Source organism: Lynx canadensis, chromosome E2 (assembly GCF_007474595.2).
Source record: "Lynx canadensis isolate LIC74 chromosome E2, mLynCan4.pri.v2, whole genome shotgun sequence".
Classification (NCBI taxonomy): domain Eukaryota; kingdom Metazoa; phylum Chordata; class Mammalia; order Carnivora; family Felidae; genus Lynx; species Lynx canadensis.
Genome location: NC_044317.1, coordinates 49,207,639 through 49,347,709, shown reverse-complemented (window position 1 = coordinate 49,347,709; position 140,071 = coordinate 49,207,639). Strand labels below are relative to the sequence as shown.

The 140,071-nt window shown below is 50.1% G+C and overlaps 7 protein-coding genes, 1 long non-coding RNA gene and 2 pseudogenes across 9 annotated transcripts; 4 read left to right on the top strand and 6 right to left on the bottom strand.

Moving 5' to 3' along the window:
* Positions 1-831: 831 nt before the first annotated feature.
* LOC115502154 lies at positions 832-1,649 on the bottom strand (annotated as a pseudogene).
* Positions 1,650-5,009: 3,360 nt separating this feature from the next.
* LOC115502855 (vomeronasal type-1 receptor 4-like) lies at positions 5,010-5,918 on the bottom strand. The gene has a single exon (XM_030298654.1). It carries the CDS (start codon positions 5,916-5,918, stop codon positions 5,010-5,012), a length of 909 nt encoding a protein of 302 aa, XP_030154514.1.
* A 22,690-nt stretch (positions 5,919-28,608) lies between these two features.
* Positions 28,609-33,247, top strand: LOC115502153 (annotated as a pseudogene).
* Positions 30,883-43,276, top strand: LYPD5 (LY6/PLAUR domain containing 5). The gene is made up of 6 exons (XM_030297348.1): positions 30,883-31,285; positions 39,867-39,944; positions 41,528-41,656; positions 42,143-42,319; positions 42,525-42,671; positions 43,014-43,276. The coding sequence occupies exons 1-6, from the start codon at positions 30,883-30,885 to the stop codon at positions 43,274-43,276; spliced, it is 1,197 nt and encodes a 398-aa protein (XP_030153208.1).
* Positions 43,277-55,938: 12,662 nt separating this feature from the next.
* Positions 55,939-71,080, top strand: KCNN4 (potassium calcium-activated channel subfamily N member 4). The gene is made up of 9 exons (XM_030298653.1): positions 55,939-58,328; positions 61,390-61,485; positions 62,722-63,149; positions 65,191-65,326; positions 67,737-67,847; positions 68,023-68,141; positions 68,480-68,549; positions 69,908-70,075; positions 70,487-71,080. The coding sequence occupies exons 1-8, from the start codon at positions 58,170-58,172 to the stop codon at positions 70,070-70,072; spliced, it is 1,284 nt and encodes a 427-aa protein (XP_030154513.1). The 5' UTR covers positions 55,939-58,169; the 3' UTR covers positions 70,073-70,075; positions 70,487-71,080.
* On the bottom strand, positions 69,551-73,608 carry LOC115502856. The gene is made up of 2 exons (XR_003965215.1): positions 71,429-73,608; positions 69,551-71,386 (listed from the first exon to the last, which is right to left on the bottom strand). It is a non-coding gene; the product is annotated as an uncharacterized LOC115502856 (long non-coding RNA).
* Positions 73,609-78,535: 4,927 nt separating this feature from the next.
* SMG9 (SMG9 nonsense mediated mRNA decay factor) lies at positions 78,536-99,307 on the top strand. 2 transcript variants are annotated; one of them, XM_030298528.2, is made up of 14 exons: positions 78,536-78,844; positions 81,663-81,818; positions 84,104-84,178; positions 84,268-84,532; positions 84,637-84,734; positions 86,587-86,699; positions 90,283-90,394; positions 92,341-92,436; positions 92,874-92,959; positions 96,011-96,117; positions 96,855-96,962; positions 97,131-97,259; positions 97,574-97,718; positions 98,786-99,307. In XM_030298528.2, the coding sequence occupies exons 2-14, from the start codon at positions 81,669-81,671 to the stop codon at positions 98,862-98,864; spliced, it is 1,563 nt and encodes a 520-aa protein (XP_030154388.1). In that variant the 5' UTR covers positions 78,536-78,844; positions 81,663-81,668; the 3' UTR covers positions 98,865-99,307. The 2 variants fall into 2 exon arrangements, with proteins under 2 accessions (XP_030154388.1, XP_030154389.1); XM_030298529.2 differs by lacking the exon at positions 81,663-81,818 and having other exon boundaries at positions 78,544-78,844; positions 98,786-99,304.
* A 1,358-nt stretch (positions 99,308-100,665) lies between these two features.
* LOC115502794 (interferon-inducible GTPase 5-like) lies at positions 100,666-102,599 on the bottom strand. Its single transcript, XM_030298532.1, has 2 exons — positions 101,996-102,599; positions 100,666-101,388 (listed from the first exon to the last, which is right to left on the bottom strand). Exons 1-2 carry the CDS (start codon positions 102,597-102,599, stop codon positions 100,745-100,747), a joined length of 1,248 nt encoding a protein of 415 aa, XP_030154392.1. The 3' UTR covers positions 100,666-100,744.
* A 2,600-nt stretch (positions 102,600-105,199) lies between these two features.
* IRGC (immunity related GTPase cinema) lies at positions 105,200-106,594 on the bottom strand. Its single transcript, XM_030298531.1, has one exon. The coding sequence runs from the start codon at positions 106,592-106,594 to the stop codon at positions 105,200-105,202; it is 1,395 nt and encodes a 464-aa protein (XP_030154391.1).
* Positions 106,595-121,939: 15,345 nt separating this feature from the next.
* On the bottom strand, positions 121,940-137,550 carry LOC115502342. Its single transcript, XM_030297612.1, has 9 exons — positions 137,425-137,550; positions 135,787-135,888; positions 135,375-135,518; positions 132,008-132,151; positions 128,321-128,461; positions 126,530-126,661; positions 124,876-125,040; positions 124,459-124,605; positions 121,940-122,774 (listed from the first exon to the last, which is right to left on the bottom strand). The coding sequence occupies exons 1-9, from the start codon at positions 137,477-137,479 to the stop codon at positions 122,542-122,544; spliced, it is 1,263 nt and encodes a 420-aa protein (XP_030153472.1). The 5' UTR covers positions 137,480-137,550; the 3' UTR covers positions 121,940-122,541.
* Positions 137,551-140,071: the final 2,521 nt, after the last annotated feature.

Genomic DNA, 140,071 nt, shown 5'->3' with positions numbered 1-140,071 from the left:
CCGCCTTTTTTTTCCCTCCCAGTTTCCTTCACCTGGAATTCTATATAAACTTCTATCCAAATACTACCATTTCAAGGACCAGGCAAAGTCCGATCTCACCACTAAAGGACAAAGTCTTCCCTGACTGTCCTATCCTATGGTAATCTGACCCTCTTCAATCTTTTTTTTTTTTTAAGGACCCCTGGTTTCTTTTATTCTGAATTGCTTAACACATCCTCAACAAACAAATGCAAAATGTAACAACAACACAACTAAAAAACCCAGATCAAGCATGAGATAAGAGGAAAAATGCAGTATCTATGGGTAACACACAAGTAGGAGACAGAGAATGCCCCAATTACAACATTATCTACAACCAGGTAAGGAAACACTAATCTTTGAATGGACTCTGGAGTCCACATCTGATTGGTGAGTCAGGAAGATTGTGATTTAGATTTCAGTGCAAATGTTATTCCATTGCTACTTCATGACTTCCTTACAATCTAGGTCATTCTCTGACATTATATCTTTGAATATTGTGACCCTCTTTAATCTTTAAAGAGCATGTGGCTGTAATATTTTTTCTGCCTAATACTGTTAATTAGCTTTTCACAAGTTTTTTTACTTATCTTGCAATTAGATTGTAAGCTCCTTTTTTTATTAAATATAATTTATTGTCAAATTGGTTTCCATACAACACCTAGTGCTCATCCCAAGATTGTAAGCTCCTTAAATGCAGATTCCTATATTTTGTTTTCCTTATTTTCCTCATGCATCTAAGTAGTAGATACTCTACATGTCCCAGTTTTGAAAAGTAACATGGTCAATCCAAACATGACCCAACACGTTCATTTAGCGTTCTTTAATGGATTTTGCTAGAACCGCGTTCATACACTTTTTGTATAAACATAGATTTTCTGCCAGCCCAATATATTTTTTTGAGGTTTTTATATAGCAGAATTCATCAGCTTACTCTGTGTCCCAGCCACAAGACTGCAGTTGTTCATCCTGTGGGAACTCAACTTCAATGTCATAAACAAAATGTGAATCATCCTTCCTCTAGTTTTTCTCAGAAAGCTCATATATGGTGCTCTTTCTTTGTTTGTTTTCACATGTTTAGTTATTTTTGAGAGAGAGAGACAGAACACGAGCAGGGGAGGGGCAGAGAGAGAGGGAGACACAGAATCTGAAGCAGGCTCCAGGCTCTGGGCTGTCAGCACAGATGCGGGGCTCACACTCATGAACCACGAGATAATGACCTGAGCCGAAGTCGGATATTTAACCAACGGAGCCACCCAGGCGCCCCATGATTCTCTTTCTTTGGCAAGTCTCTTGCCATCTACTTTGTTCAAGTCTTCCTCAGGATCAAGGGTTGTTTCCCATTGAATTTGTTCCACTTTTTTTTTTTTTTTTTGCCAGACTTTGCCCCCACAAGTGACCTTGAAAAAACGGAATAACTTCTCTAGCTGCCCCAGGGACACTTGTTCCAGGTAACCCTTGTGTCATGGATTATTCTGTAATTGTTCAGCAGTTCTGTTGCAATCTGAACACTTTGAAAAGTTTCAGACTAGCATGACACGTTGGCAACTTTCCCCCTTTATCTCATTCTCATAGAGGAAGATAATAGCTGGAGTCTGGAACCTAATTCCACATCTCTTGGCAATGCACATCCTTCTCACATACACTTCAGGGTAAATCAGAGGAAATCTGATGAAAAGGTGTTAGTCCTTAGTGACTTCCCGCTGGAAGTGGAGAGGGAGACAGGGAACTCCCCGATCCCGCTCACAGGACTGCCCCTGGGAGTCGGGCATACCCAATATATTTCCATAATATTTGCCAGTGTATCATTTAGAGATTCATTTGACGGAAAAGCAAACAAACCCTCCACACTAGCTGAAATACATCTATTTTGATCAAATAAATCATCAGTGTTTATACATTACGACTATTACCGCTGAGCCATGTGAGGTTTCATGTTAAATTTGTATTCTCATACCAATCTTAACTTCCCCAAATTAGAATTCATGTGTTTTAATATACTTGGCTTCTCCGTGTACAAACTCTTTATTCATTCCCAAATTTTCAGTAGAACCCATCAGGAATTCTATCAGTTTAATTTTCTTCTTTAGTACATTCCTCTGCCACCAACTGGACTATGTAATTTCTAGACTGGCTATACAGCTGTCAACCTAGGCTTTCCTTTCTCTACCACTGAACAGATCTCATTATCTCATATCGTTGAAGCTCCAGTTTCTAGGGATCCATATTTTCTTCATTTTCCCTTACTTTCTTTTCTTTTTTTTTTTTAATTTTTTTTTGTTAACGTTTTTATTTATTTTTGGGACAGAGAGAGACCGAGCATGAACTGGGGAGGGGCAGAGAGAGAGGGAGACACAGAATCGGAAACAGGCTCCAGGCTCCGAGCCATCAGCCCAGAGCCCGACGCGGGGCTCGAACTCACGGACCGCGAGATTGTGACCTGAGCTGAAGTCGGATGCTTAACCGACTGAGCCACCCAGGCGCCCCTCTTTTCTTTTTTTTTAATTGTTTAATGTTTATTTCTTTTTGAGAGACAGAGACACAGAGCATGAGTGGGGGAGGGACAGAGAGAGAGGGAGACACAGAATCTGAAGCAGGCTCCAGGCTCTGAGCTGTCAGCACAGAGCCCTATGAGAGGCTTGAACCCACACACCACGAGATCATGACCTGAGCCGAGGTCAGACGCTTAACCCACTAAGCCACCCAGGCGCCCCCTTTTTCACTTACTTTCTTTACAGAGTTTGGCCTTCAGTAATTCCTGGGAAAGGATTAATAGAATATTTTGAGACCTTGCCTTCCTGAAAATACCTTTATTTTTTTTAGAAATTAAAAAAAAATTCTAACATTTATTTATTTTTGAGAGAGAGAGAGAGAGACAGAGCATGAACGGGGAAGGGTCAGAGAGAGAGAGGGAGACACAGAATCTGACCAGGCTCTGAGCTGTCAGTACAGAGCCCGACATGGGGCTCGAACTCACGGACCGTGAGATCATGACCTGAGCCGAAGTCGGCCGCTTAACCGACTGAGCCACCCAGGCGCCCCTGAAAACACCTTTATTTTAAATCATCCCTGAGTCTAGTTTGACAGGCATCCAGGGCGCTTGGGTGGCTCAGTCGGCTGAGTGTAGGACTTCAACCCAGATCATAATCTCTCGGTTTGTGGGTTGCAGCCCCATGTCAGGCTCTGTGCTGACAGCTCAGAGCCTGGAGCCTGGTTCGAATTCTGTCTCCCTCTCTCTCTGCCCTTCCCCTGCTTGTGCTCTCTCTCTCTAAAACATGAACATTAAAAAAATTTAGTTTGAGGGGCACCTGGGTGGCTCAGTTGGTTAAGCGTCCTACTTCAGCTCAGGCCATGGTCTGGCGGTTTGTGAGTCCGAGCCCCGTATTTGGTTCTGTGCTGGCAGCTCAGAGCCTGGAGCCTGCTTTGGATTCTGTGTCTCCCCCTCTTTCTGCCCCTCCCACGCTCATGCTCTGTTTCTCTCTGTCTCTCGATAATAAATAAATGTTAAAATTTTTTTTTAATTTAGTTTGACAGGTATCCAATTTGAGTTTGTAAATCATTATCTCAGAAGTTTGACAGCATTGTTCCATCACATCCCAGTTTTCAATGTTGCTCTTTAGAAACCTGAGGCCATTTTGACTTTCCTCCCTTTGGATATGACCAGTTGTTTGCTCTCCAGAATCTTTAGGAAGTTGTTATTTCTCTCCAATACTTTTTTCTCATCCAAGTTTTTATTCAAATTCCAGTGAGTTCACATACAGTGCAATATTAGTTTGAGGTGTAGAAGCTAGTGATTCATCACTCATATATAATACCCAGTGTTCATCACAAGTGCCCTCCTTAATACCCATCCCCCATTTAACCCATCCCCAGCCCACTGCCCCCCCCAAGCAAACCATCAATTTGTTCTCTATAGTTACAAGTCTGTTTCTTGCTTTGCCTCTCTTTATTTCCCCCCAATATTCATTTGTTTCTTAAATTCCACATAAGTGAAATACATACAATGGAATATTACTCAGCCATAAAAAAGAATGAAATCTTGCCACTTGCAATGCCATGGATGGAACTATAGAATATTAGTCTCCCCAATATTTTAAAATTTAGATATGGGCTTATTTTGATCCATTTCCCATTAAACAAATAGGCCTCGTTAGTCTGTTAATGGATGTGACAAACCATCTTGTAGAATTTCTTTGATGTTATTCTCCTCTCCACATTTACATTTCTTTCTCCCAGCGCTATTATTCATCCAGTAAAGTTTTGCCGTTTTTCTAAAGTTTCCAGTGTTCTTTCCCCTTCTTCCAATTTCCTAGAGGTTGCTTCATATTACCTTCCAACCCCTCTGCCTGAGTACTTTCTTCTGTCATGGTCCTGATTCCCAAAAGCTCATTTTAGTCTTCTATCATTCATTTTAATAGCATCCTATCCTTGCCTCGTGCATGCAGTGGGATTTCATATCTCATCAATGTTATTACTTACAAATTGCAGGACTTTATTCTACTTCCTTAATATGCTTTGTTTTTTCCATGTTACTTCCCCCCCACCCCCCCCCCCCATCCCTGTGTTTTTCTATCAAGGTAGAATGTTTCTTCAAATGGCTGCTGGCCTTTGGCTGACTCATATAGAAGGATGAGGCCTTTAAAAGCGAGTTCAGATCGTGTGTGGTAGGGCACAGAGTATCCAGTGGGTCTCCTATTAAGGTTATTATACAGGTCCTGCCATGTCATTAGGGGGAAGCCAAGTGTCAATATAAGTGAGCCCACTTTTCTTGGGTTATGCAGTTTCTGCAGAGAATAGAACATATTTTGCTACATTGGAGGGCAATATGCAACAAGAAACTAAATGCATTTAGAAAATTAAATCACGAGACAAATCTCACATTGAAACATAACCAGGATATATTTTAAATGAGTCCACAGTTAGACTCACAGTTGCCGAATATTTTGCATTCAAAAATATTGTGGAATGAAGGGTAGCTGTTTGTAAACGGACTATTTGGAGATTTTTGTTTTACAACTGACAAAGACTTTAGTTTCATGGCTGATGAGCACATAGGGGCTGGAAGCTGGAAAACAAGCAGAGAGGAATGTACCGATGTTCACCAGCTGCAGGCTTGGGTTGACAAAGCAAGTCATATAGAGTGATAAGATGGAGGACAGAAAGTAAAAGGAAACAAACAAGCTCACTAGAAGCAGGACAGTATAAGTGGCAATGGTCTCTCGGGAGGCTCTGGGAGAGAGACTGGTGTGGTGAAGGTATTGGACTCTCTGCTTATGTCTTTGCAGGAAGAGCACTATGGAGACACTGGCCCAACCCATGGGTCCCAAACACAAAATATCAAGGAAGGTAAACAGGAATGCACAGAGTGAGCTTATGAATGAATTGGACCCTTTGACAGAACACAGTCCAAAATCCCTTTTTGTAATGTTTCTAGTATTCCCTGGGTGAGTCACTTTCACTGGCACGACAATATTTATCAGGAGATGAAGAATCCAACAGAGGCAACAGGAGGGTTGAACAAACTTAGGAGCTCTCAGTTTGAGTTCTGCCCACCTGGGATTGTTAAGACTAATAGTAATAGCCTGGAAGCCACTCAAAAGGCAGGTGGTGCAGAGAGAAACCCCTCGGGCCACCCTGTGAGTATAAAAGACAATCTTACACATAGCTTCTCCCAGGAAATTGTCCAAACAAAAAGCAGCCAGTGTCTGAGGGATTCCCCTAGAGAAAAGGATCAGAAAGTTGGCTGAGGCCAAATGGTTGAGAATTAGGTCTGTACGTCTCCGAGTGTGTTTAGTGAACAAAGTCAACAAATAGAAATAAAGGAGTAAGGAATTCCCTAGGAGCCCAGTTCCAGTCTGGAAGAGAAAGAGAATCCCCACTACAAACTCACAAGAAGCCATAATGTCAATGCCCAGAAGGAGCTTGTTTTATTCAAAGCCAGATGATCTAGAGAGAAATAATATGTGCATTATTTTCCTTAGCATGGCAAATTCATTATTAACAAATTTCACCTTTACTCCTCTTTGCAAAATTCTACTTCATATTATTGGATATACAAATATTGAGTCGAACTACTCTGAAAGAGGAATCTAGTTCTCTTCCAAGGGTATATGATTTGCTAGCATTTCATTTAGGGTATGTGGATGCACATTTATGAATGACAGTTTTCTAAACATAGGCTACACAAGGGTAGGAAATGGTAAGTTTATGGTCCCAATATTTCACTTCCTTTTCCCACTCTGTAGTTTAACTATTTTAGATTCTCTGCCAACTTTTACATGATCTGAAAGTTTTTGTTTCTTTTTAAAAATTAGAAAATGCTGGGGCGCCTGGGTGCTCAGTCGGTGAAGCATCCGACTTTGGCTCAGGTCATGATCTCGCGGTCCGTGAGTTCGAGCCCTGCGTCGGCTCTGTGTTGACAGCTCAGAGCCTGTAGCCTGCTTCAGATTCTGTGTCTCCCTCTCTCTGAGCCTCCCCCGTTCATGCTCTGTCTCTCTCTGTCTCAAAAATAAATAAACATTAAAAAAAATTTTTTTAATTAGAAAATTCTATGGTGTGACCACTGTTCTCCCATAATAAATGGTTGATGGAGCCAGGTAATGTCAACTCCATTGACTAGGGCAGGCACCCCCTAATTCATAACAGCCTTCGTGAAACCAGGTTTATCCGTTCATGTTAATGGCTCAACCCCGTAAGATTTGAACTGACAGTTGTCTCTTTATACATAAAAAGCTTTGGGAAGTATAAGGACACAAGATGGATTTTAACAGATTTCTCTGTGAGAATGCCACTCAGTTCACAAAAATAGGTAAAATATAGAGGATATGAATAACGTCGTCAGGCTGCCTGATTTAACAGATTTTATGGAATAATTTTAAACTGAAAAAAAAACCATTTTAAAATTAAACTATGCATTCTCCTAATTTTACTGAAGACAGTAGAAGGAAGACAGCACTAAAGATAATATAATAAACAGAATTAAAAATAACTATAATTGACAAAAATATAAAAGATATATAAATGAGTCTAACATTGGTAAATATGGTCAAGACAAAAGGGAAAAAACTAACAACTTTATAATGGTAAAAGAATATTACAGGAGATATAGATAGGCTTTAAGCATCATAAGAGAATATTACATGCACAAGCTTTAGAAACATTTTTGTTGATGGATGCAGAAGAAGGAAATAATTTTGGAGAGCTTTGATATTCTGCACTTGCTTCTCCCTTATATCATAGTTAGAGGATATTTCTTGATCCCTATCCGTAGCACTAGATAGCCATATCTCAGGTGGCATGACATTGGAGGGGGTTATCCAGGAAGATTAAAAGTCTTGCTGAATTGAGAAAATGATGACATCAGATGTAGGATAATCAGCTCTCCCCAGACGCTCTCTTCTTTCTCCACCAAAACCCAGAAAGGCAGATTATGGAAGAAATCTCCCCCATAAAGTTCTGCTCCCTTGTTAGTGTTTAAAGTGGAGCCAAAGAAGTTTTCGAGAGGAGTTGTAAACAGCACTCCAGCTGGTCTTAAGGGTTAACTGCCTTCAAGTTAACATACTGCTTATTTGCTGACCTAAGTCCTTTGATCCATAGCAGACAGATAACTGGCCTTGAGGAGAGAAGGACCAGAATTTTTCTGTGCTACAGAGGTCAGCAAATCTGTTTGAAGCCACCTCAATTTATAATTAGCCTAGCATTTTTTTTTTCTTTTAGTAAAATGCTCTTCTTTTTTTTAGGTCACACAAATGATTTTCCTGACTTCCCTTTGTGTATCTGTGGATCTTGCCCTCCTTTGCAGAAAGAACAGAGTCCTGTACATCACAGAACAGAAACTGGAGCCGCTCATACAACCCATGAGCACTGAGGTGATATTTGTCGCTGGCACCATTGACTCCACATGTAATCAAGAAATGTTACAGGGGTGCCTGGCTGGCACAGTCAGTGGAGTATGCGACTCTTGATCTCAGGGTTGTGAGTTTTGAGCCCCATGTTGGATGTAGAGGTTACTTTAAAATAAAATGAAAGAAAGAAAGAAAGAAAGAAAGAAAGAAAGAAAGAAAGAAAGAAAGTTACAGACTATTTCACTGCCTTTACTCATCCCTAAACCTCTTTATTTAAATTTTTTTTTCAACGTTTTTATTTATTTTTGGACAGAGAGAGACAGAGCATGAATGGGGGAGGGGCAGAGAGAGAGGGAGACACAGAATAGGAAACAGGCTCCAGGCTCTGAGCCATCAGCCCAGAGCCCGACGTGGGGCTCGAACTCCCAGACCGCGAGATGGTGACCTGGCTGAAGTCGGACGCTTAACCGACTGCGCCACCCAGGCGCCCCTGAACCTCTTTAAAATACACCGGGCCAGGGGCGCCTGGGTGGCTCAGTTGGTTGAGCATTGACTTCAACTCAGGTCACGATCTCACGTTTGAAGAGTTCGAGCCCTGCATTGGGCTGTGTGCTGACAGCTCAGAGCCTGGAGCCTGCTTTGGATTCTGTGTCTCCCTCTCTCTCTTCCCCTCCCCCACTCATGTTCTGTCTCTCTCTGTCTCAAAAATAAAATAAACATTTAAAAAATTTAAACAAAACAAAACAAAACAAAGCCCTGGGCCAAGCAGAAATCTTGGACAAGTGCTCAGCTTCTCCCCAGATGTATGGCCTCCTGAATAAAGCTGAGATTCCTTTCTGATCTAAACTGTCTCTGGAGTATTGGCCTTTCAAGCGACTGGGCAACCGAACTTGGGGTTCAGTGCAGGGTTTTAAAAAAAATTTTAATGTTTATTTATTTTTGAGAGAGAGAGAAAGACAGAGTGTGAGCAGGGGGAGGGGGAGAGAGAGCGAGAGAGGAAGACACAGAATCAGAAGCAGGCTCCAGGCTCCAAGCTGTCAGCACAGAGCCCGATTTGGGGCTCTAACCCTTGAACTGCGAGATTGTGACCTGAGCTGAAGTTGGAGGCTCAACTGACTGAGCCACCCAGGCGCCCCTGGGGTTCAGTGCAGGATTAGTGGTTCCGTGGAACCTGGGGCTTTCTGACCTACAGCTCTTCCCCTCTCCTCTCCTTATACTGAGCAAGGGCACCAAGAGCCTTGTGACTTTTCCACAAGAGAGAGATTACCAGGCAGGGATGGAAAATGCATGCTCCCAGACTCAAAAGAGAGTTAAGAGAGGGAAGGACATTTCTCTGATAATAAGATTTTATATATTTTTGAGTTTTCAGACCATGTTAATGTTCTACATTTTCCAAAAATAAAATATGAAACCACCAAGGACAGGTGCCTGGGTGGCTCAGTCAGTTAAACGTCCGACTTCAGCTCAGGTCATGATCTCGCAGTCCATGAGGTCAAGCCCCGCGACCGGCTCTGTGCTGACAGCTCAGAGCCTGGAGCCTGCTTCAGGTTCTATGTCTCCCTCTCTCTCTGCCCCTCACCTGCTTGCTCTCTCTCTCTCTCTCTCTCAATAACAAATAAACATTAAAAAAAAAAAAAACACCCAGAAAAGAAAAAAGAACACGGACATCCAAATATTTAGGATCCAGGCTTCCTTTGTCAAAAAAAGAGTACTATATATAAGGGCAACAAAGGACTGCTAGCTATTTTCCCTTTAATGAGTCAGTCATTAAAGGGAAAATAGCAGGAAGTCACATAGACAGAAAAGGCAGACCTAAAGCCTTTCTTTAGGCAGTGGCCTCTAGCCAGGTGGGGAGAAGCCAGGTGGTGGCCTTCACATGGCTCCTGCGGGTACCAACAACTAATGTTTAAAATAACCCTATATTCAATGGGCTCTTTGCTGGGCCCTGCCCTTGTATGGCACATTTTCCTGATGGCATGTTTCATTTCCTGTCACACCAAGGGCAGGGTAGTGTCAGACCTAGGGATAATTCCCTGAATTAGAGCCCCAAACTCAGGATTTCCTGTCTTAATGCCATGGCCCATTTATGACACTGGCTCAGCACTGGTGATGTGGTCAATGAGTGGCTTTATGTTCATTATTGATTCTGGGAAATAAATTCAGGAATAGCTCTCTCCTTAAGAGAGTTAGAGTCAACAATTACATTTCTCTCCTTTGGTCTAAGAAGAACCTGAGAAGAATATGATTTATGCCTTTTCCTCACACTGTCCAAAGGGATGGCTTTCTTCTGAAGCCAGTTTTGACCACTGAGAAAAGAAGAAAAAAAATGAGCCCACATTTTCTATGTCCATGCTTAAAGCCAGACACGTATATTATTTATTCATCATAATATTCCTACAGTGGAGAGTCTGTGGTCCCCAACTTTAAAGAGAGGGTTTAAAAGGTTGGAAGAGAAAGGAGGAGATTTCTGGCAAGTCTGCTAGTGAGACAGGATGGACAGGAGGTTTCAGGAAGCCAAGAACAAAAAGGAAATCAACGGAAAGAGGATAACTCCAAATAAAGTATAAACACGAGATATATTAGTGCCCTCCTGAAGGTAACGTATTTCTCTCTTATCCTCAGGTTTAATATCTCACGCATCGCTTCCCAGGTAAGAAGCATATTAGGATTCTAAGATAAAGCTCTAACACTGAAAGTGACTTTTTCTGATATTTTCTAAAAGGAAGAAAAAGAAAAAAAAAACTCACCAAGCAGATCTCTGCTACCTGGATAGTGAGTCTGGCACTGCCGAGGTTTATGCCTGAGAGTGTGAGAAAGCACCTGACTCCAAGTTATAGATAAGGGACACCATGATCTCATTTCCCACCAGTGCAGCAATTATAATGTCACCAGTAGCAATGACAGTGTCTACAAGGGGAATTGATAATATCCCGGAGAAACTGTTGGCCCAAGATAAATAAATAACATGAGCAACACTTAGTGAGAAAAACCCAGAGAGACCAACATAACTTGTAGAGAAACTTTTCTGTGATATGTGGAAACAGACATGTCTTGAGAATGGTACAGAGGGGACTTGTGTGGATGAGTGCAAACTCCCATGTCCCCACGGTGACATTTTCATCTACCAGTGTCTCCTTGTCTGACTCCACAAACTTGACCTTTCAGCAGCCAATGATTCCTTTTGCCTGTTAGCTCTAGGGGGGCCTCTTGTCATCCCACTGCTGAACAAGTGATTGCTTTTATTCATTTTTTTTTAAAGCTTGTTTATTTATTTGGGGAGAAAGAGAGAGGGAGCAGGGGAGCAGCAGAGAGAGAGGGAGAAGAAACCCAAGCAGGTTCCATACTGTCAGCACAGAGCCTGACTCGGGGCTCGATCCCACAAACCATGAGTTCATGACCTGAGCTGAAATCAAGAGTCAGAGGCTTAACCAACCAGGTGTCCCCAACCAGGTGTCCCCAAATAAATTAATAAACTTTGAAAAAAGTAAAAGTCAGCTCTTGAGGTAAATGCCTGACGTCTAAGTGATACACTGAATTTGGACCAATAGATTCCATGATCTGCCAGGCATTTGTGTCTCTACTGAGTACAGTGTCGCCACACTTCAACTGGAAAGGGCCAGATGGTAAGAATTTTAGACGGGGTCTCTGTTGCAACTACTCAACTCTGCCATAGCAGTGGGACAGCAGCCATGGACAATATGTAAGCAATCCAGTGTAGCCGTGTTCCAATAAACCTTTATTTATGGGCGGTAAAATCTGAACCTTATAACTTTCAACTGTCCATAAATATTGTTCATCTTTCTTTTCCCAACCGCTTAAAAATGGAATAACCATGATTCTTAGCTCACTAGCTGTGCAAAACAGGTGGCGGGTCAGATTTGGCCTGGGGTCATAGTTTTTTTGATGCCCGCTATTGATGAATAATCAAACAGTCAAAATTCCTGTCCTAATGGACATTTTATTTGACTAGATGACAGAGAAATAGAATAGTTGGAATATCATAAACATAAAATTACCCATGTAACAAGTAGTGACAAGAACAAAAAAGAGGAGGGTTTTTTGAGAACCAGTGGGGGGTGATCATGACGTGACTTGGGGTAGAAGAAGGCCAGTAAGAGAAATCAGTAATTAAGCTGCAGTTCAAAAGAGGATGCGTGTCTCAGGCAAAGCCAGGGAGAAGAGAATTCCTGCCGTTCAAAAGCCTCAAGAGGGGAAAGTGCTCGGAGGCTTTGAAAGGAACTGAAAGGGCAAAGCAGGAGTATCACTGGCTGGTGTTCACCTCCTCCCCCCTTCACTGAAAGCTTAGTTCTGATTTAAATGTTATTTGGCTGAATGCCCTCTCCTTAGAGTTCCCTTAGACAGTTTAGATGGTTGGCATAACTGCTGAGTTCCTCCAGGTCTGAGACGTCTTTCTCCGTTCCTCGGATGTGAAGATTTTTCCCAGTGTGGCTGTCACTGGTGGTGTCCCACCCAACAGCCATCTTCTTTGATGAAAGAATCACAGGTATCTTTTTTTTTAATTTTTATTTAATTCCAGCCAGTTAACATACAGTGTTATATTAGTTTCAGGTATACAATATAATAATTCAAAATTTTCCATACCACACTCGGTACCCATCACAAGTGCGCTCCCTAATCCCTATCACCTATTGAACCCATCCCTCCACCCCTCCTCTCTGGCAACCATCAGTTGTTAAGACTCTGACGTAGAGGAATCTTCTTCTACTCACTCCTTCTCTACAGAACTGACCAAAATTAACATTTTTAGATCTTCTATCAGACTTTTCTGTACACTGAATATATGTATAAAGATCATCTATTTTATATAGAAATGGGATCATGCTGTTCTCTTTGCCCTCTTTGCTTGAACACAACTCCTCTCTTTTAGGTCAGTATTATAGAGCTCTAACTCATTCTTTTTATTGCTGAATTATTGTCTAAGCCAGCTCTGCCCAATATAACTCTCTGTGACTTTGGGAATGTTTTATTTATATCTATATTGTCCAATGCGGTCGCCACTGGTTACATTCGCTAAGGAGCTTTTCAGGTGTAACTAGTGTGACGAAGGAACTGAATATTAAATTTCATTTGATTTTAACAACTTTAAATTTAAATAGCCACAAATAACTACCATATTGGTCAGCATAGATTAACAATTCCTCAAGAAGTGAACACTGGGATTGATTTGAGCTCTTCAGTATTACAAACATGGCTTTAGTAAGCATTACTGTAGCCACATCTTTTCCTTTCAAGTCAGCAGTTTTGTGGGGTATGTTCCTATATATAAAAACACTGGCTGTTAGGGGGTTGCCTTCAGACATTGGGATAGCTACTACTCAATTTAATTTTAGAAAGGCTGTAGTCATTCCCAACAGCGACCCACAAGAGTTCTCATTTCCCCACATTCTGAAAAATATTGTATGCTATCTACATTTGTTTTTGAAATTTGATAATTGAAAACGTGGTATGACATTTGTTTCTGTTATCATTTTATCGCTTCAGCTCCGAATGCACGCTTCAATATACGCTCTGGGATAAACAAAGGGATTATCCTAAGTATTTCTCCTTCAAAGTGAGCGCAATAGCACGCTCTACCAGAAGAGGGCGCCGGAAGGACACTTAGGAGCAAGAGATCAGACTTTGGAGAGCTCCCCCATCCCCAGACAATCAACAAAAACAATGAATCAAGCCTAATTTGTAGTGACTGTCAATTCCCATAGTGTAAACAGTCCCATCATGGCCAATTTCTAGCCACCAAAGTGGTATCACCGAAGGTGGAGCTGGGAAGGGATACGCAGTAGTACATCGTGATAAAGTTATTTTCACCATACAGACACTAAAGACATAATCTCAAGAGCACAGATAATAAAATAATTAGAAAGTGATGCGTTTGACTATTTGTTAGCGTAGTTCCTAGTGTATTTATTATACGTTTACATAATTTTAAAATAATGGTTGTGTTTAAAACAAGTGTCAAGTGTTCTGAGAATCTGCCAGTAAGAACTGGCTCCCACACACCACTGCATCCGTCTACCGCCACCCAATCCTCTGACGCACCAGGCACACATACGTGTACACACACACACACACACACCACCTGACATGTTCCGAGCCCTGCTCCAAGGGCTGGAACCCTTCACTGGCCACCATACACAACACTCCGCCTTACCGACCGCGGAACTCAGGGGCCCACTAGCCCTGGACGTGCGCCAAACTACCCCACGCTGACAGTTTTCCCTGTGCAAGGCTGGCTCGAGCCTACACCTGCGCACTGAGAGACTGACTACAACTACCAGAAACCCCCGAGGCGGGGCGGTCCAATGGCCCTTGGCTTTCCTAGTCTCCTGCTTTTCCTGCACTGGATTACATTTCCCATAGGCCACCGGGCCCGAATGATGGAGGGTCTCCGAGGTCCCCTAGAGCATCCGCGGGCTCTAGGGTTCCGCGTGTGAGCAAGTCTTTGAAAAGGAGAAATCAACACAGGTAGAGAGTATGTAACACAGAGTACGTAAAGCCCTCTGACCCCAGCCGACGGTGGGGTTAGGAGGTGGAAGGCGTGAGCAGGTGAGGGAGGTGATGGTGTGACAGACTTGAGGGAGAAGGTGGGCAAAATAGGGTCAGGTGTCTCCCTGGCTCACGTGATGTAGGGACAGGCGTGGGACAGAGCCCGAGTGTGTTTTCATGATGGTGAGGCACACACATGATGGAGGGTTTGTATGTGAACATTGGGCGCGTGATAGAGTCAAGAGTGTGTCACACTGTGGGAAAGGTGATGTTGTATTTGCATGACTGGTCACACGAGAGGGCAGGGATGTCCTATGACAGATGGAATGTGGTGTGTGTGTGTGTGTGTGTGTGTGTGTGTGTGTTCAAATCATTTAGCTTGTTAAAAATAACCTGCAGGGGGAAACAGTAATAAAAATAACCCACAGAGAGGGAAGGGAAACCCCTTGCCTACTCCAGGATTTTTATTTAGGAGTGAAGCAAAATGATATCTTCCGTTTGCTTTTAGTGGTTCGACAGCAATAGATAGATAGATAGATAGAGACAGAAAAAACAACCACAAGTTATTTGCCTCTATCTATCCATACCTTTGCTTACTGCCCTTCCACACAGATTCTCTGCTAGCCTTGTGACTTGCTCTGGCCAATGAGACAAGTTAGCAAACATAACTTGAGGAGAGGCATAAAAAGTACTTGTTGATTGGAAGTACTTGTTGATTGCCCTTTCTTGCTGCCCTTTAGAACCTTGCCACTCCTATGTGAAAAAAGTCCAGTCTAGCCTGCTGGAGGATGAGAGGCAATGTGGAGGAGAACTGAGGCCTGGATGACAGACAGCCAACTATCAGTCTTGTGAATGGGATCATCTTAGATCGTGCAGCCACCATCCAATCCACCAGCTGACCATTGACACATGATAGGTCTTAACAGTGATGGGTCAAGTCAATCCTTACCAGAAGATAAAATGCTTGTTGTTTTAAGCCAGTAGGTTTTATTTGCAATTTCTTATGCATCAGAAGATAACTCGTGCAGAAATACAGATAGAATAAACAAGTATGACAGCTGTTAATAATTTTGATCTAGATTTTAGGAATTTAAATGATCATTGAACCAATATTTCAACACCTTTGCACCTTTAAATTTTTCCACAATACAATTTAAGAAAATGGCCTTTATTTTCATGATATCATGATTCTCTACCATTCCATATTATCCTTCGTTTCAAAGCTAATCTATGAAGCATTGCTTGTACTATGTTAATTCAAAATATTCACTTCTTGATTTTATTTACAGCTTTGTTAAGCAAAAAGGAGAATATTCAATAAATCTTATTACCATATTTTAGACCAGTGTCAGAACTATACAAATGCTGCCAAAGAAAGGGGTTTGATCATGCCTTCAGATCTAATAGCCTTTTATGTGTTTGTTGTGACTTTTCCTGTTAAAATACTGGTATCTTTCTTCTTGGGCCAGTTTCTAGGTCCACAATCTTATCCTGTATTTGTCCACTAAGGGTCTGGGAATCTGGGAATTGTATTTAAGATTTCCTCCATGCAACTAAGATCATTCCTAATTAATGAAAAATCCATTATTTGCAATTTCCAAAGCACCCTCGTATTTTTTTCCTCAGATCATCAAATGCAAAAAGGAAAAAGGAGAAACCACCAAACTTTGTTTTAATTACCAGCTATCTTGAAAGTGCTAAAACTCAATAAGACTCCCTATTCAGGTGCCTGGGTGGCTCAATTGGGTGAGGATCTGACTCTTGATGTCAGCTTGGGTCATGATCTCACAGTTTGTGGGATCAAGCCCCCTGTCTGGCTCCATTTTGAGCATGGAGCTTGCTTGGGATTCTCTCTCTCCCCCTCTCTCTGCCTCTCCACTGCTCGCTCTCTCTCTCTCTCTCTCTCTCAAAATAAATAAATAAATATTAAAAAATAAAAAAGACTCAGTCTACCCCCATGGCTATCCCACTATTTTTTCATGTGTTTATCCAACAAATTGGTTCTTTTCCCTCCTATTGTCTAACATGTTAACACAACCAGAAGAACTCTAAGTAGTCATGTACAACTTTACCCAATATCAAACTTAATGATTTAAAAGATATCATCAAGAACAAGATACTGATGAAGCATTTCTAGAGTAGACTCCCAGACAGATGTGCAAGGAAACTGACTCTGGTCAGAGGATTTGAGAGGTATCTCATGGCTTCTTGACCTCCTTGTCTCTCCCCCATACACCCAGGTCCCCAGGATGTGGGGTTAACCCTGATGAGCAGTCAGGCCCTGAGAAATTCAGTTAGATCCCTGCCTAGATGCTGGCCTTGAATCCTGGAGGCTACATGGTTGGACAGAGGGCCCACTGCCCATGACCTTGATGTTTTGCTGTTGTGAAGGTGATAAATTGAAGGGTTTAGGGGGATGATATAGACTCTGAGAAGTGTGAACAGAGGTGATATTCAAACTATACAGCAACATCAGGAACAGACAAGAATGCGTACTCTTTTCAATCTCATACTGTGCAGTAATACAAGAAAAAGAAAAAGCACAAAGATTGGAAAAGAAGTAAAGCTGTATTTACAGATGACACAACTGTACATAGAAAAGCCAAAGGGGGCGCCTGGGTGGCGCAGTCGGTTAAGCGTCCGACTTCAGCCAGGTCACGATCTCGCGGTCCGTGAGTTCGAGCCCCGCGTCGGGCTCTGGGCTGATGGCTCAGAGCCTGGAGCCTGTTTCCGATTCTGTGTCTCCCTCTCTCTCTGCCCCTCGCCCGTTCATGCTCTGTCTCTCTCTGTCCCAAAAATAAATAAACGTTGAAAAAAAAAAAAAAAGCCAAAGGAATCTACAATTAGAACTAATAAGTAAATTTAGAAATGTTGGGAGATATGAGGTCAATGTTTACACATCAATTACATTTCTATAAACTAGAAAACAATTATAAAATGAAATTTTAAAGTAATACCATTTAAAATAGCATTAAAAAGGAATGGGTTTGGAGCACCTGGCTGGCTCAGCCAGAACATGAAACTTTTGATCTAGGGGTTGTGAGTTCAAACCCCCATTAGATGTAGATATTACTTAAAAAAAATTTTTTTTTAATTTAACAAAAAGGTGGGGCGAGGGGGGGAGGTTCAAGATGGTGGCATAGGAAGACCTGAACCCACCTCCTCTCCTGGACACAGCAAATTTACTGATTCATATGGAATAATTTTCCTCTGAAAAGAACCTGAGAAATAGGTAAATAGTGCTTCCACAACAAAAGATAAAGAGACTTTCAAGAAAGGTAAGAGAGGCAGAGACACAGCCTAACCCAGGACTCCACCCAAGACACAGTGACCCCACAAGCAGGAGGGATCCCAAAAATATGGAACATTCCCTCAAGGAGTGAAGGAGGGAATGTTCTACACCAGGAACCTTAACCCTGGGAGCCAGTACCAGAAAAACAATCCCAGTACCAGGAAAACATCTGGCTTTGAATACCAGTGGGGATTAAGACCAAGAGAATCATTGAACTATAGGGAATAGAGATCTTGCTCTTAAAGGCCTTGCACGCAAACCTACTCGCCATGAGATCCAGCACAAAAGCAACACATTGAAAAGTGCCTAGATTTGGGTGGGGGGTGGGCTACATGGGTGATAGATATTAAGGAGGGCACTTATTATGATGAGCACTGGGTATTGTGTGTAGTTGATGAATCACTGAATTTTACTTCTGAAGCCAGTATTAACTACTTCTTAAGTACGTTAACTAACTAGAATTTAAATAAAAATTTGGAAGAACAAATAATAAAAAAAAACTTTTTTTTAATTTTAAAAAACCTGAAAAGTGCCCAGATCATAAATGAGGGAAACCCATTTACTAACTTCCAAGTGGTGACTGGAGAGGCAGGAACCTGCAGGGACTTTACTGGGGGCAGAAGCACTGGAAACACCATTTTTGCAATCTCATCCTAATTTGCTGGTGACAGAACCAACAGGCAAGATTTTTGGTGCCCTCCCTCTAGCCAGCTAGCACTGGAGGAGGGATTGGAGCACACTTTTTACTGATTTCCCTTCAGTAAGAAGAGCTAGTTGTCAACTTATTTATTCCTGTCTTTCTCAACTGTGATTTTTGTTTTTTCCACCCCACAGTAACCTGGCTGGATGAGCACCCCATAGTCTACACCTCCTACATAGCATATAAGCCACAGATGGGCCAAGTTCCATGCATCTGTCCTCCCTTTGCAGAGACCAAGCCATAACCAGGACAGGCAAGTGGCTCAAGCCCCACATTCCCTGCCCAGGAGCCAAGCTGCAACCAGGCCAACTAGTTCCCCGAGGCCCACCCTCCCCATGCAGGAGCTGCAACCCTATCATGGCCAGGAAATACACAGCCCACATGAGAGATGGCTAGAGTGCCTGGCTCCAATGACCAGGGGAGACTGTGCTTTGGGGCCAAACAAAACAGCTCCTACACAAGACTATTCCTCTAAGAATAAGGCAGGTAACTCCTTCACTCATACATATGGACAAACACAGAGAGACAGGCAAAACGAGAAGGCAGAGTGATATGTCCCAGACCAAATAAAAAGGGAAATCCCCAGAAAAAGAACTTAATGCAATGGAGATTGTCGCAGACTATGATTCTGAGGTTCTGTATTGTCCAACAAGAGAGCAAACACAGAACTGAATATGAGAGAGGCTAGTGTTTGGGAGGAGACAAGAGCCCCAAACAGGGCTTTCGTCTCCATTATTTATTGAGCTCTCAAGATCTTACAAATATGGTGAATGTGAAGAAAACAATCAGATAGTAATCATTAACTCACGTGAGTAAGAAGCAAAGGGTTTGGGGGCAAGTGGTGTTTGTGATCAGGTACATTGGCAACAAATGGAGAGTAATTTCCAGCAGGTGATAGAACAAGTTACTTGTGATCCTATTACAATATCTCGCTAGCTAACCTTGGGTGCTTTTGCCCCATGGTGGCAGCTTTCCTCCCTAAGCTTTTTTCTAACCCATTTATGTAGATAAAACCTATTTCCTCACAGGAGATAACCTACCTGATAAAGAGTTCAAAGTAATGGTCATAAATATGCTTACTTATCTTGGGAAAGGAATGGATGAATACAGCAAGAACCTCAACAAAGAGAGTCTCCATCTCTCTCTCAAAAGTGAATAAACACATTTTTTTAATTTAAAAAAAACTATAAGAAAGTGCCAAACAGAAGTTATAACTGAACTGAAAAATACACAGGGGGTTTCAACAGCAGAACAGATGAAATAGAAGTGCAAATCAGCAATCTGGAAGACAAAGCAATTGAAAACACCCAACCAGAACAGCAAAGTAAAAAAAAAAAAAAAACAAACAAACAAACAAAAAAAAACTAAAAGAAGTGAGAATACCTTAAGGACTTCAGGGATAATATCAAGCAGACGAACATTCACATTATAGGGGTCTCAGAAGCGCAGAAGGAGAAGAGAGAGAGAAAGAACGAGAAAACTTATTTGAAGAAATAATAGCTGAAAACTTCCCTAATTAGGGGGAGGACGTAGACATCCAGATCTAGGAAGTCCAGAGAGTTCTGAATAAGATGAACCCAAAGAGAAACACATTGAGACACATTATAGTTAAAATGGTAAAAGTTAAGGGTAAAGAATGAATCTTAAAAGCAGTAAAAGAAAAAGCAACATACCATGTATAAACTCCATAAGGCTATCAGCAGATTTTTCAGCAAATGCTTTGTAGGCCAGAAGAGAGTGGCATGACATATTCAAAGTGTTGAAAGAAAAAAATTGCCAACCAATAATTCTTTATTCAGCAAGACTATATAACATTGAAAAAGAGATTAGAAGTCTTCCAGACAAACAAAAGCTAAAACAGTTCATTATTACTAAATTTGCCTTATGAAAAATGTTAAAGGGACTTCCCTAACCTAAAAAGAAAAGGCACAATTAATAATAAAACATACTAAAGTAAAAATCTCACTGGAACAGGTAAATAAATAATAAAGGTAGTGTATAAAATACTTACAAAGCAAGTATGAAAGGTGAAAGACAAAAGTGGCACAATTAATTTAAAGTACAATAATTAGTGAAGGAATACATAAAATAAAAAGATGCAGAATGTGTCATCAAAAACATAAAACGCTGAGAGTGTGAAGTAAAAATATAAAGCTTTGAAATGTATTCAAAATTATGTTACCATCAACTTAAAAGAGACTGCTCCATACATAAGATATCATATGTGGACCTCATGGTAACCACAAAGAAAAAACATAGTAAATACACAAAAGAAAAAGAGAAAAGAATCTAAATATAACACTAATGAAACCAGTCAAACCAAAAGAACATAGAGAGAAAGAAGAAAGGAACAGAGAGAAGCTACAAAAACAGAAAACAATTAACAAAATGGCAATAAGTATATATCTATTAATAATTATTTTAAATGTAAATGGATTAAATTCTCCAATCAAAACACACAGGGTGGCTGAATGGATTAAAAAAAACACACACACCAAAAAACCAAGACATTTCTACATGCTACCTACAAGAGACTCACTTCAAACCTAAAGATACTGCAGACTGAAAGTGAAGGGATGGGAAAAACATACCATGAAAATGGAAATGGAAAGAAAGCTCAGGTGGCAGACAGAACAGACTCTACAACAAAGACTAACAAAAGACAAAGAGCATCACATAATGATAAAGGGGTCAATCCAACAAAAGGATATAACATTTATAACAATTATCCACCCAACACAGAAGTACCTAAATACATAAAACAAATGTTAACAGAAATAAATGCAGAAATAGACAGCAATACAATAATAGTAGGACATTTTAATAACCCCACTTACATCAATGGATAGATCATCCAGATAAAAAATCAACAAGGAAACATTAGCCTTAAACAATACATTAAACAGAGAGACTTAGTAAATATATACAGGACATTCCATCCCAAAACAGAAGAATACACATTGTTTTCAAGTCCACATGGAACATTCTCCAGAAAGATCACATGTTAGGCCACAAAACAAGTCTCAATAAATTTAAGAAGATGGAAATCATACCAAGCACCTTTTCTAACCACAATGCTATGAAACTAGAAGTCAATTTCAAGAAGAAAACTGGAAAAAACGCAAACACATGGAGACTAAACAACGTGCTATTAGACAACCAAGGCATCAAGAAACCAAAGAGGAAATAAAAAAATAGTTTGTGACAAATGAAAATGGAAACAATGTTTCAAAAGCTTTGTGATCCAACAAAAGCAGTTCTTAGAGGGAAGTTCATAACCTAAAGGAACTAGGTAAAGAAGAAAAAACAGAACTCAGAGTTAGTAGGAGTAAGAAAATAGTAAAGATCTGAGTGGAAATAAGTGAAATAGGAATGAAGAAAGAAAGAAAGAAAGAAAGAAAGAAAGAAAGAAAGAAAGAAAGAAAGAAAGAAAGAAAGAAAGAAAGAAGAAAGATCAGTGAAAAAGAGCTAGTTCTTTGAAAAGATAAACAAAATCAACAAAACTTTAGCAGATTCATCAAGAAAAAAAGAGGGCCCAAATAAATAAAATCAGAAATGAAAGGGGAGAAATTACAACCAATATCAAGGAAACATAAAACATCACAAGAGAATGTTGTGAACAATTATATGCCAAAAAATTAGACAACCCATGAAAAGTGGATAAATCCATAGTAACATACAATCTTCCAAGACTGAATCACGAAGAAATAGAAAATATGAATAGACGAATTACCAGTAGTGAAAATAACCAACAAACAAAAGTCCAGGTCCAGATGGCTTCACAGGTGAATTCTACCAAACATTTGAAAGAAAGTTAATACTGGGGTGCCTGGGTGGCTCAGTTGGCTAAGCATCTGACTTCAGCTCAGGTCATGATCTTGTGGTTTGTGAGTTCAAGCTCCACTTTGGGCTCTGTGTTGTCAGCTCAGAGCCTGAAGCCTGCTTCAGATTCTATGTCTCCCTCTCTCTGCCCCTCCCCCACTCACGCCTCTGTCTCTCTGTCTCTCAAAAGTAAATAAACATTAAAAAAAGAGAGAGAGAGCTGCTATAAACATTGGGGTACAAGTGCTCCTATGCATCAGCACTCCCGTATCCCTTGGATAAATTCCTAGAAGTGCTATTACTGGGTCATAGGGTAGATCTATTTTTAATTTTTTGAGGAGCCTCCACACTGTTTTCCAGAGCGGCTGCACCAGTTTGCATTCCCACCAACAGTGCAAGAGGGTTCCCGTTTCTCCACATCCTCTCCAGCATCTATAGTCTCCTGATTTGTTCATTTTAGCCACTCTGACTGGCGTGAGGTGCTATCTGCGTGTGGTTTTCATTTGTATTTCCCTGATGAGGAGAGACGTTGAGCATCTTTTCATGGGCCTGTTGGCCATCTGGATGTCTTCTTTAGAGAAGTGTCTATTCATGTTTTCTGCCCATTTCTTCACTGGATTATTTGTTTTTCAAGTGTGGAGTTTGGTGAGTTCTTTATAGATTTTGGATACTAGCCCTTTGTCCAATATGTCATTTGCAAATATCTTTTCCCATTCCATTGGTTGCCTTTTAGTTGTCCATCAACTGATGAATGGATAAAGAAGTTGTGGTTTATATACACAATGGAATACTACGTGGCAATGAGAAAGAATGAAATATGGCCTTTTGTAGCAACATGAATGGAACTGGAGAGTGTTATGCTAAGTGAAATAAGTCATACAGAGAAAGACAGATACCATATGTTTTCACTCTTATGTGGATCCTGAGAAACTTAACAGAAGACCATGGAGGAGGGGAAGGAAAAAAAAAGTTAGAGAGGGAGGGAGCCAAACCATAAGAGACTCTTAAAAACTGAGAACAATCTGAGGGTTGATGGGGGGTGGGAGGGAGGGGAAGCTGGGTGATGGGTACTGAAGAGGGCACCTGTTGGGATGAGCACTGGGTGTTGTATGGAAACCAATTTAACAATAAATTTCATTTAAGGAAGGAAAAGGAAAGAAAGAAAGAAAGAAAGAAAGAAAGAAAGAAAGAAAGAAAGAAAGAAAGAAAGAAAGAAAGAAAGAAAGAAAGAAAAATTAATACCCATTCTTCTCAAATTATTCCAGAAAAAGTTGAATAAGATGAAATACTTCCAAACTCATTTTACAAAGCCAGCATTATCTTGATACCAAAGCCAAAAAAAAATACAAAAAAAATTAAAGGCCAATATCCCTGATGAACATAGATGTAAAAATCTTCAGCAAAATATTAACAACCTGAATTCAACAATACATTAAAAGGATCATACACCATGACCAGGTGGGATTTATTCCAGGGATGCAAGAATGGTTTAATATCCACAAATCAATTGATATGATACACCACGTTAACAAAATGAAAGAAAAAAATCATATGAACATCTCCATAGATACAGAAAAACCATGTGACAAAATTCAACATCCATTTATACTAAAAATTCCCAAAAAAAAGTGGGTTTAGAATAAACATACCTCACCATAATAAAGGCCATAGATGACAAACCCACAACTAACATTATACTCAGTGGTGAAGAGCTGAAAGTTTTTTCTCTAAGAAAAACAAGATAAGGATGACCCTCTCACCACTTTAATTCAACACAGTATTGGAAGTCCTAGCCACAATTAGGCAAGAAAAAGACATAAAAGGCACCCGGATTGGAAAGGAAGTAAAATTATCACTATTTGCAGATGACATGATACTATATATAGAAAACCCAAAAGACTCCACAAAATAAAACCCTATTACAAATAATAAATGAAGGGGTGTCTGAGTGGCTTAACCATCCAACTCTTGATTTCAGCTCAGGTCGTGATCTCATTGTTCATGAGATCAAACCCACTTCAGGCTCTGCACTGTCAGCTTGAGATTCTCTCTCTCTCTCTCTCTCTCTCTCTGCCCCTCCTTCTCTCATGCTCTCTCTCCCTCTCTCTCTCAAAATAAATAACTAAACTTTAAAAAAAAGAAAAATCACGGGGCACCTGGGTGGCGCAGTCGGTTAAGCGTCCGACTTCAGCCAGGTCACAATCTCGCAGTCCGTGAGTTCGAGCCCCGCGTCAGGCTCTGGGCTGATGGCTCAGAGCCTGGAGCCTGTTTCTGATTCTGTGTCTCCCTCTCTCTCTGCCCCTCCCCCGTTCATGCTCTGTCTCTCTCTGTCCCAAAAATAAATAAACGTTGAAAAAAAATTTTAAAAAAAAAGAAAAAAAAAGAAAAATCACAAATGAATTCAGTAAAGTTGCAGGATAAAAAATTAATATACAGAAATATGCTTCATTTCTGGATACTAATAATGAACTATCAAAATGGCATATATACAATGCCATTTACAATTGTATCCAAAAAAATAAAATGCCTAGGAATAAATTTAACCAAGGAGGTGGAAGACCTGTACCTTGAAAATATAACACATTGATGAAAGAAATTGAAAACAACACAAATAAATGTGAAGATATACCATGTTCATAGATGAGAAGAATTGATATTGTTAAAATATCCATACTATTCAAAGCAACCTACAGATTCAATGCAATTTCTGTCAAAATACCAATGGCATTTTTCACAGAACTAGAACAAATAATCCTAAAATCTGTATGGAACCACAAAAGACCCTGAACGTCCAAAGCGATCTTGAGAAAGAACAAAGATGGAGATATCCCATGCCCTGATTTCAAACTATACTACAAAGCTATAGTAATTCAAACAGTGTGGTGTTGGCACAAAAACAGACACATAGATCAATGGATCAGAATAGAGAGCCCAGAAATAAATCCACACTTATCTGGCCAATTAATCTATGACAAATTGAGCAAGAACATACAGTGTGGGGGGTACAGGGGAATGGTCTCTTCAATAAATGGTGTTGGGGAAACCTGGACCACTACATCCAAAAAGAATGAAACCAGACCGCTGTCTAATACTATATACCAAAATAAATTGAAAATGGATTAAACACTTAAATTTAAGACTTAAACCATAAAACTCGTAGAAGAAAACATACACAGTAAGCTCTTTAACATCAGTCTAAGCAATATTTTTTTGGATATGTTTCCTCATGGAAGCGCAACAAAAGCAAAAATAAACAAATGGGACTGCATCAAACTAAAATGCTTTTGCATATGAAGGAAACCATCGACAAAATGAAAAAGCAACCTACGAAACGGGAGAAGATACTGGCAAATGACATACCCAATGAGGAGCTGATACTCAAAATATATAAATAATTTATATAACTCAATAACAAAAACCAAACAACCTGGTTAAAAATGGGTGAAGGACCTGAATAGACATTGTTCCAGAGAAGACATACCGATGGCCAACAGATACGTCCAAAGATGCTCAACATCACTCACCATCAGGGAAATGCAAATCAAAACCACAATAAGATACGACCTCACCCCTGTCAGGATGGCTATTATCAAAAAGACAAGAAGTAGCAAGTGGTGGCAAGGATGTGGAAAAAAGGGAACCCTCGTGCACTATTGGTAGGGATAGTAAATTAATGTAAATTGGTGCAGCCACTATGGAAAACAGTATGAAGCTTCCTCAAAAAATTAAAAATAGAATTACCATACATACAATCAAAAAAAAAAAAAAAAGAATTGCCACATAATCCAGCGATTCCATTTCTGGGTATTTATCTGAAGAAAACAAAGACACTAAATTGCAACCCTAAGTTAACTGCAGCACTATTTACAGTAGTGAAGATATAGAAGCATTTAAGTGGCCATTTATAGATGAACAGATAAAGAAGATGTGGTGTGTATATACAATAGAATATTACTCAACTGTAAAAAAAAAATGAATGAAATCTTGCCATTTGCGACAACATGGATGGAACTAAAGGGTAGTAGGGTAAGTGAAAATAAGTAAGGCAGAGAAAGACAAATACCGTATGATTTCACTTACATGTGGAATCTAAAAACAAAACAAACAAAACAGAAACAGACTCATAGATACAGAGAACAAATTGGGGGTTGCCAGAGGGCGGGGGAACAAGGGAAATATGTAAAAGAGGTGAAGAGGTAAAAACTCCCAGTTATAGGGACACCTGGGTGGCTCAATCAGTGGAGCATCTGACTTTGGCTCAGGTCATGATCTCAGGGTTCGTGAGTTCGAGCCCCCCCAACCAGCTCTGTGCTGTCAGCTCAGAGCCCGGAGCCTGCTTCAGATTCTGTGTCTCCTTCCCTCTCTCTCTCTCTGCCCCTCCCCTGCCCATGCTCTGTCTCTCTCTCTCTCTCTCAAAAACAAACATTAAAAAGATTTTTTTTAAACTTCCAGTTACAAAATAAATAAGGGGAATGTAATATATGGCACAGAAAATACAGTTGATAATAATAAATTTGGTGACAGAGGGTAAGTTGAAATAGTGTGGTAATCATTTCAGAATATATAAAACTATGGAATCACTGACTTGCACACCTGAAACTAATATAATATTGTATGTCAATTATAATCCAATTGAAAAACATTAAAACTAAATTATCTAGAAATAAATATAAAGGGAGATAGGCAAGGCCTACAGTAAATGCTATAAAAAGCTGGCTTTGAAAAATTGAAGACAAATACATAGAGAGATATATCATACTCATGGACTGGAGACTCTGCACTGTTAGCCCGTCAACTCTCTCCAAATGAATCTATAGATTCAACACAATTCCAATAAAAATCCCAGCTAGCTTTTAAAAATATAAGTTGATAATTCTAAAATGTATATGGAAAGTCTCAGAATAACTCTGACAGTCTTTGGGTTTTTTTTTTTTAGTGTTTATTTATTTATTTTTTTTTTAAACGTTTTTTATTTTTGAGACAGAGAGAAACAGAGCATGAAGAGGGGAGGGACAGAGAGAGAGGGAGACACAGAATCTGAAACAGGCTCCAGGCTCCGAGCTGTCAGCACAGAGCCCGACGCGGGGCCCGAACTCACGGACCGCGAGATCGTGACCTGAGCCGAAGTCGGCCGCTCAACCGGCTGAGCCACCCAGGCGCCCCAGTGTTTATTTATTTTTGAGAGAGAGAGAGAGAGGCACAGAGTGTGAGCAGGGGAGGGGGAGAGAGAGAGGGAGACACAGACTCCAAAGCAGGCTCCAGGCTCTGAGTTGTCAGCACAGAGACTGACGAGGGGCTCGGACACATGAACCGTGAGATCGTGACCTGGGCTGAAGTGGAACTCTCAACCAACTGTTGAGGCACCCCAGCCCTGACAGTCTTGAAGAAAAAGGAGAACTTATACCGCTTTATTTCAAGACTTATTCTAAAGCTACGCTAATTAAGTCAGTATGGTAAAGACCTAACGATAAACAAATGTATCAGTGGAATAAACCACATAACAATGAATATGCCCTAGTACAACCAAACAGAACCAATACGAGCCACAGAGTGTGCAATGTCCTGCAGGTCCCCCGCAGTGTCTGGTGATAACCCTTTCGTTGCTGGGTTGTGAGGACGCCCAGAGTGGATGGTGAGGAGCTAATAAGCTGGATGGAGTTGGGGGGTTTGGGGAGGAGCACTGGACTGCCTGCCTGAGAGCTGCAGGGTCTTCAAGGAGACCAGTCTGGGTGGCGTGAACATGGCCACGGAAGTTGGGGAGAGACAAGAGTAGATTTGTGAGATAGAGCAAATAAAAATACAGGACACCTAATAAAATTTGAGTTTCAGATAAATAGTGTAAATATGCACCGTAAAATATTTGGGACATACTTATACTATAAATTATCTGCTGTTTACCAGAAACTCAGATTTAAATTAGCATCCTATATTTCATCTGGCAACCTCAGGTGGGGGCAGTGGAATGGACCCAGGAAAGAAGGGCCAGGAAATGACAGGCAGGGGAAGAGGGGGGCTGGAAGGTCAGCTTGGAGAGAGTGGGAAGCTTGGGAAAAGCAAAAAGAAAGAGGTGGAAAAAAAGGGGTGGGAGTGGAAGCAAGGCTGGGGAAATAGTTCTAGAACTGAGACAGAGGTAGGGGGAAGAAAGCTGTGGTAGGGGGAAGGGGCACAAGGGGAGTAAGGGAATCTATGATGGGGGAGAGGTGGAAGGGCCGAGAAAGGGTAAGCAATGGAGATCCCTGGAAAAGGCAGAGAAGTTTGGAATATAGAGGGAGCTTGGCATATCCAGAAGGTTGTGGATACAAACGGAGGAATCCAGGGGTAAAGGAGACTCTTCTGAGGGTTCCTCCTAGCATTCACCTGAGATCCTCTGGTCCCTCCACACACCGGTGCAGACTGGGGGTGGGTGTATACACAGGTGTGGCCAGAACATGGCCAAGTCCCCCCTAAAGTTCAGCCATCTCTGCTCCTACAAGGAGAACCTGTGACTCCACCCCTCATCCTGACCCATTCCTGGAGATCCTGGAAGGTCAAAGAGGGCAGGGCTCCTAGAATGCAGCAACTCCTGCCCTCTCCCACATCCAAAGGGAGAAAAAGAACTCAGGGAAGAGGAAGGATTCTCTTAAGGACACAGTAAATGCAGAGTAGAGCCTGCATCTCTTGTCACACACCTGATCACCTTCCAATAATTCCTTCCACTTTGATTGCCTACCCCTAACCCCAAACACACCTTTAGATGGTCCTAAAATTCACTCTTATCTAATTTCCAAGTCCTGCTACTCCTAGCTATGGATCTCTTCCTAGAAGCCTTCTGACTGTCTTCCACTTTGTTATCAGTCGATTCTCCTCCAACACCTGTCCCACTTGTGTGTGGCTTTCCACAGTCACCATGTACAGTTGTTCATGTTGGACACTGTACAAGAGCCTTATACTTCAAGAGGTGCCATTCACATCACAGACATCTTAATTATTTTGAAACCATTTTTTTGTAAATATTTGTGTATTTTGTTATTCTTTTGCTGACTGCAAAGTAAATTATAATTTATTGCAATCATACTCCAGCAGATGGCAGCAAAGTGTCTTGGTCCAACATGGTTGGTAGCTACCACTTCGGAGAAATCAGCTTGAAAATGGAAGGACCTTGGAGCACCTGGGTGGCTCAGGTCATGATCTCAGGGTCATGAAATCGAGCCCTGTGTCAGGCTCCACAATGGGCATGGAGCCTGCTTAAGATTCTCTCTTCCTCCCCCTCCGCCCCTTTCCCCAATTCGTTCTCTCTCTCTGTCTCTCTCTCTCTCAAAAAAAAAAAAGGAAAGACCTTGTATGGTGACACATGTAAACTGGATTTCTGGTGATCATTTTGCAATACATACAAATATTTTTTAAGTTTATTCATTTATTTTGAGAGAGACAGCAGGGGAGGGGCAAAGAAAGAGGGAGAGAGAGAATCCCAAGCAGGCTCCAAGTTGTCAGTGCGGAGCCTGATGTGGGGCTTGAACTCAAGAACCATGAGATCATGACCTGAGCCGAAATCAAGAGTCAGATGCTTAACCATACAACCCACCCAGGTGCCCTGCAATATATAAAAATATTGAATCATTATGTTTTACACCTGCAACTAATATAATGTATGTCAATTACACCTCAATAAAAAGGAATAAAAATAAACTAATAAAAACAAAAATTTTTTTAAATACTCACAAAAAAAGAAAGAAAATGGAAAGACATTGTTGATCTCATATAATCTAAAATAGCCTGTGCTCTGAACAAGGATTTGCTTTTCACCTGACGTGCAGAGCATTTTTTTTTTAATCCCCTTTTTTCCATAATGGTTTTGCCACCAGAACGCAGGTATGAAAACCACCACTAAACCTAAACCGAAACAGGAAAGGAAAAGGCTCATATCATGTCATTGGACACGTAGATTTGGGCAAGCCTACCACTACTGGGCATCTGATCTACAGATGTGATGGGACTGACAAAAGAACTATTGAAAATTTTGAGAAGGAGGCTGCTGAGATGGGAAAGGTTCCTTGACGTATGCCTGGGTCTTGGATAAACTGAAAGCTGAACACGAACGTGGTTATCACCATTGATCATTCCCTGTGGAAATTTGAGACCAGCAAGTATCATGTGATCATCACTGATGCCCCAGGACACAGAGACCTTATCAAAAACGTAATTACAGGCACTTCTAGGGCTGGCTGTGCTGTCCCGATTGCTGCTGCTGGTGGCGAATTTGAAGCAGGCATCTCCAAGAATGGGCAGACCCGTCCGTGAGCATGCCCTTCTTCTGGCTTACACACTGGGCGTGAAACAACTAATTGTTGGTGTTGACAACACGGGTTCCACTGAGCCAGCCTACAGCCAGAAGAGATACGAGGAAATTGTTGAGGAAGTCAGCACCTATATTAAGAAAATTGGCTACAACCCCAGCACAGTTGCATGTTTGCCAGTTTGGGGTTGGAATGGTGACAACGAGCTGGAGCCCAGTCGCTCACAGGCCTTGGTTCAAGAGATGGAAAGTCACCCGCAAAGATGGCGATGCCAGGGGAACCACACTGCTTGAGGCTCTGGATTGCATTCTGCCACCTACTCGTCCAACTGACAAGCCCTGGCGTCTGCCCCTCCAGGATGTCCACATAACTGATGGTATCGGTACTGTCCCTGTGGGCCGAGCGGAGACCGGTGCTCTTAAACCCAGCATGGTGGTCACCTTTGCTCCAGTCAAGGTTACAACCGAAGTAAAGTCTGTTGAAATGCACCATGAAGCTTTGAGCGAGGCTCTTCCTGAGGACAGCGTGGGCTTCAGGGTCAAGAACAAATCTGTTAAAGATGTTCGTCATGGCAGTGTGGCTGGTGACAGCAGACGTGACCCACCGACGGCAGCAGCTGGCTTCACAGCTCAGGTGATTATCCTGAACCATCCGGGCCACATCAGTGCCGGATATGCACCTGTGCTGAATGGTCACACGGCCCACGTTGCTCACAAGTTTGCTGAGCTGAAAGAGAAGATTGATCGTCATTCTGGAAAAAAGTTGGAAGATGGCCCCGAGTTCTTGAAATCTGGTGATGCTGCCTTCGTTGATACGGCTCCTGGCAAGCCGTGTATGTGTGTTGAGAGCATCTCTGACTATCCTCCTGGCGGGCCGTTTTTGCTGTTAGTGACGTGAGACAGATGGTTGCTGTGGATGTCATCAAAGCAGTGGACAAGAAGGCAGCTGGAGCTGGCAAGGTCACCAAGCCTGGCCAGAAGGCTCAGAAGGCTAAAAGAATGGAATCCCCAATAACTGCCGCCCCAGTCTTAATCAGTGGTGGAGAAATGGTCTCAAAACTGTTTGTGTCAGTTGGTCTTTTAAGCTTGATAGTAAGACGTTGGTTAATGAGGGGCACCTGGGTGGCTCAGGTGGGTAAGCGTCCAACTCTTGGTTTCGGCTCAGGTCATGATCTCAGTTTCTGAGTTCGAGCCCCGAATCAGGCCCTGTGCTGGCAGTGCAGAGCCTGTTTGGGACTCTCTCTCTCTCTCTCAAAATAAGTAAAGAAACTTCGGGAAAAAAGACTGGTTAATGATAACAATGCATCGTAAAATCTTCAGAAGGAAAGGAGAATGTTTTGTGGGTCATTTATGCGTGCGTGGGTTTGTGTGTGTGTGTGGCAGTTTTAAGTTATTAGGTTTTTAAAAAAATTTTTAACGTTTATTTATTTTTGAGAGACAGAGAGTGAACAGGGGAGGGGCAGAGAGACAGGGAGACACAGAATCCGAAGGAGGCTCCAGGCTCCAAGCTGTCAGCACAGAGCCCGATGCAGATCTCGAACCCATGAACTGTGAGATCATGACCTGAGCTGAAGTCAGATGCTTAACCCAACTGAGCCACCCAGTCTCCCCAAGTTATTTGTTTTTTTTTTTTTTTAATTTTTTTTCAACGTTTATTTATTTTTGGGACAGAGAGAGACAGAGCATGAACGGGGGAGGGGCAGAGAGAGAGGGAGACACAGAATCAGAAACAGGCTCCTGGCTCTGAGCCATCAGCCCCAGAGCCTGACGTGGGGCTCGAACTCACGGACCGCGAGATCGTGACCTGGCTGAAGTCGGACGCTAACCGACTGCGCCACCCAGGCGCCCCCCCAAGTTATTTGTTTTTAAAATCAGTACTTTTTAGTGGAAGCAATTGAACCAAAAATCTGTCACAGAATTTTGAGAGCCATTAAAACAAAAGTTTAATGAGAAAAAAAAAAAATCCCGCTTGGTGGCTGAGCTTTGGCCGCGTTCAGCATTTCACACTGCAGTTCATATTTTCTAATTATTTGCCATACCAGGCTAGAATTATTGAGCTCCAAATTTAAGTACACACATCCTTTCACTTGGCATGAATCACTATATAATAATTAATACCCAATTTACCCTTAGTAATCCACAAAGAATGTTTGTGGGTGGAAATTGAAGAGTATTGCTCAACAGTTTGTTAATTATATTATTATAGCAGTTGTTTATTATTAGTTTAACAATTTCATCAGTATAGAAATTAACTATTATTAAGTTTACTGATTTGTTATCTACATATTATTTTAAGATGTTAAGATTCCATGGTAAAATATCAACCCTATTTGACATCTATCAAGAAGGAAAAAATAATCACGACTGGAAAATGGAAAGCTATCATAAAACTAATTGGATCACAGAATACATTTTTGCAAAAAAAAAAAATAAGGTGGCAGGGAGAAAAAAATTTTCCACAGCAGCTATTTCAGCAAAATGTAGCTAAATGCAAAGTTATTAATGATTGACATGAATTTATCTCCTACCCTTATACAAACTGTGAAGGAAAAATGTCAAGAAATGAGTGGAAGGGGGGAAATGAAAAATCCTTTCATTAATATGCTTTTTGCCAATCCAACCATCTAATTCAGATATTAGACTCCTAAGTTTAAGTTCCTAAAATGTCAATTTTAATATTGGTCTTAAAATATTAAATAAAATTTAATAATTTTAATATGTTTGAATATTAAACACTTAAGCTCTTAAAAATTATTCACCTTAAGGGGTGCCTGGGTGGCTCAGTCGGTTCAGCATCTGATTCTTGATCTCAGCTCAAGCTATGATCTCACGGTTTGTGAGTTTGAGCCCTGCATGGGGCTCTGCACTGACAGGGCAGAGCCTGCTTGGGACTTTCTCTTTCCCTCTCTCCACCTCTCCCTCTCTCTCTCTCTCTCTTAAAATAAATAAATAAGCATAAAAAATAAAAAAATTTAAATTATTCACTTTAAGTAAAAAATTTTAACTTTTGAAGGACATAGTGGTAGACAGAAACAGGATTTCTAAGACCTGTTCAGGAATGAAGGCCTTGCCTCTTTCAGTGGCTGTTCCCACGGGAATTACCTCAGCTACTGAGAGTTCCCCTGGGGTGGACCTAGACTTTGTTAAGAATGAATTACAGCTAAACTTCTCCTTCTGTCCAGTCCTGCTCCTTCACCTCCCTTCCACGATTGTTGGTCCCAAGGTCCTGAGCACTGACCTCTGTCTCGGTGTCTTGTCTCCCAAACAGCCATGCAAAGACTGGCAACATTGATCACATATTTGAAACTACGAAAGTGAGGGCACGATAGTGCGCATTACTCAAAGCTATGATCTGATTTATTATATACCCAACGGAGTTCAAAGCAGGGTCCCCAACAGACGTTTGTACGCCCGTGTTCGCGGCAGCATTATGCACAATGATAGCCAAGAGGCTGAAACAATCTGTGTGGACACGGACAGATGCATGCATGAACAGAACGTGGTATATACATACAATGGAATGTTATTCGGGGAGCCTGGGTGGCTGAGTCGGCGAAACATCCAACTTCAGCTGAGGTCATGATCTCATGGTTTATGGGTTTGAGCCCCAGGTCGGGCTCTGTGCTGACAGCTCAGAGCCTGGAGCCTGTTTCCGATTCTGTGTCTCCCTCTCTCTCTCTCTGCCCCTCCCCCACTCACACCTGCATCTCTCTTTTTTTTTTTTTTTTCGTTTATTTATTTTTGGGACAGAGAGAGACACAGCATGAACGGGGGAGGGGCAGAGAGAGAGGGAGACACAGAATCGGAAACAGGCTCCAGGCTCCGAGCCATCAGCCCAGAGCCTGACGCGGGGCTCGAACTCACGGACCGCGAGATCGTGACCTGGCTGAAGTCGGACGCTTAACCGACTGCGCCACCCAGGCGCCCCTGCATCTCTCTTTCAAAAATAAATCAACATTTAAATAAATAAATATATATATATAGATAAATAAACAAACATTAAAAAAGCAATGGAATGTTATTCAACCTTAAAAAGGAAGGAAATTCTAAAAAAAAAAAAAAAAAAAAAAAAAAGGAAGGAAATTCTGATACGTGCTACAACGTGGATGAACCCTGAAAACGGGTTAAATGAAATAAGCCAGTCACAAAAAGACAAATATTAATGATTCCACTTAGATGAGGTATTGAATTTCCATTCAAATTAATTCATAGGAACAAAGTAGAATGGCGGTTGCCAAGGGCTGAGGGGAGGGGGCTGGGGGAGATGCTATTCAACAGGTATAGTTTAATCTCATCCCAATGGAAGACGAGTAAGTTCTAGAAATCTGCTGTAGGACATTGTGACAATACTGTATTGTACACTTAATGTGGCAATCCTCAGGCAATCCCTCCCCCCAATCTAGGGACATACTAATATGGCACATACTCATCAGGACCAAAGTGGCTCCAAAGACAAGGTCTAGAGTTTCAGTTTTGCAAGATACAAAAGCCCAGGAGATCGGTTGCACAACCACATGAATAACTACACTTAACACTGCTGAGCTGTAAAAAACAAAAAAAAATAAATAAGATCGGATATGAAGAAACTATACATTGATGCTGCAGGCAGCATCTCTGTGAAAATAGAAGAAAATATAGGCACACAATGTACATGAGTCCATTTTTGGCGAAGCAGCGATGTGGGCTCCAGGGCAAAGCTCCACAATTCTGACAACTTACGGAAAAAACGTTTATGCAGAACATAAAGATTGGTCACATGTGGTATTGCACATTATCTAGGCGATGACATTTAAAAAAACATTATAATCATAGCATGTTTGACTAATGAAATCATTTTGAATAAGATAAGGAATACTGTTGCTCAATTATTTTGCTGACAAAGCCTGCTTGTAGTTAACAGATCAGTTAGTAATGGTTGCTAGATGAGCAGATTTCCAGACTGCACCAATTCCTAGATGTAGGAAAATTGGGGAATTTTGTCCACTTTGGGGAGATAGTTGATGGCACATTTACTAACCTGCTTAAGGAAACCGACTTTGGTGGAGGTGTGTCAGGGGGATCATTTGAGAGGCCAGATATTTGCATATGTGCACGGAAATGGAAAGGTGCATGCAAGCTTACGGAATACAACAGAAGACCCTGGAAAACATTCTAAGACATTCAACAGGAACTGCGGACACGCAAACACCAGGTAGTTGAGGACATCCAGACAGTGCTCTAGTAGGCATCTAGAGGTGGGGCTGAGACTCAGGAACACCTCCTGACTTGCCTCCTTTCTCTCTCCTTAGAGGAATAAATCCAACTGGACAATAAATAATGCAGCAAAAATTTCTTTTTTAAAAACATTTTTTGAATGTTTATTTTTGAGAGAGAAAGAGAGAGCACAAACAGAGGAGGGGCAGAGAGGGAGGGAGGCACAGAATCCGAAGCAGGCTCCAGGCTCTGAGCTGTCAATACAGACCCCGACGCAGGGCTTGAACTCACCAACCGAGAGATCATGACCTGAGCTGAAGTCAGACGCTCAACTGACTGAGCCACCCAGGCACCCCAAAAATGTCTTCTATATTACGGAATTTTTAAAAGATTTTATTTATTTTTTAAGCTTATTTATTTATTTTTTGAGAGAGAGAGTGCGAGCAGAGGAGGAGTGGGGGTGGGGGGGAGAGAGAATCCCAAGCAGGCTTGACGCTGAGCCCACAGAGCCCAACGCGGGGCTCAATCTCGTGAACCGTGAGATCATAACCTGAGTCGAAATCAAGAGTGGACACTCAACCAACTGAGGCACCTAGGTGCCCCTAAGGTTTCATCTTTTAAGCAGTCTCTACACCCAACATGGGGCTCAGAGTTACAACCCCAAGATCAAAATCGCGTGCTCTACCAACGGAGCCAGGCTACTACTGAAATTTTAAATATATCATTCAAGCACTCTACGACCACTTTTCAGCTTCTAATAAACGTGGGAATATACTGAAAATACGTGTATTGAAAATAAATTTGAAACTGTTCAGCATGCAAAGAGAAAGTTGATTTGGTGGCGTCATAGCATTAAGAATTCAATTCTCAGTAGCAAGCAACAGCCTTTTAGAAATTGTTCATAACATTCGTGAAGACCTGCAACCTGGAACATAAGCCAAAGGTACACTTTGAAAATCATCTACTCTTGGGGCACCTGGGTGGCTCAGTAGGCTGGGTGGCCGACTTTGGCTCAGGTCATGATCCTGCAGTTCGCGGGTTCAAGCCCCATGTTGGGCTCTGTGCTGACAGCTTGGAGCCTGGAGCCTGTTTTGGATTCTGTGTCTTCCTCTCTCTTTGCCCCTCCCCTGCTTGTGCGCTCTCTCTCTCTCTCTCTCTCTCTCTCTCAAAATTAAATAAACATTAAAAAAAGGAAAATCATCTATTCTTAACTGGTGTTTTAAGTGAAATTAATATTTTGAGCAAAATAATGCAGGAATCCAACTCAATGCCCTAACCAGCACCAAAGGAAGAAAGGGTAACACAAGACCAGTGATATGTTAAAAATTGTTGAGGCTTGGTGGTGAGCATGGTATTCTCTGGAGGGTTGTGTGTGTTTAAAAATTTCTAACAGTAAAAAGTTTTTTAAATAACACCTTCATGGCTGCCACCAAACATCCTCAGTTTTCCCCCAATCTCTTACATAATTAATTATTTGGTTACTAAAGTTTAATTACTTGGGGGAAAAAAGGATCTCTGAGTTCACAGGGAGCTCAGAGTTCATGATGGATAGCCCCCTGTGGACATAAGAGCCTTGCCCAAATCCCTAGACGTAGGTCACCAGTCTCCACTTGACTACCTCCCACAATGGAGAGGTACTTCCCACCTAATATCTCACAGCCTCCAAAGGTACCTAAATGTTACCAGAATCAAAATCATATATGCACCATCGCACACTCACACAGTCACTTACACACCCTCTCTCTCTCTCTCTCTCAATCTCTCTCTCTCACTCATACACACACACACACACACACACACACACACTCATACACACACACCACATACACATACTCACACACACGACATGGCCTGGTCTGATGATTCTTTAAGCCTCAAATCTCTGAAACTGTGAACCATGGTGAACACTTCCAAAGCCTCTGCCTTCCAAGGGGCTTCAGAAAACCCAGCCTCCGTCCTTGGCCAGCCTCTACACTCCGGGGGCCCTTAGCTCCACCTGTTCCTGTGTGGCCAGCACCCAACAGAGAGCCTGGGGCAGGAACTAGAGCAGCAGGAAGAACAATTTGGATGCAAAACAGGTTTGGGGAAGTGATGCCAATGGGAGAGGCAGTGGTTTGGCAAGAGGAGGGCAAGGATGACCAACCTGTGAGAGTCCAGGATCCGGAGAGTGTCCGAGTGCCTGGGTGTCAGCTGACTGTCACAGAAAAATTGCACCAAAGTTAAACAGGCACAGGAGACTTCACTCAAGACTATGGCCGTAGAGAGAGAGACTGAACTTGACTCCACCAAAACAAAATGTGGGAAGGTTTTTAAGCACTGGGTGGGCTGGTGGGACAGGGCTGGAGGATGATGGGAGAGGGGCCTGTCCATGGGACGTGCCCGGCACACCGAGTGTTTCCGAGTCTACGAGTGTTTTTCTCTGTGTAAGGCCATCTGTATTTGCTAACTGTTGCTTATTCAAGTTTAGCTCCTACCCTCCCTCCCACAGAGCCTGGGAGACGGAGTGGTGTGTGTGTGTGTGTGTGTGTGTGTGTGTGTGTGTGTGTTTGCATGTGTGTGTGCACTATCTTCCTTGATGATGATGACTTTTTAAAAAAATTTTTTAACGTTTATTTATTTCTGAGACAGAGAAAGAGAGAGCATGAACGGGGGAGGTTCAGAGAGAGGGAGACACAGAATCTGAAACAGGCTCCAGGCTCTGAACTGTCAGCACAGAGTCCGACGCGGGGCTTGAACTCACGAGCTATGAGATCATGACTTGAGCCGAAGTCGGACGCTTAACCGACCGAGCCACCCAGGCGCCCCGAAGATGACTTTCAAAAGCGATGGCTCCCCAGTCCCTGAGAAAGACATTCTGGGATCATAAAACTGCTAAGAGACTGGGGGAAGATTTACCTACATTTCAAGGAGACGGAGGAAGAATTTGCAATGCCAGCTTTTCTCACGTAAGTATCCTAAGAAAAGGGAAGTCAGGGGCCTGTAGTCAGGAAGAAAGCTGTGTAAAATTTAATCAAGCTCAGGAAACTACTAAGGCCATCCTGGTCACTGCCATTATGTCAACTCTGTCCCATACATCTGTGGGTCTATGACTCTTGGTCTCTCTCTGCACCTGCCTGGTGTCCACCCTACATGCAACAGTGAGGGCTGTGATTTCAGAGGCAGCCCCATCAAGGGGGAGAAGAGGGCCAGGCCAGGAGATGCTGACCTGGGGTCACTGCCTCAGCCCCACTGCCTGCAGGGGCATCTGTCTGGATGTCCCCATCTGCCCCATGTCTGACTGTCCACACGGGTCTCTCCGTGTTCTCAAGGGATAATGTGTCCCTCTGATTGTCTGCCTGTGTCTCTATCTCCTGCAATTTTTTTATTTATTCATTTAATAATGTAACACATGTTTATTAAAGTCACGTTCTGTTCATCAGGGTGCCCCTCTTCATGTCTGGGTTTGTCTGGATGTCTACATTTATATCCGTCCGCCCTCGGTATGACTGTCTTCCTGCATCCCATGTGTAACTGCCTGTCTGTCTGTCTGCCTCTCTGTTTGTACATTCATTGATTGATTGATTCATTCCTACAACAATGCAAACATCCCTGAGCCTTCTGAGGAGTTCTCAGCCTGATAGGGGAGGCGACAGCAGTCCAACCCAGGATGATGATGGCTGGGAGACAAGGAGGTGCCTGAGACTGAGGGTGAGTGGATGAGTGGGGAAGATCAGGGTCAGAAGAGGCTTCTAGGAGGAGGTGATGTTTGTGTCTCTGCATCTGGAGACATGGGCCCCAGCATTGGAGATTGTGTGTGTGTGTGTGTGTGTGTGTGTGTGTGTGTGTGAGTTTACAGGTAATGTGTGTTCTGGTAGAGAAAGAGAAGAGAAATCAAGAGACCATCTGTGCCAACCTCAGATTAGAACACAATGTGGGGAACAGGGTAGAAAAAGAGCCTGCAAAACACAAATCCCCCAAAATAAGGGTTATAGGCCCCTGGCTCCCTCTTCCCTCAGACCCAGGAATCCAGGCCCCAATCCCTCTCCTTCCTCGGCACCAAGGACTTATGATGGCCTAGTCATGATTACCTAGGTGGAGACCAGCCCAAGCCAGGAAGGGCGGGGGTGGAGGAATCCCAAGCACGAGCAGGGGTTGAAGAGCCGGGATGCCTGGGGCTAAGCAGGGAGAACCAGCCAGACAGAAATCAGAGCAGGAGGAGCTGTCCTCGGTGTCTCAGCTCAGCTCAACTCTGCAAGCTGGCAATGGATGTCCCCAGAACCATCGTGCTCTTCCTCTTTGGGGCTGTGTTCTGCCGGACAGGTACCCAGACTTCTGAGCCCAGTGTTAGGAAGGTGTGGGGGGCTGGGGGCAGGACACCTGGGTCTGAGGGAGGAGGGGCTGGGGGCCTGGACTCCTGGGTCTGAGGGAGATGCGGCCTGGAGACTGCGTCCTCCTCCTGTGTCTTCCTCTCCTCTGTTCTCCCTCCCATGAGCCATTTTCTCTGGCGTCTCTCTCTCTCTCCACTGCTGCAGCCTCCCATCCTCTCTGCCCATGTCCCCATTCAAGGGTACTTCTGGGGACCCCTGGGGGCTCTTTCTAGACCTGGCAGAGAACTTTGGCCTCATCCTCAGGCAACCCCTTCCCCCAGTTTGAGTAAGGACAGGGACATACTCCCATCAGGAGTGAAGTGGCTCCTAAGACGGGAGCTGAGCCGGGGAAGGAGGCTAAGCCTGCACCCCGGCCACTGTGTGTGTCTGCTCATCCACGGAACAGAGTGCCGTTTCTGTGTGTGCCCACGTGGGCGTGGCCAGTGGGTCTCCGGGCATGTGTGTGTGTGTGTGTGTCTGTACCAGATCTCACCTGTGAGCAAGTGCTTGAGCAAATGCTCTATGGGTCTGTTTCCTCTGAGTTTCACTCTCTTTGCAAAGGAGGGGCGTGCATAATTTTGCACGTCTCTGCCACCCTGTGTTTGTGCGTCCCTGGGATTGGCAGGCCCGCATTTGTGTCTGTGCGCATATGTGCTCGGGTATCTTCACTCGCGCCCGTCTCTCTGTGTATCTACGCCTGTCTCTCCTGTGTCTTGTACCTGTTTATAGCTTTAAACTGTATGTTTTCGTGGCCCTCTTTTTTGGATCTCTAACTTCGCGTAATTGTGGTCTCTCGTTTTATTTGTGTCTATGACGCTTGAGGCCGCTACTTGTCTCTCCCTCTGGGTATGACTTCCTCTGTCCCTGGGTCTCTCTGCGTGTTGTTCTTGGCTCTGCATCGTACATTTTCTATCACGTGTCTTGGTTGGGGAAGTTTCCATTGGAGGGTCTGGGCAGTACTTGTCTTACGTGGGAACGTAGAACTCTGCACGGACGCTCAGGAGATTCTGGGTCTGTTTGTGAGCCGTGCATGAGCCTGTGCCAATTTCGTTATGTTGTGTTTATGTCAGTGTTTTAGTTTTGTGAGTGTATCCCCCGGGGCTGGCTGTGTGTGTATATTTGTAGTACAAGATGGCACGTCCCATTGCCTATGCTGAAGTCTATTTTCTATCCATGGCCTTTTAGTGCTAGGACATCCTGAGTTTAGCTGGGAGACGGACAGGCAGAGCAGGAGTGAATCATTTCCTCCTTTATTTAAATCTTAGAGGGCTTCCTGGAGGAGGGTGGAGATCCGGAACACCTGGGGGAGGGAACCAGGCCTGGCAGATGCACAGAGGCCAAAACTGTGCCCGGAGGTAGACACAGTCACGACCAACCACAGTGGCAGACCCCGATTCTCTCACCGCAACGAGGCCTGGCTCCCCTCAGAGCAGAGCAGCCTGGCTGGTGAGACTGTCACTGGCAGGGGGGAGTTCCTGGAACAGCCCCAAACCCAGCCTGCTCCTCTCACCCCCTCCACCCTGCTTCTCTCGGCAGAGTCCCAAGCCCAGCAATGCTACAGCTTTCAACACATCTACTTCGGGCCCTTTGACCTCAGTGCTGTGAAATTCCACAACATCTCCTGTCCCCACGGGTGCTCTGAGGCAGTCTTGTCCCTGGACACTGGTGAGGGATGGAGAAATGGCAGAAAAAGGAGAAGCGCGAGCAGAAGGGAAAGGGGTGGGGCAGAGACCGAGATCAGAGATTAGGGATGGAGGGGGGCAGAGGGCGAGAGCCAAGGGGTTGGAGGGACTGGGGAGAAGACGAGGGGACGGCTATGGACAGAGAGCGGAGGTGGAGGCAGGGAGGAGGAGGGAGGGGTGGGAGAAAAACTGGGGTTGAGGGGCGTGAGTGGGGTAGGAGGAGACAGCACGAGCGAGGAGGAGGGGGGAGAGGGGCAGAAAGGGTTGCGGAAGGGAGGAGGTGTGGGGGAAATAGAGGAGTTTGAAGGGAGAGGAAGGAAAGGGAGAGGCGAGGTGAGTGCGAGAGAAGAGCGGAGGAGGAGGGAGAGATTGGAGGCTAGAGGGAGAGGTCGAGCCCGGAGAGGTGGGGGAGGAGGAAGAAGGCAGGGACGAGGCAGCGCTCCAGGCCCCGGTCCCCTCCCGCCCCCAGGGTACCGCGCCACGGTGACCGTGGTACAGAAGGGCTGCTGGACAGGCCCGCCTACGGGCCAGATGCTGTCCGACGACCGCGCGCTGCCGCCCGACTACTCGGTGGTGCGCGGCTGCACGACCGACTTGTGCAACGCCGACCTCATGACCCACGACACCATCCCCAATCTGAGCCCCGGTGAGCCGGAGGGCGGGGCTGGGGACGGCTGGGAGGGGCCCCCCGCCCGGGCAGGGAGGGGCGTGGTCCCCACTAGCCCCGCCCCCCCTCGTGCTAGGATTCAGGCCTTCACGTCGGACTAGGCTAAAGCCACGATGCAGTGCGCAACCCGCACGACCGTATCTCGAAACCATTCCCTGAGTGTGCGTCTACGCTCTCTTGCCAGCGCCCATCCCGCCGACTCTCAGCGGCATGGAGTGCTACGCCTGCCTGGGGATCCACCCGGAGGACTGCACCCCGGAGAAGTCCCGACGGGTCCAGTGTCACCAAGACCAAAGCGTCTGCTTCCAGGGCAATGGCCAAATGACCGTCGGTGAGGGGCCGGGAGTGGGGGCAGAGCCTGGGCAAAGGGTGTGGAGGCAGGGCAGGCCTGAGGGTAGAGGCACCAGACAGGCCTGACAGGGAGACATGGACCTGGTCTAAGGAAAGAGGCATGGGTCTGGTCTGAGGGAGGAGGCAGAGCCCTGGTCTGGAAGGAGAAGGCATGGCCCAGTCTGTAGGAAGAAGCCATGTCCCTGGTCTGAGGGAGGAGGCAGGGTCCTAGTCTGAGGAGAGATGGGAAGTCTGAGGACCCGTTTGTGGCCCTGGCCTCTGAGGTGAGTTCAGGTGCAGCTGCCTCCCTCAGTTCTCACCCCTCCTCACTACCCCCGTCCAGGCAATTTCTCAGTCCCAGTATACATCAGGACCTGCCACCGGCCGTCCTGCACCATCAAGGGCACCTCCAGTCCCTGGACAAACATTGACCTTCAGGGCTCCTGCTGTGAGGGGCAACTCTGCAACAGGGACTCCGTGACCCAGTCCTTCACCACCGCCTCGGCTGCTGCCACCCCTTCCCAGGCGCCCCACGGCATGGCCCTGCTCCTCATGGTCCCCCTGCTGGCTGGCACTCTTGGAGGCCCCCTCCTGCCCTCCTCCTAGAAGCCCCTCCAGCCTCTTCATTAGCAGGATGCTGGGGGCAGGCACGGACCCACTACTCCCAGCTTCACACAACTTCAGCCTCTGTAACGTGGCTCACTGGGAAATGATGTCAAACAACAGTTGCCCTCTTGTCTGTCTGTCTCTCTCCCTCCCTTCCCTACCCCTACCCTGCAGGCCTGATCTGATTATCAGGTCTGGAAGAAATTGGGAAAGGTCCCCATCATCCCATGGTGGGGAGAAACAGCCACATCCTGGTCCACATGAAGAGCAATCCTAATAATAGCTATTACTGAGCACCAGTCAGGCCCCGGCGCCCCACCACCTGGTTTCCTGCCCTGTCCCTCCAGAGCCAGCTTGGGGCTACGACAATGTCTTTGTTAGTATCGCCGTGAGAGGTTCAAGAGGCAGCATATCCTAGAAGCTAGGAGCCCAAACTCTGGAGCCAGCCTGCATGGGTTTGAGTCCCAGCTCTACCCTTTAGCCTGTGGGTGACCTTGGGCTAGTTACTTGACCTCTCTGCACCTTTCTCACCTATAAGGCAGAGGTGAAAATAAAACCTCCAATAATGACAAGATCTACTTTGCAGTGGTTGTGGTCAAAATCTAAGGGGGTGCCCATGGAATAATTGGGACATGACAGCCGCCCAACGTGAATGGGCCGTTGTCACGATCCCCATGAGCAAATGAGGGGTGAGGGCACCTGCTCAAACTTGTGTGTCTCGTGAATGGAGAGCCCGGAGCGTGACTCCCAGCCCCATCAACCATGAGGCCATTCTACTTCCCAAACACACAGGTGTTGATGAATTTAACAGAAAAAAAAACACTCAAGGCAAAGCTGAACCAGGAAGAATTCTCCAAGCTGTGGAGATTGGGGAAGACTTCCTGGAAGAAGTGAATCTTAAGCAAACCCCTAAAGGAATAAAGAGGTCTTGGCCAAGAGAAGCAGGAGGAAGGGCATTTTAGGCAGAGAAGACAGGTTGGACACAGATCTAGGAGTAGGAAGGACCACGGGGTGTGCAGGAAACTTATGTCAACACGTGAACTTCACTCATACGGAATCCTACAGCATGTCCTCTTGTGCACGTGCTTTACAATGTCTTTCCACAACCTTTCCACCCAATCCTCCCAATGACCCTGAGAGGCACACAAGAAAGGGAGTTGCATCCCCATTTGGCAGACAAGTTGCCCAAGGCATGGTGAGAGATAGTGATTTTCAGAGTAAGTGTCAGAGCAAGGATGGATCCCCACATCTTCTAACTTCCTTAACAGGCAGCCTTATGAAGAGGAAAGCATCTCAGAGATGCCTCTACCTTCTGAAGAGGTCCAGGGGAGAAGGGTTCTAGATGTCTACACATCCTGACATCAAAGGGGAAGCTGGATGTCAATATCCATTCATTCATCATATTTATTGAGCACCTGCCATGTGCCAGACGCTGTTCAAATTTCTGAGCATACGACAATGAATGAAACAGGCAAGAAAGTCCCTGCCTAAGGCGCCTGGGTGGCTCAGTCAGTTGAGCGTCTGATCTTGGCTCATGTCACGATCTCCCGGTTCGTGAGACTGAGCCCCGCGTTGGGCTCTGTGCAGACAACTCAGAGCCTGGAGCCTGCTTCAGATCTTCTGTCCCCCTCTCTCTCTGTTCCTCCCCCGTTCATTCTCTCTCTCTCAAAAATGATAAAAAAAAATTTTTTTTTAAAGTGTCTCTACCTTCAAGAAACTGACCTTTCTAGTGCAGGAAGTAGACTTTGGGTTTTATTGCAAATGTGGTTCGAAGATGGGATGGTCAGGCTGACGTGTCCACTTGGCTAGGCTGCAGTCTCCATTATTCATTCAAACACTAGTCTCAGTGTCATTGCGAAGGTGTTTTGTAGATGTGATTATAGTCCATGGTCAGTGGACTGTGAGTAAGGGAGATTATGCAAGATCATCTGGGTGGGCTTGATTCAGCCAGCTGAAAACTCCTTGAAAGCAGAGCTGAGGCTTGCCTGAAAAAGAAATCTGCCTGTAGACAGCATCTTCAGCCCATGCCCAAGAGTTCCAGCCTACCTCTCCTGACAGCCTACTTTATGGATTTTGAACTCGCCTGGCCAGCGTGCACAATCACATGAGCCAATTCCTTGCCATAAATCTCTTAATACATATCTCCGGCCGGTTCTGTTTTTCTGGCTGATTCCATACTGACACAGAATCCTTTGGAGAATTTACATCAGGGGGCTTCCATGTTTTACATAAATATATATTATATAATATTATATGTATAGTATATTATTATATCTTGCATAATGTGTACATAATGTTATGTATTATAATATGCATATATAATTTTAAGCATGTATAATTCAATTTCATTGAAACATGAAATACATAAAGTAAAATGCATAAAGCCATTTTTCCATATGTATACCCCTGAGTGACCTCCACTAGATCAAGATACAGAACACTTCCAGTCCCTGTCCACAAATCCTCCCACATAGCCCTTCACAGACACTTCCTACCCTGGAGGTAGCCATTACTCTGACTTCTAGCATACATCAATTTTGCCTAATATTGAACGTCATATAAATGGAGTCAAAGAGCACGTCCTCTTGTGTACATGCTTTCCATTTAAAAAAGATCCCTGTGGCAAGAATGGAAACCAGGGCCTGTGAGGTGGCTACTGCACCAGTCCAGGCAAGTAATGTTTGGGATAGCCACAGAGGTAGTGTAAGGGATTAGATGAGAGATGGGTTTTGTTGGTAGAGCTGACAAGACTTGATACATTGGCTAATGAGTATGAAGGGGGAAAAAAAGACTCAAGATGATTCCAAGGTTTTGATCTGAAGAATAGGGGAAATGGTGGTGCCATTTACCAAAGAGAGGGACAGATGGATGGGAGTGAGAATCAACAGTTGGATGATTGGACATGTTGAGTTAGATTCTGCTTAAACTAAAAGCATTTCTGTTTGCACAGAGCCCTTCCTTGGGACACAGAACACATGAGTATACCTGGGTATATTTCCCCAACGGACATTAGTTTATATGTTTCCTCCAAAATACATGTCCTAGAATGTTCCTAGCTGAAGAGTTCATAATAACCACAAATAGAAACAACCAAAATAACTATAAACAGCAGATAAATTGTGCCCTCATCACATACTGGAGTGCTATACAGCAATGAGAATGAACAGTCTGCTCCTACATGCAACACCATGGATGAGTCTTGCAAATGATGTCAAGCAAAAGGATAAGACACACAAGAGACCATTCTGTACCATTCCATTTATAACAAGTTCCAAACTGGGCAACACTAAGGTATACAATTAGAAGTCAAGATTCTCAGTGGCTGAAAGAGGGGACAAGAGGATTTCTGGGGTCTGGCCCTTGTGTTTCTTGATCCAAGAATTCACTCAGCTATTTGCTGATGATTTGTGTTCTTTCTATATGTATATTATTTTCCATAAAATGTTTTAAATTTTTATAATAGTTTTTAATTTTTTTTTATTTTAGGGAGAGAGAGAGAGCACGCGTGTGAGTTGGGGAGAGGGGCAAAGGGAGAGAGAGAGAGAAAGAGAGAGAGACACTTCCAAGCAGGCTCCACGCTCAGTGCAGGGCCTGATGTGGGGCTCATTCCCACAGCTCTGAGATCAAGACCTGAGCAGAAACAAAAGTCGACACTCAACTGACTGAGCCACCCGGGTGCCCCTAAAATTTTTTTAAAAGCACTTTCTTGGTGCAGACATGACAAAATGGGTGGAGTGGAGAAAACTAACACATACCCCTGTCTTAAAGTTATTTATTTGGTTACAACCAAAGAGCAAAGGGATAAAGAAGACTTCAGTTAACCATCTCAAGACATGAACCCCTTGCATGTTAGGTAATGTGTTAAATGTAAAGGAGTGACTGAGTGAATAGATCCAGGAAACATGGTCTCTATTGTGTTGACTGGCTGTGAATTATCCAAATGATGCTTAGTATCATTACTATCTGCGTTCTGACCTAAACGGACTTAAACTTGCGTGTCATTCGTTTTGCCTATCTCTTCACACATGTATCTTTCTCATCTTGATCTGTGGTCATTAACCCTTTTTTATTACTCACCCAACAACTAACCATTGCTATTTCCTAACTGCAGTGCATGAGAAATATTTGGTCTTGATGACAAGGAAAAGGCAGTGGAGAGGTAGGGTGGGTGCTATCGACAACATGTTCATTTATGAACATCGGGACTACCACCACTATGGATATAAAATAATGAAGGGAAATAAGAGGCAAGATTAAAAGCAGGATTGATAGGCAGATGAAAAGATAAAAAGGAAGAAAAAAGAGGAGGGGGAAAACAAGTGAAGAAGAAAATATGCATACCTATTATAGTTCACATTTCTGTAATTGGTCACAAAGCCATTGTTGATATGAAATGTATGATTTCCTCCTTCCATTACTCATTCCAAGTTTCCTTTGCCCTCAGCTAGAGAGTGTCCTTTAACAAGTGGGGTGACCCAAACACTCATTCCTAAAAGGTCTAAATCCTTAGTGGTCTGTTTTTTTGTTTTGTTTGTTTGTTTGTTTTACCATTGGACATGGAGCCTCTGAGAAGTGCTCCAGGGAATGTCTTCGGTTCCAGACATGCCTGTTGGCTCAGTGGCATGAGGAGCCCCAAATGCCCAGGTGGCAGTCTCACCTTCAATTCACTGGAAACACTGCTGTGCCCTCTAGTGGAAGCATTCTTTCCTTGGGAACCAAGACCTCCAAACAAGCAAAGCTCAAGGTCGTGGGAACAGGAAGCAAAAATTCTGCAAGAGGGTTGTAGGTGAGAGGACTCCCTGCCACCCCCTGATACCCAGACCCATGTATTCAGGCTGTAGGGGAGACAGCACTGTATAATGGTCATCACCTCAAAGCTTATGCTGCACCCTGTAAAACAGAGCCCCATCCTTTCAGGGTGTTGACTCTCAGTGGGCAACTGTAACTCAGTCCTCCCATTGTTTTATCGGGTGAGCTTCTTTTAGGTGAAGGGGTATGAGGTAAGACCAGTGAAATCCATGAGCATGAGCCCTCTGCCCCCACTTCATTCACTGTATAGAGAGGCCCCTGGTCAGAAGGAACACTGTGTGGAACACTCAGTGGAGGAGAAGACATTCTGCAGCCCTGAGAGGGGATTTATGTAAGGTGGGAGAAGAAAGGAGAGCTCTTAATCCTCTAAGTGTCCATTTACACACAGACTACTGCTTCAGACACAGATCTTGGAAATGAAGCTGAAAGATGGTAAGGGAACAGCATTCAATTTACCAAACTTAGATTTATACACACTGGTATCCATCATTCATTGCGATCCTCTGTTCCTGGCCATGCTCTGGGCACTGGGGCTACAGAGGTGACTCCCTGGCCCAGAGGAGCTCTTAGTCTGATGCAAGGGAGGCAGACCCACACTCAGACAGCCACAAGTTATGATGGAGGAACATGCACATACAAAAGAAGACAGAGTTGGAGAGGGTGCCAGAGGAAGGAGAACCTGGTGACAGGTCTTAAAGCATGCCATATGGACAGAGAAAGGAACAGCATTCCAAGCAGAGGGATTAGCCAATGCAAAGATAGAGGACACAGAAGGAGAAGTAATCTCAGGAAAGGGTCCACGAACATTTGTAATTCGCTCTTCTGTGCTGGGTGATCCTGGTAAATCCTACACTTGAGAAGTTCTTGGTCTGATGGGGGACACAGGCTAGAGCCAAGGTGACCATAATCCCAGACAGATCAGGGCAGTATATAGGGGAGTGGTTGGGCTGGAAGGGCTAGCAGATAAAGAAGAAACCTCTGATTGAGGGTTGAAGCTATGGAGCATCAGAGCGGCTTTATAAAGGACAGAAGGTGTGCTGGGTCCTGAAGGTGAGTAGAAGGTCATCGTATGGACAGAGTAGGGAACATTCCAGGCAGAGACCAGCCCATGCCAAGCCCTCAGGAAATATTTGTTAAATTGCAAGAAGACAGCAGGACAAACGCAGGAGCAAGTAAGACACAGAGGCAGCTGCAGGGAGGGAGAGTCAGCAAACATTTATAATCTATGCCGTGCTGGGTGATGCCAGGGACCCAGCAATGAGTCAGACCCAACCCTGCCCTCCTGGTCTGGAAGGAGACAGTGAAAAACCTGGAGGCTCACGATTGGTAAAGCATGAGGTGTGAGGGTGTATGGGAGCTCCAAAGGGGAAGACCAGGGAAGGCTGATAGGAATTAGTGTCCTAGAAGACATCTAAATAACTAGCAGGGATTGGCAAAGCAGCAGGAGGAAAGGCATTCCAGGTAAGGGCAGTATTCATAAAGGCTTGGTCCGTGTGTACAGTGTGAGGAAGGGAGGTGAGGGTGAAGAGGGAGGCAGGGTCCCTGGAGGGCCTAAAATAGCAGGTGAGGATAAAGTTTCTGAACTTTTCCCTACAACCAGTGGGGATCCGTGGAAGGGCACAGATCAGGGGAATGGCATGGTGGAAGCCAGATGATGGGGAGCTCTCCCTGTGACCATGCAGGGGGCAGACCAGGAGGGATGGGAGATGAGGAGGGAGGCTGGTCTCTCGTTCTTGGTCTCTAGGGCCAGGGTCCACTTAGTGTTGAAGGGCTGGAGGGAGAAGGAGAGACTAAGAAAGCACAGTGTGTGAGGGCTGTGGGTTAGGAGGAGCAAAGTTCCTTATAAGTGGGGAGGGTGATTTCCTCTGGAAGCTGGGAAGAGAATGTTGTCGTAAAGAAATGCACAGAAAGATTCTGGGGAGTAGCAATATTCTCCCTGAGAGTCCATGGTGATTTCATGGGGGTTCACAATATAATTATTTGTCCAAAATATACCTCTGAATGTTATGTACTTTCTGCACATATGGTATTTTCATACAAAAAAAAATTAATGCCAACAGCAAAGTTAAGGCTAGAGCCCAGGTCTTTGGACTTCCACATTGTGGCTTTTTGATCTTTGGTGGTGGAGGTCAGAAGAGGGGCTATCCCTGGTGTATCAGTTGGGACGGAGTACACAAGAACCCAGTGTGGCAATGGAGGTGCCCTATGGCTTGATCAAGGTGGTGGTCACACATGTCTATACACAGGTAGAGTTGCATCAATCTGTACACTTAAGATTTGCAAATCTTACGACGTGTAAACCATATGTGAATGAAAAGAAACAAAATTTAAAATACGACATATAATTAAATGATATCATGTCTGGGATTTGCATTAAAATAATAGAGGAAGTGAGGAAGTGGGCGGAGGCATAGGTGAAATGCAATTAGCCATGAGCTGGTAGTTAAGTGGGTGCACTGCAGTTTACTGTACCCTTCTTTTCACTTCTGTATGTTTGAAGTTTTCTAAAATAAAAAGTATATATATAAATGTATGTATACATGAATAGATAAGCAGATAAATAGTTAGGACAAATACCTAGTGAACTCGCAGTGACCCAGGCACTCCCCCCTTTGGGAACTCAGATGTCTGCCTTCTCTCAGTGATCCAGATGTCCCGGTGCCTAGATCCACCACACACACACATCATTCCTTTCCCAAGATTCCCCTGACCTCTCCCGCTTAATGGAAGGGAGAGACCTAATCAGCACCAAGGACAGATCCAGAAGATTGGGTCTCAGAACCACAGACAGCAACTCAACTAATGGGGCAGGGGGAGGGACAGGGAAATGAAGAAATGACGTCCTTCCCATCTCCAAGATGCTGTGGCACAGGGTAAGAGGGTAGAGTATAAGGAGAGCCAATCAGAACATTCCTTCACAAATATCCATTAAGCATCTCCTATTGCCAGACACTGTTCTGAAACTGAGGATGGCAAGATCCCTGTCCTAAACAATTAGACAAATAAGAAAACAGGATTATTTAGATAGTCCTAAGTGCCATGAAGACATAGAAATTAGATAGGATACCGTATTCTTTACGGAGCAGGAGGGGACCATTTTTGAAGAGATGGTCAAGAAAGATGCTATATTTGAGCAAAGAACTGAATGAAGTGAAAGAATGATTCATGAGGAGATTGGAGGGCAAAACATTCAGGCAGAGGGATAAGCAAGTGTCAAGATCCTGAAGCAGGAAAGAGCTTGGCAGGCTTGAGGATCAGCAGGAAGGCCAATGTAGTAGAGCAAAGTAAATGGAGAGAAGGTGACAGGAAGAGTATTGGCAAGATAGGAATAGACATACAGAGAGAAAGAGAGAGGAAAAAAGTATTATAGATAGAGATTGAAAGAGTCAAGGAAGACCCAGAGGTGAAAAGAGAAGCAAAATGATACTATCTGCAATTTATAAAGTGCAATTTCCATTATCTACTCCATTATACACACACACACACACACACACACACACACACACACACAGAGTTGATCCTTAAATAACATGGGTTTGAACTGTGCAGACTTGCTTATACACAGATATTTTTTCAACAAATACAGTACAGTACTATAAATGTATCTTCTCTTCCTCATGATTTTCTTAAGATTTTCTTTTCTCTAGCTTACCTTACCTTATTGTAAGAATACAGTACATACAAAATATGCGTTAATCAGCTGCTTATGTTATCAGTAAGGCTTCCAGTCAACAATAGGCTATTAGTAGTTAAGTTTGGGGGGAGTCAAAAGTTATACGTGTTATTTTGGGGGGCAGCTGGGTGGCTCAGTCCGTTAAGCTCCCGACTCTTGGTTTCAGCTCAGGTCATGATTTCGCACTTTCTTGAATTCAAGCCCCGTGGTGGGTTCTGCGCTGAAACTGCAGAGACCGTTTGGGATTCTCTCTCTCTCCCTCTCTCCCTGCCCACCCCTCACTCGAGCTGTATAAATAAATAAACTTAAGAAAAGTTTACATGTGGATTCTTCAGCTGTGTGAGGGGTCCGCACCTCTAACCCCTCATTCTTCAAGGGTCGACTATATACATATTGATATGTATACATATATTTTTTTTTATCATGGGAAACTTCAAACCTGAAACTGAACAAAAGAGTATGATATTTATTGTTATTATTGGATAACAAATCACTACAAAATTTAGTGTTTTAAAACAAAAAGTATATTATTTCTCCCTACCCTGAGGGTTCACTGCATTTCTGCTTGTCCCTCCAGAGGTCACTCATGCAGCTGCATTCACTTGGGGCTAGTCTGGGGCTTTTGGCCAGGCTGCCTTGATTCTCTCCTGCATGGCCTCTCCAGGGGCTTCCTCACAGCATGTTAGTCTTAGAGTTCGAAGAGAACAAAAGCAGAAGCTTCTTGTTCTCTAAACAACTGGACCTCAAGCTGGCCCACCATCATTTCTGCAACAAGCAAGTCACAAGCCAGCCAGCTTGAGGCCACATGGCAGCACAGACGGGAGGAAACACTGGCACCCCAGGTGCTTAACATATACCAGGTCCTGTGTTGAGGACTCTGGATATTCACCTAATTCTCAAGCAAGCCTGTGACATGGGTATCATCCCCCACTTTGCAGGGCATAACAGCTAAGGATAGCAGAGCTAGACAGACGTGAACGCAGGTCTGTTGCTAACCCAGGCTATATGTGTGTTATATTCCACACAAAAATAGGGGCCACAGCAAGGTTTGAACCAAGGTCTGTGAACTCCCAGATGGTGAGACAGAATTATTTAATTATATAATATTTATAATTTGATATATATACATATAAATATATATAATTTAACATAGTTTTTAATTGGTCTGGAACAGAGATATATAAGGGATAAAATAAACAAAAAAAAGAGAAAGAAAAAGGAGAAAAGAAGAAGGCATGCACTTGGAGACAAAGACCAGGAGATAGAAACTAAAAAGCAAGGCCAGTGAATTACAGAGAGAGAAGCAAAGAGAGAGACACAGTGAGGGAGATTAACGCAGCCACAAAACTTCCTTAATCTGGAAGCAACATGAGGGCAGGAATTGTGTGTTTTTCTTAACTGACTGAGCCACCCGGGGCGAGGGGGGGGGGAGGAGGGGCAGAGAGAGAAGAAGAAGAGAGAGAGAAGAGAGAGAATCCCGAGCAGATTTCCCCAAGTCACCTCAGAGCCCGAGGCAAGGAAGAGGGACTCGAACTTACAAACCGTGAGATCATGACTTGAACCAATATCAAGAGCAGGACGCTTAACCAACTGAGCCACCCAGGCACCCCTTGTCTGCTTTGTTTTTACTTTCACCCTCAACACTTAGAGGCACTCAGTAGGTGTTCAATATATGTTGACCGGAAACTAGTCTGGACAAGTAGATGCCTGCAGTTCCCAAAGACACCACTAGGTGGCGGTATCTCATGCCCTGAAGCCTGCAAACGCCTAGTTCAAAAAGAACAGCAGGGGAGGATTTGCCTCCACAAGCCTCTGACTTTCTTGAAGGATGTCTTCCTCCCGGCCCGGCCCCGCCTTTCCCTGCACAAGCCCGGGGCGACGAGTGACCTTTCCGCCTGAGACACCCTCTTCTTCACTCCCCTCCACCACCCTGCCCAGTTAAACAACCCTTTGTCCTTAGCCCCTTCCGGCTGGGCCCCAAGGCACCTGGGTCCTTTCCAGGCCCGGAGATGGGGCTGGGACGAAGGTGGGGCAGCTGGGACAAGGCCAAGGAAAAGTCCCAGGGACTTTGGAATCAGTTCTTCTAGCCTTCCTGGACCAGGAGTATATGATCCAACCCCTTCCTCCCTCACACCCCAGTCTAGGCCCCCAGCCCCTCCCCCCCAGACCCAGAAGTCCAGCCCCCAGCCCCTCCTCCCTCAGACCCAGGAGTCCAGGCCCCCAGCCCCTCCTCCCTCAGACCCAGAGGTCCAGGCCCCCAGCCCTTTCTCCCTCAGACCCAGGAGTCCAGGCCCCCAGCCCCTCCTCCCTCAGACCCAGATGTCCAGGCCCCCAGCCCTTCCTCCCTCAGACCCAAGAGTCTAGCCCCAGCCCCTCCTCCCTCAGACCCAGGAGTCCAGACCCCCAGCCCCTCCTCCCTCAGACCCAGGAGTCCAGACCCCCAGCCCCTCCTCCCTCAGACCCAGAGGTCCAGGCCCCCAGCCCTTTCTCCCTCAGACCCAGGAGTCCAGGCCCCCAGCCCCTCTTCCCTCAGACCCAGGAGTCCAGACCCCCAGCCCCTCCTCCCTCAGACCCAGCCTCCAGCCCCTGCACCCGCTCCTCCCTCAGACCCAGGAGTCCAGACCCCCAGACCCCGCCTCCTTCAGACCCAGACTCCAGCTCTGCACCTCCTCCTCCCTTAGACCCAGGGTTCCAGTCCCCAGCCCCTCCTCCCTCAGACCCAGGAGTCCAGACCCCCAGTCCCCGCCTCCTTCAGACCCAGGAGTCCAGGCCTCTAGTCCCCGCCTCCCTCAGACCCAGGAGTCCAGGCCCCCAGCCCCTCCTCCCTCAGACCCAGGAGTCCAGGCCCCCAGACCTCTCCTCCCCTCAAAGTCCCAATCAGCAGCCCCACCCCCTCCTCTGAGGTGGGCAACCTAGGCAGGGAGGTCCTCTGGTATTCCTCCTCCCTCTCTTTTACAGAGACCCCTCTCCCTCTCCACTCCCCCCTTCAGGGTTGGGACCAAGGGCTGAGTCACAGGAAGCTCTGGGGCCCTGAGTCACCCCCACCCCCCGGCTCAGCCCCTCCCTGGGCTGGAGGGAGCTGGCTCTGGAGCCGTGTGTCCTACCGACTGACCCCCACATCCCAGAACTTCCGTTCGGAGGCAAGTGCCTTTCCCACTGTGACCTCATTGTTGCCCACCCTGGCCTCTCCCGAGGCCAGCCTTTGCTCCGTTTTTCTGTCTGAGTTGGTCTCTTTGGAGACAAAACTTCTGTCTGCTCTAACTTCCACGTCTTGATCCCAGCTTCTGCTTTCCCCTCACCGCCACATCTCCTCTCTCCATCTCTTTGGTTTTTTTTTCAAATTCTCCCCTCTCCATCTGTCTCCCTCTCTTGGATTGTTCCCCCTACCCCATTAGTTTTCACTAAGGTCTGCACTGAGGCACGGCTGTGCAGGGGCCGGGGCTGGAGGTCTCGTTTCCATGGCCTCTGACCCGGGCAGCCGCGGCCTCTGCCTCTGGCCTCTTGGCCCTGAGTGGGCCTGGGTGGAACTAGAAAGGGCAAGGCTGTCCCCCAGCTGTGCTGGTGGATAGAGGAGACCAACCGAGGCAGAGACAAGCATGGAGAGGCCCAGAGAGAGAGGCAGGGCCAGAGACAGAGGGACAGAGAGAAAGCCAAAGGGAGGTCTGGAGGCAGGGAGACAGTGAGACAGAGAAACTGAGTCACAGACAGAGACAGAGAGACCTAGGGTCGGCAAGAGACAGGGACATGGAGAGAGAGCACAGACAGAGATGGAGACAGAGAGACAGTGACAGGAGACAGAATGAAAGCAACACCCGAGGGGCACGAAGAGGCCAAGAGACAGAGCCAGAGAGAGAGAAATGGAAACAGACAAATGAACAGAGAGTCAGAGACACTTAGACTTGAGACAGAGCCACAAGACAGAGGTGAAGGCATAGAGGAGAGAACAACAGAGACAGGGAAAGGCAGAGACCAAGGCAAGGCAGGACCTGGAGGCTCCCAGAGCAGGAGAGGCTGAGGGAGGGGCCCCGAGGTGAGGCCTAGGAACCAGAGAGGGAGGACAAGAGGCGCAGAGAGACCCGGGCCGGGCCGGGCCACAAGGGTGGCGGCTAGGGGGGAGGGGGGGGGCGCCCAGGCTGCAGCCTCAGGAGTGCCCAGGGGCAGTGTTTTCTCCCCGCGCGGGCGGGCGCGTGGTGTGTGGGTGTGCCCGGGTGTGCCCATCACTCTCCTGCCTTGTTGCACCCCGAGGGGGGAATCACAAGTGTGCCCTGGAGCAGGCATGTCACCTGCACGAGCTGTGCTGTTGCCACCCGGTGTGTCCGTGTGTGCCGTTTGGCGTTGCTGGGTGTGTCGCCGGACGTGTTTGTGCATGAGTGTCTCGATTCCCTGTGGCTGGTGGGGCCGTGTCTCTTCGTGACATATGACATGGGAGGGAGAGGGGTTCCGTCCGCGAGATCCCTGCAGGTGCGGGCTGTGTCCCGGAGGTCAGCGTGTGCAAGGTGTGTGTCTCATGGTAGCATGCCAGTGTCTCCTCGTGTGTGGCCGGAGGACGGTCCCGTCTGTGTCCAGATGCACACGTCCAGGTCCGTGTGTTATCTCCGTGCTGCTGCGTGTGGTGGCGTTCTGCATTGTGGGTCACACTAGGAGTCACCGTGCGTCACTCTGCTCGCTTGGGCCGTTCTGTAACGTTGCTGTGCGTTGCGTCTCGTCATGGGGCTTGCGTGTGTCGTGGTGAGCTGTCATTCAGAGATGTGACCCTGTGTGTCATGTCTAGGCGTGTCCATCGCGGGGGCCTCTCCTTTCCCCACCATGAACACATGAACACAGCCTGGGTGCTCGCACGCAGAGCGTGCTGTTTGTGTGGCTGTGTATTCTGTTGCACTGGAGGGCGTCGCCCCGGTGTTGTGCGTGCTGTCGTTGCGGGCCCGGGTGTTGGCCGGGCCAGTGGATCACATCTGCTGTTTTATTGCGACGCACGGTGTTTTGTGAAAGATGGTGCCGGGAAATACCGTGTCGGTGTGCTTTGTGTCATTCTGTGTCCGTGTAGGACTCTGTGTATGTTGTGTTTGTGTGTTGGTGTGGCCATGCGTGTTGGAATGCATCATGAACCGGGCCGTGTGGGGGTGTAGTTCGGATGTGGCTTGTCAGTCAGAGGAGATACTGCGTGCCCTACTCTGTGCGTGTTGCATTTAGGCGTCGTGGTCCGGGTAGACTGTGCCCCAGCTGCATGGGGCTCCCTCCCCCGTGGGGCACCGCTCTGGGTTCTGTCCTCCGTGATGCGCCAAAATAGAGCAGGATGTCTTACTCTGGGCATGTGCTGTTTGGGGCTTTTTCTATAGGTCTCTCCGTGGGTCCATTTATGTTGTTCTAACTACGCATCTGGATGGCATTGTGCCCCGGGGTATACTGTGTGGCACGGTCTGTCTGTGCTGCAAGTCATTCTGAGCCTGTGCTCCCGGGTCGCCAGGTGCTATGATGTGGATCAGTGTGCATTTCTCTCTGTGCTGGCGCTGGGGGACGGCCACAGGTGTGTCCCTAAACGTGGTGTGTCTGCACACGTCGGGTGTCATTCCGCAGGTGTAGAATGTTTGGGACACTTACTAGCGCATTGTTTACATAGATGTGTTGAGTGTGGCATCTGGCTGTCACTGAGTCAATACATATTGTGTGTCTGTGGGAAAACTGGTATGTGTTATGCTAATGTAGCTGTGGCCGTGCACCGTGTGCGGGGGTCTGGGTGTGGCTATTTGTGTCGGAGAATGTTGTGTCCGTTTTGATTGTCATGTTTGTGCCTGTGTGTGGACAATATTTGGGTGGTCACGTGCGACCCGGGGCAGTGCCTGCCTTGCTGAGTGCCGGCGTGGGTCACACCGCATGTGTGATGTCTGGGTGTGGCTGTGGGTTTCAGAGCTCATCGGGAGTTGTGAGTCACTCGGTGTAGGTTGTGTTGTGTGCCCATGTGTGTTAGGTTCCGTCTCCGGCCATGCCGTGTGTGAAGGTTCATCACCCCGCGTCTTGTGGTGTCTGGGTGTGGCTGAGTGAAGGTGTGCATTACAGGGCGCAGACTGTTGTGTGTGACAAAACCTATTGTGTCCCAGAAGCATGTGTCTTTATCCACGTGGATGCACGCCTCTTCCTTGCTCTGCCCCGAGACACACCCCAGTCCCTCCTTAGACCGAGAAGGGAGGTTGGGGAGCCTCCCCTCTGCCCAAGGGCCACGCCAGCCCCTCCCCGCCCTGCCCAACCGTCACCACCCCCAGAGGGCACAGACTCCCTCCGTGCCTCAAAGCAAGAGCCCCAGAGCGAGGAGCAGAGCAGGCTGAGGACCTGCAAGCCACAGTGGCTGCCCTTTGTGTGCTGCGAGGTGGGGGACCCTGGGCAGGAAGCTGGCTGAGCCCCAAGACCGCAGGGGCCATGGGCGGGGAGCTGGTGCCAGGCCTGGGGGCCCTACAGCGGCGAAAGCGGCTGCTGGAGCAGGAGAAGTGGCTGGCTGGCTGGGCACTGGCACTGGCGGGAACTGGCATCGGACTCATGGTGCTGCACGCGGAGATGCTATGGTTTGGAGGGTGCCCGGTGAGTGGAACTCTTATCCTGGGTCCTGGGAGGCTGGGGGCTGAGGGAGGAGGGGCTGGGGGGAGAGGCTGGGGCCTGAAGGAGGAGGGGCTAGGAGACCTGGACCCCTGGGTCTGAGAGAGGAGCCGCTGAGGGTCTGGAGCCCGAAGTCTGAGGGAGGAGGGGTGAGGGGGTCTGTGCTTCTGGGTCTGAGGAGGGGGCGGAAGTCCCAGACTCCTGGGTGTGAGGGAGGAGGGGGCTGGGGGGCCGGACTCCTAGGGCCCAGGGGAGGTAAATGCTCAGGGCTCTCTCTGCAAAAGGAAGGAAGAGGGGTCACAGTGTCTCAGTATTTGAAGGTTTGCAATTGGACAGCTGGAGGTCCAGGACCCCTGGAGGCCAGGGGGCGGCTGATCAGATCCTCCAGTCTCCCAAGAGCCCATTAGAGGAGAGATAGCCTCAGGGTCAGTGAAGGGAGGGTGGGGAGAAAAACGAACTTCTTCCAGTAGGCGGCGGCTCCTTGGTCCTTATCTAAAGTCTAACCTTTACCTAGTGCCTTGGCTGCAAAGGGCTGAGAGCCCAAGAAACTGGCTGGGGTGGGGGTGGGAAACGGAAAACCACCCCGGCCCCTCCGCATGTCCGTCATTCCCAACCTCCCCACAGTCTACCTGCTATTTAGTCTGAGACATAGTGGAGAAGTAGGTGTGCAGAAGCCTGGACTCGTAGGTCCCAGGGGAGGAGGCTGGGAGCCCAAGCTTCTGGGTCTGAAGAAGGAGGCTTAGAGCGCCTTTGTGGGAAGGGGGCCCGACTGAGGATAGTGTGAGTAGGAAGGAAAAGGACAGGTGGGGCCAGGACAGGTCTGAGCAGGCTCTGGGCGCATTCCAGCCCGGGTCTGGGCAGTGATGGGGCAGATGGAGGACAGGGGTCAGGATCCGTGGATTGAGCACAGAACAGAATTGCTTAACCGGAAAGGAGGGGTTGGAGAACTGTCTGGGGTAAGGGATGTGGAACTGGGCTGGCTGGGGGGGACTGACTTGAGGACCGGGTTGGGGGATTCCTGGAGGAGGGAGGCTCAGGCTTGGATTTGGGGGCAGGGGAGGAGGGCAGTTCCGAAGGGATCAGGAGCCACATGCAGGGTCAGAGCAGGCTGGCTTCCTCTGGCCGGGCAGCTGAGGCCAGGGCAGCGGGGACAGAGGGGGTGGGGCCACCGAAGCCCATGCCAACAGGAAGCATGGCCAGAGCCTACCCGCCGCTCCCACGCTTCAGCACCCCGCCCAGCAGGGGAGGTGAGGACGTGAGCTCCACAGATGGGAAAGGACAGGGGGGTCTTTCCTACCCCACTCCCTCCCTCCACCTTCTCACCTCTCATTTCTTCCTTCCCTCTGCTGCCTGCCAGGCTGCTGCCTGTGGCAGTTGGACTCTGGAGAAGGTGCTGTGGCTTTCTGAGCCTCAGTCTCCCCATCTGTAAACTGGGGGTGAGGGTTCAGATACGTGGCCCTAAGGGTCCTCCTCAGCCCCCTTTCCACTTGTGCCTTGACAACATCCATCCCTGCTCCCCACCTCCATCTCAATCTTATGGGCTCATTTTGCAGGGCCCCGACACCTGCTGGGGGGGGAGGGGCTGGAGGAGAACAGGTGCAGGGAACAAGATGGAGATATGAGCAGGGGGAGGGGCGGAGAGAGACACAGACAGGCTGCCACTGAGCGACAGAGACACAGAGAGACTGAGATACACAGAGAGACAAAGGCGATATGAGACAGAGACAGAGATGCAGTGAGAGACAGAAGCACGGTCACACAGAGAGACAGCGAGAGCTCCCCAAGTGAGCTCCCCAAGTGAGGGAGATGGAATGCCTGGCAGAAACAGAGGCCCTCAAACACAAATAGAGATAGAAGCAGAAGCATCCCCAGAGACTGAGTCAGGGATTTGGGGGAAGAGAAACCGGCAAAGTAGAGAGGGCCACCAGAGAAGTGGGGTGCTGTGTGGGCAGGGGGTGTGTCTAGTGGAGTCTGAGACACACTGAAGAAAGAGACAAGGGACTTAGGGAGACTTAGCAGGATGAAGGGGTAGGGGAGGGCTAGGAACAACAGCACCATTGTTCTGGGAGGGGGGGGGGGCAGGCCCCCTGGGGCGGGAAACTGGCCCTCTTCCCCTGCACAGAAGGTGGGGCCCTGGCCCCAGGGGAGCCAGCAGCCATCTGAGAGGGGAAGTAGGTGCTAAGCTCAGCGTGGGAGCCCGGGTGGTCCCCTCCCCACTAACAACACTCCTCAGGTGGGGACCCCTCCCCACTCCTGCTATGGTATCCAGCAATCCCAGTCCCACCTAAATCCCTCCTTCAAGAATTCTAGATCTCTCCAAGGTATTGCCACACAAAGAGAGGGGGGAAAAAAATCTCTCCGTGGTTTCTGGAGGCCATGTGCTTCCGGCCAGATCTGCCCTGGGCTTAGAGCCAGGAGAGAGAGCAATGGGAAGGAGACACAGGGGACAGGACTCAGTGGCCTTCCTCAGAGCTGGGGCTGGGGTCTCAGGGACCCAGTGCCCTGGATGGAGGGGGGTGCCATTTACCCCTTGGGTATTGAGAGAGAATCTCTAGGCTCCTTGGGGGAACCGAGAAGACGGTAGAACCTTCTAGGGCAGGTTGCTTTCTAGGGCAGGACCAGCTGTGTGAGAAGGGAAGAGGGGGGGGGACTTCCTAAAGGCCAGGTGTGTGTTTCTAGACCCCCCTCCCACCCCACACTTGAGGAACAGTGTTTTGGTGGGGAAGGGGTTGGGGGAATTTAAAAGGGATTGCAAGGTCCCCCCTCAGGTATGGGTCCTAGGAGAGTGGCTGAAGAGGAGGCTGTCGGGCTGGGAAGGAAAAGGACACTCTCCCTGGGGACCCTATGATGGTTTTGAGAGTTCCCCCAAACTGAGATATCAGGTAGAACCAGGCTTTGGTGGGGGGAGGGGGGGACGGGGGGGGGGGGGGACAGGCAGGGGGATGGGCGGAGGAGGCCAGGAAATTGGGAACTGAGAAGGGATGGCATTGGGGAGGAAGGTAGAGGGGGCCTGGAATCTTACCCCATTTTCTATCCCTCCCAACAGTGGGCGCTCTACCTGTTCCTGGTTAAATGCATGATCAGCATTTCCACCTTCTTGCTTCTTTGTCTTATCGTGGTATTTCACGCCAAAGAGGTCCAGGTAGGGCGGGCCCCACCCCGGCGGCCCCTTCCTTGCTCCCCCCCAGCCCCCACCACACCCTGTCGGCTCACACTTTCCACACTCCTCCTCCTGGTCTGAGTAATGAGGTTTCTCCACCCTAAGATTTGTCCACAGCCTCACCCACCGAGATGAGAATAACCACAGACAGACAGACAGACAGAGCCTCCTGAAGCAACCCAGTCCCGTGCTCCATTTGCAGCCCTGGGGTGCTGAGAACTCTCACCCCCAGGCACCCCCACTCCAGGCCCAGCCCCCCCCCAGATCTCTGTCCTCCATCCTTGAGGCCCCACCATTCCAGGCTTTGTGCCTGAAGGTCCCTCCCTACTCCTGAGCTCCCCACCTCTCTGACAATTACCCTCTAGACCCGGTGGGGGGTGGGTGGGGTATCTTTCCACCCTTCGCCCCCCTCCCATCTCATATCTCATCCAGACACTCAACTCTCCACCCCTCTCCCCTCATCCCACCCCCCACATCCCAGGATCCTGTTGCCTCTATTCCTTCCCCCTTTACCCTATAAAATGGGGGTTATTGGCCATATGTAATAATTCCCCCTGTGATGCCCACTCAGTAAAAAGTACGTATTATCATTAACAGCAGTCATTCAAAAGGTGAAATGGCCTCGATTTATAGCTCAGTGTGCTGGGCCTCAGTTTCTGCATCTGTAAAATGGGCCTCATAATGCTTTCAATCTCACTGTGTTGTCAGCATTCCCTGAGTCATAACATGGAAAGGAGAGAGAGTAGTGCCTGGCACGTCCAAAGTGCCCTGTAAAATGTCACCTATAGCCATTGCTAATGGTGTGCGGTTTACAGTTAGTTACTACCCGTGTCCCCAGAAGCAGGAGGTGGAGAGGGCTCCGTGGATGTGAACTGTAAGCTCCAGGGAGGCAGGGGTTTCTGTTTTCCTCACCTGTATCTTCCATACATAGAACAATGTGGGGCACACAGAAAGTTCTGGAAGTGGGCTGAAACTGGGGGTAGGGGTGGGAAAAGGTGCAGAGACGCCCTCCTCAGATCCTGTCCCACTCCTTCCCCACCCTCCCCAGTCCCACCTGCCCGACCTGTGCTGCCTCCCTCCCCCCCTCCCCCGCACCCAGGGCCCCTGCCCCCGTGGGCGCGTCCCCCTTATCTTCGGACGCAGGCAGACGCAGACAGGCAGGCGGCCTCTTGACCTTCGTGTGACCCCCTGCCTCCCCACTCTGTCCCCTCCCCGCAGTTGTTCATGACCGACAACGGGCTCCGGGACTGGCGCGTGGCGCTGACCGGGCGGCAGGCGGCGCAGATCGTGCTGGAGCTGGCCGTGTGCGCTCTGCACCCAGCGCCGGTGCGGGGGCCGCGGTGCGCTCAGGGTTTAGGGTCCCGGTCCGCGGCGACGCAGTCCTGGCCGGGCTTCCTGGATGAGGGGGAGGCGCTGCTGTCGCTGGCCATGCTGCTGCGCCTCTACCTGGTGCCCCGCGCCGTCCTCCTGCGCAGCGGCGTCTTGCTCAACGCGTCCTACCGCAGCATCGGCGCCCTCAACCAGGTCCGCTTCCGCCACTGGTTCGTGGCCAAGCTGTACATGAACACGCACCCGGGTCGCCTGCTGCTCTGCCTCACGCTTGGCCTCTGGCTCACCACCGCCTGGGTGCTGTCGGTGGCCGAGAGGTGAGGGTACTGGGGGTGGAGGGTCGGGGTACCTGGAGCATCGGAGGGAGCCGCTTACAGCCACAGCTTCCCTGGATGGCGGTACAGCTTGGGCCCCTTGGGGGCAAAGTGGAGGAGAAAGCTGTTTGTCCACACTCATCCACTGGGGTGAGAGGAACCAACTGACCACCTCCAGTCTCCCCAGACACACACAGGCCCTAGCAAGCCCTTCCCTTCCCACTCCCACACCTGCCCTGTCTCAGGTTTCCAGGCATCTATTCAGTCTCTGGCGCCTGGTCAAGGGTTGCAACTGCCCGGTTGGAGGTCAGTGACACCCTTTCCGAATCAGCACAGAGATGCTCTGTGGGCACTCCCTGTGATCCTGGGACAGGGGGTGATTTGGGGGGGGGGGGGGTTTGGGGCTGCTCTGGAAGGAAATTCCCTGCCGGGAATGGATACAGGATTCCAGGCTGCCTGCTGGACAGACTGGATGCTGGGCCTGTAGCCTTTCAGGGCCTCAGTTTCTCTCTCTTACAGATAAAGAAAGCGAAGGTAATCTTAGTCGGTGTTTCTTAAAGTGTGGTTCCCGGATCAGCAGCATCACCTGGGAACTTGCTGCAAATCCAAATTCTCAAGCCCTACCCAGACCTACCAAATTAAAACTCTGGTGGGTGGGGCCAAGCAATCTGTTTTAACAGGTGATTCCTCTGGTTCAGTACCTCCGGCAAAGGATTCTTGAAAAGAGGCAGGGAATGACAAGCACTGTCTTTAGATCCTTCCTCTCTGACCCTCTGTTCCTTCATCTGTAAAATGGGTGTCAAATCCCACCATCTTTCAAGTCTCCCCAGCAATTCTAATCTTTCATGATTTTCTTTTTTTTTTAAAAAAAAATTTTTTTTTTCAACGTTTATTTATTTCTGGGACAGAGAGAGACAGAGCATGAACGGGGGAGGGGCAGAGAGAGAGGGAGACACAGAATCGGAAACAGGCTCCAGGCTCCGAGCCATCAGCCCAGAGCCCGACGCGGGGCTCGAACTCACGGACCGCGAGATCGTGACCTGGCTGAAGTCGGACGCTTAACCGACTGCGCCACCCAGGCGCCCCATAATCTTTCATGATTTTCAACTCCTTCATCTTGCAGAATCTGTTTCCCTCCCACCATGTTTCTCATTTGAAAAATGGGAGGGTGGGAGGGGGTGAAATTTCTAAATCCCAAGACAGAAGTCCTCAAACCTGAATGTCCTTCTGGATGAAGGGAGTGGGAATTAACAGTGTAAATTCAGTCCCTGCCTCCAGAGAGTAGTGGCTGTGATGGGTCTAGGGGCATCATGAATGAAGCTTTCCCTGCTGACCCCGATGCAAGTGGTCTGTGGGCTTGAGTTAGACAAATCAGGATCTTCAATCCCTTCCATGGCTGGAACTAAATGTCTCCTTCCGTGAAGTGAGGGGAAGGGAGGACAGGGTCCTGCCTTTTTAGTCTTGATGGGGCACCCATAGGCCATACAACATCTTTGTAGACATTAGAAAAAGGGGCCCCTGGGGTGCCTGGCTGGCTCTATAGGTGGAGCATGAGACTCTTGATCTTGGGGTTGTGAGTTTGAGCCCCACATTGGTGTAGATTACCATAAATATATAGATAGATAGATAGATAGATAGATATAGATATGTAATTTTTTTTTTTTTTTTTTTAAGAAAAAGTCTCCCCTTCCTCCAGGTAGATGGGATCACTGTCAGGGTGGACAAGTGGACTTTGGGCTGGGTTTCTGCCCCCTCTCAACCCTCCAACAATACACTCTGAAAGCAGCAGTCCTGGTAACCTAGCTAAAACCAAACAGGCTTTGGAATTGGTTGGATCCAGGTTCAAATTCCATAGCCCAGAGTGGCTGAGCCTCTCTTGCCCAGCTCACACAGCAGAGAGGAAGCCGGGCAGGCTCTCCAAAGCCCAGAACTTACTGACTTTTTCTCTGTTTCTGGGGACTGTAGGTGTGTTAGGAAGGAGAGTATCAGACAGCATGGAAACCCCTGGGGTGAGGTTTCTGAACTAACTCCTCTTTCCCCACAGGCAGGCTGTTAATGCCACCGGACACCTTTCGGACACACTGTGGCTGATCCCCATCACATTCCTGACCATTGGCTATGGGGACGTGGTGCCAGGCACCACGTGGGGCAAGATTGTCTGCCTCTGCACTGGAGTCATGGTGAGTACAGCCTCCTCAGGGACCCTACCCCTGTCCCAAATTGCTCATCCTCTGGGCCCCAGGAAATCATGGAGCCAACAAAGGCATTCAAGGACACTCCCAAGAAACTTGGGTGTCTGGACACCCACTGCCCCATTTCCTTCCAAAACCCAGGAATCCATCCCATAAGTCCTTGCTCTCTTTGGAACCTAGGACCCTAGGCTTCACCGTCCTCAAGAAAACAGGCCCCTGACTTCCCAGCCCTATTTCCTTCCGGAATCCAGGAATCCAGCCCTGAGCCTCATGAAGGCTCAGGCACCCTGCCCCTCACACCCCTACCCTCTCAACTAACTGTCTAGGACACAGACACCTGATTTCCCAGTGCTAGGCTCCTCCAGGATTCAGGAACCCAGTCTCCAGCCTCCATTAAGGCTATAGATTCATCAAAAGCATGCCTGTAGGGTCAGGCTGCCTGGATTCAAATCCTGTTTCTGCCACTTCAAAGCAGGGATCAAGCCTTATAACCTCCTGGTTTCTTCATCTATAAAATGAACATGCTGATATTAGCATATTCCTCATGGGGTTCCTGAGATTAAATTAATTAAACCACATAAAGGGTGTCAGACAGCACCGAGCATGTAGGAAACGTTCAGTATATGGGTTAGGGGGTGGGGGTGAGAGGGCTGTTATTTGTTAACTAGTCCTAAGCATCCAGCTGTCCCCACCCTAGCTCCTCTGTTCTCAAGGATGAGGCAAAGGGTCCCCAGAGCTAGCCTCCTCCTGAATCCTGACATCTACCAGCTTTCTTTCATAGACCAAGGCATCTAGTTCCCCCCACCTGGTCCCTAGCCCCATCTAGGACCCAACACTCAAGGCCTTGGCCTTCACCTCCTCATGAGATATGGCTCCTCCCACACTCAGGGACTCGGGCTGCCAGCCCCCAGCCCTGATGTTGTCCCAGAAAGGACATGCTGCATCTCCAAGCCCTGGGCCCACTGGTGATGGATGGGGTGATAGTTAAGTGTGATCCCCTCCCCAGGGGTGAGTCTTTGGGACCAGCAAAGAGGGGTAGAGGTTCAACCAAGGAAACACTCCCAAAAGGTCAGGAACCCTCAGGGCTGCCTGGGACCTCCTCCCTCATTTGACATAAGGAGAAACCTTGGTCAAGGAGAGACCTAGAAAGATCAGGCAATTTGCACTAGAGCTCACAGCCCAACTCCTGGCTGAGAGGTTCCCCAGCATAATGGAATAATCATAGCCAACTTTACTGAGCACATACTCTGTGCCAGTCTCTGCTCTGAACACTTTCCAGGTGTTAACTTAAGGAGTCCACAGGGTCATACTGTGAGGGCGTGCCTATTTCACAGGAAGAAAGTGAGACACTGAGAGATCAAGGAACATGCTCAGAGCTGGGCTTTGAACACAAGCAGTCGGGGGCGCCTGGGTGGCGCAGTCGGCTAAGTGTCCGACTTCAGCCACGTCACGATCTCGCGGTCCGTGAGTTCGAGCCCCGCGTCGGGCTCTGGGCTGATGGCTCAGGGCCTGGAGCCTGTTTCCGATTCTGTGTCTCCCTCTCTCTCTGCCCCTCCCCCGTTCATGCTCTGTCTCTCTCTGTCCCAAAAATAAATAAACGTTGAAAAAAAATTTTTTTTGAACACAAGCAGTCGGGGAACCGATGTTTGCAACAAGTAAATTGTTCAGAGGTTTTGTGAGCTGAGATACAGCTTGGGGAAGAGGAAGGCTCCAGAAGAAAATTTATTGTAAGGAAGCACAGCAGGTGCCACTGAGCAGCTGATGGGTCAGAGGCCTTGGGAGAAGGGAGAAGCTTACGGACCAAAGCGCTCAGGCAGCTGAGGCGCAATGAGGCCAGGCTGAGTTGTCTGGAGGCAAAGCCTAGAACTTGGAAGGCTCTGAAAGCCAGGCTAAGAAGTTTGGGGCAGGGGGAGCCTAGATTAGGGTAAGGGGGCAGGGTCATAATTGTTAGATCTCCCTGAGGTCAAGGTCAGGAGAGGGGAGGCTGGAGATGGTCCAGGAGGGAAGGGACGTGGCCAGGAGTGGGCAGGAGCCACAGGGGTGGGAGGAGGTTGAGGGATAACCTCAGTGATCTGATTGCCAACTGGGTGAGAGCAATGGGGAGGCAGTGGTGGGGACTGCCCCTCGCCCAGAATCTCTCCTTCTCCAATCACGCCCTTAACGAAAGAGGATGTTCTGGTGGTATGAATGCTACACATGAGTGGGACTCAGACATGTCACTTGTGATCCTAGCTCTACCCCTCACAGCTGTGGGACTGTGGTTCTCCCTGGGCCTGCTCGTCTGTCAACTAGGGGTGGTCTTGCCCGCCTTCTGTGGCTGTTGTGAAGGTTCAAGGAGAGAGTTTGGTGGCACAGGAGCCCCAGAGGCCTCCTGTCATCGCGTCTGCTGTGCCCACAGGGGGTCTGCTGCACAGCCCTGCTGGTGGCCGTGGTGGCCCGGAAGCTGGAGTTTAATAAAGCAGAGAAGCACGTGCACAACTTCATGATGGACATCCAATATGCCAAAGAGGTGAGGATGGGCACATGGCACCCACAGCACACGCCTCCCTCAGACCCAGGAGTCCCCACCCATCCCCTCCTGCCCCAGCCTCCAACCCTCCCTTCCCTCAGACCAGGGAGTCCAGGCCCCAGCCCCTTTCCCAGAGCCCTAGGGGTGTCTCCGCTGACACCGTGCCCACCCTCAGATGAAGGAATCAGCTGCCCGAGTGCTGCAAGAGGCCTGGATGTTCTATAAACACACACGGAGGAAGGAGCGTGGAGCTGCCCGAAGGCACCAGCGCAGGCTGCTGGCTGCCATCAACAGGTGAGGGCCTCTCTGTGCACATCTCCTCCACTCTGCATAGTGTGTGTGAGCGAGCGTGAGTGCGTGCCCGGGTCAGGACACCCATGTGCGGTCTCACCGAACAGATGTCCACCTAGACCTCACAGTGACTCTGATGATTCATCTTGCACGTCTCAGTGTCTGTGGGTCCGTGCCACTCCACATGTGGGTCAGGATACCTGGGTCTCTACCTGGAAGATGGGCTCACGGGTGCAGCTCTCTGGAAACCCTTCCCCACTGCTCCGTGTCTCTGTGAGTCTCTTCTCCCCTTATCCATCCCTGAGCAAGGGTCACTTCTAACCTCGCACCTCTTCCCACAGGTTCCGCCAGGTGCGGCTGAAACACAGAAAGCTCCGGGAGCAAGTGAACTCCATGGTGGACATCTCCAAGGTACCGGGGCCCGGTGGGAGGGGTCTGGAAGAAAAGGGAGTTTGGGGCCACGGCACTGGTAGGGAAATCTGGTCCCGGCATACAGAACACTGGCAGGGGTCTGGCACACACACGCACTTGACAAAGGTTTGTGGTTGAATGAATGATTCAGTAGTTTCTTAAACTCATGTAGGGGACAGATCCCTTTTATTTTTTTTTGTTTTATTTTTTTTTTCAACGTTTATTTATTTTTGGGACAGAGAGAGACAGAGCATGAACAGGGGAGGGGCAGAGAGAGAGGGAGACACAGAATCGGAAACAGGCTCCAGGCTCTGAGCCATCAGCCCAGAGCCTGACGCGGGGCTCGAACGCACGGACCGCGAGATCGTGACCTGGCTGAAGTCGGACGCTTAACCGACTGCGCCACCCAGGCGCCCCAGACAGATCCCTTTTAAACTTAAATCGTGTAAGAACTCCAGCATTTAGTTTTAAATCATTTTTATTGTCGTGTTACATGTGGACAGGTAACATTCCTTCTAACTCTCTTAGACAACAATAAAACCAAAGCAAACATACGAGCCAAATTCAAACATAAATGGCAAAACCAATAAAATGCAAATTAACACGGACACAGACCGATGCCATCATTCCAAGGAAGTCAGTCTCTGCTGTGATTGTAAAGAGGGGCCCAGGGCCACGGGTGCTTCTGCCCTGGGCACGCTGGCCTGGCCAAGGCAGACTCCACTTGCCATTCTTCTGCTGGGGCCACTTGATTCGGCCAGTGATTGGGGTGGTGATGTCACATCCCTTGGCTTGGCTCACAGCGCCTTTTGCTTATCCGGTGGCCTTTGCTTTTTCTCATTAGCCCGAGACAATTCAAACAGTGACCCTTGGTGCCAATGCCATGGTAAACACAGTCACAGATGCAGGCCCCTAAACTGCATGGCAGGTCTCAGGGAGGAGGTGGTGGCCTAGATCTGCCAGAATTGGCAGGTCATAATTTCTGAAGACTATCCGGCCAAAAAACATAGAATTCAAGAATTCTCATAGAAAGCTCACACACCCTCAAGGATGAAGCTGTGAATCCTCATCTGAGAAGGTAATGAAAGGGCTACGTGCATTCTGAAGCCATTCATCAATTCCACAAATGTTTAGTGAGCACCTACCTTCTACGTCCTAAGCCTTATTCTAGGTGCTGCCTTGGGCATGTCATTTTAACTGCTCTAGGCCTGTTTACATAGCTGTAAAAACGGGAACAGAATTCGCACTCCTCGCACTTTTAAGGAGTTTTAAACCATGTAGGGGAAGCACTGAGCCAAGCAGCTGGGATAAGGGGAAGTCTACCTCACCCACTGATACCTCTGACCCGCTCTGCCCAGATGCACATGATCCTGTGTGACCTGCAGCTGGGTCTGAGCAGCTCCCATCAGGCCCTGGAGAAGCGGATGGATGCACTGGCCCGGAAGCTGGACACCCTGACCGAGCTGCTTAGCAATGCCCTGGGGCCGCAGCAGCTTCCAGAACCAAGCCAGGAGGCCACGTAGCTGGTGAGAGGGCTGGACTCAGGCAGAACATCCTGGAGAAATGGTGCCTGTGGATAGCGCCCCATGGGGCTAAGGGGCAGGGGATGGTCTTGGGGACAAGGCTACCCTTTCTCTTCTGCTGTTTGGAAGACAGGACTCAAGTTTGGGGCTGGACTAGCAGGAAAGGAAGGAGACAGTCCTTCTCTTTGCTGACCCTCAATATCTTCTCCCTCTTTCTTTGCTTGGTCTGCCTGCCTGTCTCTGGGCATGCTCTCAGTCTCTGTGCAAATGCCCAGTCTCTTGGTGGCAGGTACACCCACCCTCTTCCTTCCTCCTCTGTCCACTGGTGTCTGTCTCCACCTCAGTGTCCCTGCTGTTGCTCTCCCTCTGGCTTCTGGCCTGCCTGTCTAGCCATGTCTCTATTTGTCTCCCCAGGACCCATGGAGGAAGAACCAAGCTACTTTCCCCAGGATTGAGGTCGAGGACATTGTCCCTGCTACTCCTGACCCAGCCCTACGAATAAAGCACCTCGAGTGCAAGGACCGAAGGGGGCTCCACCTTTGGATGGGCTCACTCACGGATGGCTGCTGGAGGAGACACTGGCTCAAGGAGAAGGGCCGTGGCCACACACACACACGCCCACTCCCTGCCCCCAACGGGAAAATGGTCACTACTACCCTACATACCCTCGACAAAACATCCTCACTATGCTGCTACGGATGACCTCCAGCTTTCAGTTAGAAGGGGAGGTGCCTGGGGGGGTGAGACTTCTGGGTCCCAGAGGAGGAGGGGACCAGGGGTGGGGGGGGGCCCAGAGTCCAGGATCCTGGGATGCCTCAGTTACCGCTGGATAAGGGAGCTGAAGGAACCAGGCCTGAGGCTGAGAAGAAGCAGCGCCCTCTGGCGGGAGAGCAAGGAGAACACAGTTTTCCAGAGCTGCAGAGTATTTGGTGGGGAGAAGGCGGGTGGGGGGCACAACTCACCAGTCTCTGCTCTTAACTTTGTAATAAATGTTAAACAAAGCCAGAAGAAGTTGCTGTTTCTTTCTGAACATATGTACACTCCCAACAGGCAGATCATCCAGTGGAAGGCCCCTGTCTGGCCTGAACCTTAGTTGCCCTGTCTATACAACAGACCCCTCCTCTAAGTGCCCTCCCAGGTCTGTGGGTCCTCAATAACCCCCACCCCCACAGATCTGAGGCTAAGAGCAAAGGCTTCAATTCCAGGATTTGGTTCAGGGTCCAAAGCCTAGCTCTGCCATCCGCTACCTGTGTGACTTTGGGCAAGTGGCTTCACCTCTCTGAACATTTTACCTCACTTCTAGAATGGGTCCACCTTGTGCTCGCTTCGGCAGCACATATACTAGAATGGGTCCACCTTCCCACGGAACTGCTGTGAAGATGAAAACAGGGACTGGCACAGACGGGCAGGCATTTAGTAAGAACCAGATACACGAGAGACGGTTCATCATTTTTATTTTCGCTATTGATTTTCAGATGTGGTGCATGGCTGCTCTTTTTCTTTTTCCTGCCGCCCTCCCTCCCTTACTCATCTCGCCAGGACCTAGATGACGACTCACCGGTCAGGAGACTAACAAGAACCCCAAACTATCCCAACATACTCATTTCATTATCTGCTTAAGACTCAGACAGGAAAGGGGGAGGGGCTAGCAGTTCTGGAGGCCCTACTGTGTGCTTCCCTCCTGTAAATCACCTCGACCAAACCCTTCCCACCCCGTTGTAGAGATACAGAAACTGAGGTTGCAGGAAGGGCCACGTCTAGAGGCTGGAGGTCTGGCCGCAGGGCCCAGATTCACACCCAGCTTGCCCTGCCCTGTGGCTGAGCCCTCCCTCTGCCCTGCCTGAGGTGAGTCAGAGGCCGAGTGGCCTTGGACCTCTTGGAGGTTTCACTTCCCATCACTTCCCTCAACGGCTCCATTCCACTTTGAGAGGCTGATTCACCCTCGCTTCCTTCGCTCTGCGGGGAAGCCCGTCTGGGAGTCATCCTTCTCTGCTGAGCTATCTTCGGATTTCCCTGCAAAGCCACAGTTAGCCTCATCCCTTGGCTCCGGGAGCTAAACTGGGGCTTGCACCACCCACTGCCACGAATTGCCCTTCCTCTGGACGCCAGCCCACTTGGCAGTACAGGAGACAGGAACTGGATGAAGACATCTCCAACACCCTCCCCCTGCAGGAAGCCCTCCTTGCAGTGTTACAGCCAGATCCCCTGCCAAACGACCGCACAAATCTCTAAAAAGGAAGCAAAGTGGGTATTGTGTGGTCCCGTTTTACATAAAAAGTAACTGAGGCAGAGAGAGATTTAAGAAACCTGCCCAAAGCCACAGTAGAGAAGGGGGAGCTGGGCTCTGACCCAGGGAGCCTGGCTCCAGAGCCCCAGCACTTAGCCAACGGGCCCATTGAGAAGCTCAGGGATGATTAATACCGTATTTTCATTTCTGTTCTCTACTGTGTCTTCAATGTCAAGGGCTGGCACATGCAGGGCCTCAGTGAATATCACTGAATGAAAACCCTGAACGCCTGGGGGGCCCAAATTCCTCACCTCCAGCTAAGGTGGTTTTCACTGTGACAAGGCAGGAACTGGTTAGAAGTGGCTTTTCACTAAGAAACTAAGAGGACACGTCAGCGATCCCGTTCTCGAGTATCTTGGATTTGCCCCGCTACTTTCACCCATTTCCCAATGTGGGGCATGGGTCCTGAGACCCCCCTTCCGGCGGCTTCTGCACTCCCCCTCACAAAATCAGCACTTCTATCAGGAGCTAGTAGGGCCGCAGGCACGAATCAGATGTCTGTCCCCAGGGAGCTCAGTCTCACATGCTCTGGACTTCTCTCCTGTTTTACCTCCACTCCCATGAGAGGGCTGGTTGGGGAAAAGAGGGCCCAGAGAGGGGTGGCAGTTAGAAAGCCAGTCAGGAGCTGAGGCTGAGGCAGATTCTGGCCTCTCTCCTTCCATGCACCTGCATCCCGGGACCCTGAGGACTCTCCCAACATTCACACGTCCCTGGACCTAGCCCTGGCTCAAACTTCCGTGGCTCCCACCTGCCCTTCTGTCAAAGTCTAGCTTTTTGGCTCGGCTCATTTCTTCTTTTATGGAGATCCATTTTACGTAAATCACACATATTTTATTTTATTTTTTTAAAACACACACATTTTAAATGCAGTCTCATTGAATTTTTACCAATTTATTCACCGGTGCAGCCACCACTCAGATCAAGCTAGAAGTTTCCAGCCCTCTAAAGGTTCTCATATTCCTCCCAGCCAATACCCAACTCCATCCCCAGTAACCACTGTCCTGACCTCTTTTGCCCAACTTTGAAAGCAGCCCTGCTCTACATGCTAGTGTGGACCGATTTCTTAGAGTCTGCACGGTGTCTATGAGATCCATCCATGCCGCTCACTCTTTTTCATTGCAGAATAGTGTTCCACTGTGTTAATACACCCACAGGCCTCACCTTGGGGGCTCTTCAGGCTCCACAACCCCCTTCAGCCTTCTCCCACCCCACCCTGGCTGCTAATGACCCCACACCCAATTCCAGTCTGTGGGTCCCCCCCCACACCCCCACCAAGCAATTCTCAGACACCAGCTGGATGTCCTATACTTCAACTCAATTCTGACACTGTCTTCCTGGAGACAGCATCAGATTCCAGAGATTAAGAGCTCAGTCCTACAAGACCGCACCCCCCACCCCCGCACAACCTTCAGAAGCCAGTGGCAAGTCCAGATTATCATCTGTGCTTCTGGACCAATCAGCTACAGAGCACAGGTTCCAACAAACACCCCCTTGAGTTCAAGTCATCTGCTATAGCAGCTCACAGAACTCCAAGAAAAACATTTTACTTACTGGATTCCTGGTTATTGTAAATCAGTAATTATTATAAACCAGAATAAAACTCAGGAACAGGAAGATGGATGAGACACACAGGCAGGGTATGGGGAAGGGTGGGAGCTACCATGCCTTCTCCAGGAGCCCCACTCTCCCCAAATCTTCACATGCCCTAAAACCTGGAAGTTCTCTCAACCCTGTCCTTTTGGGTTTTGGTTTTTGGGTTTTTGGGGGGTTTTTTTTGGTCCTTTTGGGTTTTGATGGAGGCTTCATTACAAAGTCAGTACTGATTAAATCATTGGCCACTGGCGATTGATTCAAGCTCCAACCACCCCTTCTCCCTTTCCAGAAGGCCAAGGGTCAGACCGGCTATTTCAACCTCTACAAGGCTGGGGCCCTGGCAACAAGCCCCCAGCTTTAGGTTACCTAGGTGTTTTCCAAAAGCCACCTTGTTAACATAACAAAAGACACCTCTGCTCTCACCGCACAAAATTCCAAGGGTTTTAGGTGCTATGAGCCAGAAAAGGAGCAAAGACCACATAGATTATTATAAATCGCAGTGTCACAGCTGCTCCTGCCAGGGGGCTCCCCATCCTTCCCCAGCATCCCTTGCTGTAACTGCCCACCACCGTCCTCTCCCTCTGGCCCCAGCCACTTAGAACAAACATCACGACCATCTGTCCAGTTCTTCATTATGGTTCGTAAAGGAAGCCCTACCATTTACATCAATGCCAGACTGCAGTCCAAAGACCTTGCTTGAGCTTTTATGCTGTGCACAGTAACTGCCAACACAGAAGGAACAAGAGCGGTTTTCACAATCCAGAGGGAATGTCAGATGGTATGACTTTCTTTTACCAGGAAGAGCTGGCCCCTCTTTGATTCAAGGCCAGTCCGTCTCTCCCCTGTACACTGTCAGCACCACCCCCATTACCTGCTTGAGGACAGGTTCCTAAGTCTCCATGTCCATTTTCCCTCTAGCACTCCTGATGGCAAACAAACCTGCCATAGTTTGTCCCACCTTAAAAACGCCCGAGAGGCACCTGGGTGACTCAGGCAGTTAAGCGTTTGACTTCCGCTCAGGTCAGATCTCGTGGTTCATGAGTTTGAGCCCCACAGAGTCAGGCTCTGTGCTGACAGCTCGGAGCCTCCTCCAGTTTCTGTGTCTCCCTCTCTCTCTGCCCACTCCCCCCACTCACTCTCTCTCTCTCTCTCAAATAATAAAACATTTTAAAAAATTGAAAATAAATAAAATAAAATTTCACAATGAAAAGTCAGGAAAAAATTTTCAGTCTACAACCCTGGCTTCTCTCCTAACTGCCGCCCCTTACTCGATGTCCAGCGAGCATCTCAGAGTCAGCAGGTTCAAAGCTTGTCGATTTCCCACGAAGAGGACTCCTCCACATCTTTGTGAAAAAGCATCACCCTTCATCCAGTTGGTCAAGCCCAAAACTTTTTTTTAGGATAACTTTTTTTTTATAAGTTTTTTTTTTTTTTTTTTAACGTTTATTTATTTTTGAAACAGAGAGAGACAGAGCATGAACGGGGGAGGGTCAGAGAGAGGGAGACACAGAATCTGAAACAGGCTCCAGGATCCGAGCTGTAAGCACAGAGCCCGACGCGGGGCTTGAACTCACGGACCGCGAGATCATGACCTGAGCTGAAGTCGGCCACTTAACCGACTGAGCTACCCAGGCGCCCCTAGGATAACTTTTAAGTCATCCCTGATTCATGGTTCCTCTCACACAACCCTCTTTCTGAGTCACCATCATCTCCCATCCAGGCAGGGACATGGGCTTCCTCATCACCTGTGTCCACGCCTGCCCAGCTGCAGGCCATTCTCTTCACAGCAACTGGCGCTGCTTTAATACTTTAACTTTTCTGTGCACAGACAACAGTCACATTGCTCAAAAAAGCAGAAGTCTTCAACACTCGTCCTCACAGCTCTGTTCCGTATCTGTCTAGAACCTTCACCCCCACAAGCAACCACAGTCATTAATTCAGGGTGTTCACCATAGAGATGTTTATAAAACACACATCTCAACATGCCGGGCCTTGCTCACAGCTCTCCAACGGCTTCCTGTTACACCCGGCAAGTAACTTCCAAAGCCCTTCCCGTGGCCTACAAGACCCTATGTAACCTGGCCCCTCTCGATAGCTTCATTCCTAAATAATGCTTTCTCTCTTCCCCTCACTCTGCTCCAGCCACTCTGGTCACCTTGACAATCTTCGAACACCAGCTCCACTCCGCTTCTTCCTTCAGGTCTTTCCACGGCTTTTCAGCATCTTCACACAGTTCAGTTCCTTAACTTTGTTCAGGCCTCTGCTCAAATGTCATCTCCTCAGAGAGCCTTCCCTGACCACCTCTGACCTCCGTCACTCAAAATTTCCTTATCCTGACTTATCCTTCCACTCATCTTTTACCTGACATCATCTGCTTCACTGGAATATCTGCTCCTAGAGGGCAAGTGCTCTGGCCTATTTCCCTGTAGGATCTCCAGCCTACAGCCATGCCTGGCAGCTGACTAGAGCTCCAGAATTCAGTCAACATATGAATGAATACAATGAACACCGAAGTCAACGGAGAAATGAATACATCAAGTGGCCATGGCTCTCAACATTCCCAAGCGTGGACCCTTTGACCCTGCAATTCCACTTCAAACAAGATATCACTGATAATCCTATCACACACATGCAATCAGATGTACAAGGTTAGTAACCGCAGCAAATGCTTGTAAGAGCCAAAGTTCAGTAACAGCCTAAATGTTTATCAATACGGAAATGGTTAGGGCATGGCACATCCACACAATCATGCCACTAAGGAGAAAAGGCAGGTTTCTGGGTGCTTGTCTGCACCACTGACTCACCACCAGGCAGGCTGCCCGCCGCCAGGGGAAAAAAATGTGGGCTTGCTCTAGGGTGAGACAGGCTTGCGTTTCAATCCAGGCCCTGCTGCTTCCTGGCTAGGGGACTTCAGTAAGGACGTTCTCTTTCAGACTGTTATTTTCTGCATCTGTTAAATGGAGAAGGGGAAAAGTTATGGTGACATATACAAAACAGCCTGGTACACAGTGGGCCCAGTGTCAGTGCCAGGCCCCTTCTTTCCCCTTTTAAAGTCATTTCCACCTGATGGTTGCTCAGAGTTGTAAAACTGGCATGGAGGGTGACCTGGGATTGAAAATTTTAGTTGATTAAAATGGGTATGACCGGAGATGAAGCCGCTAAACAGGAACACGGACAGACACAAAGAGGCATGGTCCATCATGCGTGTCTCTGCTTAACACTCACAACCTTTGGAGAATCCATCAACAGGACTCTCAACTTAGTCTGTGGACCGGTGTTTTCACTGCGCCTGTGGCAGTCTGTTGAAACAGTTCCACCTGGCACGGGTACTGAGGAAATGGCAGCCGGGATGAGGCTTGGGGGGGGGGGGGGTGAGCGCAGCACAAAATAATGACAACACATAGTGCTACTACGCACCAAGCACTATTCTGGGTACGTTCATCCATTTAACTCTGCCAGGAACATTATAAGGTGCCGCCAATCTCCATTTTAGAAACGGGGGTAGAGAGGGTTGAGGAACGTGGCCAAGGTCAGCTGCCATTTATGTGAACCCAGGCTCAAGCTCTTATCTTCAGTGCTTTGCTTAAACAGTCATTCCAGAAGGAAACTGGGAGCCGGTGCTTCAGGAATGGAATATGAGAACCAGAGTAGACTTTGTGTACCCTAGTGGCTGCCTGAATTTTGTCAGAAAGTACATGTATCCCCTGTTCAGTTATAAATTACAAAAATTTTTTTAGTAATATTGCAAATGAAAAATGGTAAATTCCCCCATTGACCGATATACATATGAATGTACGTTTGTACACACGCTCCTTCTCCCTCCTCCCCGGAGTTATTTCCCGACCCAGTGGTAACCGCGGGCTCTAGCTAAACCGCTGCGCGCATGCGCTCTCCTCGGGCCGGGCATTTCTCCCCCCCCCCCCACACCCCCGCCCCCACTCTGGTGCGCATAAGGCTGCGCCACTGGCTTCTTGAATTTTCGACCCCTATCCCTGGGTTCTTCCCCCACCGCGGCGGGCGAGAGACTGAACAATCCTATCCCACCAGTCTCCGTCTCCCAGGCCTTCAGGATCTGACCAGCCCGTCTCTGCGGCCTCACCTCCCACCCAGAGGGAATTCTGAGTCCAAAACAGTCTAGACCTTTCCCTCCACCTGGAGTACCCTTTCCCGCCCTTCAAGGTCAAACCGGACCTGGGCCCTCTCCTTCAGTGATTTGCCCTAGTTGTCTCCCTACACAGAGCGTTATGTCTTACAGCGCACACACTAGGTCTAATTCATTCCCGTGTTCTCAGCACTTACTCGGCCCAGGACCCTGAAATTCCTCCCTGCCGCGCCGCCCCACCCCACCCCACCCCACCCCACCCCACCGAATCCCGCCAACGCCACTGAAGAGGCGGGACTCGAACCTGCCATCTCCGGAGCCGCCCTCTCTCCCTCCTCGCTACACTCCCACATGGGCCTCAAAGCAGCGCGCGCACACTAAGGCGGAACCGTAGCGTCCGCCCTCCTCCCCGCCGTCATCCGCATGCGTGCTAAAGCCAACCACCTCCATCAACGCATGCTCAGCCCGGCTCTGACGCTCCGTTCTGGCGCGCCCAGCCCTCGGCGCATGCGCAAGGCCAGCACCCCACGGGTCCTGATCTCCGCTCCGCCCCGTGCTACCTTCTCCTCTTCCTCTTTCGGGCCGGCGTTCTTTGGGTGCCGCTTCCGGGGTGCCTAGACCGGTTCCGGAGTGACCGGTGCCTGCTTTCTCTCTCTCTCTCCCCAACGCTCCTCGTCCCCTAGACGCCATTTACAGGCCCGTGGCTTGTAGTGGAACCTCCCCCCACCAGCCCCGTCACGGAAAGCGCGCGTAGCGCTGCGCCCCAAGAGCCAATCAGCAGCCGCCTTAGGTAAGGGGCCCGCAAGCCCGCGCGAGGCTCGTGCACCGGCAGGGGGCGGGGCGCTGGGCGCGTTTCGGGGCCCCGCCCCCTTCTCTACCGTTAAACGGTTGCTCGGACGTCCGGCAGGTGTGCGTAACAGACTAGGCGTTCAAGGGCGACCCTTAAAATACCGGGTTGGCGGGCGCGGGGTGGGGAGGAGATAAATAAGGTTGTAGATAGGAATTTCAGTTCTGGGAGGGCCTAATAGGGCCTTTAGAACTGGCCGTCAAGTATTGCAAACGTCCTAACGACAGCGTGTAAAGAGAAGTCTTGGGAACACGCTCGCAGAGGGTCTACAGACAGACCCTGTATACCCGGGAGGTCCAACGAATCCTATGTAAATAGAAACCTAAATCGTAGGGTTCCCCATAGGAGGCTTGTAAGCAGGTGTCTAATTATTGGGGATGTTACCTGAGTAATAGAGACTCATTGGTTTTAGGGGATGCCCCATATACAAACTTGTAAATGTATATTTACAAGTGTTAGTCCTTAAAAAATAGTGTAAATAGACTCTGAAGTTCTTGGGGGTGGTGGTGTGTAAATACAGAGTTGGGACTTAGAGAAGTCTCCCCTCAGAGTTTGCAAATAGACACTTAGGTTCTGGAAGAGTCCCCAAAGGGGGCATATGAAGAGATGCTTAAGCACTGAGGAAACTCCCCCAAAGAATGACTAGTTAGATTCTTAACATCTGGGAGATCACTGTAAGAGCCCTGTAAATAAACACAAATAGACTGGCTTTATACATTTTGGGAGACTCCCCAGAGGAGCCTGGAAACATGGGGGGGAGGTCCCCAAACTGTATGTCGGTGGACTCATTCTGGGGAGCTCCCCCATAGAGCTGTTCAATAGACCCAAATACTGTGGAAGTTCCCAGAAAAAAAAAAAAAACATGCAAACGGACACTTGCTGCATGAGAAGGGGCTTCTCTTGGTGTGTAAACGGACTGGAGTACTGGGGCAGAGTCCCTGTGGAGGAATGAAAAGAGACACTGAAGCACTGGGGGGTGGGGCTGTCTCGAGAATAATGTGCAAAGTGACCCTTAACTGCAAGGGAGGGAGGATTCCCAGTTTCTGAGGGGAATCTCTGCCAGAGACTGTAAACAGTCACTTAAGTGCTGAGTGGATCATTTTCCATGAGCATGTGTAAACAGGCCCTGCCCTCCTGTCTCAGAAGGCAGTCTTCAGCTGGGTTTGTGACGGGGTGGGGGGGTGGGGGAGAAGAGGTCACTTGTAGCAATGGGAGAGGCGCTGGACAAGCCCCTACTCCTACATCCTGTTAACAGATACTGCTGTTCTGGAGAGCGAATCTCTCACAGGGATCTGTGACTGTGTACTTGGGTAGGAGGTGGGGGATTCATAGAACCATTTCACAGGTGGGGGCACCTGGCTGTCTCCGTTGGTGGAGAGTGCAACTCTCCATCTTGGGGTTGTGAGTTCGAGCCCCATATTGGGCACAGAGCTTACCTAAAAATTTTTTAAAAATAACGATGATTTCATAGGCACTTAAGAGCTAAGCAAGGATCAGCAAACTTTTTCTGTAAAGGGACAGAGAGGAATTGTTTGAGATCCTGCAGGTCGTACTGTCTCTGTCTCAACCACTCAACTCTGCCATTAGATCAAGAAGGCAGCCATAGACAACTTTTAAGTTGATGGAGGTGGCTGCATTCCTATAAAACTTCATTTACAAACACAGAAGGCAGCCCTGATTTGGTCCGCAGCCTACAGTTTGCCAACTTGACCTCTGAGCTATAAAGGAAATGGCCTCTCCTGCAAACAGACTGTTAAGTATTCAGAGATTTCTCTGGAATGTAGTGTAAACAGCTGGGGAAAGTCCCTAGAGGGACCTATAAAGCGAGTTAAATGGTAGGGAGTAGACCATATAGGTGGCAGTTCATTTTATAACATCTTAGATTAACCACCGGGGAGACTTGGGAGTGTGAGGGATGGCGGACCATCAGAAACCTAGGGTAGACAGACTGAGATGTAGAGGGATACCAGATAAGATAGGGCCTTGAGTGCAGGAGCCCCACCCCCACACATGCCAGTATTAGGTAATCAAAGCAGTAGTTGTCGCACTGAGGATCATGTTACTGGTTTGTAAGGAAATGCTTTGCCACAGTTTGGGAAAGAATAGGTCCCATTTTTATGTGACCCCCTCCCCCTATGAGATACAGGTTGAGGCCAAGTGACTAATAGTTGGGAGTAGTTTTGGCTACAAGTAAGAGAAGTGTAGCTGTTTCCCACTGCATCTAGAAGGAAATAACGCCGGGTGAACAGGAGACCGCCGATTTTTTTTCTGCCACGCCAGCCTTCCCTCGTTCCTTCCTTCCAGTCCAGGGTGGCTGCTTGAGCTCCAGCCTGCACACCATATTCCTCCCAGCCAGGAGGAGGAAAGGGCAAAAGGCATGTGCCAGCATCTGTGAAGGAAAGTTTCTGAAAGCTGCTAGAACACACTTCTGGTGTCATACCATTGGCCAGAAAGAACTTAGTCCCATGGCCACCTAACTGCAAATGGTGCTGAGAGGTGTGTTCTGGACAGCCATGTGCCCAGCTCAGAACTGAGGGTTTTATTTTATTTTTTTTGGAAGAAGAGAACAGATCTTGAGAGCCAGCTAGCAGTCACTGCCACAGCCACAGAGCTCTCTTGAAAGGAAGTGCCTTCTTACAGTCCAGAGTGAACCAAATAGATTGAAAAGAGTCTGTCCTCACTCTGAAATCCACCTCTCTCTCCCTCTCTCTCTCTCTCTCTCTCTCTCTCTCTCTCTCTGTCTCTCTCTCTCTCTCTGTAGGCAACCATGTCTGAGTCTGGCCATAGTCAGCCTGGGCTCTATGGGATAGAGAGGCGGCGACGCTGGAAAGAGCCTGGCCCCGGTGGCCCCCAGAACCTCTCCGGGCCTGGTGGTCGGGAGAGGGACTACATTGCCCCATGGGAGAGAGAGAGACGGGTGAGTGAGTGGGCCCAAGGGCAGCATCCACATATCCACTCGTTCCACAAATGTTTTTAAGCACCTGCCATGTGCCAGGCACTAATCTAGATGCTGGGGATCAATCTGTGAACAAAAGCCTTATGAAGTAAGAGTAGAGAGTGGCAGAGGGGTCTGTCCTAGATGAAGTGGACAGAGAGGGCCTCCCTGAAGGGGTGGGTTTGGGGCAGAGACCTGAAGGAGGTGAGGGAATACACGATGACAAAATCCGAGTGAAGAGCATTCTAGACAGATCAACAAATGGGAAGGCCCTGAGCCCCATATCTGGTGTATTCAAGGAGTAGCCAGGAAGCCAGTGGGGCTGCAGTGGCCAGAGAAGAAGGGAAGGTAATAGAAGATGATGTCAGAGAGGTAACTCAGGCCAGATCACGTAGGACCTGATAGGCCTGAGAAAGGACTTTGGATTTTGTTGAATGAAATTGGCACTGGAGGGTTTGAGCTGAGAGGCGCCATAAACTCATGTTTCAAAGAGTCCTATAATAACCGCAGCTGTTCGTAGGTGTTGAGCAGCGTGCACGTGCAAGGTGCTTTAACGTCTTTCGGGTCTTTCTGCACTCTTCTAGCTACCCCATGAAGTAGAACCTAGGACAGATCTGATTTTCACTAATGAAGAGAGTGAGTCTCAGGGGAGAAAGGACTTAACCCAGAGTCACAAAATCAGTGAGCTTTGGGGCCAGAACCCAAACCCAAATCCAGCTGAGCCCAAGCACAGCACTGGTCTGCCGGCCGTAGTGTCCTGGACTGGAAACCAGGAGCCTCGGCGTGGGCCCCGGTCCTGCCTTGTCTTCTCTCCTGTGCTGAGGTGACTCGCTGTCAGAACCTGCCCCCTGCTTGTGTCCTTTCTCTAGGGCCCTACCCACCTCTGAGAGAGCTCTGGGGGGAAGAAGAAAGTAACAGTTGGAACTGTTTTCTGAGCCATAAAATGGTAGACATGAATAATAATTGATTTCACAGTGAGCTCGGCTCTTATTCCTTTCCTTGGGTTACAGCATAAGTGAGAACACAGGGTCTCTTTCTTCCTGCCACACGTACCCTGGACAATGTCGCCATCATCGTGCACTTTCAGCTTTAGTCCTGGATCAGCCTCTCCGAAGCCTCTTGTCTTTGCCTCTGACTTTGCCACTGATCCCTGGCAGCCTCCTAAGTGGCCAGTGGACTCCTCACGTCCTCCGTGTCCCCTGCCGACCTCGGCATCTTCCTCCCATTTTTCCTAGTATCCATGACAGCCCACTGGGCCTCCTCCTGGACACCCCCTTCCCCACGTCAGTCACCCTGTACGTTGTGCCTCCTGAATACATCTCCTGTCCTCTGTCCTCACAGCCTCGTCCCAGGTATCATCCTCTCCTCCCCGGACCTTCTCCCCATCTCCCTCCCTGGCCTTCTGAAAGCCCGCAGCCTCTCCTGTGGTTCTGTCACAGCTCTTCTTCCCAAATACTTTCATGCCCTTTGTTTGTTCTTCACCATAGGCCAGTGAAGTGAGCAGAACTGAAGTAAGTATCCCCAGTGTATGGTGAAGAAATAGACCCACTGAAGGGTCATGGCTCTCCTGAGGTTCCTCGGGGAACAAGGCTCAAAAGAACAAGGCTCAAAAGCCGATCTCTCCCCTTTCTTGAGCAGATTGGGGGTGAGTCAAAATAAACATGAAGGCAAGGTGTGGGATCAGCCCCCTGGCTACTGGCAAGCGTGAGTGGAGCTGAGGAGTGATGAGGAACGATCAGGGTAGCAGGGCTCTCGGGATAGCAGCTGTCAGATAGTGAGCGCCTGCCGTGCGTCAGACGCCACATGGACAGTTTTCAAGTTCCAGCTACGCTCAGCCTGTAGTAGTCCTGTGAAGAAACTCCTATCCCTGCTGGCCAGATGAGGAAACAGGCTGAAGCGAGGCCTTAGCCAAGTTCACACAGCCAGCAAAAGGCAGGGCCGAGTTTGAACCCAGGGCCAGCTCCAGAGCCCCAGCTCCTTCCACCTGGGCTTGTCTTCTGGCAGAGGCAGCCGAATGCAGTTGTGGGGCCAGGCTGCCGGGGTTCAAAGCCTGGCTCCAGTCTCTGTTGGCCACGTGACCTCGGGCAAGCCAGTTAACCTCAGTATCTTCATTTGCAAAATGGGGGTGATAGTGTCTGTCTCACGGGGTTGCTGGTGGAATTAATATGTGAAGGCATTTAGAATTGTACCTGGCACCCAAAGGCCCTGGGGAGTGTCTCTGAGAGGCGAGGGAGCCACGCCCGAGTAACTGCCCTCCCTCACCGCAGGATGGCAGCGAAGAGACCAGCACGGCGGTCATGCAGAAAACCCCCATCATCCTCTCGAAACCTCCAGCAGAGCGGGTGAGCAGGGAAGGATCTTCTGAAGGGGAGGCTGGGAGCAGTTAGGGCAAAGATCTCTCCTGCTGACCGGAACCTTCTCACTCCCATAGTCTAAGCAGCCACCACCCCCAACAGCCCCGGCTGCCCCACCTGCCCCAGCCCCTCTCGAGAAGCCTATCGTCCTCATGAAACCACGGGAAGAGGGGAAAGGGCCTGCGGCTGCGACAACCACCTCCACCCCCGAGGGCGCTGCCCCAGCACCCCCTGCAGCCCCCGCACCGCCCAAGGGAGAGAAGGAGGGACAGAGACCCACGCAGCCCGTGTACCAGATCCAGAACCGAGGCATGGGCACTGCCGCACCCGCAGCCATGGACCGTGAGTTGGGGCCTGGGCGGGAGCCTGTTGAGGACGGTTAGGAGCTGGACCGCCCTCACACAGACCCTCACCACATCCCATCTCCTGCTTTCTCCTGTCTCCAGCTGTCGTGGGCCAGGCCAAACTACTGCCCCCAGAACGCATGAAGCACAGCATCAAGTTGGTAGATGACCAGATGAATTGGTGTGACAGCGCCATTGAGGTACTGAGTGGGGAGCATGGGTCTCCCTGCTTGAGCCTCCCCAGGTCCCACGTCTCACTGCCTCCACCCCACCTCCCCACCGCCACCCTCTTGGCAGGCGATACTGGACTAGACAGCTTTCAGGCAATTGCAGCAATGAGAGAGAAGGAGTCTGAAAGTTCTCACCTAGCCAGGGCTGAGTTGCAGTGGCTTGCAGTACATGGGCTGTGCTGGTTGTTAAAATACTGAATAACCGTGATACCAGTTGGCAAAGAGGGACTCCCACTACCACCCGGATGCCCTGGGACCTCCTTTACCATCTCCTGCCCCCTCAGGTCAGCCTCCTAGACCCTGCTCCAGTTCCCCTTCTGATTGATCGAAACAACCCATGCAGTACCAGTGTTAACTGGTTTGAATGTCACTCCCAGAGGCTCCCTTTTCCATCTCAGTGGCCCCTGCTGTAGTTCAGACCTCACATTCCTGGACTGGCATGCATGCCTACCTCCAGACTCTCGGGCTTCATTTCTCCTCTCCTGCTGCTTTTTCCCCCTAGACCCGTCACATCGCGTTGCTGCCCAGATTCTCCCAGATGTGTCCCTTCTCCTTCTCCAACAGCTTGGACTTACTAGGACAGCATGCCGGGTCTGTATTTTACCCGGCCTCCTTCCTTTCTATGTCCGCTGTCCTACTGATATCAACTGGAGGGCCTTAAAACAAAACAAAAGCCAGTGTCCAGGCCTACCCTTCACTGTCAGATTAGAACGCCCTGCAGTGGTGACAGTGTTCTGTATTTACACTATCTAGTATGGTAGCCACTATCCTTATAAGTGGCTATTGAGCACTTATCCACATATCCCCATATGTGGTTAATATAACTGAGGAACTGAAGTTTTAGTTTTGTTTCATTTTAATGAACTTAAAAAATTTTGCTTTAATGTTTGTTTTTGAGAGAGACAAAGCACGAGAATGGGGAAGGGCAGAGAGAGGGAGACACAGAATGTAAAGCAGGCTCCAGGTTCTGAGCTGTCAGCGCAGAGCCCGACATGGGGCTCGAGCTCAACGGACCACAAGATCATAACCTGAGGCAGAGTTGGACACTTAACCAACTGAGCCACCCAGGCGCCCCTAATTTTAATGAACTTAAATTCAAATGGCCACATGTGATCAGTGTCCAGCTTATTGAACAGGGCTAGCGCTAGGTGTTCTTTCTGCTTTAACGTGTCTAGGGTTAGAGCCAAGATTGGCTTCCTTTTTTAAAAAAAAAAAAAGGATTGATTTTTTAAGGAGCCTGTTGAGGACGGCTTTTTTTTTAAAGCGTGTCTCTCGCACCCCCTAGTGGTGAAAGGCATCAGAGCTCGTGGCCCAGAGGTGAAGGTCTCAGGACTCTTAAATCCCAGACAGGATCCAGGACAGACTGACCTCCCCTTCCTCACTCTTGTCCCTTTTTCATGCTGCTGCATGTCTTCCTGACTTGCCAGAAGCCGAAAGTCCTCCAGGAGTCTGCCGCAGTAGCCCTCGGATACCACATCCTGTCCTTCCACCTGTTCTTCATTCCTGTGCCTTTCTTCTACTCTTCCCCAAAGTCAGGTTTCCCTTTTTGCCCGCTGTGTTCCAGCGGCACTGACTTTCCATTAGCTTCTTGACCATGCCAGGCTCTTCTCCACTTGGGAGCCCTCACAAATGCTCTTCTCTGTGCCACCGCATACGTACAGGGGCCCTTTGCCCAACTGAGGGGATCGGAGGCGTCAAAGTTTTGCTTCCACATCCGACAAGGCAGGCGGGCCAGTCTCTGCCCCCCCACCCCACCCCAGTCTCACTCCCACTCCAGCAGCTGACAGATTTACGAGGCTCACATTCCTTCATCTTCCCACAGTACCTGTTGGATCAGACCGATGTGTTGGTGGTTGGTGTCCTGGGCCTTCAGGGGACAGGCAAGTCCATGGTCATGTCATTGTTGTCAGCGAACACTCCTGAGGAGGACCAGAGGTAAGGGGTGTGGAAGACCAGGAGGGAGGTGGACACCTACCTGGAGGACAGGGAAGGGTGGGCCTGGGTATTGCAAGTGGTATTACCAAAGGGCTTTGGGAAAATGTTTCACCTCCCTTGGCCTCAATGTCTTTGTCAGATTAGGGTGATTAGGGCCTGGACTAAATCTTTGTGTGGCTCCAAGATAACCAGTCCTGTTTCTCCCTCCCTTCCTGCCTCACCCCAGGGAATGGTACAGAGCCCGGGTTTGGATTTAGGTTGACTTCAGTCTCAGCCCTGCCACTCACCAGCTAGTTGACCTTGGGAATGTCACTTCACTTCCCAGTATCTCACCTTGTCATGTGTAAAGTGGGTTTTTGGAGGATAAGATCAGGAAGGCAAAGTCAACAAGAACCTGACACAGAGCAAATGCTCATAGGATACTGGTTGCTAAGACCTGGTAAATAGAACAGGGAAAGAGACTCGAATGTAGGGCATGGGTTCTAGACCAGCCTCGGTCCTGCATTCTTGAGTAAGGATGGGGATGATTGTGAAAATAAAAGTATGAAGTCACAGGAGAGGATTTGGGGAAAGAGAGAGCTTAGGAACTAGGGACCAGAACTGAGGGCAGGGAAGGAAATGGAGAAAGGCAGGGACTAGGGAGGAGAGACATAACTGGTCTGATTAAGGAAGACTCAAACTGGAGAATGAGAAAGGGATTGTCTAGAAAATGTAGGGGTTTGGTTTTTGGGTTTTTTTTCCATAAAGCAGGTGATACTATCTTGCATTGCGTGGATGGATATCAGGGGGTCCATGAACCTCCTCCTAACAGTATATGAGGGATTTTACATCTGTCTGCAGTTGGGCTTTTCTTCTAGGAAATGGGTCTGTAGTTTCCCCCAGATCTTAGAGGGTCCGATGGAGACCAAGAGCAGGTTAAGAACCACTATCGTGAGACTGTACATCCACTAGAACCAGAGCTGTGGGGCTGCCCTTCCTCCCAGGTCCGTCTCCTCTCTTGTCAACTTGTAACTTAAGCTCACCTTGGCTCCACTTGGGAACAGCTCCAGCTCTCTCAGATAGCATTCTTTCCGTCTCAGCTTCCACCCCCAACTAGCAAATTTCTCCTCCCCTACCCCCGGCTTTGAGTTCAGATTCCTGAGCTAGAGAGAATTCTACTGGCCTGGCGTATCTTTTGTGTTTTTTTATTGTTTAGTTTATTTTGAGAGATAATGTGAGTGGGGGAGGGGCAGAGAGAGAGGGAGACAGAGAATCCAAAGCAGGCTCCACACTGTTAGCGCAGAGCCAAACACGGGGCTCAAACTCCCAAACCATGAGATCACGACCTAAACTGAAGTCAGACACTTAACTGCCTGAACCACCGAGGTGCCCTCTGCTTATTTTTTTGAGCCACGTCAGCCCGTGGTGTGGCGGACTTTGGTGCCAACTCTTGCCATCAGGCCCCCTTTACGTTAAGAATTCATCTGCTTCTCCCTTCCTTCATTCCTATCTCCTGGCCCAAGCCTCCGACATCTCCCCTACTGAATGTCAAGAATCTCCTCACTGATCTCCCTGCTTTAGTTCAATTCAGCTAACATCTATTGAGTGCTTACAGCGTGCCAGGCACTGTTCCGGGCACTGGGGATACAACAGTCAACAGAACTGGCAAGAACCTTTGTCCTGGTGAGCCTTCATTCTAATCAGGGTGAAGGCAAACAAACTACGTTATTTGACATGTGAGAAGGTGATACCCAAACGGGAAGGGATTATAGGGAAGCTGTGGTTGGTGCTGGATTACAGTCCTAAACAGAGTGGTCAGGGAAGGCCTCGCAAAGAGGGACACTGAGCACAAGCAGACTGGGAGGAGGGAGAGCTTTCTAATCAGATGGAATGACAGGAGCCTATGTCTGAGGCAACAGAGCTTGCCTGGTGTGTGTGCAGAATGGCATGAAGGCCCTGGAGCTGGCACGGAGTGAGCAAGAAGGGAAGGCCTAGGCGGTCAAGGTCAGAGGGGATAAGGGAGGCTACGGCTCACCACATAGCACAAGGGGAGCCTTTCAAAACCCACCTCCAGTCCTGTCACTTCCCTACTTAAATGTCTTCAGGGCTACTCCAGGCTCGTGGGCCAAAGCCCCAGCTCCTTACCAGGCCCCACAGAGGCCTGTGCTCCCTCTTGTTGCTCCCAGTCCCCCTGTTCTCCGCTTTCCCCTCTCCCCACACTGGTCTTTGATTCCCCACACACGCCACCTGCCGTCCACCTGGGACAGTCTTTGCTTCCATCCTCCACCCCCTGTGCCTCCCCTTTAACTTAATTAAAGTTGCTCAATAAACTCTTCTCTCTCTCACTCTCAGTGTGGTCATCTGTCTCTTGTACGGCAGCCCTTCCCAGCCCTCCCTACTGAGCTATCCCCATCCTGAGCGCCACACACCCCTTCTTCCTACCGCTCACAGTTACTGATCTCTGTTGATCTGTAAGCTAGAGCAGGAGCTGCTTGGAAGCAGAGACGGTCCTTGTTCCCTGTCGCATCCCGGTATCTGGTACATCAGAGGCCTTCAGTACGGTGTTTGTTAAGTGGGTGTAGGACAGCGTAACACGCCTCTCAGGGAGGTGGGGATTACCTTTTGAGAGAGAAATACCATTACCCTGATTTTACAGATTGAAAGAGAAAATCACTTTGTCCAGGTCGCAGAATGTGACCCAGTTGAGCTCCATGGTCTAGGGCAAGGCTCAGCTGTGCCTGCTTTGGCGTCATCTCCCGGTCCAACGCAGATAGAACCGAGGAAGACTCTCCTCCCAGGGGAAGAACTGGGAACGGAGTCCTACAACCACCCAGCCTCTCACTGTGAGGGTGGAGAGCATTCAGTGCTATATCTCCGGGGCCCGGCCCGTGGCAAGTGCACTGGGTAATTCACAGCTAACGATTACGTATCGCTGCCTAGCAGGCATTTTCCTAAGGGCTTTACGGCAGTTAGCCTCATAGCAGCCCTAAGAGTTTTGAGACTGCTGTTATCCCCATTTACAGATGAGGAGGCCAAGGAGAAAGAAATTAAGGACTTGCCCAAAGCCACAGAGCCAGGAAGAGGCAGAACTGGGATTTGAATCCCAGCGGTCCAACAAAGTCTTGACTCTTTTTTAAAATTTTTTTTTTTTTTTCAACGTTTATTTATTTTTGGGACAGAGAGAGACAGAGCATGAACGGGGGAGGGGCAGAGAGAGAGGGAGACACAGAATCGGAAACAGGCTCCAGGCTCCGAGCCATCAGCCCAGAGCCTGACGCGGGGCTCGAGCTCACGGACCGTGAGATCGTGACCTGGCTGAAGTCGGACGCTTAACCGACTGCGCCACCCAGGCGCCCCAAGTCTTGACTCTTAAACACCTCACTCTACTGACTTCATTAGATGGGTTAATAGATCTCCTTATGGGTAAAGGTGAAGTCATATGGAATAAAATGTGGTTCTCCAGACAACAGGGGCCACAGGTGGAAGGCTTTGTAGGGGGCTTTGAGAGCATAGGGAACCACGCTCATTTTACATGGTTACACTCTGGAGGCATCAGAGGCTGAGAAGCGCACCTCTAATGCACCCCACCCGCTTCTCTCCACAGGGCGTACGTTTTCCGGGCCCAGAGTGCCGAGATGAAGGAACGAGGGGGCAACCAGACCAGTGGCATTGACTTCTTTATTACCCAAGAGCGGATTGTTTTCCTGGACACACAGGTGCTGACCTCCACGTGCCCGCCCTCCTGCATGCCACCTTCACATCCATCCCTGAATGTTGTTAAGCCAGAACCCCGCTTGGATTCCATGTGGTCCCAGCCCAGCCACGGGCACGCTAGGTGCTTATGGACAAGTTGTGTCTTTTCTTGGCCTTTAGCACGTTTTCAGATTATGCCTCCCTCCCCTCCCATCCATTGTATACACAGTAGCCTAGAGAATCTTCTAGCGTAGTGGCTAAATGTGTATGTCCAGGTTCTGTGGGCCCTCGAGGCCGGTCTATGTATGTCCAGGTTCTGCCTTTAATTCTTATCATTTGGGTGATGTGAAGCAAGTGTTTACTCCCCCTCAAACCTCAGTTTCTTCGTCTATAAGTGGGGACGATAATCGTACTCAGCCTCACAGGTTCATTGCAAGGCTTCAGTGGAACGGTCCAGGCAGAGCGGTTGGCACAGGACCTGGCATGTAGTTAGCGTTCAGGCCCATCACTATCATTAGAACTGACCTGTGTGTTTCTGGTGGCTTTCCTCATCCTCTGTCTTGCCCCCAGGCAGAGTCCCCATTCTTCAGCGTGGTGTTCAGGGCTCATGGGGCTCACCTCCTTCAGACTCCAGCCTCCCCTCTCTGGTGTAGTCTCTAGCTCCACCAGACGCACCACAAGGCCTCGCCTTGATCCCCCTCCCACCCTGGGCCGTCCACATCCTGTTCCCTTTATCCGAAACTACCCTTTATCTGAAACTGCCTGTTCCTCAGTTTTCTTAAGTGGGAAAAACATCATTGCCTACCTTGTAGGGTTGTTGTGAGGCTTCGGTGAGTTAATACAAGTAGAGCCCTAATGGCAGCGCCTGCCATGAAGTAGGTACTTCATACTTTGCTGTCAGTATCATGAGCATGAGAACACTCTCTCTCCCCTTGCCATTTTGCCTGGCTAATGCCTTCTCCTCCGAGAAGACTCTGCCGGGGCATCGCCTCCTCCCAGAAGCCTTCCCCTGCTCTGAGTCCCCACTGGTGCCGTGTGCGCCTTCCATCGTGGCACTGACGTATCACAGCCTCTTCCCACAATGTACTGCTCCCACTCCCCCCCTGCCTGGAGCGCTTTAGGGAGGAGCTCTGTTGGTCAGGGCCTGGCCCCTACGTGGTTCTCCCTGAATGTTGATGGAGCAGAGTTCTAGTCACCATAGGTGTGGATGGCACGGACAGTGAAAGCCCACAGATGTGATCTGTGAGTCAGGCCCTGGGCAGGGGCCACTAGGGGACCTGGACACAAGCTGAACTGCCATGAGCTGGGTCCAAGGCCCATGTGGAGCAGAGCGGAAGTTAAAACAGGACAGAATAGAGCATGCAGCTCTGTTGGGAGTTTTAGAAAGCCAGCAGTTGGGAAACTGTCTTCTTTAAAGAATTCCACTCACTGCAGCAAGAAGTCAGTAAGACCACCAAACTGATTGCGCTCTTGTGGCTTTTAAATGGAATGTTCCTTTAAGAAAAGGTGATGAACTCACCATGGATTCTTTTACACCCACTGATGCAGTTTTTAAATCCTCGCCAATTTTCACACTAAACATCGTTTTTTGACCAAAGTAATTATCTTAGCAAAGTTTTGAAAGCATTTGAAACAACTAAGAAAAGGAAAGTGTCTTGAAGGGACATGACTCATGCAAGCCAATATTACATTTATTAGCACTAGGAGAGTTCTCTTTGAGCACGAGGCACTTGAGAGGGGTGATAATTCATAAAGGAGCTGGGGGAAGTGTATCTGCTTTGAAACATTCTTCTTTCACCCCCTCTTGCTGACTAGCTCTTACTCATCAGAAACCGCCTGTGTTTCTGACCTTATTTTGCCCCGAGAGAGACAAGGTATTGGCCTTCAACTTGCGGAACTTGGGTGGCTGTGACACTTAGGGTCCCGGCCTCCAGCCCCCGTTCCCGACACCCTCTCTTCCTTGCCACAGCCCATCCTGAGCCCCTCCATCTTGGACCACCTTATCAACAATGACCGCAAGCTGCCTCCAGAGTACAACCTGCCCCACACCTACGTTGAGATGCAGGTGAGGGGACCAAGCTGGACCTAGGGGCGAGGTCTCCCCCTTCCCCCTTGAGATTCGCGATGGCGAGTTGGATATGGGTTGACCTCATTTCTGCTTCATAAAGAGCCCTGGGTGCCCCAAGAGCTGTAGGAAAGAATAGCACTGAGAGTCCTGTCAGGCTCACCTCCTGGCTGTGCTCCTCAGAAAAGTCATTTCCTGCCCCCTCCCCCTTCAGGCCTCATTATCTGCCTGTGTGAGATGGGAGTGATCATTCCCATCTTGCCCAATTTAGGGATGGCCTGTGAAGAAAGTGCCAGCGGAGTCTGGGCACACAGTAGGTGCTTAACGGCTCTGAGGCTCTCACCCTGCTGCCCCTTCAGCTAAGTCCTGGGAGCAGGGACCCCAGTCTGGGTAGGGGGGGACCTCCAGCTCGGTCACCCCTTCCTGCCCTCTCTCAGTCGCTCCAGATCGCGGCCTTCCTCTTCACGGTCTGCCACGTGGTGATCGTTGTCCAGGACTGGTTCACAGACCTCAGTTTATACAGGTGAGCAGGTGGCAGGGAGGGTTGGGGGGGGTGGGGGCAGGGAGCGAAGGCAAGAGATGGGGATCAGAGACTCGGCCACTTGCCTGGGTCTCATACGTTCCACACAGTATCCATAGGGACCCTTTAAACATTTTTTTTTTTCAACGTTTATTTATTTTTGGGACAGAGAGAGACAGAGCATGAATGGGGGAGGGGCAGAGAGAGAGGGAGACACAGAATCGGAAACAGGCTCCAGGCTCTGAGCCATCAGCCCAGAGCCCGACGCGGGGCTCGAACTCACGGACCGCGAGATCGTGACCTGGCTGAAGTCGGACGCTTAACCGACTGCGCCACCCAGGCGCCCCCACAGGGACCCTTTAAAGTCTGAGTTGGGGACGCATGGGTGGCTCAGTCAGTTAAGTGTCCGACTCTTGATATGGGGTCAGGTCACGATCTTGCAGTTGGTGAGATGGAGCCTCGAGTCGGGCTCTGTGCTGACAGTGTGGATCCTGCTTGGGATTTTCTCACTCTTGTTCTCGCTCTCTTTCTCTCTCTCTCTCTCTCTGTCTCTCTGCCACTCCCCCAGTCGTGCATGCTCACACATGCATGCATGTTCTCTCTCTCAAAAATAAACTTAAAACGTGAGTTGGAGTGGGTCACCACCACCTAGCAGACATACACATGCTTACAACTCCCCACTGGCTTTATACATCACTCAGAACAAAATCCAAAGTCCTTCTCATGGCCTACAAGGTCCTGCACGGGACAGTCCTAGTCTCCTCATTGACCTTCTCTCCCACCACTTTCCCTCACTCCCCCCATTAAAGCCCTAGTGGCCCCATGGCTACTCCTCATGCAGCTTAGGACCTCCATGCCGCATCCCTCAGCCAGAACACTCTTCCTACAGACCTCAGACTCCCTCCCTCACGTCGTCCCACCTCAGGCCTTCCCCGATCTTATAACATAGAACCACCCCCCACCACTACCCCACTCTTACACTACTGTGTTTTCCTTCATTGCATTTATCACTCCCTAACAGGACATTGCAGATCTCTTTAGGGTCTGTCTCTCCCAGTCTGAGTCCCTGGTGCCTCACACAGTGCCTGGCACAAGGTGGTTAATACACGTTTGTAGAATGAATAGCATTATCAGGAGCGGGCTTGTCCCTCTTGTCCATCTCCAGGCACATGTACCGTACCCGGGCAGGCAGGAAGGGGGAAGGAGTCAGGATCTGGGGAAGGAGTCCTGCCTGAAGCAGCTGGAGCTTTTAGAAATGCCCCCTGGACAGAACTGGCTCAGAACCTAAGGCCTAAGGGTTCCTCTTGGCCTCAGGCCCCAGGGGATAGCTGTGCGGAGGCCAGCCGCCTTGGGCACAGAGCCCAGCCAGAAGGAAGGAACAGGAGCTCATGGGGAGGGGAGAGCTGAGCCAAGGGAAGCAGATGTCTCCAAAGTAAGGCAGCCCAGGATTTGAACCCCAGCTCTTAGTAGGCGAGTGGCCTCTTTTTCCTTAGCTCCTCATAGGCAAATTGTTTTATGCGGATTAAATGAGTTTAAAAAACTTACAGCATTCGGTGGTAAATGGGAATGTAATGTTTATGTTAGTAACCCTGGGGGTTGGGGTGAACTGTGGATCTGGTCTGGCCAACAGTAAAAATGACATTCTGGGAAAACCAGCCCTTGTGACCAGATCTAAATGTCTTTTTTTTTTTTTTTTTTTAATGTATTTTTGAGAGTAAGAGTGAGGGAGGGGCAGAGAGACAGAGGATCTGAAGTGGGCTCTGCGCTGACAGACAGCCCGATGTGGGGCTCGAACTCACCAACTCACCAACTCTGATGACCTGAGCCCAAGCCAGACATTTCATCAGCTGAGCCGCTCAGGTGCCCCTAAGTGTCTTATTTCTGGAACACCCGCGCTGTTACCATCACCATAGTCTATTTGAATTCGTTCATGTGAGAGGAGTGTATTGACCATTTATGGATGCCATTCCCCGTTCGGGGCACTGGGGACACAGGTGTGAATTTACCAGACTGCCCTGTGGAGTTTGCATTCTGATTGGGGTATGGACTCGGCCCGGCACGTGGCAGAACCTTGCTTTTAATCCAGAGCCTGAGGTGGGCTTCTCAGCAGGGAAACCCCACGAACCTGTGGACAACACGTTTGTATGTGTGTTCGTGTGAGGAGAATGTCCGTGCTTTTTATCGGATTCCCATGAGCCCTTCCTTCAGATAGCAATCAGGTTTATTTTATTTACATGTCTGGAAATTTTATTTTAAAATGGCATAAACTGAAACTTCGGTCCATGCAGAAACTTGCACGTGGATGTTTATAATGCAGTTTTATTCGTAATTGCCAAAACGAGGAAGTGATCAAGGTATATTTCAGTAGGTAAATTGATAAACTGTGGTACATGCGCACAAGGGAATGTTACTGGAAATGCGTTATCACGCCGTGAAAAGGAGGAAGGTACACACTCTTGAGTGCGTATTACTAAGTGAGAGAAACCGGTTTGAAAGGCCTAGTGTATGATCCCAACTCCATGACATTCTGGAAAAGGCAAAGCTGCGGGACAAGTAAAAAGATGAGGGGCGGATAGGTAGAGCATGGAGGGTTGTTAGGGCAGTGACGCCGCTAGCTGTGATGCTGTGTGGCGGGCACATGTCCTTTTTGTCAAAACGCGCAGAGTAGACAACACCGGCAGGGAAGCCTAGTGTGTAGCATAGCCTTTGGGTGATGATAATGTGTCACAGGCTCATCGGAGTGTTGACAGTGGGGGAGGCTATGTGTGGGAGTGGGGCGGGACATTCATGGGAATCCCCGTACTTTCCACTCGGTTTTGTGGTGATCTTACAAATGCTTTAAAAAATGAAGTATTTTTTTAATAGCATAGACTCATTTAAAAACGCATGCAGTTGACATGGGTCCATGGATTGGTGTCTGAGAGAGTTGTCTCTGAATTCCCTAAAATCGGTGTAGCTGTAGCTTTTATCAGATCCGCAAAGGGGGCCCCCTCCCCAGGCTGTGGGACAGGGGGTGCCCATGCCAGAGCACCAACCTCTCGCCCTGAACCCCAGGTTCCTCCAGACGGCAGAGATGGTGAAGCCCTCTACCCCATCCCCCAGCCACGAGTCCAGCACTTCCTCAGGCTCTGACGAAGGCACTGAGTACTACCCCCACCTGGGTGAGGGACTTGACTGGGGCGGGGGGATGGGGGAGGGAGAAATCAGGGGGAAGGGGGGAGGCAGGGGGACGGGGGAGGGGCGAAAACCAGGAGCGCTGGGGAAGTGGGGAGCTGGGAGGAAGCAAGTCAGCAGATTAGCTGCTCCTTCCTCCAAGGTTCCCACCTGGCCACCAAGGGCACGACCCTGAGTCTGGGTCCAGCTCCTTGATCAGCAGGGGAGCCTTTTATATACAGGATCCACATCAGCCCATTTCTCTGTCCCCCGCACCTCCAGCACAGACTGGGGGCGAAGAGAGTGCTGAAGTAACCCGAGTGGCCCCAGGTGCCCTGCTTGCCCTGCGGCCTCACACCATCAGCTCGCTCTGCTCTACTGTCACACTGCCCTTCTGCAAACATCTCATTCGTTTATGACACCCCAGGCAGGGTCTTCCCTACTTCCTCTGCCTCACCAAGTCCCTGGTGCCTTTCTGTCTTACTCCTGATTGTGTGGCTATTTTCCTCTTCGGTCTTTTCCATCAGACTGGGGGTTCCTTGGGGACAGAAACCAGATCTCACGTCTGGGTCCCCTGCATCACCCAGCACAGGGTCTGGTGCTAAAGCAAAGTAACATGTAACGTAAATATTTACAAGAGCTCTGAGCCCAGGGGTAACGGCAGATCTTTGGCACGAGTGGGGAAGGCCACACAGCCAAGCCCCAGCTGCCTCACGCGACTACATCTCTCTTCCCACCCCTCCAGTCTTCCTGCAGAACAAAGCTCGCCGAGAGGACTTCTGTCCTCGAAAGCTGCGCCAGATGCACCTGATGATTGACCAGCTCATGGCTCACTCCCACTTGCGTTACAAGGGTAAGGGTCCCTGAGTCACCCCCCAGGCTGACCAGTGGCTCTTGACTCCTGCTCTGGCCCATGGCCCAGACATCCAGACTGGCCTCCTGATTCTAGCTTGACCATCATATGTGTACCTCCCCTGCCCCTCACCATAGTCTCTGTAGGCTGATAGGTTCTCTCCTGCAGGTACTCTGTCCATGTTACAGTGCAACGTCTTCCCTGGGCTCCCACCTGACTTCCTGGACTCTGAGGTCAATTTGTTCCTGGTGCCCTTCATGGACAGCGAAGCAGAGAGTGAAAACCCACCTCGGGCAGGTATGGTTGAGTCTGGTCCACAGGGATACCAGTTCTTCCCTGGTCTGGTGGGAGATACAGGTTGCCCTGGCCTGGGGTGATAGGGACCCACACTGGTCTGAGGGGAGACTCGTGGCTTGTCCTTAAGGTGCTTGGACCCTTTCTTAGGAGTGTGTTTCCAAGATGTTGGAGTACGGGAAGAGCTGGGCCGGGTCTGGACGTGGAGGTACTCCTGGTATTCCAGCCCAGGATACTGGGCGCCTGGGGAAAAGGAAAGGCCCTCTGACAGGCTGTCTCCCCCCCACCCCCTTATCCTCCCCACCTCAACTCTCCAGGACCCGGTTCCAGCCCGCTCTTCTCCCTGCTCCCTGGGTACCGTGGCCACCCCAGTTTCCAGTCCCTGGTGAGCAAGCTCCGGAGCCAAGTGATGTCCATGGCCCGGCCACAGCTGTCACACACCATCCTCACGGAGAAGAACTGGTAAGAGCTCCGGGCAGGGTGGTCAGTGTGGGGGCCCCCACCCTGGTGCAGACTAGAGGAAGTTCTCGGTGATCTCTCCACATCTCGGTTCCCTTTTCTGGGATGCTGATGACTGCTTCCACACTGGACAGCATGCTGTCTCTTAAGTCCTCCTGAGTAGCCGGTAGGGTGTAAGTCTTGTCACCAGTTTTACTAGTGGGGAAATTGAGGCTCAGAGAAAGGAATTGTCACATAGTGATGTTACATACCGGTAGCTAGGTGCCATTTGATGGCGAGGAGTAGGACCCGTGAGCCCAGTCAAGCTCAAGCGTTTATTCTGAGGCCCTGAGTGCGGAAAGCGTGGCCTCACAGGAGGGGACGCTGAAATGTCCCCACAGGAGCTGCATTCTCCAGCTCTCACTGGATGGCACTGTCTCCCTGCGCCCCCCACCTTCCCTCCTCCTGTGCCACCTGGCTCTCCCCACTCTGCTTTCACAGAGCCCCGACCTCCCCCAGCCCCAGCCCCAGCCCCACATGACCCTCTGTGTCTCGAGCCCGCAGCAGGTCTGCAACATCGAATTTCCAGGAGACACAGAAGTTGGAGAGAAAGAGCTTGGCTGGGTGCAGCCTCTAGCACGACTCCCCCGGGGTCTGTGGCTGGCCGTGGCCGGAAGGGGCAGGGAGCGCACACAGCAGCAAAGCCAGTGCGCCGTGCGGGCGAGGGGGCTCAGGGCTCTACTCTCCCACGGTCTGTAGCAGGGCCCAGCCAGGTAGAGGGTCATGCAGCTGTCAGACATTTCTGATCGCCACAGACTCTGGAGGGAGATAGAGGTAGAATCCTGACCCTCAAGTTGGGGCTTGAGGCCTTCATTCCAGACCAGGCGCCTTCTGCTTTGCTCACCCCAGGGGAGGCGTCAGAACCCGGGCCACTCCCATCAGCACTGTCATCTTCCCCACATCCCGGTCCAGGAGCCTCCGGGGTCAGGTCATGCAGGTCGTACGCAGGACCTGTTTTTGCACCTGGCCCGGGTCAGCGCAAGGCTGGCGGGCCACAGCCAGGGCTGCTGACCACTCACCTCCTCCCCCAGGTTCCACTACGCTGCCCGGATCTGGGACGGCGTAAAGAAGTCCTCTGCCCTGGCGGAGTACAGCCGCCTGCTGGCCTGAGGCCGAGGGAGGAACGTCATGCAGAGAACCCCCCTCTGGGTCCTCACGGATGGTGAGGGAGCACACGCGTCCTACCCCCCTGGTGGGGTGGAAAGTGGCGGCAGGTCTGATGGACGAGGGACCACGACATCCTCGCCCAGAGACGTGAGGCGTCCAGGGCCAGGCCTCCCATCCTCAACGGAGTGTTGTTCAGGGGCAACTCTGAGATCCCACCCCCAACCTGGGCCAGGGCGGCCCATCTCAGTCCCCTGCAGGGACAGGCAGTGGGAGTAGTCTGGTCACGGAGAATCCCAGGTTCCATCTTGACCTCCCTCGGCAGGGACAGGAGCAACAGGGTCCCTCCTCCCTGACTCTGAGCCCTTTCCTATAAGGTGCGGCAGGGTCTGGGGAGCTCTTCGTTGGGGCAGGTCTGGTGGTTCGAATAAAGAGTCATGCAAGCCTGTTCTGGTGCTTCTCTTCTTCCCGTCTCCCCAGCATGCTGTCCTGGGGACCAGGGCAGATTTGGGTCCCGGCCTTTAGGGGGCAGATTACCTGCAGCCACCATTGGAGCCTGAGTGAACTTGCCATGGGGACACTTTCACTGCAGGTCGTAGAATTGTCAGGAGCTGAGGAAGACCAGTCTCTGCTAAGGAGGAAGCCCCTAGAAAAAGGGGTATTCTGTTTCCTGCGGTGACATCAAGTCCCATCTCTGTGCCATGGATAGGAAAAGACAGTGCCCTCCTTTGGCTAAACGCAGTGACTACCTCCGTGTCGTCTGCTCTCAGTTGAAGACAGTGCCTGCCTTTGGTGAAATGCCTCGTTAAATGCAATGCCTGATTCAGTATATGGTTAAAAAATAGAGTGTGTCTTAGTTAAATACAGTGAAATACAGGGCTTACCCTGAGCTGAAACAAGTTCTACCCTTATCCAAATGTTCGTACGTTACCCTTAACACACAGCGCCCACAGTTGAAGTATGGTGGCTTCCTTTGCCTACAGAGCTCGTCTACTCTTGCTTAAAAGTAGTCTCTGCCTCGTAAGTCCAGAACCTACCCTCAGTTAAGTACACCATTCACTTCAATATGGTACCTACCTCACCTACCCGGTTTAAATTCACTACCTCCTAGCTTAGTGTTTCCCCAAGTGCGTCTCCAAGTGGGTCTGGCCACCGCACCCATCCCAAATTAGTCCCGACCTTCGAATCACGCCACCTCACCCTTCCCTGACGCGGTTGGTTCCGTCACCAGCCAAGTCTGGCTGCCCACTACCCCATGCCCCTTTGGCCTCCTTGCCTTCCTCCTGCCCTTGGGCGTACCCATACAGTCCTGGCGTCCTTGTTGTAGGAATCCTGGGGGCGGGGTGGGGGGTGGTGAAGAAAACACCCAAGAGGCCAGGAGTGGGGTCCCTGTAGATCTCTAAAGAGCGAGGGGCTGAGGACTGGGAGGCATGACACCCAGGTCTTGCTGACCGAGAAGACCTCAGGCAAGAAACTCCCTTAACGATCTTCAAGGCCGTTCAGAGCGGAGACATTCACTTGCCCCCTCTGAACCCCTCGCCCCACTGCCCTGACTACACAAACACCTTCCTAAGTGCCCTCTCAGCTAGGCAACTGAGATCCTCCCCACCTTGTCAGACCTTATCTGTCCCATGTCCCGCCCCCTCCCTCTGCTTCCCAGGGGGACTGCTGGTTGATTTGAGCGTCCAGGGCAGGGAAGGTGGGGGCAACGGCCAGAGAGGGCATAAGATCCGGGGCTCAAAAGTACAAGACCGCACACAGTGCAGGAGGGTTGGAGCTTGAGTTTCTTTCCATTCCTCAACACCATCCAGCCTGGGGACAGATGGAACCTGTGTCCTCCCACTCTTACACTGCCACCTCCAGCTGGCCTAAGCTCAGGGCTGGGATTATTGACTGGATTTATCTGGGAGCTCATGGTCAGAGTCGTGGAGGAAGGCCTGGGTCAGCACTCTCTGGGCATCCTTGACCACCTCGTCTAGAGCTGTGCGGAGCATCTGGTAGATGGTGGCAAAGCTGATGCCGCAGGTGGCCAGGGCGCCTAGGATGGGCACGCCGAGGAGCTCCTGGGTGAAAGCAGAGGCGTCCCTGGAGGCCTGGCCCAGTAGTTCCACCACCAGTGCCTCAGTGACCTTGGTCTTCCAGCCCTGTACCGCCTCCAGGATCTTGTGCAGGGGCTGGCCTGTCTGCTCAGCCAGCCTGACGAGGGAGTCCTCGTCGAGGCCGAGGCTGCGGCGGTAGCCCTCCAGGGAGCTGATGAGCACATACAGGTCACATGCCACATCCCGTACGCCTGGCACGGGGCTCGGGTTGACGCCACAGGCCACCGTGGCCACCAGCCAGATATGCTGCCGCAGCGAGGCTGCCTTCTTCTCTAGGATGGGCTTCGAGACGTTGGGCACGGCCAGCAGAAACGCGTGCTGCTTGTGGCTCTCCAGTTCCTTCACCATCAGCTCCTCCAGCAGGTGGAAGTCGTACTTGCCCAACTCAAACATGGAGAGCAGGAAGACCTTGGGGTCCTTCAGGCCCTCCGCTGCAGAAGACAAGAGCACCGCTCTGTCCCTGCGCTGGAGCAGGCCGTGGCGTGCTGACCGCCGCGGAGGCACAAGCACTTGCTGTGAGTGCACAGCACGTGGCTCGCGAGAGTTGGCCCTGGAGCCAGGCTGCCTGAGTTCGGACCCCAGCCTTGCTACCCACCACCCGTGTGGCCTTGGGCAAGTTACCAAACCAAACAAGGGGATAACTGTACCTGCCTCATAGGGATGCTGTGAAGGGAGCGCATGAAAACGGTGCCTGGCCTGCGATAAGCCCTTAACAAATGTCAGCTGCCCTCGGCCACAGGTGCCAGCATCCCGTGGGCGCAGAGCTTTTGCACCGCTCTAACTTGGCAAACACACACGCCAGAACGTGCCCTGATTCCTTAATGCAGGTGATTGGTCTCTGTCACCTGTGACCGGGAAGAGCCAACTCTCAGGAAGTGAATGGCAGCTGTAAGCATTATTTCACCGCGGTGCCCGGATCAGTCACGCAGCGCGACATTGGATGACCCCTTCTCCCACTGTGGGCCTCAGCTGGGAGAGGAAGGGGAGGGGGCCGGCAAACCCTCCAGAATCCACCCACCTCCAGAGCCTGAACCTCACCCCTCAGCCGCCGCCCACAGTCTTCCCGGATCTGGCGGAGCACTCTCTCCTCAGAGAAGGTGCTGGGGCGCCGGCTCCGCGAGGCGGCAATGTCCACGTCCACCTTGGAGCGGACGAGGTAGAAGCGTTTGCCCCGCTGCAGGATCTCGCAGGCCAGCTGGGCATGGTGGGCGGTGAAGCTGTCCGAGGTGATGATGATGAAGAAGTCGTAACGTTCCAGCAGCACCCGCTGGAGGTATCTACCAGTCCGGAAGCGGGACGTGCCTATGCCCGGCAGGTCCCAGATGACGATGTTGGGGTACTTAGGGTGTGGGTATGGCGTGGGGTCCACTGTCATTTCCACCACGCCCGTGCAGGCTGAGTTGGGGTCCTCGTCTCCCAGCCCCCTGATGGCATTGACAAAGGTCGACTTGCCGGAGCCTGTGCCCCCAGTGATGCCAATGTCCAGCCTGGCATTCTCCAGCGAATGAAGTGTGGCCTGCAGCCTGGCGGCCACTGCGGGCAGACCCCCCGCCTCAAAGGCTCCCATCAGAGCACTGGTGTCCCTCCATAGCTCCAGTATCTTGGACTGGCTGAGGCTTGACTGGAAGACTCTGCCCGCCATGGGCTACCTGATGTCCAGGCCTTCAGGATCGATGACCTTTGGCAGGGCAGGGAAGGGAATATTTTCACTCGGGGCCGCCCTCTCTTCTCTACACCCCCCAGCACGCCCAAAGTATCTGAGGCCTTGCCAGCAATCGTACTGCGAGTGCAACCATATGTCAGGCCCCGTGCTAAGTGCTTTATTTCAGTTAACACGTATTCATCACTGCCAGGTTCTCCTCCTGGAGCATCTCATAAAATCCTCATAACAGCCGGAAAAGGAGATTCCCTAACTATCCACATTTGGCACCCAGTGGAGAAATCGTTTGCCCAAGGCCTCCGGCTAGTGCATGGAGTGTTGAGAATAGGAATCGGTCCCTCTGATCCTAGAATTTAAATTCTTTTTTTTCTTCAAGATCATTATTTTGTTAAGATTTTAGTTTCAAGTAATCTCTACACCCAACGTGGGGCTCGAACTCACAACCCTAAGATCAAGAGTCGCACGCTACACCGACCTAGCCAGCCAGGTGCTCCTAGAATTCAAATTCTTAAATTACTTTTTGTGGCATTGACCATGCACCGGGCACTACAATCAACCATATAGGGCAGTAATTAAGCGCTGGAACCCTCATCCTCGCTGGTAGCAGTTAGTGTTCATTTAACGTTTACCCGGGGCCAGCCACTGTCCTAACCACATGCGTAATTTCACTAAGTCCCCATTTTACAGAGAGGGAAACCGAGGCTCAGGGAGGTAAAAGTCACTAGATTGTCCAGCCTGCACCAGAACCAGGACATGGACCGGCTCCCTCTGATCCTTCTGCCATACAGCCTTCCCACCCTATGCTCACACCGCCAGGGAGTCCCGTGTTCAGGATGGTGTGTGAGGGTGCACAGGTACCGGGATGTGGGCTGTGTTTTTGAGAATAGGTTTGGAATGGACCGTCTATCCTTGTATCTGAGAGTCTGGGATTTCCCTACCATAACCACTCACACCCTCTTTGGCGCAGAAAAGTCCATGTGAACCCAAAAGTAGTCCCGGCACAGCCAATGGGAAGGCGTCCCAGGAAGAGAAGAATCCTTTGGTTAACCCTCCAGGGGAAAGCCGCCCGTCTTAGTCCGGAATGGTTTTCTAGGTATAAGGTAATTTGAGGCCCCAAATGAGGCTAGAATCATCACCACCAGATCTGGGAATACCCACAGGCAGTATTTGTGAGCACCTAGGGGTGAGGCCACCTCCCCGCAGGACAGTCCCCGCTTCGCCACCGGCCTTATACACAGCCTCCGGGCTCTTCTTGTGAATTCCTGGAAACTCGCCTTTCTCCGCACCTAAATCTGACCCCATCCGTGACCCTTGTTCAAGCCCACAGAAAGCCTAGAGGCAGCCCTTGTCCTGTCCAAAGCCCCTAACCAGGTAGCGTGCGAATCTTTTAAACACATGTGACCCTTGACTCGGCATGTGAGGTTAGGCTTGTGCGAGGGTGTCAGATTCACTTTTGCATTCCTACCGAAGAGCCAACAGGGAGTAAGGGAGTGCCCGGGGGTTTGGTTTCACAGGGTCCCCTGGGCAGATACAGATGCCCTCACCCCATCCACGTGTTGCACATGCCCTGTGTCACCCGCAGCCCATGCAGCTCTCAGGAATCCTACCGCCATCGCCCCCTCTCAGTTCCATGGCCTTTCAGGACAACCCCAGCATCCGTGCACCCACACACCCACGCGGAGACAGCAGGTAACCCCAGTCAGCAGGCTGTTCACAACCTCGGACCCACAGTGTCACACCCCCCGAGACTTACCAAGGCCCCTCCCAATCACACACACACACACCAGAAAGCTCATCACCACACACATTCCCACAAGCCTCCGAAACGACTCGTTCTCGGTGGCGGGATTCGCCCTCTGCCCCCCTCCCTGCTTTGGCGGGCAGAGAAAGAGCCCACCAGCCTTACCACCCCAGGCTCCACGCGGAGGCCAGCCCGAGGCCGTGGGACCTCCCCTCCCCCCCGCCACCGACACCCACCATCACTCACCGGCAGCAGGGCTGGCTGGGGATGCTCTGAGCCCCCCACCCTGTTTAGCTGGGTTGCTAGGCACCATTGTACCCAACCTGGGCACTGATTGGCTGCCCCACCACCCCCCCTCCAGAGGCGGCCTTTGGGACACTGGGCTTCTCTGAAAGGGACAGGAATGGCAACAAAAATAAGTACCATAGCCAGTCCCAGTCCCCACTAAGTCACCCGCACAGGCTGACAGTTGACGCCGGTCTTGGGTCCAGGCCGGGACGTCCTGTTGCCCCACAGATCTCCCTTGGCTACCAGGGGACCAGGGAGAGAGATCCCAGCAAGGGGCCCTTGGCCCGCCATCCGGATCTTGAAGCTCTCCCCACCCAGCTCCATTCCCCCCCTTCCAGGTCAGCGTATCCCTCTTGGCCTTGGGCGCCCAGGCCTCCTCGGGCCCCTCCAAACCGCCCCTCCCCCGCCCTCCCAAGATGGCAAGCTCTGGCCCCCTCCACGCCCGCCCCTCAGCGACCGCAGCGCTCAGTTTCACTACAGCGGCTTCGGTTGGTTGGTTGGTTTTTGTCAAGGCTTGGTTTGTGGGTGAGGCGAGGGGACAGGGGCTGCGCGGTCACTTGTCTTCCAACAAGTCGCGCTTCTTCCAGCTGTCGAGGATATACTTGAGGAGCAGACCGAGCTTCCGGCGGGTGGAGAGCGGGGCCTCCTCGCAGGTTCCCTCCCCGGACACCCGCTTTTCCACGCCGTTGTCACCCGCCGCCTCTAGGCTGACCGAAGGCCGGGGCTCGTCCTCCTCCAGGGCCTTGATGCGGACCCGCTGGGCGTCCTCGGCCATCTCATTGAGGCAGCCCTGGAGCATGGTGTAGACGGCGCCGAAGCTGATGCCCCCGGCCACCAGCGTCCCGAACACGGGGATGCCCCTCTCGAAGGCACGGGCCACCCGCATGGCGCCGTCGGATGACTGCGAGTAGAGCCGCAGGACAGTTTCCGGCGAGACCTCGTTGGCCAGCGGGGACCGGATGACGGAGCGGAGGTCGCCCGCCTGCTTGCCCACCTGCTCGGCCAGCTTGGCCAGAGAGTCGTCATCCAGGCCGAAGCTGCGGTGGTAGCCGCGCAGCGAGCGGAGAAGCAGAGCGTCGTCGTAGGCGGCCGCCAGCCCCGGCACGGGCAGGGCCTGGATGACGCCCGACACCAGGGCCGTCTTGAGCACCTGCTCCTGGAGCATGTCTTTCTTCTTCTGCAGCGCCTCCAGCGAGATGTCCGGCAGCGACAGCAGGCCGGCGTGGCGCCGGTGGGCCGGCAAGTCGTGCTCCCAGGTGGACACGAGCAGCGGGAAGTCGTAGCGGGCCGGCGAGAGGTTGGACACGAGGAAGATGCGGGGGTCGGTGACGCCGGCCGCCCGCAGCCGCTCGGCACAGTGGTCGCGGATCTCCTGCAGGACGGTCGCCTCGCTGAAGCCCGAGGGCCGCTGGGTGCGCGTGGCCGCCAGGTCCTCGTCCACCTTGGTGCGCACGAAGTAGAACTTCTTGCCCTGGCGCAGGATCTCGGAGGCCAGGCGGGTCTCCACGGCCCCGCAGCGGCGGGCGGACACCAGCAGGAAGAAGTCATAGCGGCAGAAGTCCACCTGCTTCAGGTACCTGTCAGCCGGGCAGCCCGGAGAGCCGGCCCCCGGCAGGTCCCACAGGGTCACGTCGGGCAGCTGTGGGTGCGGGTAGGGCGAAGGCTGCACGGTGGTCTCCACGACGCCGGTGAGGGCCGCGCCGGGGTCCTCGGCCCCCAGGCCACGGAGGGCGTTGATGAGGGACGACTTGCCGGCGCCCGACTCACCCGTGACGCCCACCTCCAGGCGAGTGCTATCGGAGGAGGCCAGCAGCTCCCGGAGGCGAGAGGCCGCCTGGGGGATGTCGCCCGACTCGAAGGCGGTGCGCAGGGCCTCCAGCTCTTCCTTGGCCATGAGGATGGTGGTCTCCTCCTCCCCGGGCACCGCGGGCAACCTCGAAGTCGCCATGGTGACCAGCGGCTCAGAGGGCGCGGGGATGGGGGGAGAGTCACGGGGCGCGTGGTCCTCGGTGTCTGCGGGGGTACAAGGGAGCACTTGGATTCTCCTGGGCCTTGGCACAGGGCAGGGAGAGAGAGAGACACGAAGGTATAAGGGAAGTCCCTCTGGCACCTCACAGCCCTCCCCTTCTCAAAAACCTGGGGTACGTTTTTGACACGAGGCAGGGCGGTCTGGAGTCTCACGGGCCCAGGCTCACATCCCATCCCTGCCACTAACTTGCTGTGTGACCTGGGGCAGGATAAGGTGGCTCTCTGAGCCTGCTCCTCCGCGTAAAGGGCACAGTGACTGACCTACCTCCTGAGGTGCTCAGGACCCTTCAAGGATAACCTAAGACCAGCAACAGTGTGACAGCAGCTCGGGACCCACGCGGCCACATGGGGCCCCAGGCTTAGAAGGCCCGGCTCTTGGCTTAATACTCTGCTGACACTGACCGAGATTAATGATATTTGAACCAGGAGCCCTGTGTTTTCATTTTGCACGGGGCCCCGCAAATTTTGCGGGGCTGAAACCCAGCACCCGGGCCCGGGCAGGGAGCGCTGTTGGGAGGAGCCGGAAGGGGATCCAGACCCTGGAGCCAGACCCGGAGTCAAATCCTGGCTCCCCACATACGTGCTGAGTGACGTGGGGCAGGTGACTTGAAACCGCCTGCCTGACTCCCCTCATCCGTAAGAGGAGGCTGGTTAACTATGATAATAGCAAACCACCCCTTGGGTTGTTGAGAATTAAGCGAGTTGATACATGTAAAGCCCTTGAAATACTGTCTGGCACAGAGCAGACAGTCTGTTATCAGCAGCAACTCCATGATTATCACGATTAATATTCCTAGCTGTGTGACGTTGAGCAATACCCTGCCCTCTCTGAGCCTCAGGGGCAGCAACCGCACCATGGAAGATAACCTTGCCACCTCATGGGGCTGCTGTGACGATCGATCGACTGTGAGCCCGTGTATCTAGCCCTGGGCCAGCGTTCTTGGGTTCAGCTGGTGGGAGAAGCCTGCTGTAGGTGAACGCCCAGACGCTGGGAGTCCTTCTCGTCGAACACCCCGCCCCGCCCTGGTTGCTAAGCTAAGTTCACGCTAGGGATCGCCGTCCCCAGCAGACAGAGAGGGACCGAGGCTCGGACTACACAAGTGATGTCCCCAGCCAGGACTCAAACCCAGGTCCCTGGGCTCCCTCATGCCTCCGAAGGGCCCCCTCTGTCTTCAGCCACACATCTTTGCCTCCCTGCCTGTCTTCTGGGCTGTCCCTGTCCACCCCCCACATTGTTCCCATCATGTCCTACCCACCCCCCTGCCACCCGGTGTAGGCATTTCCCCCACGCTATGCCCGCTGCCCCTGCACCCTGTCCCCCTAAGTAAGGGACAGGAGAGCAAATGCTGGGGCAGGTCCCAGTGGCCAGGACCAGAGAGGAGGGTGGCCCCTGGGGTGGGACTAGGGCTGACAGAGCTGGTGTTGGGCCTGGAAACCCCTTCCTCCCTTCCCCCACAGTCCAGCCAGAGAGCCCTGCCCTCAGGGGACTCACCTGCCCTGCAGGCTCTCCCTGTCCCCTCACACTCTCCCCGCTGGTGGGGTCTCCTCCCCTGTTAGCCCAAGGTCAGACCTGTTGCTAGGACCCATTATAATAGCAAGCAGCAGCTCATTGGCCAGCCAACCCTAGTGCAATAATGTGGCGACAGTGATGTCAGAGGGCGGGGTCCCCATCCCCTGGCTGCTGCTGGGGCCCCCTTCTCGGTCACACTGGGCCCTCAGTCCCCCACAAGGGACCCAGAGAGCTCTCTCTAACACCAACATGTTCACAGCCCATCCGCTGTCTCCATCACCCTCAGCACAAGGTCCCAGCTCCGCAGCCTGAGCCCGTTCACCGCCCGCCCTCTGTTTCTTCTCCTTCCAGGGGGCTGTTTCCCAAACGTGTCATTCATCATTCGTGTGCCCTTCTCGGTACCATCTAGTCACCTGCCACCCTGAGATGTGTCGCACACGCTCTGAGGGTGCTGGTTTAGCTTCGCCGGCGCTGGCTGCGGGGAGAGGCCAGGTCTGAAACCACCCACACGGTCACGGCATGCCTCTCCCTGGCCCTGGCCGGGTCTGGCGCCCACGAGCTGCGGTGCAGTGCCACACCCCCATTCGGTATCTGGTATTCAGGCCCCTGGGCTCGGCCTCTACCTCCCCAGAGCTTCACTGTCCTCTCCTGTGCCCAGCACAGCCCATCCTTCAAATCCCAGCTCAGTGCCAACTCCGTGTGAGGCCGTGGTCCTCTCTGCCCTCTCCCTCCCCTGCTTCCTCACGACCACCCACCACCCAAGATGGCAGCAGTGTGACAAACCAGGAGGCCAAAGTGGGGAGTGATGTGAATGAGAAGAGAGGCTGAGGCAAAGGCCCCCGAGACGGGGAGAGTCGGGGTGTGGAAGGAGACCCCCCCAGGAAAAAATCGGAGGGAAAGTCCGGCAAGAAGACAGAAGGGAGGAGACACCACGTCAGAGAGAACCAAGGAAACACAGGTTACAGAGAGGAGGAAACACACAGACACAGGGAAAGGGCTGAAGGTCTAGAGACCAAGATGCCCTGAACCCCAGCCACCGGGGGACACCCCGCTCCCCCAAACTCCAGCCTCCATCTCCGCAGCATCCAAGCGTGTGTGTGCGCGCACACACACACACACACACACACCCAGCTCTCAAGTCCTTGTAGGACCATGTCCACCCCATCCACCCCCCAAGCCTCTTCTCCGCCCAGGCCTAGTTCCACGGGCCCTCCCCTCCCCCATTTCCTGGGGTGTCCCCAGAGGCCCCTCCTACCCAAGGATGGATCTGAAGGTCGGTTCTGGAAAGGAACCTGGGGAAACAACTTCAGGAGGAGACGGATGTCCGGTAAGGGACTAGACCAGCTCAAGGCCACACCAAGAGTCAAGGAAAGAATGGTCTGGAGCACCTGGGGGGCTCAGTCAGTTAAGCTTCCAACTTTAGCTCAGGTCATGATCTCACGGTTCATGAGTTCGAGCCCCGCATTGGGCTCTCTGCTGACAGCTTAGCGCCTGGAGCCTGCTTCGGATTCTGTGTCTCCTCTCTCTCTGCTCCTCACCCGCTCACTCTCTCTCTCTCAAGAATAAATAAACATTGGGGTGCCTGGGTGGCTCAGATGGTTAAATGCCCGACTTCGGCTCAGGTCATGATACCACAGTTTGTGGGTTCAAGCCCCACGTTGGGCTCTGTGCTGACAGCTCAGAGCCTGGAGCCTGCTTCGGATTCTGTGTCTCCCTCTCTCTCTGCCCCTCCCCCACCCATGCTCTGTCTCTCTCTCTCTCTCTCTCTCTCAAAAATAAGTAAACATTTAAAAAATTATTTAGAAAAAAGGAAAGAATGGTTTGCCAACCACACAGTCCAGTATTCTTCAGCCACAGAAAGAAAGAGAAATGCAGACCACCGGCTGATGGACTCACTCACACCCTCAGTGACTGACAGAAGTACCCAGAGACCCGGAGATTAAAAAGTGTTTTCAGACAAGGGAGCCTGGGTGGCTCAGTCAGTTAAGCATCTGACTGTTGACCTCGGCTCAGGTCATGATCTCATAGTTCGTGAGTTCGAGCCCTGCGCCCGGCTCTGCGTTGACAGTGCGGATCCTGCTTGGGATTCTCTCTCTCCTTCTCTCTGTCCACTCCCCCCCCCCCCAGATAAATGAGCAAACTTCAAAAAAATATATCTTTTCGGACATTCCCAGACACCAGACACACAGACCCGGACCCCTCCCCTAGAGTCACAGACCTGCACCCCCGGCCTAAGAAGGAAAGCAGAGACACAGACTCTCAAATTACAGAAAAGCTAAACTCCGGCAAATGCAAGGTTCAGCCGACTCACGTTCAGGCACACACAGACCCGCAGACCGGGAGAGACTCAACTGCACGCAGACCACGCACACAGGTCGTGTCCCCGAGGCCCGCCTCACCATCCATGACCCTCATTCATGCGGCCCCTGCTCGTGATCCGGGGAGCCCAGCCAGAAGTGTGGCAGACCCAGGCTCTGCCCTCAGGGGCTCACAGGCCCATGCGGGAGTCACATCCACCCACAGACAGTGAGGACCCAGGCCCAGGATGGGGGACCCTGGAGGGCCGTGGGAACACAAAGCGGATACCTGACCCAGCCTGGGAGTCAGGGAGGGCTTCCTGGAAGAGAGGGCACCTGAGCTGAGAGGTGGGAGCCTGATAGCCTGCTAGGAAGTTGCATCCCAGGCCACAGGACCGGCCCTGTGCAAGGACCCGGAATTGACAGAGGGCTCTCATTCACCCAGGAATTCACGCAATCTGTTACTTGGTCATTCCGCGACCATTTGCTTAGACCTGACCCTCGGCCAGTCCCGAGACTGGTCCACAGGTGTGAAGGACACTTCACAGGCTGTTGGAGGAGGCCGACGTGATCACACAGAAGGCAGAGGGTTCCCTTAGTGTTTACAAAGTGCCAAGCGCTGTGTGAAACCCGTCGGATGAAGCAGCTCATTTAACTGGGACCAGTATTCTGTTCTTCCCCTCCCCCCCCCAACGTCCTCTGACAGACATAAACCCCAGGAGCTGAGGTTGGAGGAGAGAGGAAGACAGACACAAACGAGATGAACACATTCATGCATTCGCTCTTTCCACGGGTCCCCTAGATGATCAGACCTAAGGTGCCCCTGGTTGTCACAGACACCATTTTCTGTCCCACCGACGAGGGGAAAATTTGCTGCCAATACAAGCATCACACGGCATTTCCGTAGGTCTTAAAATTTTTATTCCACGCTTACTCTTTGTAGGCATGCTTAGAAAATACAGATTTTTGTACCGTGTGTCCCTCGCGTGCATCGCTCGTGCGTGAGAAACAGAGTGGCTAAGTTGTCCTCCTAACCGCAGAGTCTGACCCCGGGATGGCTGACAGTGACGGTAAGGTGCCATCCGCGACTCTCCCGGGTGTCATCATTGCTAAAACGTGGGGGCGGGGGGAGTACCTCTGAGAATCAGTGAAGGGGGTTCCTGAGTGTCCATTCTGTGCCTGCCAGGCTGGGAACACAGCAATGACAGACACAGTCCTTTCCTACGGGGAGGCATATGCCTACTGTGTGCCAAGGACCCAGTAGGTTCGATGTTCAGAACCCAGCGGTGACCAAAGACAGCTCCGGCCTTGTCCCCATGGAACTCAGAATCCATGAGGGACACAGACCCCTCTCCTGACGGTGACGACCCGCAGGGGTAGAGTAGGGACGGAGTTGCCCAGACAAGTGTGAGAGCCAAGGGGGTGACTGACCCAGCTCGAGGTGGGGAGGTGTCAGGGAAGGCTTTCTGGGGAAAGTTCACTCCCTATACACACACACACTTCCTGAACACCTGAAGCACTTCCCGAGGGATGTCTACACATGTGGCCTTCACCTTCTCTCCATTCACCACGAACCCGAGGAAACCTGAAGTTAGTCCCTAGAGATTCATTCATTCATTCAAATACACATTGGCTAGATACAGCGGCAGGAACTGACACACAGATGGCCCTTGCCCTCATGGAGCTTGTATTTTGTGAGAGATGAAAGATAATAAACGAAAATAAGATCGTGTCAAATAGTATGAAGGAAAAAAAATAAAAACAAAGCGAGTTGTAAGGTTGGTGGATTGCCTGTCGCGGTGGCCACCAACAATTTCTCCCGTCCCTGGAGGCACATGCCCCTCGTCCCACCAAGAGCGGGAGTCTCTGTCCTCTCCCCTTGAACCTGGGCTGGCCTCATGACTTGCCCTGATCAATGGTATGTAGCACAAGGGACATTCTAGAACTTCCAAGCTCAGGCCTTACGAGGGGGCAACTTCTGGCAACTTCTGCTTTCTCCTTCTCAGAGCCCGAGCTACCATGGTGAGGTCCTGCTGGAGAGACCCCCGTGGAGATGAGCCTGAAGCCACCTTAGGACCTCAAGCCCTAACTGACCTCCAGCTGACTGCAGCCACGACAGCGACCCCAGCTACATGGCAGCAGAAGAAACAGCTGAGCTCAGCCAACGCACTAAATATTTTTTAATATTTTGAGAGACAGACGGACGGAGAGCAAGCAGGGGAGGGGCAGAGAGAAGGGGGTAGACGCAGAATCCGAAGCTGAGCTGTCAGCACAGAGCCCGGCGTGGGGCTCGAACTCACAGACCGTGAGATCATGACCGGAGCCGAAGTCGGACGCTTAACCAACTGAGCCACCCAGGCGCCCCGATTAAAGCTTATTTAACATCATCATTTGGCCAAGAGAAACTGTCAAGCATGAAAATTCTCTCAGTTGAAAAGGCGATAGGCCGAGACGCAGGTTTTGAAAATATTGTCGAGGGGTTCCTTTCCGTCAAAGCCAGGGGTGCCCGTTTTCCCTTTTGCTTCAGGCACCAACATGGCTCAGCACAGGTGCTGGTCTTTATTTAAAATTTTGGTATCTTGTTCATCGAAATATCATGGATTTTTTGCTATTTTTGGAAAAAAAAGTATTACATTACAATATCATTTATCTCGCTAATTGAGTTTTTTGACACTCCCTTAAATTTTGCACCCAAGGCCAGTGTCTCACTTGTTGGCTGTAGTCCTGGCCCTAGTTCTGACCAAACTGTGTCACTGAGTGCAGAAGGATGCCTGCCTCATCCCTGGCCTCCTCTCATGACCCTCCCCAGAAGGCCTTTGACGCCCCCCCGGGGAATGGGTGTGTACATCCTCACTGTGGTCTATCATGAGATCTGGGCCCTCACAGACCTCATCTCCTAGAACTCTCTCCTTGCTCACTCTGCTCCAGCCACACCAGCCACCGTGATTCTCCCTCAGACACATTAGACTCAGTTCTGCCTCAGGACCTTTGCACTTCCATGCCCTCTTCCCCGTGATGTCTCCATGGTTTGTTTCCTTACTTCACTCAGACCTCTGCTCAAATACAATGTCACTTTCTCAGACAGGCCTTACCAGACCACTCTGTCAAAAATAGCACACTCCCTCCCCCAAATCACTTGGCCATTTAGTGGCCTAAAACATGGCTTTATGGGGCACCTGGGTGACTCAGTCGGTTAAGCGTCCGACTTCGGCTCAGGTCAGGATCTTGCCGTCTGTGAGTTCAAGCCCTGCATCAGGCTCTGGGCTGACAGCTCAGAGCCTGGAGCCTGCTCCGGATTCTGAGTCTCCCTCTCTCTCTCTCTCTTTCCCTCCCCCACTTGCGCTCTGTCTCTCTGTGTCTCTCAAAAATAAATAAATGTTAAAAAAAAATTTTTAATAAGTTTTAATTGACTTACAGTGAAATAAAAAATTATGTTAAATTCTGTCTTGGTAGAAATACGTTAACTAAAAATATCATGAGTTTTAATATACTCCGTTTATATTTTTTCAATATTTTTTTCAACTACTTTAGTGTTCTGGAAAAATAATGACCATTAAAAAAGAACCCAAAGCAAGTATACAGGGCCTTTTTCATCAGGCTCCGATATGGCTCAGCACAGCATTGGTCGGAAGCCGAGAGATAGGGCAGGGCTGTTTCTTGAAGGTGGTAGGCAAAGGGGGAGGGCTGGGAAGTCAAGGTCTGGTTGCAGGAGAGAATCAGGTGGCCCTCATGAGGTCAGGCTATAGAAGAAACACTTGAGGCCAGGCTGGCAACACCCATTAATGAATTAAATACATTCGTTCCCTCCAGCCCACATCCCTTCTCCTGAAAATCTATGTCCTAGACGTTTGAGGGCTGAAGTGATTTAACTGACTGCTTCCTGGAGTCTGTCGGGGAGAAGGGATGTCCAGGAGACTTCACCTGGGTAAATGTGACACCAAGAAAGGCAGGGGAAGATGCTCCTTGAATTCCCACCCCTCCCCTATTCACCGTGTCTTTTCATTTTTAACTTTCTATTCCATTTCATTATATATTTTAGAATTGTCTTTCAATGCATTGAAGGGATAAATCATGCAAACTTTTAAAATGCATCTGACATTTTTTAGGGGCACCTGGGTGGTTCAATCTGTTAAGTGTCCACCTCTTGGTTTCAGCTGAGGTCATGATCTCATGGTTCATGAGTTCCAGCCCCACATCAGGCTCTCTGCTGTCAGCACAGAACCCGCTTCAGATCCTCTGTCCTCCTCTCTCTCCCTGCCTGCCCCCCACCCCCGCCACTCTCTTTCTTTTGTGGAGAGGAAGGACAGAGACAGAAAATCCCAAGCGGACTCTACACTGCCTGCCAGAGCAGAGCCTGACCCAGGGCTCGAACCCACAAACCATGAGATCATGACCTGAGCCAAAACCAAGAGTGAGACTCAACCAACTGAGCTACCCAGGCGCCCCAAATAATAGCCTTTAACTATTATCACTGGGGAGGGGGAGCGCCCTTTGGGTCTCACAGCGCGGATGTGTGTTTGGCCCCAAAAGCTCCTTTCTTCCTGCTACCCAGTACGGCCTCCTGTCTAGAGGATGTCTGCTCTAAGGTGCAGATGCAGAGAAACGTGGGGTGGAGGCGGAGGGGGGGAGGCGAGGAAGGAAGATGATGTTTCTGTGAGATTGGAGGCCCAGGGGATGGGGCCAGGATATGACCCACCTCGGCTGAACTGGGAGCCTACAGAGGTGCTCAGGAAATGCTTATCTGATGACCATGACCCTGGAGTCGGTGGGGAGGGGGGGGGGGGGGGTGGGGGGGGGGTGGTTAGCCAGGCCAAGAGTTTAATTCTATTGTACATTCCTGATTTCCTCTACGGGCACCAATGTGAGTATATTATTCAAGTTTTTTTAATGTGTTACAAATTACTTAGAACATACAAAAACAGAGTATAAGTAGCATCTCAGCGCTCAGTGGACAAAAAGCATCAAAACAGCTACAATCCCCAGCGGCCCCTTCCCTGACCACATGCCTTTCACTCCTCTTTCCTCTCCTGAGACAAGCACTACCTTGAACACGGTACTTGCTTTTTCCTCTAAAAAAAAAAAAAATTTTTTTTAATGTTTATTTATTTTTGAGAGAGACAGAGCATGAGTGGTGGAGGGCAGAGAGAGAGAGGGAGACACAGACTCCGAAGCAGGCTCCAGGCTCTGTGCCGACAGCTCAGCCCCCGACGCGGGGCTCGAACTCACAAACCGAACTCACAAACCGTGAGATCATGACCTGAGCCAAAGTTAGACACTTAACCGACTGAGCCACCCCGGCGTCCCAGAACATGATACCTGTAATTTTGCTACAAATGTCCATGCTTTGAATTTTTTCCCTTTTCCTTTTCTCTGTTCTCCCCCTTTCTTCCCCGTAGACTCTCCCCACAGACCTCCCCCTTCCCTGGGATTTCATGGTAAGAGCCTCACGGAGCTCCTTCTGTTATTCCCCAAAGTCAAATATTCCCATATAGACATTCTATACATAAATACATATAAATACATACATATGCACACGTTGATATCAGATATCAGTGTATGTGTAGATACATACACACACGTACGTGCGCATTGTGGTATACAAGGGGGTTTTTTGACATGGGAGGGAGGGGTGGCTGGATGGCTCAGTCGGTTAAGCATCTGACTCTTGGTTTTGGCTTAGGTCATGATCTCACAGTTTCGCGAGTTCAAGCCCCAGGCCGGGCTCTGTGCTGACCCTGCAAGCCTGCTTGGGATTCTTTCTCTCTCTCTCTCTCTCTCTGCCCCTCCCGCCCCCTCTCAAAATAAATACACATTTTTTTAAAGGCTATTATTTACTTGTATTGAACTCTGACTTCTGTGCACGTATGGTCGTCACCCAAGGTCACAAAACTAGTAGCCGGCAAAGCCGGTGTTTGAACCCGGACAGACTGGTACCAGAGTCCACACTCTTGACCGCCGTCTCTCTCTTTGCTGTGACTCTCGTCTGCACATAGAAGGAGGCACTTCTGATATGATTTTTCTGTGAGGACTTGAGAAGAATACCACAGCCCCGCAGGGGCGAGGGGTGATCTCCCCTGGAGGCCAAGGACATTCCGGGGTCCTTTGCTAATGGATGGAGGCAGGTCAGGGAAGCTCTCGGCTGCTCTATTCTAGTCCATTCTCTCTCCCAGGAAGGACACGTAATGCAGAGGTTATGCGTGCAGGCTCTGAGGCCCGCTGAAGTATTTCTGGGTGAAATGTGATGTCTGGGATTTGTTTTAGAACTACTCAGCACAAAGCAGAAGGAAGGGAGGAGGGGGAAGGAGGAAGGAAGGGGGGGAGGAAGAGGAGACAGATGGAGGGAAGAGGAGGAAAGGAAGATATGGAGGAGAGGAGGGAGGGAGGGAAGGAGGAAGAGGAAGGGAAAGAAGAGATAATTGGCAGAATGTGGATAATTTTTGACACAGGGGCTGTGGAGGCAGGGGGGTAGATACTTGAAGGTTCATTGTACTATTTCCTCTACTTTTGCGTGTGTGTTGACATTTCCTCAGTGTTTAACGGGGGGAAAGTTCATCCTCTAGAGTCAGGCAGATGTGGGTTCAAATCCCACAGCTGCCACTTACTAGCCGTCCTTCCTTTCTCCTGCGAGCCTCAGTTTCCTCTTTTATACAATATGGGTAAATAATAGGACAGCTGTCATGATGATTAACACCCTAGGAGATGACTGCTTCCAGCTTTTGAAAGTTTAGGACATGCCAAGCCTTATGCTTTGCACACCTTATGACAATGGGAGGTCAAACTATTTCTTTTAAGTTTATTTATGCATTTTGATTTTTTGTGTGTTTATTTATTTTTGAGAGAGAGAGAGAGAGAGAGAGAGAGACAGGGCACGAGTGGGGGAGGGGCAGAGAGAGAGAAAGACATAGAATCTGAAGCAGGCTCCAGGCTCTGAGCTGTTGGCACAGAGACCGATGTGGGGCTTGAACCCACAAACTGTGAGATCATGACCTGAGCCGAAGTGGGAAGCTTAACCAACTGAGTCACCCAGTTGCACCTATTTATTCATTTTGAGAGAGAGAGACAGAGAGAGACAGAGAGAGACAGAGAGAGAGAATGAATGGGGGAGAGGCAGAGAGAGAGAGAAAGAGAATCCCAAGCGGGCTGGGAGCCCCACGTGGGGCTCAAACCCACGATTCATGAGATCATGACCCAAGCTGAAACCAAGAGTCAGAAGCTTAAGTGACTTAGCCATCCAGGCACCCCAGGAGGTCAACCTACTATCTCCCTATGCCAAATGGGAACATGAAGCTCAGAGACGTTACGAGACTTTTCCAAGGTCGCACCACAGAGAACTTGCAAAGTCACCCTACGAACCCGGGTCTGAGTCGATATCTTAACCACTACCCCCTCTAGGGCGGCGGTTTGGGTTCCCTAGACGTGGGAACTCTGGCCCCACGTGGGGCCTTCAGTTCCCTTTGTGATCTCTATACTAATCAGAATGGGCCAGATGATGCCACAGCAACAAACAGCCCGACCTCTTGGTGGCTTGCGACAGCACCACAGTTTACTTCCCGTTCTCGCGGCATGTCACCTGCGCGTAGGGCTGATGGATCCTGTCTGGCACCTTGCAGACATCATGGCGGACAGAACAGGCTCTTACTCAAGCTTCCGCCCAGAACCGACTCATGATGCTGCTTCTGCCCTCAACTTCAGAGTCCCTACAAGGACGTCCCCATCCTGCAACACTGGGCCTGGTGACACTTCAGTCCACGGGAATCATGAGTCAGTAGCCACAGATGAGTCCAGCTTCTTGATGCGTGACCTGGAGGTTGGAGACTCAGAGGTCTCTGTCCCTCATCTGCAGAATGACCGTCTATAATGCCTACATCATAGGGTATTAAATAAGATAAATGATATGAAACACCCAACATGGTCTCACTACAAACAGTACTTCCTTTTTCCTCCCAACACTGTTAGCCACTGAATGTTTGTGTCCCCGCCCCTCCACCACCCGAAGTCATATGGTGACGCCCTAGCCCCACAACGTGATGGTATTTGGAAGTGGAGCCTCGGAGATAATTAGTGTCCTTGCAGGAAAGGAGGAAAGACCAGAACGGGCTCCCTGTCTCTGCCATTCGAGGACAAAGTGAGAAAAGGGTCGGTCTGGAAACCAGGAGGAGGGGGCCTCACCGAAGCCCAACCACAATGACCCCCTGCCCTCCAGAATTGTGAGCAGATGTGTGTCGTGTAAGCCGCCGAGTCTGTGGTGTTTGGTTACGGCAGCCTAAGCTAAGCTAAGCAGCATTTTAACAACTCCCATTCGCCGAACGCTTATCACCTGCTAAGTACTATCTATAGACATTCCCTTTTCCAGGAGCATTGACTACTCCCATTTTACAGATGAGGAAACCGGGGCTGAGACAGCGGAAGGGACCTGCCCAACGTCATTGTTATTTGCCTGTGGCCCCTTAGCGTCCCTCAGTGTCCACCCCTCTCTGCCCTGTAATGCTGAGGCTGGGAGTTTGAAAACTACATCTCCCAGGCTCCTTTGCCACCTGACTTCTGCAAACGGGAAGCACTCCAGGTCAGGGGGTAAAACGGGCCTTCCCCCACCCCTGCTTCTGGCAGCATCCATGGATCTGGCTGTGATGCCTCCTGTGTGGCCCCAGCCCTGGCCACACAGCACCCCCGCCCCCCATCCGTGGTTCCGGGACAAGCCGCCCGCAGTACAGCAGCAAGGGGACTCCTCACTTGTGCTAAGACCACCTGCTCCCTTTGGCTTCCCCAGCCCTGGACGTGGGAGCTGCTTCCTGCATTTGCTAGTCTCTGGGGCGCTTCCTATGGAAATTGCAATTCTCAAAAAAAAAAAAAAACCACGCCAGTATCTATATGCTCTTTCAGAACCTTGTGACTGTCACTTGCCATGGAACCTTGTGACTGTCACTCGCCATCAAGAGTGGACGCTCTCTCCTCTTCCCTTGAACCTGGACGAATACAGCATAGCAGAAGGGGTGCTTTTCGACCTCCGAGCCCAGGTCATAGTGGGCAGCATGGTTTCTCTCTCTTGGGATGCTCACCCAGGGGCATCTATGGCTGAGTAACAAATCACCCCGGATTGATCCACTTAAAATAGTGCCCGTTAAGAATCTCACAGTTCTGGAGGTCAAAAGTAGGGGTGGGCTCAGCTGGGTTCTCTGCTTAGGACCTCGCAAGGCTGAAAGCAAGGTCTTGGCTGGGCTGGGCTCTTATCTGGGGCTTGGGATCCTCTTTCGGGCTCACTCGGTTCTTGGCAGGATCCAGTTTCTTGCGTTCGTAGGACCGAGGTCCCCATGTTCTTGCTGGCTCTCGGCTGGGGGTCACTCTTGGCCCCTGGGGGCTGCTCCTGGGTCCTTTCCACATAACCCCCTCCAACTTTAAACCAGCAATGCCACATCATCCTTTTCATGCTTCAAATCTGACTTCTGCTACCAGCCAGCGAAAACTCTCTGCTTTTCAAGGGCTTATGTGAGTAGATGAAGCACCACCCCCCCATCACCTCTTTGATGATCTCAAAATCAACTCATCTGCAAATCTAATTACATCTGCAAATCCCTTTTGGCATATCACATATTGTCACACGTGTTGAATCTCATCACCTTCACGGTCCCAGGGATTAGGGTGGAAATTGGTGGGGGCGGGGAGGGGGCTTAGAATTCTACCTCCCACAAGCCAAGACCGCATGTTGTGAGCAAGTCCAAGCCATGCAGTGAAGCCCCCTGGAGGTGTCCAGCTATATATAGCCCCCCAAAGGTCTCAGCCAGCAGCCCGCATCAACCGTCAAAGTTGTGAGTGGATGCGCCTCCAGACGGCCTCAAACCACCCCAGCCAATGCACATCATGCAGCAGACACAGGCCATCCCCAAACTCCTACTCCTGAGTTGTTTTATGCCGGTTGGTGTTGGAGTGATTTGTGCCTGGAATATCTTCCTTTCTTCCTCACTGCTCTCCAGCTCCCCTTCCTTCCCTCTTTTGCTCTCCTGGTCCTTCCAGCATTATGTACTCAACCCCCCTTATTGAACCCCTGTTGAAACACCTAGGTTGCTTTTCTTTTCCTGGCTGACCCCTGCTCATCTATCCCCCGATTCTTCTTTGCTAACGGAACCCTAGTTTGTGCAGAATCTGGGGGCAGCCATGTACCTAATGAGGGGGCTAGGGGCTCTGTCAACCTCAGAGACTGAATCTTAATTAGACAAAGGCAACTGGGATTGCCATCACCTTGACAGGGATTGGCTGGCTCCGTTCTGGACAATGGACACGGGGAAAGTCTGCCAGGGGACGGGGTTTCTGGGAAGACAAGAACGGAGGCCACCTCTTCCAGGTTTGGAAATGGTTGCATGAGGGCATGATGCTGCAGCTACAGCCATCATCGTGCGGACACCCACATACTGAGGGCGGCAGGGCAGCAAGATGGGTCTTCAGTGGCTCCTCTGACCTGTGGAATGAATGACCCCTGGGTACCCCTACCTCCATTCTCTCTGTTCAGTTGTGTATTAGGTATTCCTTAGTGCTCCTTCCTCGGGGCCTCCGCCCCTACAGCTCCCTCTGCCTGGGGTGCCCCCATCCACACCCCACACATCCGCATGGCCCTCTGCTCAGATGTCGCCTTCCTGAGACCTCTCAAAAAACAAACAAACAAACAAACAAACAAAACCACACCCCTTCTACAGCCCTCCCATTTCTCTTCCCTGCACTGTGTTTATTATCTGTCTCTGCCACTGAAACATAAACCCTCCTGAGAGCAGAGAGCTTTCCTTACTATGCACCCTCAGTGTCTAGAACTGGGGTTGATGTGTATCACCTGTGATCAGTAAATATTTGTCCAATTCATGCCATGCGAATGCTTTGAGTTCTTTTCGTTGGACTTTGTATTACGTTCAGCCAAAAGCAAATGGTTCCTGCCCGCCCCTCCCCCGCATCTTCACCTCACAGCTAAATCCTTTGGGTCCAATGCTTGCTCTAAAATGACACTCACGGGGCACCTGGGGGGGGTCAGTCAGTTAAGCCTCCCACTTCTGCTCAGGTCATGACCTTGCGGTTCACAAGTTCAAGCCCCGAGTTGGACTCTGGGCTGACAGCCCAGAGCCTGGAGCCTGCTTCGGATTCTGTGTCTCCTTCTCTCTCTGCTCCTCCTCTACTCACACTCTCTCTCTCAAAAAGAAAGAAACATTAAAAAAGAAAGAAATGCAGATTCTCAGGTCCTACTCCAGATTACATTTAGATAAGATGTAAAATAAAAAATAAAATAAAATAAAATAAAATAAAATAAAATAAAAGCACTCACTCCAGACTGAGCATTTGCTCTCACGCCCACCTTGGCTGCTAGACACGGTCATCTGCAGGTCCCCTCAGGTCCCAGAATCCCCAGAGGAGAGAGAGTAGACCACATCAAGGCCCTGTTTGAGGCTTCGGAAGTCAGAAGAAGGAAACCCAAGCCACTTGGTATTGTGGGATGCGGTTCATTCAGATTTGGTTACAGAGGGGAGGCTGAACCCAGATAGAAGAGGGCCCCTGGTGGGGATAGAATGGGCTGCTCTACAAGCCTGGGAAGGGGGTGTATTTGCTCCTTAAGCCCCATCTTGGCTGCCCAGGACTTTGCTAAACCCTAAAGAGGAAGACAGAAGGGGCTGTTTCCCAATGTTCAGGAAAACAGACACAGCCCTAGTCTAAGGGAATGGCCAGGTGTTGGAGACCCCCTAGTTTGAGGAAAGAGGCTTAGTCTTTGCACACACACCCCCCCCCCCCATGTGAAGATTGTGTGTCCGCAGAGGCGTCTCTAGTCTGAGGTCTGAGAAGTACAGCCTAGTAGGAGGGAGGAGCTACTTCCTTTGGGACCCTGGTGTTAAGAAAGAGGACTTGCCTTGGGGAAGCCCTTAGTCTGAGGGAGGAGGCTCAGTCCTTCTGACTTTTCTCACCAGAAGCTTCCAGGCCTAGAAACGTGGAAGGGGAGGGGAGCCAGGGCGCCCTCTAGCGAGGTGGGAAGCAAGGGGGGTTGAGTGGCTGCGGGGCGAGGGTGGTGGAGGGTTAGGGTGGAGGCGGGACTGCTCAGGAGAGGGCCAGGAAGCCCAGGGCCACCAGCAGCACGGACCGGGCGAGGCGGAGGCCAGGCGGCGCGCCAGAGGCGCACTCGGATTCCAGGATGGCACGCCGGGTGGTGCTGCAGTGGGGCTGGTGGGCCAGCCGGTGGCCGGGGAACTTCAGCAGCGCCTTGGCGGTGGCGGCGGAGACCCCGCACAGGTTTTGGGAGCCGCAGCCGCGCAGGGTCACGTTCTGGCTGCCTGCGGGGACGCGGGTGAGGACGCAGGTGAGGATGAGCGGGCAGGTGTCCTCCGTGCCCACGTGCGCCTGCCACCGCGAGCCACCCCGGCCACCCCCCTCCCATCCCCGCGCCCGGGCTTCCGGGCTCCCAGAATAAGCCCACTTCCCGGCAACTCCCTCCAGCCCCCTGGGATCTGCCTGCGTCGCCAGGGTTTCCTAAAAGACCAGACTGTCACATCCGACAGGACACATGGCAGCGGGCCAGCCCTGAGGGATGACAGACCCTCGGATCCATGTCTTTGGGGAAAACTCACCGGAAATGTTGGGATCCTCAACCTGGGGTCTGGTCACGGCTGTGCCTTTCATTGTTTTGTTTTGTTGGGGTTTTTTAATTATTTTAAGTTTATTTATTTATTTTGAGAGAGAAAGAGAGAGAGCGAGTGGGCATGCAGGCAGAGAGAGAGAGAGAGGAAGAGAGAGAGTCCCCAGCAGGCTCTGTACTGTCAGCACAGAGCCAGATGCGGGGCTGGAACCCACAAACTGTGAGATCATGACCTGAGCGGAAATCAACTGACTGAGCCCCCCAGGGGCCCCATTAAGTCTTTCTCTTTTAAAGAAATGTCTGGAGGGGCGCCCGGGTGGCTCGGTGGGTTGAGCATAGGACTTCGGCTCAGGTCATGAGCTCACGGTTCAGTGCGTGAGTGACACGTTAGCCTCCCAGCACAGGGTGCCCTGAACTGGAGTATATTTCCTCACAGAGAGCCATGATGGTCTTAGATTCACTGAAATGCCGTATATAGCGCTTACTATCTCGAATTTTCAATCCACTAGCCACTAGCCCCATATGGCTGTTGAGCGCTAGACATGTGGCCGGTTTGAACGGAAACGTGCTGTGAATATAAAATCCACACCAGATTCCAAAGGCTTAGTAGCCAAAAAAAAAAAAAAAAAGAATGTAACCTGTCTCATTTATAATTTCTTACATCGATCGCATCGCGTGTTGCAATGACAGCTGTTGAATACGGTGGGGTGAACAAAAAATATTACCAAATTAATGTCATCTACGACTCGTTACTTTTTAATGTGGCTACTCGGAAAATTTAAATGCTACACGTGGCTTACCCCGTATTCCTTTTGGACAGCACTCATCCAGAAGTCTCATGGATTATCTTATTTAATTCCCACAACAGTCTTTTTTAAAAGTTTATTTATTTTTTTTTTTGGGGCGCCTGGGTGGCGCAGTCGGTTGGGCGTCCGACTTCAGCCAGGTCACGATCTCGCGGTCCGTGAGTTCGAGCCCCGCGTCGGGCTCTGGGCTGATGGCTCAGAGCCTGGAGCCTGTTTTCGATTCTGTATCTCCCTCTCTCTCTGCCCCTCCCCCATTCATGCTCTGTCTCTCTCTGTCCCAAAAATAAATAAACGTTGAAAAAAAAAAAAAAAGTTTATTTATTTTTGAGAGAGAGAGCTCGTACGTGCGGCCCGGAGGATCCCAAGCTGGCTCCCGCTGACAGCAGCGAGCCCGAGGCGGGGCTCCCACCCACGAGCTGAGCCGTGAGAGCATGAGCCGAGCCACCCAGGTGCCCCTAATTCCCACAGCCGTCCTATAAGTTAGAGACCCCAAACCCAAGCAATGCCCGAATCCAAAACCTGTGCACTCAGGCTTACTCACGGGCACACGCATGCACGTACACACGTGTATATTACCTTCTATAGACAGCAGGTCCAGCTGGACACATTCAGTCTCCCCGACGGGACACTGCACGTAGAAGGAGGAATTGCAGGGCCCCGGGTGGCCGTTAGGACATGTAGGACACAGGAACCCGCTCAGGGGGTGTGAGTCTGGCACCCCTTCTGTAAAGGGGAGGCTGACAGTCAGGACCTCTCAGGACCTCCAGGACCCTCTGTGCACTTACAGGCTCTCCCGCAGGGGCATGACCTTATTGACATTTGCCCAACTAGCTGGGGTCAGGGTGACTTCAGGCAGCCCGGCTGAGGAACTGGGCGGGTGGGGCGGGGGGCTCCCGCCTGCCTGCCTTCCTCGACTCAGGACAAACTCTCCTCCAGAGCACCCCACCACTGCCGTGGCCACCCCCTGACTGCTTTCCGGTGGCGGCGGCATACCGGGAGGAGTGAGTGCTTGGCAGTTGCCTTGGCAACAGGTGGAGTTGATCTGGAAGCCAAAGTCCACGCTGGAGGTGAAGGCAGAGACAGAGGTGCCAAATAGGCAGTCCCTGAGGGCCACACAGGAGCCGCTTCTCCAGACGACAGAGTCACCTTTCCCTAAGGCTGAGAGATGTGGGGGGCAGGCTTACGGGAAAGGCCACCATAAGCCACCCGCTCACTGGAAGCTCCCAAATCCCTCTGGGTGCCATTGTTGGCATTCACTTCGCCTGACGGTCCGCCCTAATACACTCAAAAGCCTGTCACCGGTCATCAAGACACACGGCTCAAAAGCCTTCCTTCCTCCGCCTTGTCCAGTTAGGGCTCCAATGAACAGGACGTCTCTGTACCTGTGATGTCTCCCAACCTGTCTATGAGAACCTCGCGGGCTTAGCCAGAAAGTTCTCAAGGATCCTAGAACTGTTCACGTGGTACACTACCCTTACCAACCCCACTTACGTAGCTAAAAGACAGAGAAAAGCAGGTTTCCAGTTCAACGCCCCTTCCCAATGACCGAAGGGTGTAGTTTTTCCCTTTATGGGGCAGACGGACAGGAGCCTTAGCAGGCTCCTTGCCCAGAATGTTGACGTAGAAACCAAGATGGCTGCAACGGTCTCTCCCACCCCACGTGCATCTCTGTATCTTCACTTACCACTCCCACATCAAGAGGTGGAATCCGTTTCCTCACCCCTTAACCCGGAGCTGGCCTTGTGACTTGCTCTGATCAATAGACCCGTGGCAGGAGCGACACTGTGTCAGTTCTGGGCTCCTCTCTTACGAAGCCCGTGGCTTCTACCTCTTCCTTCTCGGAAGCCAGCCACCATTTTGGAAAGAGGCTCAGCAAGGCTACTGACTGATGATAGACCACACGGACAGAGGCCCCGGAAAGCAGGAGGCCGTACTGAACATTCCAGCCCCAGCCGGGTTCCCAGCGGAATGCAGCCACAGGGGGATCCTCACCCCTTGGAGGAGGAGACCTGCCCAGCTGGGCCGCGTCAACCCACAGAATAGTGAGAAGTAATAAATCATGGGGTTTTTTAGCCACAACGCGTTTTTTTTTTCATTGCGCCCTCCCCACCCCACCCCCCAAAAAAACCCACATAATAAAAAATGTACCCTCCTAGGCCTTTGTAAGTGTGCTATGAGTGGTATTAACTATATTTACATTGTTAGGTAACAGGTCTCTAGAACGCCTTCATTTTGCAATCCTAAATTACTTAAAAATTTTTATTAATGTTTATGTATTTTTGAGACAGAGAGACAGGGACGGAGCATGAGCAGGGAAGAGACAGAGAGAGACAGAGACACGGAATCCAAAGCAGTCTCCAGGTTCTGAGCTGGAAGCACAGAGCCTGACACAGGGCTCGAACTCACGGAGCGTGAGATCATGACCTGAGCTGAAGTCGGACGCTTGACCCACTGAGCCACCCAGGCCCCCCCTGTGTGACATCACATCTTCAATTCACATACTCTGCTGCAACCAGCCTCTGTCCTCCACCGCCGGGAAAAGGCCGCCATGGCCGGAGTCAGGGCGGCGAACACGGAGGGCAAGGAGAGATCTTGGTGAGCCTCGTTTCTGCCGCCCCCACCCAATCCTGTCTCCGGGGACACTCACCTAGGATGCCTGCTGTCTGAAGGCAGTAGTTCCGATCTGCTGGGCAGAAGACAGGGTCACAACGATTGAGTCCTGAGCAGGTGACACAGACAGTGACCCTATCCGCGGTCAGAGACGTGTTTGCAGGGGGACCTAGGGAGAAAAGAAGATGAGCAGGAGAGCAACCTGTGCGTGTGTGTGTGTGTGCGTGTGTGTGTGTGTATTTCTGGGCACATCAGCGTATGTGCACCTCTACAACGATGTAGTTTGTGTGCCCAAGCCTGTTTCCCTGTGTACACACGGGGCTGTGTGTGCCTGTGTTGAACTCTGTTTGTTTTGGAAGCGTCGGCAGAGGGTGGGGACGTTTGTGTGTGGCATCCCTGTGTGAGAAGGTGTCTACATCTCTGCGTGAACAGAGCACATGTTTATGTGTATATACAAAAGGCTGACTTTGTGGGTCTGGATGTGTCTGTGTTCCCAGCAAGGTTTAGGGTGCTTGGATACATATCTGGAGTACAGATGTGAATGTCTGTGAATGTTAGAGTGTTTCGGCACATCTGTGTATATTTTGTACTTTCGTATATTTGTGTGTTGGTGCCTGTCCACACACACGGATCTGACAACTGACGAGCCCCCCTGCATGGATCTGTTACACGTCCAGAGGGACCGTATATGCCAAAATTCCATGTCTTGTGTTCCAGTTGTTGGCTAGCCTACTTAGTCCTTTCTCCTTCCATATTTTTTTAAAGTTTATTTATTTTTGAGAGAGAGAGAGAGAGAGAGAAACAGAGCACAAGCAAGGGAGGGGCAGAGAGAGAGGGGGACACAGAATCTGAAGCAGGTTCCAGGCTCTGAGCTGTCAGCACAGAGCCCAACGATGCGGGGCTCGAACTCAGGAACCGTGAGATCATGACCTGAGCTGAAGTCGGATGCTCAACCGACTGAGCCACCCAGGCACCCCTCTCCTTCCATATTGTAACTTTTGAGCTCCTGGGTCTTTTTCTTTTCTCTATTGTGATCATTCATTGAACCCACTGTTTAATTTTTTAAAGTAAAACTCCCCCAGGGGCGCCTGGGTGGCTCAGTCAGTTCAGTGCCCGACTCTCGTTTCGGCTCAGGTCATGATCTCACGGTTGGTGGGAATGAGCCCTTCGTCGAGCTCCACACTGAGCGTGGAACCAGCTTAAGATTGAGGTTTCCACATCCCTGGAGCCAAGGGAAGGCCGCTGTACCCACATTTGAAAATTGCCTCTCTCACCTCTGAAACGTCTGTGATTCTGTTCTGTTGTCTCGCTCAAAAAAAGCTGTTGCCCTGGTCAGTGCTATCTCAATTAGCATCTCTCTTTTCTGGAAGACAAAACTTTTTGTCCTTGTTCTTTGTTAGGCCAGAAGAAGACTTTTGGCAAACCTGTCTTCTTACACAAGCAAGGAAGTGAAGGAAAGAAAGAAAGAGACTTATTTCAACAGAGTTTGTATCTCTAATCTCATTTACATGACAGGATGCTTGTGTTTAGAAATGTGTGCTCCTCTGTACGTGTGTTTGGGGTGCTGGGATACAGATGGAGATGGTTGTGGATGTGTGGGTGTGTGCCAGTTGGGTTTTCTGCTTCTAGGAGTGTTAACTGATGTGTGGGTGTGCACGCGCGCGTGTGCACATATGCGCGTCTGTGAGCTTATAAGGGTAACTGCATTCCCTGAGAGCATATTGGGAGGGGGAGGGGATACCCTGGAAACACATAGGATTGGGAAGGGCATGTGGGGTCTAGGAAGGGCAGAGAAAGTAGAATCTCAGGAAGTCAGAGTTCCAAGTACCTGGCACGGTGGGTGTAACCACATAGTTGCATTCAGGCTGGCTGACGAGACGAAATCCAGACGCTTCTGGGCCCAGGGTGGTGTTCACTTGCAGGTGGCAGACATTTGGGGTAGCACAGCCCTTCAGGATTTGGGGACCCCCTGCAGAAACAGGGGGAAGCGGCAGGGGGAGACTCAAAGCCAGAGCCTTCCCACCTTACTGACTTTGTCTAGGTCTGAAAGTTCCCATCTCTGTTGACAGTTCTATATGATTCATTGTCAAATCTGCCTGGTTATTTCGTACAACCTTTTGATGCCTGCTCATTTTTGTGATTCTAATTTTATTCTTTCAGATATATATACCACATATGGTTACGTTCTGTAGCTGATCATTACAATAGCTCCTCGTGAATCGAATCTCGTGTTTGTTGCTTTTGCTCTCACTCATGGTAGCTTGTTCCCTTGTGCATTTTGTGAGCTCTTATTGTGAGCTCATATTTGGTTGATGTTGATCTTGGGGGGGGGGGCGGGGTATCCTGAGGGCTTTTCGGGTGGAGAGGATTTGCCTTTGCTTGTACTGAAAATTGGAGGTACTGCCAACCTGGGATCATTTCAGTCTCCTTCCGAGGTTTCCCGCTTATGTGGAGCGCTAAGAGTCAGCTCCCCAGCCGTGCCACGGACCCAAGACCTAGTCACCCAAAGCAGGGTGTCATCAGCATTTGCTCTCAGGGCCACTCTGCCTTTTATGTTTGCTTACTGCTCTTGTTCTGAATTCCGCTCACATTTTTATTTTGTTTGGGGATCCTTGGAAATTTCCCTAACTTCCTATAAGCCCCCAAAGCATGGAGAAATAATTTTGTACATCTAGTTCGTCTGTAAATAATGGCATACCAAAGAGGGATGATAATGGGAACAGGCTATAAGGGGTGTATCGTCCATAGAACATTTATTTATTTATTTATTTATTTATTTATTTATAATTGTTTACTTATTTTTGAGAAGGAGAGAGAGAGTGCAAGCAGGAGAGGGGCAGAGAGAGAGAGGGAGACACAGAATCCGAAGCAGGCTCCAGGCTCTGAGCTGTCAGCACAGAGCCCGACGCCGGGCTCGAACCCACGAACCGCGAGATCGTGACCTGAGCTGAAGTTGGATGCTGGGTTGGATGCAGGAGCCCCTCTGTAGAGCACTTAAAAACAATAATAAAACTGACTAGGGGAGCCTGGCCGGCTCAGTCTGTAGAGCATGGGACTCTTGATATTGGGGAGCTGAATTTAACCTCCACGGTAGGCGTAGAGCTTACTTAAAAAAAAAAAATGGGGCGGGGCGCCTGGGTGGCGCAGTCGGTTAAGCGTCCGACTTCAGCCAGGTCACGATCTCGCGGTCCGTGAGTTCGAGCCCCGCATCAGGCTCTGGGCTGATGGCTCGGAGCCTGGAGCCTGTTTCCGATTCTGTGTCTCCCTCTCTCTCTGCCCCTCCCCCGTTCATGCTCTGTCTCTCTCTGTCCCAAAAATAAAATAAACGTTGAAAAAAAAAAAATTAAAAAAAAAAAAAATGGGGCACCTGGGTGGCTCGGTTGGTTAAGCATCCGACTCATGATTTCGACTCAGGTCCTGATCTCACAGTTTGTGCGATCAAGCCTTGTGTTGGGCTCTGCACTGAGAGTGCGGAGCCTGCTTGGAATTCTCTCTCCCTCTCTTTCTGCCCCTCCGTCGCTCAAGCTCTCTCTCTCTCAAAATAAATAAATAAGCATTTAAAATAATAATAATAATATTATTATTATTATTATTATTATAAAACTGACTAAACATCAATCTGTTTCTTTTTATCACCCTATTCCAACATTTCCAAACAATGGCAGTGATAAAGTACCCCTCCCCCCAGGGCGGACCACTCCCACCACTCACGTCCCCCCTCCCTTACCTCACACCTTCCCAGTATGCCACTGTTTGTAGCAGGAAGACCTTTCAGAGGTCCAGTCTACCAGGAGCAGAAGCCCAGACCGTTCCTTCCTGTCGCTTTGTTTGCCTAATAGTTAGACTATGTTCTATTCTAAGCCTTTTGCTCAAAAAGCCTCTGCTCCAACCGTTTGCAAACGCATAGGGGTGATTTTAAAATACACCTGCAAATTCTTTGACACATCAAGAAGTGAGGGTACTAGGCTTCCTCCTCTTGAAACTGATGAGGGAAACAAAGGCAAGAGAAATGTAGCTTAAATTAAATCTCCTCACAGCTTGTAGCCCACTGATAGACACCTGAAACATGCAATGTGACTTTCCTCAAGGAACTCATGGCTGCCTTAGCGCCTTCATGTTTACATTTTATTAAAAGTAACCTTATCTTGGGGCGCCTGGGTTGCTCAGTCGGTTGAGCACTGACTTTGGCTCAGGTCATGATCTCACAGTTCATGAGTTCAAGCCTGGCATCCGGCTGTGTGCTGACAGCTCGGAGCCTGGAGCCTGCCTCGGATTCTGTATCTCCCTCTCTCTCTGCTCCTCCCCTGCTCGTGCTCTGTCTCTCTGTCTCTCTCTGTCTCAAAAATAAATAATAATAAACATAAAAAAAAAAGTAACCTTAACTTAATAGCAGCTAGCCCCTCAAGGTCCTGGAAGCCATGCTTCCAAATTCTTTAGAGACTTACTTTTCTTCTATACCTCTCCCTTCACAAACATAAAAATATAAAATCAGTCACCCCAGTGCAGCTCTTCCTGCCCACGGGTCCTGTCCCCGTGCTTTAATATAATCACCTTTTTGCACCAAAGACGTCTTAAGGATTCTTTCTTAGCCGTTTGCTCAAGAACCACATCAAACCCAGATGGACTTTTGTGATCGTTTGAACCAACAAAGCATGGTAAAATGACATCATGTGACCTCCAAGGCTAGCTCATGTAAAAGTGGGCAGCTGCCATTTTGTTTGCTGGAATACTCGCCCTTAAAGTCTTCAGTCACCATGCAAAGGTGGTGGCAGCCATGATGTGGGGAAGCCCAATCTAACCAATGTGGAGCAACAACATAGAGAGGCCCTAAGATTACATGAAGAGAGAGAGAGAGAGAGAGATGACTAACTAGCCCCGGCCCCTGCCCTGTTTGCTGAGCTAGTCAGTACTGAGATCTTCAGCCAGCATATAATGAGCCCTGAGGCGGCCATGCTGTGAGGAAGCCGAGTCTAACCAATGTGGAAAACCCACCCTGGAGAGGCCCAGAGTCTACGTGTGTGAGATGCTCAGCAAACCCCCAGTTGCCCGGTTCCAGCTCCGGCCACACTCTGACTGTGATCCCGTGAGAGACTCAGAACCATCCGGGTGGGCCTTCCACAATTCCCAACCCACAGAAACTGTAAGAGTTAACAAAATGGGGCACCTGGGTGGCTCAGTGGGTTAAGCATCTGGCTTTGGCTCAGGTCATGATGATCTCATGGCTCGTGAGTTCAAGCCCCATGTCGGGCTCTATGCTGTCAAAGTTGAGCCTGCTTCAAATCCTCTGTTCCCCCCCCCCCGCCCCTCCCCTGCTCTCTCTGTCTCTCTCAAAAATAAACATTAAAAAAAAGAGTTAATAAAATGATGGCTATTATTTTAAGCTGCTACATTTGTGAGCGATTTGCTAATAGCAACAGGTGACCAGAACACCATGCAAATGAACCTCAACACTTGTTTGTGTGTGTCGGAGGCAGGCCCACCACACAAGCGCCTCCAGAAGGGAAGGAACCCTTACCTCCATTCCATGTCCCGTTGAGGGTGAGACACATAGTCTGGTCCCCTGTGCAGTTCATGACCGAAAGGGAGTCACAGGAGGCTGACTTGTCCCCAGAACAGTAGGGACATTGCACTCCGTTGAGCTGGGCTTCGGACCCTGCCTCTGGGAGGAGTGGGTGTGGTTGGTGTGGGGTGAAGGCTGAGAAACACGCCCCCCCCTCCTTCCCCCACCAGCCCTCTGTTCCCGCCACCACCCCCCAACCACAATCTAGAGCATTTCCTCCAAAGTGGGACCAGCCTGGTCTCAGCCACCTCCTTCCAAACTGTGAAGATATACTCTGAAGAGCAGCAGACAGAGCCGAAGGTGGGGCCACCCCACACCGGTGCTTCACCCTAAAACCTTCGGGCTAGATCCTGTGGGTTCCTTTACTCATTCCGCAAACATTTCTTGAGCACCCATTGTGCCAGGCCCCGTTCTGGAGACCCAGTCCTGACCGCACAGAGAAAAGCCCTCCCTTGAACCCATTTAATTCCAAAAGTGATTAAAAAGTAACCCTGAGGGGTGCCTGGGTGGCTCAGTCAGTTAGCTGTCTGACTCTGGCCCAGGTCATGATCTCACAGTTTGTGAGTTCAAGCCCCGCATGGGGTTCTGTGCTGACAGCTCAGAGCCCAGAACCTGTTTCAGATCCTGTGTCTCCCTCTCTCTCTCTTCCCCTCCCCCACTCATTCTCTCTCCGTTTCTCTCTCAAAATTAAAATAAACTTAAAAAAAACTAATCCTGAAAAAAAGATTAATCCTGTTATTTTAGGTTTTAAGATACTGTGTTCTAGCCTCCGGGCTCTTTACCATTTGATCAATTTCAGAGCTTTCTTAGAGGTCTGAAACATTTAAGAGGAAGCTGCTTAAGCAGATTTTTTTCCTGAGTCAAAGCTAAGCCATGACTCGTTCTAAATGTGATTTATGTTGCACTATTGGCAAATACTGAAAAGTAGACCAAAGAAAACATGACCACAGAACTGTGTTGGCTAATACGTGGCCCCTGTGCACCTGTAGCTGTTGAGCTCTTGAAATGTGGCCAGTTCCCCTCGTGCGCTGTTGGTGGGAACATAAACTGGGGCAGCCACTGTGGAAAACAGTATGGAGGTTCCTCAAAAAATTAAAAGTAGAAATACCATGTGATCCAGAGATTTGACTACTGGGTATTTACCCAAAGAAAGCAAAAACGCTAATTTGAAAAGATAGTGGTACCCCTATGTTTATTACAGCATTATTTACACAGGTCAAGATACGGAGACAAGCCAAGTATCCATCCATAGATGAATGGATAAAGAGGGTGTGGCATGTATATATGGTTAACAAAGGGGAAATGGGGGTGCCTGGGTGACTCAGTCAGTTGGGCAACCGACTCTTGATCTTGGCTCAGGTCATGATCACAGGGTCATGGGATCAAGGCCCACATTGGGCTGTGTGCTAAGCCCGGAGCCTGCTTGGGATTCTCTCTCTCTCTCTCTCTCTCTCTCTCTGTCTCTCCATCTTCCCCTCTCCCCAGCTTGTGCTCTCTCTCTCCCTCTCTAAAACAAAAAATATATAAACAAATAATAAATAAATTTTTAAAAGGGGGGGTGGGTGGAAGGTGGGTAAAATGGGTGAAGGGGAGTGGGAGATTAAAAAAAAAAGTAGGGGCGCCTGGGTGGCGCAGTCGGTTAAGCGTCCGACTTCAGCCAGGTCACGATCTCATGGTCCGTGAGTTCGAGCCCTGCGTCAGGCTCTGGGCTGATGGCTCAGAGCCTGGAGCCTGTTTCCGATTCTGTGTCTCCCTCTCTCTCTGCCCCTCCCCCGTTCATGCTCTGTGTCTCTCTGTCCCAAAAAAATAAATAAACGTTGAAAAAAAAATTAAAAAAAAAAAAAAAGAAACGGGGGCGCCTGGGTGGCTCAGTCGGTTGAGCGTCCGGCTTCGGCTCAGGTCATGATCTCTTGGTTTGTGGGTTCATGCCCCGTGTCAGGCGCTGTACTGACAGCTCAGAGCCTGGAGCCCGCTTCAGATTCTGTGTTTCCCTCTCTCGGCCCCTCCCCTATTCGCACTCTGTCTCTCTCTCTCAAAAATAAATAAACGTTAAAAAAAAAAATGTGGTAGGTTCCGTTTGAGATGTGCTGTGAGTATAAAATAACCCTAGATTTCAGAAGCTTAGTTTGAAAAAATAAAATACCTCATCAATTATATTGATTATGTAAAATCAATATGCTTTTTAAATTTTTATTTATTTTTGAGAGAGAGAGCAAGCCGGGAAGAGAGAGAGAGAGAGAGAGAGAGACAGAATCCGAAGCCAGCTCCAGGCTCCGAGCTGTCCGCACAGAGCCCGACGCAAGGCTCGAACTCATGAACCATGAGATCATGACCTGAGCCAAAGTCAGATGCTTAACTGACTGAGCCACCCAGGCCCCCCATGATATTTAAAATTCAAAAATCGTTACATGTCGAAATAATATTTTAAACATGTTACCTTAAATGAGATACATTATTAGAATTAATTTTGCCTGATTTCTTGCACTTTTTCATGTGGCTACTAGCAAAGCTTTCATTCCATCTGTGGTTCCCATTACATTTCTCCTGGGGCTGCTATAGATTGCCCACCAGCAGACAATTACTCCAAGTATTTCAAGACAGTCCCTTTGATCTTTCCCTACACACAGGAATGTTTGTTTAACACAGTTATAATCATAATTGGCATTTACAGGCTGAATGGCGTGCCCACCTCTCAGCTTGGGACGGGCTGTTTTATTTGGGGAGAAGTAACAATTTTTAGGAGTCAAACCCCAGTTGTTTGAAAGTCTGGCTCGTAGCCCCCGAGGTGGAGCTGTCCGGGGTCTCCCCGTGGCTACACCTGCCAAATACAAATTCCTTCTTTGGAAAAATAACCAAGCAACAAAGTGATCTTTATCACTGCTCAGAGCCAGGTCTGGAGGAAGGCCAGCGAGGAGGCGCTCGCTCTCAAGGGCGCACAAGTGCAGAGTCAGCGCCCGGAAGTAAATGCCTCCTTAAAATTCGCACCCTGGGGCCTCGCTGGCCTCACCCGAGAACCGGGCCCATCGCTACCTGTACATTTCTTGCTCTGCTTGGCTAACCCTCAAGGGGAGCTTCTCTCCTAAGGAGAAATAAAATTCTGGGGCTCCTCTCCAGCCGCCCGATAACTCAGTGCGCACAACTACAATTTCCGTAGTGCCTGCTACCCGCCAGCCTTGTGCTCCAAAGCACCCCCTGCAAAGCCTCTTTCACACCCATTTTTCCGGAGGAGAATACTGAGGTCAGCCAGGCAGAGCTGGCAAGCAAGGCCAAGTCCCCACAACACCCCACCTGGCGGCCCGACCCCCAAGTGCTGCCAACAAACCTTGTCGGGCGGCCCTGCCGCAGCCGTTTACACAGCAGTCTGTGCTGACCCAGAGGCTCGAGTGGGGGCCGTAGGTCAGGGTGTAGACACCTTCTCGGCATTCCGAGACTACACACGACCCGTTCCTGATGAGGGTCCCATTTTCTAGGGATAGACGTTGAGGAGGGGGGGATCAGGGACTCTCACCGCCCTCCCCGGACCTCTGTCCCCTCTGTAGCAATCCCCAGAGGTCAGTCTGGGACCTCAGCTGGGATTGAAGCCACCCCAGCCCCCCTTCCCCAGCAGCACCGAGCTGAGCGAGTCAAAACTTTGCGACCTTCAGTCCCAGGGTGGTTCTTCCACGCCCCTCTCCCCCCACCCCGTGCCCACCCGCTTTGTTGGGCCTCCGCCCAGCCCCCGTCTGGTCCCCCACCCAGCTGCATCTGGCCAAACACGCAGGCTTCCTTGGTGGGAGGACAGGTCATCTCAGTGCAGTTTCCCAGCAAAGAGCAGACTGGACACGTCTTGGAGGTCCCTGCGGGGAGAGAGGAGTGATCAGACCCTGTAATTTGAGGAGAGAACACAGGCGTGTGCACACACACAGGGTTCACGAATAGAATTAAGGGGGAGGCGCCTGGGTGGTTCAGCCGGCTAAGCTTCCGACTCTGGATTTCAGCTCAGGTCGTGACCTCGCGGCTCATGGGTTCAAGCCCCATGCCGGGCTCTGTGCTGACAGTGCAAAGCCTGCTTGCGATTCTCTCTCCCCTCTCTCTCTGCCGCTTGCTCACTCTCTCTCTCTCTCTTTCTCTTAAAACTAAATAAACTTTCGGGGCGCCTGGGTGGCTCAGTCGGTTAAGCGTCCAACTGGTTTCGGCTCAGGTCGTGATCTCACGGTTCGTGGGTTCAAGCCTCGCATCAGGCTCCACACTGATAGTGTGGACTTGGGATTCTCTCTCTCCCTCTCTCTCTGCCCTTCCCCACTCATTCTCTCTCTCTCTCTCACTCTCAAAATAAATAAATAAACTTTAAAGAAAAAAAATTTTTTAATGGAATGTCCCTTCTTAGTGTAGGCTGGGGAGAATTGTATCCGTCCAGGAAGCTGTCTTCTTCTTCTTCTTCTTCTTCTTCTTCTTCTTCTTCTTCTTTAATGTTTATTTATTCTTGAAAGAGAGAGAGACAGAGCACGAGCAGGGGAGGGGCACAGAGAAGGAGACACAGAATCCGAAGCAGGTTCCAGACTCCGAGCTGTCAGCACACAGCCCGACTCGGGGCTCAGACTCAGGAACTTCAAGATCATGACCTGAGCCGAAGTCGGACACTTAACCGACTGAGCCACCCAGGCGCCCCATGGCAGCCTTCTTCTTCACCTGCAGAGAGGCACCTGGGGCTCTTCCGAGGATCCACAGGCTCGAAGTAGCCCGGTCTGAAGACTGCAAACCGTGCCTCATACCTGCCTCTTATACATGAATAGGAGAGGAGACAGAACACAGATGGGTTTAGAGTCTCACTCGGGATCACACAGTGCGATCCTGGCTAAGTGCTGGGCCACTTAATCCCCAACCTGGGCCCAAGGCACAGGTTTAGAATCAAAGAGGAGACAGGCAGGCAAGACAAAGGAATAATAATAACTGCTCCTGGGGCGCCTGGGCGGCTCAGGAGGTTGAGTGTCTGACTCTTGGTTTCCACCCAGGTCATGATCTCACAGTTTGTGGTTTCGAGTCCCACATCAGGCTCCGCGCTGACAGTGTGGAGCCTGCTTGGGATTCTCTCTCTCCCTCTCTCTCTGCCCCTCCCCATTCTCAAAATAGATTAAAAAAAAAGAAAAGAAAAAAGAGAATTAAGGTCACAAAGCTAAGAACGGGCAGAGCCAAGATGCGAACGCTGGCAGGCTGGCTCCAGAACTATGTTCTCAAACACGGTTCAGCTGCCTCTGCTAGACAAAAAGCTGAGGGAGAGAAGGAGCCGGGCCCCAGATTCTGAAGCTGGATTCCCACCCCGCATGTGAACACGGACTGTCTCTCTCGCTCTTTCTCTCGCTCCTGCTCTCAGGGACCACACGTAAAGTGCCTACCGGCTGGGGTGGCCAGCGCTCCCAAGAGCGCCAGACTGGTGACGAGCTGGAGCATGATCCAGGCTGGAGGGGAGGAAGCAGGACACAGGTGACCTGGCCTTTTATGCAAGGGCTAGACTGGCAGACCTAGAAGAGAGAGAGCAAACAGGTGAGGGAGATAGCGGCCCCACCCTCCATCCTGGCCACTGGGACACCTGGCAGTGGGGGGGGGGCAGGCAGGGAGGTTAGGAGCATGGAGATGGGGAAACTGAGTCCTGAGAGGCAAGAGGGAGAAAGAGTCATGAGGCCAAAGAAAGAAGGGCATGCTGGCATTACCATCGCTATCATGAACGCGTCCCTGATCATTCCATAGAGACGTTAGCTCACTGAATCCCTACCATAGCCTACAAGCCATTACCCTTAATCCTAGAAGGGATACAGTATTCCGATATTTGACCGTCTATCGGTACAGGTCAGCCTCTGTGACAGTAACCACGAGGCCTGCTGGCCTCCACAGACCTGGTGTTGCTAGAACATGTTGCTAGAACATAGGACCCGGGCATGCCACAGGGGCGCTCGGGGTCTCGGGACAGCTAGCAGGTCTCTACCAACCAAATCTGGAAGTATTTCTGTAGTTTGACGGCTGGTACAGTTTAAATGAGCCCCGAATTTCCCACATTTTATAGGGAAAGAAACTAAGTCTCAGAGCCATTAAGGCCCTCCTCCAGAGCCACCAAGCGAGGACATTGGCATAACCAGGATCTGAACACAGGCCTCTCTGACCTGACTGCTGAGCCTCACGGAGAGGGAAGAGGGAAGACAGCTCCCCACCCTCACCTAGAAAATGGCCTGCCTCAGCCAGATGAGGCCTGCATTTCTCTTCTGCCCCTGCCTCTGACTGGGCAGCCTTGATTTGCACATCTGTTTAATGGGAATAAGGTCGATCTCAAGGACCCCACAAGAGGCCCGCAGCCCCAGTGCTTGGTCTCCGTCAGAGTCACCTCCTCATTGCTTCGCCTCCCCACCTGCCTCTCCTTTGACTTATATCTCTGGGGATATCCCGTCCTTGGTTTCAGTCCTCAGTGCGTCCGTCCACTAAATTGGCACACTCCACCCTCTCCTGCTGGCGCTGGGCACATGGTGGCCGTGTTCCCATTGGGAGGATTCTGCTAGCGATGTTCCGGCTCTAAGGAAAGCACACACGCTTCCAGAAGAGCATGAGCGCTTTGGATCCAGATGGCCTGGGTTCAAGTTCCCATCCTGCCGCTTCAAGCTCAGTGGCCTCAGGCAAGTCACGTCACCTGCCAGGGCCTCAGTTCCTCTTTTGTCAGATGAGGACAGGAGAGGGGCACTTGGGTGGCTCGGTCCGTTGGGCACCTGACTCTTGATCTCGGCTCAGGTCATGATCTCATTGTTTGTGGGATCGAGCCCCAGGTCAAGCTCTGCGCTGACAGCTCGGAGCCTGTTTGGGATTCTCTCTCTCTCTCCCTCTCTCTCTGCTCCTCCCCTGCTCACACTCCCTCTCTCTTTCAAAATAAATAAATAAATATTAAAAAAAAAAAGGAGATGAGGGGGACCTATGTCAAGGCCTGCCATGAAGGATTAAATGAGTCAATGTACATAGAACACTGAGGACAGTAGGTACTGTGTATTGTCATCATCATTTAGCAGTGTGCCCTACAAGGCTGGGGCTGGCCTCTCCCCTTGGCTCAGAGGAGAGATCCCAAACAAGAAAAAGAGCCAGTCCAAGGTCAGCCGCAGGCCTGTTGGGCTCCCCAGAGTCCAGGCGGGGCCCTCAATCAGCGGGTACAATCAAGGAGCTTGAGGGGCTCCTGGGTGGCTCAGTCGGTTCAGCGTCCGACTTTGGCTCAGGTCATGAAGTCACGGTTCCTGAGTTTGAGCCCCAAGTCGGGCTGTGTGCCGACAGCTCGGAGCCTGGAGCCTGCTTCGGATTCTGTGACTCCCTCTCTCTCTCTGCCCCTCTCCCACTCGCACTCTGTCTCTCCCTCAAAGATAAACATTAAAAAATTAAAAAAAAAAAAAGCAGCTTGGGCCTAAGGGAGGAGGGAGCCTGAAGGGGTGCTGTGGCAGGGAGAAGCTTCTGGAGGAGGTCTACCGCCTTCTCAGTGGACCCAGAACCCTTTGGTCCAGGAGAAGTGGGAAGAAGGGAGAACAGGTGCCCCAGTCTGGAGTCTGGAGTCTGGAGTCCGGGAGGAGGGACTTTTGTCCCTCTGGTGCTTTGTGACTACAAACCTATCTCTTATCTCCTCAAAGGTTAGCTGATAACTCAGGCTCCGCAAACGGGCCCGGAGTTGCACAAACACGAGGTAAAGTGTGTGAAGGACAGGCAGGCAGGCAAAGGACATGTTCTTGCCCTTACTTTGAAACCTGGAGGTGAGGGGCACCTGGGGGGCTCAGTCAGTTGAGCACCCGACTCCTGATTTCGGCTCAGGCCATGATCTCACGGTTCGTGGGGTGGACCCCCACATCGGGCTCTGCGTTGGCAATGCAGAGCCTGCTTAGGATTCTCTCTCTCTCCCCCTCGCTCTCTGCCCCTCCCCCACTCACACACGCACTCTCTCTCTCTCAATATAAATAAATAAACTTTAAAAAAAAAATATATATATATATATATTCAAAAAAAAAGAAACCCAGAGGCGAGGGGACA

Excerpts from the sequence above, each read along its gene's own strand:
- SMG9 (XM_030298528.2), top strand. The coding sequence starts at position 81,669 with ATGTCTGAGTCTGGCCATAGTCAGCCTGGGCTCTATGGGATAGAGAGG. Across the intron at positions 90,395-92,340 it reads TTGTTTTCCTGGACACACAG|CCCATCCTGAGCCCCTCCAT; the intron begins GTGCTGACCTCC and ends TCCTTGCCACAG. Across the intron at positions 96,118-96,854 it reads TGAGTACTACCCCCACCTGG|TCTTCCTGCAGAACAAAGCT; the intron begins GTGAGGGACTTG and ends CCACCCCTCCAG.
- LOC115502855 (XM_030298654.1), bottom strand. The coding sequence starts at position 5,918 with ATGGCTTCTTGTGAGTTTGTAGTGGGGATTCTCTTTCTCTTCCAGACT.
- IRGC (XM_030298531.1), bottom strand. The coding sequence starts at position 106,594 with ATGGCGACTTCGAGGTTGCCCGCGGTGCCCGGGGAGGAGGAGACCACC.
- LOC115502342 (XM_030297612.1), bottom strand. The coding sequence starts at position 137,479 with ATGCTCCAGCTCGTCACCAGTCTGGCGCTCTTGGGAGCGCTGGCCACC. Across the intron at positions 132,152-135,374 it reads CGGCAGGGCCGCCCGACAAG|AGGCAGGGTCCGAAGCCCAG; the intron begins GTTTGTTGGCAG and ends CACTCCTCCCAG. Across the intron at positions 128,462-132,007 it reads CAACGGGACATGGAATGGAG|GGGGTCCCCAAATCCTGAAG; the intron begins GTAAGGGTTCCT and ends CTGTTTCTGCAG.
- LYPD5 (XM_030297348.1), top strand. The coding sequence starts at position 30,883 with ATGGTGGTCACCTTTGCTCCAGTCAAGGTTACAACCGAAGTAAAGTCT. Across the intron at positions 39,945-41,527 it reads GGCTGTGTTCTGCCGGACAG|AGTCCCAAGCCCAGCAATGC; the intron begins GTACCCAGACTT and ends TTCTCTCGGCAG. Across the intron at positions 42,320-42,524 it reads CATCCCCAATCTGAGCCCCG|CGCCCATCCCGCCGACTCTC; the intron begins GTGAGCCGGAGG and ends CTCTCTTGCCAG.
- LOC115502794 (XM_030298532.1), bottom strand. The coding sequence starts at position 102,599 with ATGGCGGGCAGAGTCTTCCAGTCAAGCCTCAGCCAGTCCAAGATACTG. Across the intron at positions 101,389-101,995 it reads CTGTGGGCGGCGGCTGAGGG|CGGAGGGCCTGAAGGACCCC; the intron begins GTGAGGTTCAGG and ends TGTCTTCTGCAG.
- KCNN4 (XM_030298653.1), top strand. The coding sequence starts at position 58,170 with ATGGGCGGGGAGCTGGTGCCAGGCCTGGGGGCCCTACAGCGGCGAAAG. Across the intron at positions 58,329-61,389 it reads TATGGTTTGGAGGGTGCCCG|TGGGCGCTCTACCTGTTCCT; the intron begins GTGAGTGGAACT and ends CCCTCCCAACAG. Across the intron at positions 68,550-69,907 it reads CCATGGTGGACATCTCCAAG|ATGCACATGATCCTGTGTGA; the intron begins GTACCGGGGCCC and ends CGCTCTGCCCAG.